Genomic DNA, 144,179 nt, shown 5'->3' with positions numbered 1-144,179 from the left:
TTTGACATGATGTTCCTTGGAAAAGTAAATTTGGAGAGGTTTTTTATGAGGTGTTTGCTATCATTAGAATAACCCTGAATTTGCCTTTTCTTTACAGGCTTGTAACATAATGAGGGAAACATCTGGGCAGGTGGGAACTCCGGGTGATGCCATTTCCCCAAGGAGCTCCATTTAGAGCACTGTTGTAAGGTTAGGGTGAACCAAGAGGAAAGTCATCCTCAGATAATTATCCTGGATTATTGTCATTGTAGTCGGTTGTCTCATGAATATCTGTTAATTATTGACTTCAAGAATTTTTTCTGTCCAGTGATTTTTTTTTACAGATTACTTTAATCAACTCTGTGCCTTTAAGCCTCGTGATAGCTTTAACAGTTCATATTTTCATTGTGTTTTGCCATTTGTAGAATTGAAATTTTTATATACTTCCCAACTGAATTGATTCTGCAGTTATGCATTTGAGAGAGTGTGTCTGTACAAGACATTACGGGGGGAAAGGATATTGATTAGAGCAATCGGTTAAACAGATGGAAGCCTATCAATTTTTTTGGTTTCGTGACTTCCATGGATTCTATTACTAGCTGGAAAATCTTGTAACCTGCTTTAGGAAGTTGCACTCTGACAGGCAGATACTTCCATTCACAGCATCATAATATAGATCTCGATGGCAAGTTTGCACTGGGATCTCCTGATTTTGGTGGGATTTGGGGCTGTATTGTGGCACATGCTGAAGTGAAACGCAAAATCCTAGTGCCCTGCACTCCAAGCTAGAGAATCAGTGTGGAAAACAAAACTGCACAACCCCAGACTTGTCGACAAAAGCACTTAGAAATCTCTCAGGTTTTTTCTGTCTTAGTAGGTCTGGGAGAGAAAAGATCGGAAGAAGTGATTAGGTCACTTCTCATGAAAGAGTAATCTTTGCAGCAACTGTTTATAGATGTCTTTTGACATGGCAAATTTGTATCAAAAGCCCCTCAATTATCAATACATGGTATTTTGGGGGGCTTAGGCAGTCAATTTGCACAAATGAAGTGGTCAGAATTGGGTCGTTTTTACATAAAACAGATTCCGGAGGAATCCTTAGTAATCTTAAAATATTGATGAAGATTTAAATAGTTTAAAATATAGACCTGTAAGCATTTTGAAGTCTGATTCATTAAGGGAGGAAGAGCTGCTGTTTCTCCCATCCCTTGGTCCTTCAAATGAAGGAAGGATTTTGGAGGATAGGTTTTGATTTCTTTTGGTCTTTCAATTGCGTTGACCCCTGCAATTAATTAGACTGATAGAAGAAAGAAATACAGAAAAAAAATCCCTTCAATCCTAAAATTAAACAAATCGTTTCTTCCTCCCTCTGATTTTTCCTTTTGGTGCCCTTCCCCGCTCTGTGTGTGTCTCCAGAGATCCCAGATGTCTGGGATTGTCTTGTGTCACTGTGTCTTGTTGCAATGGAGCAACGCTGAGGAGAAAATCCTAATGTACTCCTCTGGTCCTCTTTGGAATGGGTGAGATACAGGCACAGACTCCCTCAGTTCACCGCTGCAGAAATGGTTGCTGGGCCTGCTGTTAGAATTGGGTTGTGGTAGTGTAAACTAACACAAGATGGGAAATCCAGATTGGAGTTGTAAAATATCTCACAGTCTTGAGTTATGAGAGGGAATCAACTTTGTGTTTCTCAATCAGATTTTATTCCCTTTCTTCCGTCTCTTCCAAAGGAAAAAAAGAAGAAAAAAGGAGATTTGGAGAGGGAGGAGATTTTGGTTTTTTTCTGGTGAGATTTCTAGGTCTAATTTAATTAGCATCCAGAATCTGTTGTGGAGTATGTTTGTGAATTAAGGAAGTACAAACTTTTGCTTCTGAAGAAGAGCAAGTGAAGTTGTATTACGAGATGGAAAAATGCTGCTTTGGTATGTTTTTGTCTTTTTACATAGTTCTAAAATGAAGGGAAGACTTGAACATAAATTTTGGAAGACATTTGTAATACTTTACGATGCTCTAAAATCTGTCCTTTCATTCTGAGAGAAAATATTTCATCGAGAAGTTTATTCCCCTCACTTCTAATTTTTCCATAGCAGGCCTTGCACACCAAGAAAAACAGTGTTCCCACACCAAGAAAAATGACCTTGTAAAATGCAGTAACAGAGCCACCAACAATATATGCCATAGCACATGAAGTCAGACTCTCCACTGCGGTCCTTGCAGCAGTATTACATTAGCCTGAAGCTCGGTAATTGTGCTTAAAACTGGAGCCATGTAAGAGAACATAATTCGAAAAGGAGCACAGTGCTGAAAACAGATTTTTCCCTTTAATTGCCCTTCTCCTGTCCTTGCCCCCCTCCTCAATGAGCATGTTAGCAATTACAGCGTGTCAGAAACGTTCCCTGAGCCCTACCAGGAGAAACGCATTCTGCTGCTTACAAATGGTTGCACAGGAGTCGCTCTCCAAGGCTCGTGAGGAGCCCTTTACGGAGCTGAGCTCTTAAATTTTCTCTGAAGGTCCACAGCTCAACGCCATGAGAGGCTCAGCAATGGTGTGTGCTGTCTGCTGCCTTTGTTGGGGTGCACTTCACTCTTTTCAGGGCCTGTGCGTTCTTGCCTTGTTCTACACTCAGGCAATTTGCAAAATGATCTCCAGTCAGATACAGTGGCATATTTCAGCTTTCTGGCTTCCTCGGTTAAGTAGGACTCAAGCTGTTTTCTTTGGGAGAGTTTTAGACTGAGTTTTTTTAAAGCTTATTTGAGCTCTGGAGCTTTACATTTGGTTAGTTCTAATAGGAACCGATCGTCTAAGTCGTCCTTGAAAAACTGTCGACTCCACGTTCTGCATTCCCGTTTTCCAGACTGGCCTTAGCCTATGTGAGATGCCAGTAAGTGGATGTACATCGTGTGTTTAATATGAACACTAAATCCTTCTCTGCCTTAAGAGCAGTTCATATGAATAACTTTCAGAGCAGGTGGCTTGTGAATGAGGCAGACTGATCCTCTGCAAACCAAAATCTCTTTTGGTGAGGTGGTTTCTCATCGCAGAAGATCCTGTTCCGTGCTTTTTGGCAGGGACAGTAAAACCTGCCTGGTCTCAGCAGGCTTTGCTGTGCAGGCTCTTAGCTAAAGCTCACCCTTTGGCATATGTTCCTCCAGTTGTGCACTAAGCTTTAGGAATGACTTAGACCATGTGCAGTTCATTCTCTCATCTCCCAAGGGAGAGAATTATGTGTGCTCTTTAGTGGTTTTGCTAGTGGGCTGTGGCTTGTTCCAGGATCGAGGGGGAGGGAAGAGTCATTAGCTTACGTGTGCTGCTGCTGCATGCATGGAAGCAAAGGATAAAATGGGAAACAAGGATGAAGGACTGAGGTTGCTGCACTGAGCAGAGCACCATTTTCTGGCATCCATTGCTCCCAGGAGAGATTCTTTCACCTTTCCAGCTTAGCTCCAGGAAAACTCCAGAAAGTATTAATTAAACTTCATACCTATCACTTTAATTAATTTCCTAGCAAACTAAAGTATCTTTGGTGGAAAAGGGCTACCACACCTTCAGGGTAGGATCTGACGAGCTTTCTAGTATCTTAGACTACTGCAATAATTCAGAACAGAGATCCAAGTATATTGTATTTAGTTATGGCTGCAAGGAGCAATGTTAGGCAGGTACAAAAGGAACTTCCTGCATTAAATTTGACCAAGATGTTTGGATGAGGCATATTTTGCTGAGCATCTCTTCAGCTCAACAGCTAACAGCTACTGTACTGTTCATCTTGGGTCACCACTGATAAATACCTGGCATTAAATCACAGGGTGCCTCTCAATTTTGTCTCTGTAACTATAGCTCAGAAGATTTTTCCCAGTGCTTTATACTGAAGAGGAGTATACAGATTTTATGATTTGAGCAAGATTTAGGATCATTTCCCTTTATAGTATTGGGCTATTTGTGTGAAAAAAAGCAGAGTGGGCGTTGTTCTAAATTCTAAATTCTGGGCCATCATGGTGTTCTCATGTCCATTCCCATGGGCCTCGAGCCAGCCACAAACCACAGTGACTACTACAAGGAGAGGTCCCAGAGACATTCATCCTTTTGCCTTTCTCTTCTCAGTCCATCCTTACCTGTGTGTGAAGGGAGTGGTTAAAGGGAAGCCTGCTAACAGGGATTCTGAGCCCTATGGTGGCCAGAGGGCTGACTTATGGCAATGCAAGGAGTGCTGGGTTTGAGACTGGTCCCTGGGAAAGTAACCCAGGAAAGCTGTAAGGATCACCCTTGATGACAATGAGAGTAGAGAGCCCAGGCATGGGTACAGAGAGGTCCTGGATGGAGCTGGGTTGGTACTTTCCACATTGGTTCATCTAACTGGGACAGTCAGCACTAGTTCTGGAGTAGCTTTTATTTTGTGGTCTTTGTTGATTGTGTAGGGAAGTTTATTCTCCACAGAATGACACCGTTGGTCCATCACAGCTATAACAGTGATACAACCACGCTGCTGCTGACCCTTTGCTCTTACGTAATTGGCACAATCTCCTCCAGCTTTGGTTGTCAACCCTTAGGTTCAGTCAAATTTCCCAGATCTTTCCTTTCCTGATTCCAGCTGTCCACAGAAAACAGGAAGCCTAGAGCTGAAGCTCTGCTGTTTGTTTTTATGACCCCAACAATTTCATCATCTTTGTGCTGTCTGGTGCTGGTCACTGTGTACTCCCTCATGATTTTTAACATACACCTTATGACCTGCTAATAGGTAACTGAGCCCCAGTACTTAAAGGTTCAGCATACTAAGCTTTTCCACACCTTGCCCTGCTGTGGAATTCCTTTGCTGGGGAGACATCTGTTTAACCAATCCAGGTTGTGTTGAATATAAATCGGGAACCATGGTTTGAATTCAGCATTGTTCTTTTGTCTCTACTCATATCTACGACACCTGTGTATTAGTAATCAATGCTGAACTGTCCCAAGACGGTGGAAAAGATCTTCAAAGAAAACAAGGAACGGTGAAAGAATGATTGATTAGGTGAGAACCCCGGCTGCGTTGTGTCACACATCTGAAGACTTCACAGGAAGTGAAGTGCAGAAGTCAGTGGTATTGATAATGATGCAGATGATGCAGGCTTTGCCTGCCACTTAATACATACGCTAGGCATGTTTGAAAAGCTTTCTAAAATCATATGGGACAGAGATAGACATGACTTCGGAAAACCGAGTCATTGGCATGTATTCCGGTGGGAAGGAAAAATCAGTTTGAAAGCCTCTTTTTTTAAGATGCACAGATTTGTAAATATTCATGCTTTAGGATTTCTCATTTGTTTTCTTTCGTTATGTAAAGGTGCACAGAATGCAAGTAACGGGTAGGAAGTTATTTTGCCATGCTTTTCTTGTGCTAACATTTTTCTGTGCCACTTTTAAAATCTTGAAATGCACTCATACTTCTAATATATATGCAGACAATTGTTTCCTTACTCAAGCATAAACCTCAAAAATTGAAGCAATTTAGTTTTTCTTTGTGCTTGCATCCTGAAAGTATAGTGATAGACTAGACTTGGCAGGTTTAGCTGTCAAAGTTGGTTGCTTTGTGCTCTTCTGTGTGTTTTTGCCAGTCCTCCTTGCAAATGTGGTATTACCCAGTTGTGCTGGGTAATTTTTTTTCTGTTCAACGTGTTGGTTAGTGGTTGTTTTGCCCTTTTGTTACGATTCTTAACTTGCTATCTGCTTTAAGACTACACTAATTAACAGCTCTTTGGATTGACTGAATAATGTTCTTCATAAAGGATGACTTTTTAAAAGTGTTATTTTTCAGTGGGAGTGGGTCTTTTTCTTATTTTATTTTTAAAATCTCAACCCTGGCTTATTGAGGTTGAGATTCCAGCCTTGTGGTGTAGCTTGTGAACGATGTGTAGTGTAAAAAGGGTCTCCAGCCTGAATGGAGGCTGTAGGCACTGTCACAAGTGAATAATGGAGTGTAACTTTAAAGAGAAAAATACAAAGTGCTTTAGTAAGAGGCAGAAGGAAGCATTAAATGATGCAGTGGTTATTAATGTTGCACTTTAAGACCATTGTGCCTATTTTACAAGTTTTGAAGACAGTAAATGCCAGGCTAAATTCATAGTAGAGATGAATAACATTTCCAAGAAGTAGCGTAGTGAGCTCATTGATACATCAGCAAGAGCAGAACATTTCCAGTGTTGGTATTTCCATGTACTTTTGATTTGAAATACCAGAAAAAGAAAGAAAACAAAGTAAAATGTAACTTATTATTGTAATAAGGGATGGCTCACCACAGCGGTCGGTTGTGTGGCACTGTAATGCTTGGTTAGAGGAGCTGGTGTGGGCGGTACTGGTAAGCAGTTCCTTTATCCTTTTGTCCTTGTTTTTCAGTGCTTGGAGAACTCATGGCTGTGGGTCATATCTTTTTTATTCCTCTCTTCTAGCAGTCAGCAAGATGAAAGCGGGCCTGGAGTTGTTCGCCTCCAAGCTTTTAATGTTATGGAGGTGTTCCTGAAGATGAGAGAGGAAAATCAGAGGTGAAATCTTTCTCTCAGCACTCTTGGTGGAGTTAGTGTATGTTGAAAGGAGAAGGTCAAACATCCCTTGACTGTTACGCTGCTGCGCTAGACCTGTGATCTCAGAGAGTTTAAATTGACCTTGCTCCACTGACTTCCACAAAATCAGTGCCTTGTGCTGGCTGCATACCCAAGATCCTCTTGATTATGAATCTTTCACAGCTAAGTTTTTCTACAGAACTGATACGCACATACTACAGGGGACCCCCATGCCTAAAGGCAAGCTGGGCTTTGGCGTGCGGCTTTCTTCCAACTGCATGAATTAATTCCCATCTGTTATGTTTCAGTGTTAGTTTCATACCCACTAAAAAATCCTGACCTGTTTATTCCACAATAGTTGCTCTTCCTTGGGAGTTTAACATTTAGTCTTTGCCTGCATGGCTGTTGGGATCAGTACTTGAGTACTCAAACCATTTAGTATGGTGTAAGTATCTATAAAAACCACCCAAATAGTGTGCCCCAAAAGTGGGTTCCTCCCTTTCTAGGGAGCAGCTACTGAGTCCATGTTGTCCATGGACCAGGTTTACCTTCCACAAAGCTTCCTTTAGGCATCCTGCCTTTGCATTCCCATTGAGTTGGGCACTCAGTTATTGAACAACTGAATATTGTCATTGAAACACTTTTTTTCCTATGTGCCAGGAATGCTGAGTAGGAGGTGAGGCTCTTGCACCAGACGAGCTTTGCTGTAGGACGTGATGGAAAGAGGAGGTGACTGAAGACAGAGCATATTGTAACAGACAGAGCAGTGAAGAGGACCTAATGATAGGATGGCTATCTTTTTTAAGCTAGTGCTTCAAAAATTAGTTACACAGCTTTGGTATCTTTATTGTCTTAGAAGTAACCCAGCAGCAGTAGTGTTTGCCGTGAGGAAACCATAATTACTCCACTGGAACCAGCTGCTGAAGTTTACTATGGGTGTAACAAAACATAAATTTGCCTGGTTTTACCTACCACGTACATACATTAGTGCAGGATTCTAAAATCTGTATGGGATTGGTCTAGATATAACATTAGTAACCAGATATTTACTAATGTCTGTTTGCACAAGTTACCCAAAGAAACAAAAAGGATTAATAGTTTAAGTAGTTTAAAACAAACATAAAAAAATAAAAACCATAGCTACTTAATGTGGATTCTGTAATGCTACACTATACTCACCACCTACATTATTTGAGTTGCTTATACACTATTTAATTTCATAGTCAGAAATTATTTAGCCTCTATTTAGCAATACAACAGCAATAAAACTGTCCCTGACTTTAATGTCTACAGCTACAGCTCTCATTTCTGAGAGCATCTCTGATTACTTCAGTAATCAGACTGGAATTTTTAAGATGCCATGTGTATATTGGCATTTTGTGCTGCTGATTTTAAGATTCTCTGGACTGAAGAAGTCTGTAAAGGTTCACTGCACAGAGCAGGCTGTAACAAAGCAGTTAACGATTCTTGTGACATGAATGCTGCCATTTCAGTTTATTTGAATGACACTGGCATTCTGAATTAAATATATCACTTTTTATTAGTTGGTTGGGTTTGGGTTTTTTTGAAACCAGCTCAGTATTAGGCATGGGTCTGCATCTTAGCTAAACTATAACCTAGCCAGCCCATGCCTTTTGCCCTGAGGAGTGCCCGGGGTTTTTCTAAACATGTAACCACAGTGATATTTTTATAAAGGAATGTTCACCTCATGGGATTTTTTGAAGGTGTTCTATTTTTTTTTCCAAGTTACAGCTTCACTTTATTGTACATGATGTCCAATAAAAAAGATATATGTCTGCGATTGGACTTTGAAAAAGGGCCATGGTGCCTATTCCATTTAAAGGGAATGAAGTCAAGCAGTAAATTTGCTGGTCGCCCTTTTCATATTGACTGTATCTCGGCCAGCAGTTGGTCTTTGATGTTGTAACAATAGAGCAAAGACAGAGGAGGAGGAGGATTAGGACCTCTATAATATAAAAACAAGCCTGCATTCATCATGATTTTTATAGAGCACAGTGCTTGTCTATTGGAGGTTTGCAGTATAGACTGCATATAATGGTCTGCAGAAGAGTGCGGCAATTCTAGCATTTGCAGGTGGTTTACAATTCATCCATCATTACTCCTACCATCTCTTCTTAATTCAGTCTGTTTAGGCATTCAGCATTTAACTTTTCCTATGTTCTTATTCCTTCCTACAATAGGAAAACAGATGTTTGTCAGGACAGAGCTTCTGGAGTATCGTTTTCCATTATAGGGGTTGATTGTTGTGTTCTTTATGAAAGGCTTGCTGCAGCTGGCCAGTGGAGTATCTATTCCTCACCTTGTGCTTTAGAGTCCAAGCTTTTATTAGGAAAGAATAGAGGGGTGGATATGCATACGTCTAACATTTTGAATATATACCTCAAAAGGGACCTAGGGCAGCCACACTGTGCCTGGGTCTTCAGGCGTGCCAGAACAACAGTGCCAAAGGTTTCAAATGAGCTGTTTAGCCTGATAGAGTCCTGGAGCTTCTGATATGCATTTAAATGGTAGCAGCACTAGCTCCCGACCCAAACATGCAGGAGGAAAATGCTCATTCACTTCCTGAAAATGTTTAAGGTACCAAATTGCTCTGAGTGCTGGTGGGAGCAGGTAGGCTTTGCATTGTGAGCAGAGCTTGGAAAGGGCAGAATAACCCATCATGTGCTGTTGCAGCCACGTGTGTAGTGTAGCAGATATGGAAGGCAGGATGAGTGAAGTGTTCCCAGGGATGCAGTGATGGCAGCAACAACAAGCCTGCTGCAAGGGGACCCATATCAGAAGCCCAGAGGCAGCACTCAGGAAATCATCCAGGGATGCATCAGGTGAAATTGCTTTACTGCACCCAATTCCAGTGGCTCTTGCTTAAGGCATGATCCTGAAGTGTCCCAACAAGGCAAAACCACCTGGAATCTTGTCTACCAGACTCCAAAGACACCTGACCTAAGGAAGGGAAGGGGTGTAGGGGGGAAGCCAATCTGTAGTTCATTTGACAATGCAGTACTTGATTTAGGGTTGGATCGTGTGCCTTCTGGGTGTTCAAGTTAGACCTGTGAGTCCAAACTCATGAACGAGTCACTGCTTGCCAGCTGAGCTGCACTGGCTCCTTAGATGTCTTATCCCACCTTCATCCCCCACAAAACATGAGGTCACTTTATCAGTAAGTCAGCACTGAGCAAACAGACCCTGCCCAGAGCTCTCACCAAGGTGACAGTGTTCTGTCCTCAGCCACGGTAGTTTTGGTCACCAAAGGCAGAGCTCGTCAGTGAGGAATTGTTTTCTTAGTTAACATCTACCATGATGGCCATTAGAAAGGGAACATCTGGTGCAGAAAACACACACGTACTATTTGTGTGCTCTGCTCTATGTCTCCTTCATCGAACCCAGATACAGCAGTGTCTGAGCTGTTTCTGCTTTCCCCAGCTGATGAAAGCAAACCACGTAAGGCTCAGCCGGTATAAGGTGGGAGTTCTGGCTAGTCAGAGGCATCACCTAGTGTTTAAAAGGGTTTGCCCTTGAGAGATCAATAGCTCTGAAAAAGCTGCTGAAATCCTTCAGTGGCAGTGAATTTGATTCCTGCTCTTCTTTGATCTGGCATTCATGGCTTTGCGAATAATGTAGATCAGAGCTGCCTTTCTCACCTACCCATCCCTCTTTCTTCTTCTCCTGTCTGTCTCCTAAGAGGATCATTTTTTCATGTTCTTAGACTCTGTCTGTCTTAACACCAAGATAAAATGAACTAATTATCTGCATAACATCAGAGTAAGGGCCAGATTAATACCACCTCTCTGATTTGTTTTTCTTTATCCTATTTAAGTATTCCCACAATAAAATACAAGATGAGTATGCAGCTGAAATCATGTGTTTGCACACACATGGACTAAGTGGGAAAAAAGAGCTGCATATACCAATTCCCTGATATGCACTGCTGCCATTGATGAAAGGAACCACAATTACATTGTAGTCAGGTTATAAACACCATAATACTCCCATGACAATTATTGCAGTTGCTTGTAAGAGCTGTATGAGGAGAAAATATACGTATTTATCTCTCTATCAGAGCTGAATAGCTGGAAGTGAGTTCCGTGTCACAGCCTAAAAGGAATTGCTCTTCCAACCTGCTCTGCAGTGCTTCTGCTGTATGTGCTTTGGGATCTCTCTTTGTACAGAGCTGTTCTCCCTCCCTGGGATCTGGCACGTTCACCATCTCTGTGCCTCACCAGAGGAGGTGAGGATATCTCAAACCTGAACTGCTTATCTTTCCTCCCCTACCTTGCTGCTGTGTCAGGCTGCTGGGACTAATCTAAAGATGCATTTGGCCTGCTCCATGCAGTTTATTGTCAGTGGCGTCTGGGTGGCTTCAGGCACATGCTAAGATTATAACAAGTTTGAAAAATAAAACCATTTATCCTAAAAATAGCTCAGAACTAACTAGTGATCATGGGGCGGAGGGGAGACAGAAATGAAGATATTTTCATTTCACGTAAGTGTCAGATTCAAAAGCATCTGCCTTGTTCAGTGCATGTATGGTATTCATTTCCTGTCTGCAGTCGATTGGAATGCCCCCCGAGTCGTTTGAAATTGAAAATCGAGTCATGCTTCTTTAATCAGCTCTAGGAAATAGCCCTCTCCCTTACTGTTCTAAGAAAATTTATATATACATGCATAGAATTCATAATACAGAAAGCCCATGCTTCTCTCCAGGGCAAATCCTTTCTCCCCTCCTAGACAGAGAAGGGTCTTCACATTGTCTTGCCACGGTGTGCTGCCTGTCTAATCACTTGCTCTTCTTCCCCATCATGTCACTGGAGGGAGGCCTTTCTCCTGTGTATCTGCTTCCTCTGGTTTCCTGGTGTGTCACTCGGGCAGTTCAGGGAGATGTAGAGAGAGGGCACAATGTCCACTGCCAGTGGCTTGATACAAAACCAAGGCAAGTATTGCACTGCGTGTGCAGATGCCATTTATGCTTAATGACTTCCAGTTGCTCATGTATCACTCTCCAAAGTTTTCTATTTAAATGGAGAGGGTAAAACTGTACACTTGAAAGAATATTTCACTGCAGGAGCAGAGGTGAGCAGTCCTGAGGCTGCCGGTCAGATTTCTGCTGCTGTTTAGCTGCAAACTCCTGGGTGCAGTGAGTGTTGTGAGGCACGGAGTTGGAGCACAAATATTGAAGGTAAACGAACACTGCCTTTCCTCTGCCTTCACCCTCTCACTTTCCATCCCAAGGAAAGTGTGTATTGGTGGGGAAGGCAGCTAAGGGAGCGTTGAGTAAATTATCTTGCAGCAATTCGAGGGGGGGGGTGTTTTGAGCATCAAGACTCAAGGGATTTGCCTTTTTTCAGGCACAGAAGTAACTGCCAGAAGCACAGGAAACATCGTGTTTTTGGAATATAACACTTGTCTGCTTTCTTGCTTTCCCGTTATTAGCTTTTGCTTATGTGATGAAGTCATCATGTAACTCTTAGTCCACAGGGACTAAACACTTTCTAGTCTCTAAAAACATCTGCCAGTTAACACAGCCAGAGTCACAGACACTTTTGAAAGCATAGGGTGGATATTCAGTGGCATATGAGAGGGAGACACGGAGGCTGGGAATAGCTGTTTCTTGGAAACTAACAAGCTGAAGGCAACTTTGGAAATGGAAAAGGCTTCAAGTAAGGTTACTGTTTCAGCTAGGGAGAGATGAAAACTTCGTTTATTAAAGCTGGTTCACCTAGTGAAATCCTAGCCATAGTGATTTAGTGAAAAAACTTGCAAAAGAACATCATTTAAAACCCAGGAAAATAATTTCAGATGTATGTTTGTTCTCTTTCATTTACACTGACAAGGTGTGTGCTGGCCTGCAAAGCCTGACCAAAGAGTTGTGTACAAAAAGTATTAGTATTCTGGATTTCCTTTGCAGTTTTAATTGCAGCTTATGGCAGATTTTGCCATTCTGTTGGAACTTGATGTGTAAATTATTATACAGATTTCAAATGATGGGTGAGATTAGACTAGTTCAATTAAATTCAACCAGGGTATAAACGCATTCTACTTAAAGCTTTATTATACTATTGATTTTATGCAAGTGTTTAATAAAGCCTAAAAAGAATTAGAACTTTCAAAGAATTTGCATTTTGGCACCACAGGCTATTGGAGTGGAATAGTTGAGCTACTCTTCAGTTGTACATTTGCCTGTTCAGCCCTAAATCAATGTGTCCGGTGTGGAGAGCTCAGGCCAGGCAGTGATTACAGGGAAGATCTTCAGAGTTGTGAAGAACAACTAAATGTTTACCACCAGCTAAGGCAACTGAAAATATCTGTTAACTACAAGCAAAACTTGGCACTGAACATCTGTCAAAGCCCTACACAATTTAATTCTGTGTGCTTGGCTGTCCCCTGGATGGCTGAGTATCTGCTGAAGAACAAAGCACCAGTGTGTACTACATTAAAAATTTACTAAAGGGCCTCTGTTTTTTCCAGCAGACATTGAGCTGTAATCACCACCAAGTCTCTATTATCAAAGTGTTTATACAAACTGGCAGTTCTTCACCTCCAAGCTGAACCATACTGTTTGTATTTTCCAGCTGAATGAAAACATGAAATACAAGCAAACAACAGAGCATAAAAAAGAGCTGTGATGTGAAATGTGTGTCCACAACATGTAGCAAAAGGTTGCCAGATCTGAGTATACTATGGTTGGTTTTCTCCTTAAGCTTGGAGGAAAAAATATGGTCTGCCAGAGCAGTTCAGATGTGGACCCGCTGTTTATTAGCGGTGTGGAGGAGACAGGGAGCTTGGTGAGAGGAACTCCCAAGCAGAGTCTGAATGAGGGATGGACCAAAGCTTGGGGACTGCAAGTCAGTAAGCAGGCTCAGTGGGGGAGGAATGGTGTGGCACTTGGGATGGATCAGTTCAGAAGGTTCAACAAGGCAATTCAAGCCTTTTCTTCCACCATGGAGGGTCCTGACTTAGTGTTGACCACATGCCTCAGAAGAGCTGCCTGGGAATTCCTAGACCTTGGATGAGAGGGGGCTTCAACACTACAGCCTCCGCAGTCGTAACACACATCCTGGCTGCACATCCAGTGCTCAGGATTTTCTGTGTAGCTATGAGGGCTGGAAGTTTTTAGTGTGAAACCCCTAAAATTCAAAAGCTGTGATTCTGCCATAAATGTACCCAGATGCTTTGAGATTCTAGTTCTGCTGGATGCAGCTCCTGAGAGCTATTTGATCATATGGCAGAAAACCAGCTGTGGTGGACTGGGTGTGTCCTGGGGCATCCCAAGCCCCTATCTGCCTCACTGTGGACTGCTGCTCCAACAGTGACTGCAGATCAACGTGTCTACCCTGAATTTCTGCTGTCTTAAGTGCAGCAGTATTTATGACTCCATCCTGTTCTCCTCAGAAACAAAATCACTTCAAGAGCCACCAAAGCTAATGTGTCTCATAGCAGTGTGCTCTGGGATGACTGGCCTTGGTCTTTCCATGGCCAATTACTCACAAAGGCAGATATACTGCAAGTTTAAACTGGATACACTGTCATTTTACAGATTTTGCTGGACTAAATAGAGAATTGTTCAAAACTAGACCATGATTAACAGAACATTATCATTATTATTAGTAGTATTAGTATTATTAGTATTAGTATTAGTATTACTACTACTACCAACTGTAACCAGTAATTCATCTTCTATTTGCACAATGTTTAAAGCAGATGCTCTGTTTTGGAGCCCTTAGTGAAAGCAATTGTGTGCATGCAAGCCAGTGTAGTCTGGTTTAAATTATTTATGAACAGTGATTATCTAAAATGTGCTATTAATTATTGAAACAATTAGTCTATGCAGTTCTCTAAAGATAAATAAGGCCTTTCACTTCATTGCCTTATATGAGTGAGGGGCAAGCACATTTTAAGGAAAAATGAGATTGTCTTAGCTGTGTGCTTGATGTGACACCCCTCTGGTCTGAGTTCTGTCTGACTGCCTGGACTGTATGTGGTATTAATCATAAGAGAAATCTTTCTCTGTGTATCTCTGATAATTCTTCTCAGCTTTTAACATCACTGCCTGCTCCTCTAACACTCTCCTCATACCTCATCCTGGTAGGTCCTGTGCTATTTATACTCATGATAAACCAAAAAAAAAAAAAAAAAAAAAAAAACAAGCCAGGAATTAGATCACCCAAGTTCATTACAGATCCTGGATCTGTGGAGGTGGAAGTCTCGTGTAGTGTCCCAGTGTGTTACTCGGCCTCCCCAGGCTGGTTAATTTTAAAGTGATCATTTAGCACTAACCTGGAAACACACGACAGCCTTCAAAATGAAAACAATCTGTTTAGGCAGGTGGGAAATGAAACCAGTCCTAATGGCTGTAATGGTTTTCTGTGAAGGCCCCAGGCCTCATTTTGTCTCTCATAGCAATATAATCTTTTATAGCGTCTGTGAAGTTTCCTAATAAATAAATGTTCCTTGTTGCTGGTGGTTGAAGATGCTGTACAGGTGCATCATGAAAGTGCACTGGCAGACCGTCGGGTTTCAGTTCAAAACCTCTTGTCAAGATCATTTTACAAGATATTTCAAAGGAGTATACAAGAAATAAAAAAAGCAATGTAGCTGCAGCAGGGATTTAGTAATAGATTCCCTTGCTGTCTGGGAGCTGTTAGCATATAAGTTGCATCAGTTTTCCCAAATTCTTTCAACTCCATAATTAGTAGTACTTGCAAATGCGCCCTTAGTTTGGCAAGTGGGGAGAGAATGAAGGAAGGTAACAAATATGAAGGACAGAGAAAGAGCAGCTGCTTCAGAATATTTTCTGTAGCTACAGTCATTTCTTGCTTATTCTCTGTCTCAGTTGTTTTTCCAGAACTGGAGATGGGATTAAAATAAGGAAGAAAGAATTCCTTGCTTGCTAAAATTGCAGAAAAATTCCCTTTCCCCCTAGTTTGGTATTTTTACAAGTTCCCATTTCGGCTTAGTTTCTCTGCGGGGAAGAGAAGAGTACAGTTCCCTGCAGCTCATGTCTATCATGACAGAGGGAGAAACAAAATGTGAAGGCCAAGGGGGGAGTTAAAATACCCATTTGATTACTGAAGAGTTAAACTGCAGTATCAGGCAGAACATTTCTCCTGCATTGTCTCTTGGTGCCTTAAACCATGATGCCAGTGGTGGATGCCATGGTGCAAGTCCCTCCTGGATCACCAACATGTAAAATTATCCTCACAAAATCCCTGTGAATTGCTCTTCTTCCATGGTTTGTAGATAGACACAAAGGCACTGATATGCACTGACCTATTGCCCTCCCTTTTTCAGTGATGGGTGTTGCAAGGTGTGTTATTCTGTAACACAAAGAGTATGGCAGATTTTCTCTGAAGGATTTAATTCATTGCCTTGTCAAACAACTATGGATAATATGTTCCTGCCCTTATATACTGTCCACACTTGGAACATTCAAAAATCCTAAGCTGTTTTTGTATTAGGAACCTCTATAATTGTCTGATCCCATGGGGCTGCAGAACTGTAGCTGACAGCCAGCATGAGTAACCTCTTAAAATCATCTTAATGGAAAGTTTAGAAGTTGTGAATAATCCTGTTAAATGAAGGAAAGAAAGTGTTTTATCTTAAAATATTTAGAGCAGATGCATCATTTGAGTAAGAAACCAATATGCCTGAATTAGAAATGTCATAACTTCAAAGAAACTGAGTCAGTAGTTCAGAATGAAGTGACATAGCTTTTAAAGGAAGGCAAGCAACCCTACTTTCCAAAAAGCATCAGGAATACAAATGGTGTACACCTAAAAATAAATAGTGTGAAATATAAACATTGGAAATAACGTAGAAATAAGAAGAGAAGAATATTCCCCTTAAAAACCAAAAACCTAAATTAAATTTCATCTATTAGCTTTGGAACACAACCCCTGTTTTCTTCAGAAAGGATGCCGGCACTGCAGTAAGGACACACTTTTTCCTGCTAGATGGGTCTTAGAAGAGCCTTTGCTGAGCTAATGCAGTAGAACAGAGTGAGCATATTCTTCTCTTCACATGCAGTTCAAGCTCACTTTTATCTTTTCACCAGAAATATACATTTCTAGTATTACTGCAAATCAGCTTAGACACTACACCAAGAAGTATCTACCTAAAAAATGGGCAGTCTCTCTCATTTTAGAAATGGCCTTTTGCTCCTGGTACTATGAGCAGATAACTGGAATGATCACACATATTGAGCATTCCTCTTTGCCTTTGTTGCAATACGACACAGGAGCCCCAAGGAGGAATAGCTTGGGCTTGTCCTAGTGCAAAAGGGACTGCAAGAGATAACAATGCCTTTAGGCAGAGCACACACTGGTTAACCTGTGTCATTCCTACCAGGCATTAGTCAGCCCTTCTCTTAAAGCCAAGCTCCATGTCCTTCTCAAAGGCTGCTCTGGAGCTCGTCTGTCGCTGACGTTAGAAATGTGCACCCAACGATCAACTAGGGTCTTTGATGGACCACCCTGAGCAAGCAGAGTGGTCCATCCTCCCTTCCCTGTAGCAGCCTTTGGAATAGAGCAGTTATCTTGTCCTCCCTCTATTTTTTTTTTAGCATTAAACCCCATCTCGTTCAGGCTTTAATTAATGACAGTCCCTGCCCCAAGCAGCTTGGTAGTGGGCCCGATCAGCCTGATGTCATTACTTCACCATGACAATTTCCTAACTAACTCCATGTGATATTCCATCTGTCTGACACTATTAAAAACTTTTTATATAGCCCTTATTATTGTAGTTGCTGAGCTCCCCGCAAACATCACAGTGAGGAAGGGAAGTGCTGTTATCCCCACCGAGGCACAGACAGACCATGACCTGTCAGGATCACACAGCGAGTCTTATCAGGGAATTAAATATAGGTCTTTAAGTCTTCAACCAGCTCTAGTGGCATGGTATGTTAATGTGGAGAATCAAGTGGCAAGCAAATAGGGGAAGTATGAAATTGTATGTGAGAATTTTATTATTTTTTAATAAAACCTTACTTTATTTTTAATAAAGGTAAGATTATGGGCATGATACCCCACTAAAAGTAGTTAAGTACCACATTTTTTTTGGTTCCTGACTGAAGTAATTTAATAACAGCACAATCACACCTTGTTGTTAGTCAGACATAATTGAGAAGCCACCACGAAGTTTATGGTTAAATTCTATTTGAAAACTGTGAAGTTAAAGCACATATGAGTAAGGAACCTAAAGTTGTCTTAGTGACCCTGAATTTTGTTTCCCAGAGCTCGCTGCCATGTGATCTGCTTTATATTGAGTAATAGATGAGCCACCAAAGGCATCTGAAAGTCCTTCCTGATGTTCAGAAAAGAGAAGGGTCTATGTTTTAGCCCCCAAATAATGCAGATTGTCACGAGCACATACATTTTTAGCACTGTACACTTACACTGATTCAGAACAATGTTTATGCATCTGTGCTGTAGACAGATATATAAAATTACCCTTTTGGGTATGACAATACCAAGACAACATTAATTCTGCTGAATCTGATTTTTGGACTCCACAAATGGAGTGCAGCGAGAAGGGGAGAGGAGAACCACCTTTGTTGTTGCTTGAGACAGTCTCACTTAGTCCCAGATTAACTCTTAAATCTTAGTTTATTTAGCTCACTGAATATTTTCCTGTAATGTGCACAGATTATATTGTAAAGTCTCTTTAAAGGTCAATTTAGAACCTTCTAAGCAAATAAACACAAAATAAAAGGCATTGGAGCTGTTATCTGTCTGAGAGCTTAGCTAAAGGTATGCTATGGCTTAATTTGAACCAGGAGAGCTGGATGGAGATTGCATTTAACCAGAAATGCTGGCAAAAATATGCTTCAGTAGAGCCAGAACCACATGTGGCCATTCCACTTTAATTGTGCTTGTTTTAAAAGATAGGTCTTTAACATTTACCCTCTCCATGCTTGCTGTCTCTTTATGAACTGAAAATAAAAACTCCCCAGGCAGTCATACTAAGACCTCAAGCCTGAAACTTTTCAGCTGAGTCAAAACCAAAACCTGTGCTGAGTCTGCCTCGTGCTTTTCTTTTGTAGCCATAAGAACATTGGACTTCTCTGCTGGTTTTTTCCCCCGAGTCCCCAGGCCAGTCCTAACCCGGGGAGGCAGTGTTTTGATACTAAATGTGTCTCCTTGGTGAGGTCAAAGGCAGTGGCAGCAGTGCTACTGGTGCGGGGGCAGCCTGCTGTAATGTACTACAAAACACCAAAGTACGCTCAACAATGACAAAAGCATTAACCGCTGACCCACAGCTTGGTGAAATTCAATCCCACCATTAGGCAAACATGAAAATGAGATCCCAGAGGAAGGAAGGTTCAGATGTTCAAGACCAGAGAAATTGGGTGAGGAACACGGGCGACGAGATGGAAGTTGCTGCAGACTGAGGGGAGGGAAGGGGAGGTTGCCAGCTCAGCGGTAAGATCTTTTAATACCATAAATTTCAACACGGACTGAGCAGTCAGTGTTTTTGCTTCACTTTGGAACAAAGCAAACTCAAAATGATTTATAAGAAGGATACCTTTCACCATTTTTAGGGACTCATTTAAGGGGATACAGTTTGATTTCCCAGGGGTCACTTCAGAGCTTCACGTTTCTACGTTTGTGTTAAGTCTGGTGTTTGTGGCAACGTGTGGGTGCTCACACCAAGGCTGGAATGGTTCAGAAACCTGGAACAGCTAAACTTCCAAGGATGACTCAGTTTTATATCGTGTCAGATGGTCAGATTTCTGTCCCAGTAGTGAGCAGTGGGTCTGGGTGCTGCAAGGCTGCAGCCAGCAGATGGATGGGGGCACTGGCAGGACTGACACTCTCTCAGTTGTTGTTATAATGTGTTACTTTTCTTCCCCAGAACACACTGAGTGCAGATGACCATTCTCCTGAAGACAGCTTCACCCTGAACCCCGAGGACCACAGGGAATACCCCGATCTCCAGGCTGCCCACCGGCCATTCCCTAAACAGCGATTCCGGCAGGAAAACGGGCACACATCCCTGCAAAGAGATGGACCCAGATCTTTCCTCCTGGATCTCCCTAACTTCCCCGACCTATCAAAAGCAGACATCAATGGGCAGAACCCCAACATTCAGGTACAAATTCATGTTAATATCTGACCTTTTTTGTGTCTTGCACAAAGTTATTTTACTAAACCAAGACAACTTTCAGCCTGGCTTCCATGACATGCAGTCAGAACAATCTGCCTCTACCAATAGCACCAAGAGAGAATGTATACAGTATAATTTAATATTACGTAGCATAGCATTATATATAAAATATAATATATATATAAAACATATCTGCTGTATACTTTTTGTCTCTAAGTAATTGCACATATTTCAATTTTTTTCTGAATTTCTCCTTGGATACTGTTGATTGCATGAATGTGGGGATCAGTGCAGACCTGTTGATGATACTAAGCCCATCTTTGGGATTGCCATTTTGGAGCATATTATCTTCATTGATAATAAATGGGTATTTTAATTTCTATCTTCAATTTACTGTTGAAAAATTTGTTTGCGAACAGATCCTCTTTTAGTATGCTATTATAAAATGGAATCATCTCCAAAGGTTGTAAGAGAATAAGTCTTTTAGTCTCAGCTCAAAAGTGCTGTATGGAACCAAGATTTAGAGTTAATTTCTGCAGCAGCTGCTTGGAGTAAAAAAAAAGGTTGTGTGCAAGAAACTTTGTTATATGTTATTCCTCAAACTGTTCTTGGGTTTGGAACAGCCTCTTACAAGCCACTTACATCTTGAAACTTCAAGGATTGGAAAGAGGAAAAAATGAGTGATTTGTTTTTAATTCAGAGCCTTAAAGCAAAATTGGCATTAATAAGCAGTCCTTTTTAACCAAAACAATAAATTCAAATGTTGTTCTGCCTAAGATGTGCTTATAAAAACAATACACTAATAGATCTGGTTTTCTGGTTAAATTAATTCCTGGCTTCCTATAGTCTCCCAGCCCACAAAATTACCATGCTTTTGATATGTCTAAGAAGTATGTATGTAAAGATGTAATAGATCTACTGGTGAGAGGCCAACATGCTCAGAGGGCTGGAGCACCTCTCCTGTGAGGACAGGCTGGGAGAGCTGGGGCTGCTGAGCCTAGAGAAGAGAAGGGAGACCTTAGAGCCTCTTCCAGTACCTAAAGGTACCTAAAGGTACAAGAGAGCTGGAGAGGGACTTTTTACAAGGACATGTAGTCATAGGACAAGGGGGAATAGCTTTAAACTGACAGAGGGTAAGTTTAGCTTAGTTTTAGGAAGAATTTCTTTACTGTGAGGGTGGTGAGGCCCTGGCACAGGTTGGCCAGGGAAGCTGTGGATGCCCCATCACTGCAAGTGTTCAAAGCCAGCTTGGATGGGGCTTTGAGCAACCTGTTCTGGTGGGAGGTGCCCCTGCCCATGTCAAGGGGTTGGAACAAGATGATCCTTAAGGTCTCTTCCAACCCAAACCATTCCATGATTCTGTGATTGGATGGGAACAAGCTGCCTTCACGTTGTCACTCCATTGCACTCACCACAGATGACTTGCAGCATTTAGAAGCCTCACAGATTTGGGTCAGGTGTGAGTCTAATACTTGAGGGGCCAAGGTAGGAAACATGTTCAATGTGTGGTGACTTAATACATCTCTCACACTAGGTAGGAAAACCCTTTCAGAAAGCCTTAGGAAGGTACGGTTGGGAATCTATAAGGGCCACAGATTGTGGCATGAGGTAAATAATGTACATCATTATTTGAACAGTATGTAAACCACAGAGAAGAACAGGAAGAAACAAAAACCTTCTCTGATTGGTAACAGCACACGATGTTTAGACCCAGGGAATAGATAAAAGAGATGGAAACAGTTCCCTGGCTTGTCTTTGTAGTAACTGCTGCTGCTATGACCTCTTTTTCCACCACCTGATCTTGGAAATGTGTCAGCAACTATGTCAGCAGTTTTGCTGGACTCTGAGAATTGGGAAGACTAGTCCTGTAAACTGGAAAACATTGGGCAACATTGATCTCAGAGCTCTTGTGCACAAGGATGAGCTCTTTCAGAAACAGACTCCCTAAGTACTGCATTATATTTACTCTGCATTTATTCTACTTACTTAGGCGTGTAAATAGGGATATACAAAAGTTCTTTAAGTTCCTGGTTGACAGTCCTGCAGTAGGTCAAGCCTCATGGAAATAAAACTCCCATTAATTCCTTGCAGAGTCAGAGAAAGTTTATTTCTTTGCCTAAAGGCCATAAAAGGTGGCCTATTCTTTTAGAAAAATAGGGTTATAGTGAACTCTTGCTCTTTACCATATTGACCTGAACAGAAATAGTGGCACTTGTTGACTTGCAAATTTCTCATCAGCTGTTTGGCAGGTGAGAGCAGAATAGATGTTCATTTGTCTTTTTGCACAATGGCTTCAGACTATGGAAGTTACATTCCTGGGGGTGTTGATTTAAAAGTCCTCCTGGGACCATGAGGTTGGAAAGGAGAAAAAAAAAAGCCTATGTGTTAAGATAGCACAATTGCCACATTTTCTTTTTAAAAACTCACAGCCTCTTTTCCCTTCTCCTGGGGTATAAACTTTCCTAGACCAAAAATAACATTTTTTGAAGGAAATTATACCTGGAAATTTTAAATATCTAAGGAAGAGACATAAAATTCAGACGATAAAGCAGGTGGAAAAGGTACTCCAGTGAGTTGTCTTTGTGGCCATTCCTTATCTGGTTCCTGTGAGATGGCACTTGCTGTATGATGCCCTGGTGTGTCTTCTTTCAGGGGAGAAGTGGTGAATATCAGAACACCATCACAGGAATTCAGAAAGCTACCATGCGCCCCAGGTACTGCTGTATTTATCAGATGATAAATAATCAAATATAAGTGCAGCAGACTAGAAAACCCTCAGAAACAACAGCCAGAGCTGCAGTAATTCAAATGCAACTTGATTCTTTGCATGCAAGACCAGGACAACACTTTCTGTGGTGTTCTAGCCTTGTAAAATCTCCCATCTTTTCAAGTGGCATTTTAGGCTTTAGCGTTGCTTCCACACTGATTGTTTGAGAGTAACCGCAGTAGCTGCTGTTGAGCAAAGCCTGGCTCTTTGGTTTGGGGTATTTTGTTTGCTTCTTTTTTGTCATTTTAACAACTCTGTCAGTGCCTGGAAGACCTCTGGATGAGAATGTGATTACAAAAAGTAATTACGCGTTTTCTTCATATCTCCTTTCTCAAGTGGAAGATCCCTTTTGTCTTGGTTTGCACTCATTTGATGAACCAGCCAAGGGATGCCTATGCAGACCTTGTAATTGGGCAGGGTTATTATTCAGAGAAGGAACTGTTTTTACCCCTGAGTAGCAGAATGATGTCACATGGGAGGTGTACAGGAACCTGCCTATTTTCCATTTCTGATGGGTTTCTCTTGTCTGTTCCAACCAGCCTTCTGCAACATCTGCTCTTTGCAGCCGACCCTCTTTTTGGAGCCAGGTGTTTCAACTTGCAAGTGAACTTTTGTTCTTGTCCCTCTCTTTTTCTTTTTACTGCTGGTTTCCCAGGCCTGTGGGCTGTAACAGGTGCAGGTAGTGTGCTGCTCTCTGTTGTCCCACTGCTTTGCTGCTTCCCTAGCAGTGCTCAACACCATGATGAATGAGCAGAAAAGGGAAAACTCACAGAACCATGGAATGGTTTGGGGTTAGAAAGGACCTTAAAGATCTAGTTCCAACCACCCTTCCATGGGCAGGGACACCTTCCACTAGATCAGTTTATTCAGAGCCCCCTCCAGCCTGGTCACACCTCCAAGGATGGGGAGTCCACAACCTCTCTGGGCAATGAGGGCATTTGGTTGGTATTAATGCTCTTCAGAGAACTTGGATCTTGGTCAAGCCTCATGACCAATAGACCTGAAACACAGCTGGGTGAGCTCCAGTTGCGATGGATGTGTTAAACATTTTGGATGAGGTGACAAGTTCCAAGTGAAACCTGCACAGAAACAGACAGGATTCGTGTCTAAAACCATGTTTATGTGCCCTGGAAAACTGAAGTAAATCAGTGTATGATTAAATCTGTTGGGATTTTTATCCTTGCTTTGAGTCACAGGATTGGTAGTAATTCATAGGAGTGATTTGAAGCCAGAAGTTAGTGCTGCCTGCTTGGTGATGTGTCATCTTTATAATTTTGCATGAAGCCTGTGGCTATAGCCACTAGTCATGCCACTCCAGTGTTGCTGTGTTAGCTTTGTTATCTGTTACCTATTTGTTATCTGTTTATTATCAATTTGTTATCTATCTGTTATCTATTTGTTACCTATTTTCTCTCTTCAATATCTCCAGTTGCTACCTTCTCTTAAAAAAAATCCACCCAGAACCACCCACTTTAGGAACATACACAGCTACAAATAAGGCTTTATGATCTGCTTTTAAAAAAGAACTGCAGATTTCAAATTAACTCTTCCCCATGGCCATTTCCCTCACCTCCACCTAAGTGAAATGTGTCACTTTTCACACATTTTATTAGATGTGTTTTTTAAATATCATTTTATATTTGTCATTTGAAGCTGGTGGTTTCACTGCATTAGAAAGCAACACTCTCTTTGTATTATCACAAAAGACTCAATAGTATCTGACCAGTAGGTCTCATCTCTAATTTAGCACAGGGAGAACTGGAAGGCTCCAGTAGTGCTTGTTTCTTGTGATTTCTGTAAGGCTTAATAATTTGAGGTAGTAGCAAAGCACTGGAAGCACTGATGTAGCCTTCAGGATCTAGCTAGTCCTCTGGCAAGCTGGAGAGATTATCAGAAATTGGTATTGAAAGTGGTTTAACTGTTGCTACCTCTGTGCAGTTTTATTAATGTCATGGTGTATGTAATAGGAGCTCACTGCAGAGTGCAAAATTCAGAGCTCTCTGGAGTTCAGTTTGGCCCATCAGAGATTACAAATAGGATTGACAGCAGTAAAATATAAATTTCGGGTTTTGAGTCACTTTGTCCTTTTTGCTCCTAGCAGATTTTGAGGGTCCTTCACTTTCCATCAAGTCCAGAAAACTGTCCTAAGTGACATGAGACAATCAAAAGTAAATTGGTATCATTACTGATAGCATTTTAATTGAAGTTGTTAAGTGATATAATGCTAATTTTACCACTGTCTCTTATAATGAACTCGTTTCTATTCTCCTATTATAGTTACCTCATTGCTGACTTGCACAGATTCATCTTTACAGAATGGCAAGTTCTGCATTAAGAATATGCATCAATTGCACGAAAGAAACAAAGGACAGAAATATCATAGGATCCACTGCTTGCACAATATTGTAAATGTAGTTTTTCTTGAAACATAATCTTCCAGTTGCTTAGAGCAGTGTTTACACCAGTAAAGTGAATTCAAAAACATTGTCTCAGTAAACAGGATGAAGAACACAGAACTCTTTGTGCGCTCCAACAGGCGGGGATAATATTTATCTTCTGTATATTTTTGGCCAGGAGAAAATTGGATGTTGGTGTCTGAAGACATCTGTGCTTGATACACTTGTTTCATTAGAAATTGACTGCAAATTTGTTGTTTTAACATACCTACACCAATTGCTTTTAACAGTTTTTAGAGGAATGTCCTTAATTCATAGCTTATACAACCATAAACAAAGTGGCTTCATTTTAGGTTTGAATACTTCTGTGGATGATTGTGGATTTATACAAGAACTGTGTTACCACAGACATTTTGGGAAGCTTGAGGGAAAATAAAATCTTTACAGTTTTGATAATCACTGAAAGAAGAAATCAGTCTTTGAAACCGGCTCCAAGATAGAAATACTAAACCAGATCTATTTTTTAATTTTTAAGAGGGACATGTTTTTGTTGGAATAGCTGTAGAGCGTGAAAACTCTTCCAGAGCTGCTCTAAATGCCTGCTTTTTATGATTCTGGTTCTAGATCTGATTTCTTTTTTCCTTCATGTAAACAGCCTCCAGTATAGAAACTGATCAAACAAGTTCCATGTTTGAGGACTGTGTATATGTACAAGTATGTGTGTATATATATATATTATATATTATATATATATATATATGTACAGCCATGGACTAATGGTGTTAAGTCTATCCCTAAGTACTAGGAAGAATTCAATGAATGCTGATTTTTTCCAAATTTTACACTGGGATAGAGGAGCAATTGTTTGCCTGAAGCAGCAGCCTCTTCTCACACCTCTGCCCTAACTTTCAGGTCCTGTGATGGAGGGATTACTAGGATTAGGCACTGATTTCCTCCCTGCCTCTGGAAGGTCCATACAGTTAAACGGAACTGGGCAGAGCACAGCCAAGTCCCTGCAAAATCTGCAACAGAGCTGACTGAAGCTGCCTCCTCATTTCTGACAGTGGCAGTCCAGACAATCCCAGGATTCTTTATAGAGTTCCTTTCACTCCATGGCTTTTATGCTACATACTAAGCAAACACCTTGGTAACCAAAACTTAAAGCAGCAGAGAGAGGGACACAGGTGTGTGTCAGGCTACCACATTGCATTTTACTTTTGCTATTTTGGGGTTTTTAAATAGTCTATATGTTGGAAAACTCCTTTTAAAGGCCTTTGTAATAAGCTTCCTTAATGGTAAAAACAGACTGAAAGGGATATCTGATTGCACAGGTATGTCTTGAAAGTAAACTAGTGACAGTGCAGTTGAAGGTCTGATGAGGTCTGATGATGCTGGAAGTGTGTGTGTTCCACCTGCCTTTCCTCACCAGTGTTAGCACCAAACTCCACAGGAGTTTCTCTGTCCCTACAAACCCTCTTTTCCTTAAACTGACTTGGCGTTGTTAATTAGTATTTAAAATCAAATCCCTATGGTTATTCAGGCTGAAATAATGCGAGTTCGTGCTGACTGACTGTCACACAACTGCAGATTAGCAGAGCAAATGGAATGATTGTCATTGGTTTTTATCAGAGGGTTTGGTTTGGGTTTTTCGTTTTGTTTGGTCTTTCCACTTTGCTGAGTCATTGCTTACAGAGTTGGTGTGGTCTTAAAAATACTTGCTACCAAAGTACTGGAGTCGTGCTAAGTTTCAGGTGGGGAGCAGCAAAGCCCCACTACTGGCCAGCAGTGCAGTGTTTGCCGCTCAGTAACGTGATTTCCTTTCACTTATTGTGAAAACTCTGTTTTGCTTGGATAGATGCAGCAATTTTGAATCCCTGAACTAACCCCGATGTTTTCAAAATTATGAAATCCATTTTAATTCTTGGTCTGTAGAAACTGAGGTTTAATGAAGTAATCATTCCAATTCCATGTGTAGCCTGGGAGTGAAATCCCTCTTGTGTAAAGATGCTATTAGGCTGACAACTGCACTTTCCCTTGCTCTTGCCCTGTCTCCCAGTGGACCTTCATAGTATCCTCAAAGTTGTTTCATTTCAATGGCTTTGTCTGTGGTCAAATGCAAAGCGTGAAATAGGTTCAAAATCTCCTTTCTCCAAAAAAAGGATATGTGGGCATTGTCTGTGCCTGCAGCTACAAAGATATGGCAGCACTTCTGCTTTGATTCCTATGTCACACTCCTCTGTAGATTTCAGGTGGCTGTGACCTTTTCTTTCTTTTTCTTGTGAGTGTCTTGTGATGTTACTAATAAGAATTGTATAAAACTAACTTTTTATCCATGGTGCACATCCACAGAGCCACTTAAATGACTTTTTTAGCATAATAGTATGTTATTCTGTTTTTTCTGGGTTTTTACAACGTGATTTTGAAAGACTGCTTTGCAAATCTATAAAACATTGAGAATGCCTCTATTCAACTTCACAGACATATATGATAGCCATTTCTCATTGTTTAGCCAGTCCAATGTAATCCCTGAACCACGTTAGCATGAAACATCAGAGCATTTTATTAGTTATCTGTGGCCAAGGTCTCCGATGGCTAGTCCCTGCTTCTACTTAAATAGCCACCTATGTGCACACATAGTGTTCATCCAAGAATTTCACAATTACACATTGTTCAGCACAGAAAAGCAACAATCAAGTGCTTCTCCTACACAGAATCATATTTACATTCATGATGTCTGTGAGGGAATGGGGCAGCAAACTTTGAATTTTGGCTCTGGACTTCTGTAGAAACCATAAACAGGTTGACCATAACAGGTCATTATACTCTCCAGCATGAAAAAAGGACCTACTTCACAGGGCTTTGCAGCAAGTTGATGGTCAAAGGAGCTGCTGACTCCCATCATTGCCTCAGAGTGTGGTTTCATGTAGCGGTAACAGCTGGGCTGCTGCCAGAGGGCAAGACAGATGCAAACCCCGAGATACCCTGGGCTCTGCATCTTCACCTTCACACTCATGGGCTTACTTAGCCCCGTCTTGAGTCAGTCCAAGTCCTTGGAATGGGCTCTGCACTCTCATGTGCTTCATGCTTTCCTCAAATTCAGGCTCAGCATAATTAGAGTACAGATTTGGTTTTCTTTTTCCTGCTTGTGTATGTTCAGCTCTAAACATCTTTTCCCCATAAGGCAGAAAACTCTTCTGCAAAGGTTTAAGCACAGCATGGGTTATTATTTTGTGCAGGATTTTTCCTAGCCTTTGTTCCAAGGTCTGATTCAGCAGAGGTAGCAGAAGGAACCACTCAGCCGCCGCATATCTCTGGGCTCAGTAATCCCCAGATGGTTCAAAACATGTGAACCCGATGGTGTCGCGCAGCCCCTCTGCAGGGCAGCACCAGGCATTTGTCTTTGCTGCATAGAAAGTTTCCCACTGACTAGGAGGAGGTACTGACAGCCAGGCTGGCCTGTTTTGAACCCCACAGGTTACCATTGAAGTGGTGGATGGCCCCGACACCGAGACAGACAAGGATCTGCAGAAGGAGAGCAGCAAGCCCAGCTGGCCAGTCCCATCACCTGACTGGAGGAGCTGGTGGCAGAGGTCCTCCACCTTGACTCGCATGAGCAGTGGTGACCAGGACTACAAGTATGACAGCACTACTGAGGACAGCAACTTCCTAAACCCTCTCGGTGGGTGGGATGGTCACGCACCCGGTCACCGGACATTCGAATCCAAGGAGCAGCCAGAGTATGGTGAGTTTGCGTTCCAGGCCTCTCATGGGCACCTTGGGATTGTAAAAACGAGCTTGGGGGAAATGAGAATGGTGAGGCATCGCTGAGAGCAGGCCAAGCAAAATAGAATTTTTCACCATGTGGCTTTTGTTCATAAGCTTTTAAATACAAATCTGTGCAGATGCACAAGCTGTACTGTGGTAGCTGCATTCCACTAGTAAGTCTATAATCTTGCAAATCATACCAGTTATCCCAGAAGAGGGCCTTTTTTTAGGCTAAAGTGTGCTTTTTTTGAAAGCAAAGGAAACAAGGTTTCGTATTTATTTTTAGAGTAAGGGTAAGTACAAATTTAGAATCGTGCGGTGGTTTGGGAACCAAAATACAACTATTGGATAAATAAGCAAGATCTAAAACGTGGTGGTATTTGGTGGATACACAAATAAGATGAATTATGTTGGTGCATGTGTGGGGAGTGGCATATGCAGCAGGAACATTGTGTATTTGCGTGTGTAATTCTCTTCCAGATGTGTCACAGCGAAAACAATTGTTTTCAGCTTGTTGTATGAAACAGTTGCAGAAACTAGAAACAGAGAGGAGCTACAGCTATTCACTGCCCTGACGGGCTGTAACCATCCACGTGGGAATGACTCAAGGGAGGTGAGCTAAACTGTGCTCACAGGAAGCTCAGAGCCCCTTGGATTTAAGTTGAATGTAAATACAGACAACTTTTAGTCAGAACGAAGTTTCCAAACCACAGTGCTTTTACCCTGGCACTTTTGTGTTCTCCAGCGTGACTGTCATGCACTGATTCAGTCTTATTTTTCCCGTGATTTGGTTAACTTTAAGTCCTAGAGCCTTAACAATCAGAAGAGCCTTTTTTTTGGAATGGTCTCTTTAAACACGTACATATGTATTAAATTTTGTGGCCAGAAGATTGAAGTCTATCCCTTCATTTTGCACCTACATTTATTTGTGGGATGGGTTTATTGCCAAGAATTCACATCTTAGGTAGTTATTCATTTAAGTTAAATAAAATTGCTTTCACAAGTAATTGTGGTAGGAAAAAAAATAGTAAGAATTACAAATACAAAAATAGGAAGAACAGGTTGAGCTCCAGCTGGAAATCTAATGTGATATATTCAATAATGTGTTTCATAATGCAGTGGAAACACTAGGTAGATAGGTCTAAAACTTTTCCTAGAGCTCTCTGCTGCACACCATCCTATTAATTGGAAAAGCTCCTGGCCTTCTGACTAACCTAAAATGCCACATGCCATTGGCCTTGTCCAGGAGGATGTAGCAGCAGATCCTGCCTCTGTGGGGCTTTGAAGCTCATTCCTCCCCCTGACCTGCTTATCACCCCTTTCATGGCTCTGTCTCCCTGCTCCTGCCCTACCAAAAATCCCTGCACACTCTGCTTGCCCTTCCTGGGCCTCCAAGCCTCTTTGACAGGCACTGCACCTGCTCACTTGCCCTATTCCTTGCCAGCTACAGGGAGAAAAAACTCAGAGTTGGAAAAGACCTGGACAGGAGAGAAGAGCCAGGCATAGAGGGCAGATCACATTTTCCTAAGACATCTGATGCCTTTTCAGACTGTTGTAGTGCCTACCTGTTGGCAAATCCCAGAACCATGGGTCTTACACATTGATGCTGACCATGGTCCTCATCACACCGTGGACACTGATTCCAGTGTGGTGGCTTCCCAGTTGTCAGCCATGTAAGAAAAGGAGGAGAAACACATAAGGTCTCTGCCACGGGGAACTCACATCTCAGGCAGCTTGCTACGAGTGAGATATATAACCTTCCCATACTCCTGGCAATAAATGTTTAATAGCACCCCACAGAGTTGTCGTCAGTCATTACATATGGTACAAATCAAGTTACATGTTCTACTAACCAGCTCAGGAAGCCCACAGACAGCAGGGCTGTTGGGGGAGCGGGAATGACATGTAGCACAGAGGCCAGGGAAGGCAGGGATCTGTCCCTGGGTCTTGTGTAGCTTAGGTACTCTCACCTATAGCTGTGGAGCAGGGCTGGCTCAAAGCCACTGAACCAGATTTTGCTTTGCTACCAGTGCTGGCGTAACCCAAAGGAGCTACAGCCACAAGTTATGATCACAGGGCAGTTAAATATCTCCTGTGGGTCACAGAGGTAACCATTAAGCCAAATGTTCCTCCCTCAGCTAGGGAGGCAAGACAACTGGGATCTGTTCATGGGCTCTGTTTGGTGGCCTTCACCAGGTGGGATGTGCAACAGCAAACAGAGGAGACTAGTGCTGAGGGGTTTAGATACTTACAGGGGCACCGAGCTGTGGTGGTGCAGACTTGGTATCCTGTGCCTTTGGCTTTCTACCAGAAAAAAATGAAGTCATGTTTCATTTTCAGAAGGTGCCTGCTAATAAAGAGTTCGATTTGCTTAAACAGTTAGATTTGATATTATTTAATAATTCACATGAAACACTACAAATTGCATGTCATTCTCAGTGCAAAATGTGTATGTGGTTCCCTGTACTCATAGCAGTATTCCTGAAATATCTGTTCCCTGTTCAAAGAACTGAAAAGCAAAATTGCAATTTTCATGCATGACCCCCAGCTTCCCATAGCCCAACATGCATCTTGCCCTAAAAATTAATTGAGTACTGTTGTGCTATTTCTGTGTGTTTTGAAAAGATAAAAAAGAAAACTTAATTTATCCCATGCCTGATTAGGCTGTGGTCAGCAAACATATTCCTATATGCAAGAAAATTATGTGAATAGACTGTTAGTTCAAGACCCAGCTTTGCAGCTGAGGATTCTCAGCTGACAAAAGGTCAAAAGAGAAAGGAAATATTTTTTCAAATAATGTTGCATGCATTTCCCTGAGGAGCATCAAGTGTGAAAACCATTTAAACAGCAGGCTTGCGCCTGGCGTTCAGCCCAAGCTTCAGGTAGAGACATCTGGAACCCATTCTTGTTTTGCCTTCGTAATAAAAAACACTACACAGTAGTTTTTGGGCAGTAGGATTTTTGTTTCTTCATTTCCTTCCTCATCTTTGTTCTTGCACAGATTATATTGATGGTGAGGGTGACTGGAGCCCGTGGTCCCTTTGCAGTGTCACCTGTGGGAGCGGGAACCAGAAGCGGACGCGGTCCTGCGGATACGCCTGCACAGCCACCGAGTCCCGGACCTGTGACAGGCCCAACTGCCCAGGTGTGCTCATGTTCACGTGAACTGCTGTCAGGGGGAGTGGGGAGAGGTGATCTCAGAGCTCCTGGACACAAAGACCAGGGCCTGTTTGTTCCCTGGCAAGGTAAGAGTTCCGGTGGGAAAAGGCACGCTGGTTTTCAGCGCCATTTATGAAATGGCAGGTCCTTTCATAGTAATAATATGCTGGTAGATGCAGTCCACTATCCCCTGGGACTTAAAAGACAAGTACAGGCTTTCTTTAGGTCATTTTGTGCACATGCATTTTTTATTCCAAAGGATGTCATCTACTCTCTTAAAACAAATTTGTATTCGTTTTAGAATTTCACAGCAGCTGTGCTGTTACTTCAGCGAGCTCCTGTTTTGCTGTGCAGTGAATGGGAATGCCTGCATGATGAGTAGGGATGAAGGAATGTATAGTTTTGGCTTGAATATATTCAGAAAATATGGCTCCTACCCATCCACACGCATCGACATTTAAAGTGTCCTTACTATCCCACAGTCTTCACTTTGGCAAAAGCAGGGCTGAGCACTCAAACCTACATCATAAAAATTTAAAGCTGCTATGGAAAACTTTCCTGTGATGTTCTTTAAATGGTGCTGTGTGTTTGGATTTAGACCAGTTTGTCATGCAGTAGCTGCCACAACACATCGGATGGGTGCAAGTTCATTACTTCCCAAGTTCAGAGAGCAGTGAAAGCAAGCCATGGTTGTTTGCATTACACCGAGTTTACTTTATGACTCAGAAAGGCAGAAATTCTTAAACTGGAGGTCAGGCCTTTTTTAATGGGAAATGTCAGAAGTAAAATGTCAGAAGTGCTGGAGAGGAGACTTAGCAGACTTGGTGAGAGAGTTAGAGAGAAGTTTCTCACTCACAGATAGATGTGTGTCTCCGTTGCAAGGCAATGGCTGCTAGGCAGTTCAGGAGAAAATTGTTTCTGGATGCTCTTCACATATCCTAAAACCTCAATAATAAGGGGTTAATACCAGAAGAAAGCATGTAGCCCCCAGTTATATTCTCCAGTATTTATTACCAGCTAGCATCAAACAGTGGCAAACTTGAAAGAATATATTATGTCATATAACAGACCTCCAACGATCAGCAAGAAAAATATATTCACTCTTTGAGGCTGTGCTGACATTTTTAAAATTACAAGGGCAAAGCTCAGCTTCTGCTGTTTATAATTCCAGCAGCGAATTACTGCCTTGTAATGGGTTCTTGGGTATCTATTATTCTGCATCTAGTGCTGCAGTTAAGGCAAAACCCTATGATAATTTTATTGAAAAGTGGCCTGAGGCTGTTTTGAAGCTTTGCAAGCCAGTATTATGCCCCAGTTCAGGAGATCAGGAGAAAGTTCATTGGCAAGGAAATGGATGGTGAATAGACTTCATTATTAAACATTTAGTTATCATATATTAAAGATCTTTCTGCTCGCTTTAGAGGTCTTTAATTCAATGGTAGGAAAAAAAAATAACCCAAACCTGTTCAAATGCTTCTTTGGGGACATATTTGTTTGAAGGCTACATGGCACAGAAACATTAGGGAAACATTAGGCTGTCCTACAGGCTGGACTAAAGCAGCAACAAAAGGATGTTTACTTTGGCAAGATCAATTAATACATTTTTCTGGCAATCTCTCTGTCTCTCTACTGATAGCAAACACTTAACTGGAGGTTGCTGGAACATCCTGATATATTAAGATCCTGATATTTTATTAGTTAGCTATAAGGGGTGAGGATGGAATTGCTTGAAGAGTTTAGTTTCATCTGCTCACACCTTTCAACTCCCTGGCACTGGGAGAGGCCGACAATCACCAGTCATCTTGTAACAGCATCATTCCTCCTTGTAATTCCTGAAAAATGGTTGCCCACTTACAGAGATGAACTTATCCACCTGTCTCCAGGTGGATATCTCTGTTTTACCTTCCTAACACCACAGACTCCTCGGTCCTTATGCTTTAAAAGGAACACTCCATCCAGCAGCAACTTTCAGATTGCTTCCCTGCCAGACAAAAGCACCTTGCAGAGCCTGAGGAAGGAGGGGATGGTGAGGAGGCAGCTGATTCCATTGTGTTTTAATAGGAAAATGCCAGCACCTCTAACACATGTTTGTCTTAGGGATTGAAGACACCTTCCGGACAGCTGCCACGGAGGTGAGCTTGCTTGCAGGGAGTGAAGACTTCAATGCCACCAAACTGTTTGAAGTTGGTAAGCAGCCTAGTCAATTTTTCAGTAATAGATAAGAGACTTCCTTAGGTTTTTCTTGGGACCGAGATATTGAGCTTACCATTAAAAATGTCAGTAATAACAGCTATTTATTGTCTTGCTTATATTTATGACCTGAACCTTAGTTTGCTTCAGTCATAGAATCTTTCTCTTCTTAAGTCTTAGCAAATTCCTGTACTTCTTTCATTATAAAATGGTTATTCTCTGTCCTAATTCAGAAGAGAGTTGTAAGGCTCCACACTAATAGAGGGGAAAAAAAAATCAAACACTCTTTAGCATTTTGCTGAAATAGCCTTGAATGGAAGACACTATAAAAGCATTTTAGATACAGCTGTCACAAAAAAAAAAAAAGGCAATGACTTTTATGAGCATGCATAGCTTTTATAGCTGTGTGTGCTGCTGCTGCAATTTTATAGTGCATGGGTTGGTTCTGATGTGCCTAAAACTCAGCCCAACCTCTGTAATGTTCTGATTTCATCCCTCCAATGAATCCATAGTGTGGCCACTCAGAGACACTGGATGCTGGACTAATTGAATAAATAGTGTAACCCAGCACCTCCCTCCTATGGTGTCAGAGCACAATAGTTAATGACAGCCAGGACAGGACTCTTTAAGGAGATAGAAAAACAGGACACAGATCACTAAGTAAATATTTTGCAAGAATGTTTGCTGTAAGAGTTTTAGGTCCCAGTTAGTTACTCTACTGCAGAGTCATGTTAAATAAGTGTGGAGCGAGATATGCAGGGGGGTTTTGACAGCCCATGGCATGATATAGACACCTTAAATAATGTTTTATGTAGGAGATGTTTAACTGGATTCTCCCAAGACTCTTGCAAAATAATAAAGTGCTAGCATTAAATATGCTACTGGTCTATAAATCTCTTTAATCTCAGCTATATGTCGTGGCTCTGGTGCCATTAAATCCTCGTAATGTACAGCCACTCTGATTTTATGTCACATATGCCCTTTTAGAATCTGAATCACTTTTGGCCGCATTTGCCAGCTAAGATGTCAGTCTCCATGTTTGAACTACAGATGCTTGAAATACCCCTTTGGGGGAATGGAGACCAAATAGAAAAAAGTATTTGTTAGTTTTAAAAAAAAAAAAAAGACTGAATTAGAGATTAAAACAAACTCCAGGAAAAGTAATACAGGCCTTGTTTGCCATCTTGGAATCTTTATTGTCATGAGAAACTTGATCCTTCAACATCTGACACTTACTAGGTGAGTGTCTTCTGACTGGCACCAAATCACTGTGATTTCCCTGTTTCTTTTGCTTCTAAACCCAGAATAGTGTCTCTTGTGCTGCCTGGGGATATCACCAGCTTAATTAGAAATTGCCAGGTAGAAGAAATGTCACAGATTCTGAGCGGCCTGGTTCTGCACTGTAACTCCAGACTAGCATTGCCTGAGGCCCTAAAGTCAGTCACAGGTGTGATTTCTTTATCTGACAAGACAGCACATTAACACACTGCAGGCAGGGCAGCAAACTGTGGCTGCCCATTCTTTCTAAAGCAAAGCACTGGTGCTGAACAGTTAGGCTTTACTCATTTGTTATCACTGATCACACCAACTGGGATGTTGCATAATGTATCTTAAGTTTCCATTTCCTGCCCTTAACCAGATACTGATAGCTGCGAAAGATGGATGAGCTGCAAGAGCGAGTTCCTGAAGAAATATATGCACAAAGTGGTCAATGATCTTCCCAGCTGCCCATGCTCCTACCCCAGAGAAGTTGCTTACAGCACTGCTGAGATCTATGATCGCCTTAAGAGGAAAAACTTTCGCTGGAAAGATGCAAGTGGTCCGAAGGAAAAACTGGAGATCTATAAGCCCACGGCACGATACTGCATCCGCTCCATGCTCTCTCTGGAAAGCACAACACTGGCAGCACAGCACTGCTGCTACGATGACAACATGCAGCTGATCACCAGAGGGAAGGGGGCGGGCACACCAAACCTGATCAGCATTGAATTCTCAGCAGAACTCCATTACAAAGTGGACATTCTGCCTTGGATCATATGCAAAGGGGACTGGAGCCGCTACAACGAGGCCCGGCCTCCCAACAATGGGCAGAAGTGCACAGAAAACCCCTCAGATGAGGACTACTACAAGCAATTTCAAGAAGCAAGGGAATACTGAGAAGGTTTTCCTCCTCAGAAAATTCAGACACAAAGTAGCATTCGTTTCCTGGATGCCAAAGAACTGGTGGTGGCTGCTGCATTGGCTCCTTGACAGGGGTTGATCAGATCCTTTCTAATGAATGTATATAGTTGTAATATAATACATAAGTATTTTTCACAGTGTGTGTAATTTATAAACACATATCTCTCTATCTCACACACACCTATTTTTACATACAGACATACATAAATCTTGTCCTGGTAGGATTTTATACTGCAATAACATTCATGTGATAATGTGCATTTCATTTTATTTCCCAACTGTAACATAATGGGGGGCTGGGGGGTGGGCAGCTGCCTTCACCATCAGGCCCCAAGGCCCCAGCTGAGGAGGCACATATTTAAAAGTTGTTATAAACAATAGGATTGAAGAATGTACTCTTCCATATGGGAATGGTTTACAAGATTAATGCACCTACACCATCAATTTTCTCTATAATTGATTTCATGACTAGTCATATCTAAGAAGGGAAGAATTTTTTTTGGAAGGGTAATAGTCAAAAGTGAATACAGAGAATTCCTGGAGATTTTTTCTTGGAATTCTTCCTGTTACCTTCCAGCTCAGGTCTTTGCAGTCCATCTGGGGTAGGCTTGCAGGAAGATGTAGCTGTGGTTTTCCTATAGGCCAGAAAAGGTCTCGATGCAGTGGAGTCACAAACAACCCACTCTTGGAGCCTTCTCAGATATGGAGCTGCAGCTGTCAGGGTTTCCATCTTATGCTGGGGAGCAGATCTTCAGGGCAGCTACCTCTAAACTGAGCACACTGTGAGTCTTTGGAGGAGTGAAGCCAGAGAAGTAATCCATGTCAAAGGAAAAAAAAATCACAGCTCCTTCCCAGTTTTTAATATGAAGAATGTTTGGATCTGCTTGTTTCTTTCTTTTAAGAAAATAAAGAAGTTTATTTTTTTAAAGGACAGGAAAAGTGGAATCCATATGTTGAATTTCCCTGGGATAAAAGCATGCAACCAGCCCTTTCTCCCCATTTTTCTTATGCTGAGTGCACAGTGTCCTACAGAAGTAGCTATTCTTTAAGGAAGCTCTCTGGGAGGAACTATTGGTGAGTTAAAATGTCTTAATTTTTTTAAAAAGCTAGCATTATTTTTGTAAAGTATTTATTGAATTGTAACAATAACTCACATGTGAGATATGTCTCTAACATGAAAGGTTTCTGTAGATGGAACTTGATTGCCAAGAGCATGACTGTTGTTAGGCAAAGGTTTTAATTCCAAATTTTTATAAAGTACATACATACATAATCCTGTCATTAAGCAGCTCATCCCTGCATTCTTATGAAAGATAAAAATTACACCATGGGTAAATAAATACTTACAGTTCCATCCTGCAAAAGACTGCCTTGCTGCAAGTCAGTGTCTTCATTTGGAAAACTAAGGCTCAGTGTTACCAGAGGAATGCCTATTTTGGGGATATGTGGTCTGACACACATGTGCCCTGCACGTGGAACCTCACACAGCAGCAAAGCTGACCGGCGTCGCAGTCAGCCTGAGCTGAAAGATTCAAGACAATTCCTTCTGCTATATACAGACACGCATAGATGATATTTAAGGTCCCTTCCAACCCAAACCATTGCAGGATTCTATGAGATGCTGTAGCTCTTTGGCTCTGTTGGCATTTCGGGTCTGGTTGATTGCAACCCCACTTACAGACAGGGGGTACCCCCAGCACTAACACAGGCACAACAACCCTGCCGAGTCTGGGCAGGGTCAGGCTTGTGTTGGTCTGCCCAGGTAGTCCAAATCAGGGGATTTAAAAGCAGCCTGGGCCTCTAAGCAAAGCTACTGCACATCTGCAACCTCAGCTGGTCTGCTGAGGCAACCTCAGCAGCTGGAAACCTCGGCCAAGTCATCCGAGCTTCCCGACACAGGCTTGAGTCGGAGGTGGGGGGAGACATGGATGTGTTCTACCACAAGCTGGTAGTAACAAAACATGGTTAGTTGAGCAAGAGGGTAAACATGGGGATCACCCCTTAATTTTTATAGAAACCAGATTTTGTAAATTCTTGCAAGGTCATAAGAAGGCGCCACCAGCAAGCGGAGCGGTTAAATTGACAGCAGATGGATGAAAGGCACAAGGAACTCCAGGATCAGTCACTTCATAGGGAAGACAGGTATCTGCAACATGGGGGAGAAAGCTCTTCTTACTTCACTTAGGAGTGTGGGGGAACAACATTCTCAGGTTTCTCTGGGAGGGAGATGAGAGGACAATCACAATTCTTGAAATATAAAACACATCCCTGCACTTTGTGGATTAGTAAATTATGGTGGTATTGAGAAATGCTACTACGCTGTTAACACAGAACATAACACAAAAAGTGTCAGGGAAGAGGAAAAATTAGTCTAATAAATGAAATGACGCACGAAGTCTTACCGCTTGTAATTTGCCAAGGCTGGAAACTCTGAGGCAGCCTAATTATCTCTGATAGGACCTACCAGGTGTTTCATAGGATGCATTCTGGAGCACAGATCTAGAATATCTGCACTTCTGCAACCTTAAGCAATGGTATTTATTAAAAACAAAGTCTGTCCTACTTTATAATAAATTACGATCCATTCAGGGTTGGGCTGCTTTTTTTTCTTTTCTATTTTCTTTATCTCCTTTCCAACGATCAAAATTGTACCTAGAATGACTTTGTGTAGTAGACCTTAGCAAGGTGATGGAGTTTACCATGGCCAAAATTTGCTCAGTTTCTTAAATATAGAGCTGTTCATATTAGAACTAGACCTGAGGAAGGGTTTGTGGCTTACAGACATAGGTCAGTGTTTAGGAGAAGATGCTGTTATGTTTCCAAACTACCACAGAACAGGCATATTGGAACACTCAACCAAAGATATGAGGGGGATTAAAACAAGCAGAACTGAACAGGGAAACTGAAACAAGGAAGCAGTCAAGTCATCCAATTTATTTTTAACCCCCAATCAATCAGCAGATACAGATTATGGCATGGCCTTAGAGTTGAGTTGTTGGGAACGTCTTAAGCTGGCACAGCTGCTGTGAAAGATGCATGGAGCAGTGCCCCAAGGCAGCCATAAATGGATTGAATCGTACCTTTGATGGTTAAAAAGATGAGTGGGCCTGGCTTCACATTGCCTGGACAGCTGCTGAGCAGCAAAATTCCACTGCCATAACCCGCAGTGATGCACATGGGTTATAGGACAATATAGCGAAAACCAGAACCATACACACACCCCCGAATCCCCACAGCCCTGCACTAGTTACCAGCTGCACTTCCCCCCTCCCGCTGTGCAAACTGGTTAGCACTGTCAACACAAGGCATTCCTTGGAAAAATGCTGGTGAGCTTGTAGGGCTGCCTGTTCCAGACACAGCAGTTCTGTGCTGAGGTGGTTGGGATGGTTGCAGTGAGTCACCGATGCACCTGACACTTCCAGCTGGGTGGGGTCAGACCAGTCCAAGGCAGGAAAGGAGGAAAGTTGCCTTTTCCTGTTCAAGAATCTGCCCCTGCCAGGACACAAAGAGCCTTAATGCCACAGTCTCTTACCTGTGGTGGTGAGCACAGGCACCGAGGGAGTGCGGGGTGATGGCCCTGGGAGCTGCTGCTGAGGAGCTGCTGGTGCTCCCCAAGGCCTTCCCTTACTTCCCTTCCTGTGTTCTCCATCTCGGCACCCCTAGACCTGCCCAGCAGCCAGTGTGGCTCACAGCACCCTGGCTTACTCTCAGCAGTATTCATCTCTCCCTGGAGAAAGTTACTCACCTTCAGGCTTGACAGACTATGCAGAAACCTGGAGCATACCGTTCCTAGCAGGGACGAGACACTGGCAGGGCAGGGAGCCTGTTCATAACCCATCCAGGCACAGCTACTCTGCAGACTCCAAGTCACCCACACAACCATCAGATACCACATCAGGGGCAGTGTCATGGCAAGGCTCTTTTTAATCCAGAAGAGGAAACCTGCAGAACGGATACGAACAAGCTCGGATTTCTTTGTGCTCACTGCGTGCACCTGCACAGGCCTCAGCACAGCCATGTCCCTCCCCTCCAAAAACACAAACCCCAGCGTGCTGAGGAGGGAGGGCATCAGCAGGAAGACCACCAGCAAGCACCGGAATTAAGATGACACTTTTCCCAGGAAACTGGAGTGAGTGTGTGTTGCTGCCTGGCTGTGTGGCATTTCTGTGCCAGCTGAGACAAGCATGTGTTTTTCTATCACCAGTTTCCCCCCTCCCTTCCCTTTGTAACTTTTAATGGAAAAATGTGTGGGCAGTTTCCATTATGCCTGCGCTGTTTCAGACAAATTAAGGGGTTGGCTAAGAAATCGCTGGTTTCATATTTCATACCAAATACACACACATGCATATATTTATAATTCTATGTAAATTAATTTAGGATATCCTCCAGTCATGCGCTGTACAGCGGTGTCTGCAGGAAGGGTCCCACAGCACAGAACTTCCTTGCTGCCTACACAGGGGGATGAGGCTATTTTTGCACTTGCACAGAGAGGGAGAAGGGCCAGGAGGCTGAAATGGCAGCAGTCATTCTTCAGCTCTGCCTTTTACTTTCTGAGTGGCAGGTTTATTCATTTTTCCTTTTCAGCTGCACTGCTGCAGCCACAGACGCCTTTTATGACTGTGCTAATTTTCTATCAGTTCAGGGAGTTATAAATTTTTCCTTTATTTATTCTCTATCATGAGAAGGATCTGGGGGCGGGGGGGATTTTCAGACATACAGAGAAGGTTTTCATTCAGTACATGGTACAATTTATAAGGGGTTCAGCATGTTATGTTCTGGAAGTGATAGCAATATTACACGGGGCAAATTAGCCAAACCTAACACAACTAAGTGTGGGTGGCTCTAGTCTTCAGAGGAGTCCTTAGATAATATTTCCTTTTTAAAACTGGGCAAACAGTATTACATGTGTTAAATGTCAGAGCTTACTGTTTATGATGGGCCTGACCAATGCTTCACTTAGAGTGGAACAGTGCTTCACTCTGGATTTCAGGAGGGCTCTGGTATGAATCTGAAACATGCCTGAAGCAAGGGACAGCATCTGCACACCATGGTGGTAGATGCAGGATGTGAGTCAGAAAGTTTGGGGAGCAGAGAAGGCTTGGGAACAAGCTGCCACTCCAGGCACCATCTTCCATGGTGGCTCCTGCCTCTGCACAGCTTAACTCATTTGCTTAACTCATTTGCTGTGCTTAGGCCATTTCTTTGTCCCCACATCCCAGCTGCAGCCATCCCCCTTCCCCACTTCCCAGGGGTAGCTCTTGAGTGGATGTTGCTCAGCCACAAAACACAGAGCCAGAGCACAGCTGGCCTTGGAAAATCTCTGCCTGCCGGAGTAGGGCTCCTTGAGTCAGGTAAGGAGATGGAAAAGGTACTGGACCACAGAGACACCTGGCTTCCTGTGTCCTGCTGTGCCTGGCAGCCTTTACCATCAGGCAGTCAATGGGGAGCAGCTCCAAACCACGGCACAGCCTGGCTTTGTACACCCAACAGCACAGCTCCATCTCATGTGCAATTGTCCTGGCTATTCCAGAGCATCCAGCAGGTGACAGTTTGGAGACACGGCAAGGTGTCTTTGAATGCCCTGAATTCAGGGCATCAGTTCTCCTACTCAGCCCTCATCTTACAGCCCTTCTGGCAAACAGCCAGAAAAAGAGTGTGGAAACAGGAGGAGTCTCTCTGGGTTGAAAGGATGCAGTAACAGGAATGGAAAGACCTCTGGTCATTTTGGGGAGGAAAGAACATTGCCCTGAGTTGCAAAGTGGCCTCATTAAGGGTGATTAAAATTTAAATCAGCATGTGGGTAATCATATCCTGAAGGAGGATGGTCTCGGAGAGGGACAAGTCAGAAGGAACAAAGCAAATCTTGAAAAGGAATTGAGCAAAAAAAACCCACAGCATCTACATCCCCAGCAGGCTAAGGACTTCCCTTGCCTGGCCATCCACTCGCAGGCCCATTCCCCAACTATTTCACCACGTGTTTAATCACCACTATGTACACAACAACAGAAAAGCCAAATTGAAGGGAAGAGCCGGTAGGTGTAAAGGGGAGGAAACATTCCTGAGCCTGTTTTCCTGAATAAAGCACACATTGGCCACACGCTCACAGAGGCCGCGGCACAGCGGTGGCTGCACCACAGCTTTTAGCTGCCCGCTAGAGGCCGATGGCAGTGGTTAACCTTGACAAATAACTATGTTTTGCCCTTGCCCATAGTGGCACAGCCGCCAGCACTCCTGTAATTTAGTGTGGCTTTTGCTCAAATGGTCAACCCCCTTCCCCTCACCCCCAAATCAACCACCCAGGACAGTGGTTTTGCCCCCTCCCAGCACCACCGACGGCACAATGGAGCATTGGCTTGGGATTCTCTTCCCACAAGGAAAGGGAGACCTGGCCTCACCTTCCTAGCACACAGACAGGAGGCACGAAGCCACCGGGGTTGCAGAGGCTGGAGATGGGGGGGGAAGCTGACTCAGCCTCAAACACAACCGCATCCATCCCTGCGGGGTTGGGTGGCCTGGTTGGAAATGCAGAGTTGTTTTTGCAGAGAGAGGGACCGTCCCCAGTCCCTGAGCCAAAGGGAAAGCAGCGGCTTGCTCCATCTCTGAGGGTCACCAGTGCTGATGGGGAGCAGGAAGGTGGGAAGCCCCAGGAGCTACATACTTTAAGAGCCAAATATATGCAAGATCCAGCACTGCTAATCCAAATCTCAGCCCTGGGATGGAAACGGCACCGAGGTAGCCACACAGGGAGCTGGGCTCACCCACACCAGAGGGCCACATGGAAAGAGAGCCCAGCTTTGATGTCTAAGTCACTGTTGGGGGCTGTTTGGTCTGCAAACAAACCTTAGAAAGGAGGTGAGACCAGATAACTCTGGCTTTAGAAGAGGAGATCTGCAAGGCCAGGGAGTCCCACAGGACTATCTACTCCACCTGGCAGTTCTACTGTGAGCTGCCAAAGCATGTTTAAACAGAGCTTGAATAAGGAACAGCAAATTTGATAGAGACAGTGAGATTTTTCCTCCCGAGAATATCCATGTGTTTCTCCCACAGATTTGCCTTCTGCAAAGTTTTCCATCACTTTCAGCAGGTGCACAGCTGCTCTCCAACCTCTTCAAGGCCAGAGCCTTGGAGCCAGGGAGTCATAGAATCATAGATGTCACAGAAACCATAGAGTCATAGAATGGTTTGGGTTGGAACGGACCTTAAAGATCATCCAATTCCACACACCATCCCATGGGCACGGACACCTTCCATCAGAACAGGCTGCTCAGAGCTTCATCCAGCCTGGCCTTGAGAGGTTCATTGTCTGGCAGCAAAACATAGAAGGGTAGCAGTAGCACTATCACCCCCCAACAGCTCAATAACATCCACCACATCACTGCACCCCCAAAACTGCCAAGAGCTGCCAGGCCCTTCTTTGTGCCAACACTCCCAGCCTTCCTACCCACTGGCTGAGATTTTCAGGTCAAGCCAAGTGTGGACTTCAGTGAAAGGGTTTGAAAGGCTTCTCTGAGAGACATTATTCCAATATGTTTGGTGCTCACCCTGGGGCACAGGGGACAAGTGACAGCCCCCCTCCTACCGCTACACTTCCCTGTGTCAGCTTTGCACAAACACAGTTGCACGTGGCAATGGTTTCACTTCATCCCTGAGCTCTCAGGTCTGGCAGCACAGCTCAGTACCACTGACAATGGCCACTGCATTGCCCTGATTTATCCCAAGACACTTCTCATGCCAGATTTTTCATTTTTTTTTAATTGGAAAGAGGCAAATCCAGACCTCCTGTATGAAGACAATTTGTCTGTTTTGGATAAGTTCCAGCATGAGGAGGGTACTTCATACATATGGGCTCTCTTTCATGTTTGATTGCTGGACTAAGATCACATTGTTGTCCAGCTTAAGGGGGGAGAAAAAAAGAGCAAAAACCACACAAATCAGGAAAGCATTAGGTAAACTTAGCTCAGAATACATCTTCTGACCAAATGGAGGGCGATGCTTTTTTCGTATAATTAGACCGTCTGCAGGAAGTCAAAAAGAAAAAATTGTGGTGCTTTCAGTGCTGTGGGAGCTGTGCAGTCCCCGGGAGATGATCACATCTTCCCCACAGTATTAGTTGTCATCCCTGGGCAGGTTGTGAAGGGAGCATGTAGTTTAAAAAGCCCTCAGAAACTCTGTCATTGAGCTGCAGCTCCAAATGCCATTCCTCAGTCATAGAGTCATAGGATGGTTTGGGTTGGAAAGGACTTTAGAGATGATCTAATTCCAATCCCCCTGCCATGGGCAGGGATGGCACCCCCAGACCAGGTTGGCCCCATCCAACCTGGCCAGCCAATGAAGAGACATGCACATGCAAAGATAACATGCAAAACCAAACCCTGGCTGATAAAAATGTTTGAAAATGTTGTCTTCAGATTTGCACAAGGTGAGCAAAATGCTGGGTTTGGCAGTAAAGGGACAGTGGCACAGCCAGAGTGAGAGCGGGTGGGATGAGTGTGACTGTACCACACACTGGAGGGAAAGAATCTCTGTGCCAACACAGAGATTTTGCGGTATCAAACAGTAAATGATCCTGTCCTTCAGATAACATCTCTCCCCACAATAACCTTCTCCTTAATGGGAATGGCACAAACACAAAGGCAACGATGGGAACTTGGGCCTGACACTCACATTTCTGCTTAGTGCCTCCCATGCCAAGCGGTGGGGATACAAAGGGCCAGAGCCTTCACCCTCCAAAGCCAATGGTAAGTCTCAAATCATCCCAGCCTGTTGTTTCGGGAATCAACTCTTTACCAAGAAGAAACAAGTAAACATTTTTCCATCCTCTTCTCTTCCTAGACGTTAAGCAAGAGTAACTTGTAAATTGCTTCCAGCAACTTCAAGACAACAAGGGAACAAACAACTATCAACAGGCATTACACTCATTTCTTCACACGAAAACAGTTATGAGGCTGAAGGGATCCTGACAGGCAATTGGAAAGCAGTCCTTTTTATGCTAAATTTACTGTATTTTAGTCCAATTTTCCATGATTTAAAATGTGCGATGCAATAAAGAGCTGGAATGCCTTCTTTTGTCATAATATTTCACACCCAAGGCCTCAGAACACTTTTGTGAATCAAACTCTGCAATAGTTTTGCAAAGCAAATGGTTTAGGAAGCAATGAACTGGAAACAGAGGGCAGTTTCCAGAGCTGTTGGTGGTCACAGAGGAGCCCTATAACAAAACCGAAGCAATATCTGGTCCTGTGCCCTCCTTGGGCAGATGTCTGCTGTCAACCCACAAGTCCCCTTCGCCTGGAGCTGGAGTTGGAGTTGGAGCTCCTAACCTGCTTGTCCACACTGCATTATGCCCTGGTAATGAAAAAAATTCAGAAAGAAAGGTGAGATGGGTTCATTGAGGGAGGGAAAACCCAGGAAAAGGCCAAAGGAACATTGCACATTTTGTAGTACTCCATATTCTCCCTGGGAATAAAACAGCATCAGCTCTCCTGGCACCACCGCTAACCAGACCATAGCTAACTGGGACCATTTGAGGGTCCCACTTCAATTCCCAAGGACAAGCAGCCCCACTGCAAAAGCCAGTTGTAACCAGCGCTGTAGACAAAGAGCTCAAAGCCTGAGCAGACAGGAAGGCTCTGCTGGTTTTTGGGGATCTCACACAAATACATATGGGTGAAAGTTTTAATGCTTCAATGCAGAGGAACTTGCCTACAGCCACAGGCACCAGTAATTCAAATCCATCAGGGTATTGGCACTCACCAAAGGGCTTCAGGAGGCTACAAGCTGCCATAGCTTAACTATACCCATAGAGCAAAGCCCTTCCTGAGAGCATTCATAGAATCCTAGAATCATTAAGTTGGAAAAGACCTCTAAGACCATAAGTCCAACCTTAGACGGAATACAACCAAGCCCACCAAATCACACCCTCCAGCACGGGCAGGATTTTCAGACAAAATGGAGCTGGGGCCTTTCCACTAACACAGCCTTTCTCTTTATGTTAAACCCAAAATCAATGATCTATTGATGTTTCTTATGAGCCACAGTCAGGCCCTGCACACCCTTGGGTGGGACAGGAAGGCTTGGGCAGCAGGGTTTGCAATGATCTCCATACTCAGAACATTTCTATGCCACATTGCAAAACCTCTGTAAGTCCTTGTTGGAGATCTCAGCTCAACAAATATTCACTACCTAATTTGTCTGCAGTTTTAAATCATGAAAATTAATATTATCCTCATGATTTTTAGGGAAACTCATGGTATCAAGAGAATTAACCTGGGTAAAGTCAGAGAGGAAGGGCTGTGGCAAAACTGGGACATGACTGTAAATCCCTTTTCCTATAGGTATCCATCTTACTTCTTGAGGTTTAAGCACTACTATGGAAGATCACTGAAACATAAGTGGTTTTAATGCTGGTATTTCCTAAGATTTCAGTGATTATGTCTTATATCCACCACTAGTTTAGACAGAAACTGAGCAGCCACCAGGTTGTGTGAGGCAGAAAAAAGCCTGTGCCCATATTAAACACTGTCCACACCTCAGAGCAGCACACAGACAAATCCTCTGTGCCTCAAAGAGCAGGGAATGGGGTGGACACAGCCAGTGCAGGCATTTGCTCTCAGCAGCTCTCGGGAATGTGCTGCTCATGGATGATACAGCTCCTGCATCCAGGAGGGCTTTGTTCTCTGTGGGGCGAAACCTCAGCCTTCAGTTTATTAAACGCAACTGCAGAAGCCAGAAGGGTGAGTCACAAAGCCAGTTGTGTAAGCACACAAATGATGAAAGCACACAGGACATGCACTGCCCTCATGGGGGATGGCTGGGGTCTGGCAACGGTCTTTGGATGGGCACAGGTTGGGGCACGGGGACAGGTTGGGGCATAGCCTCATCCATCACTACCCACCTGGTGCCAGACAGGGCTCAGGCAGACAGTCTGTCCCCTAAGCCCCCTTTTAAAAGATAAGTTGGGAAATGGGAAAGGGAGGAGAAGAAGGGTGAGTGTCCCTAAAGTTCCCCCAATAGAAGCTCCTGGCACAGGACACCTTCGCAGCGCGCAGCCTGCAGACAGCTCTGACAGCGGGATGCGGAGCGTACGGAAGCAAGGGCTGCAGCATGTCCTGGCTCCAGCTGGGCAGCGTTTTCCTGACCCTTCTGCTCAGCAGACTCCAAAACCTTCACTGGGATTAAACACCTGCCTGACCACGGGAGCTGCAGCAGGACAGGCGGCCACTCGCCAGCACGGGATCCTGCCTCTCCTCTGCACCGGCCCTGATCGACTGGTTCATGCTTGGGAAAAACAAGGATGTCCACGGAGCAGCACCAGGGGAGAGGAAAGGGGGAGCAAACACCTGCAGGTGCTGCTGCTGCTGCTGCTGTGGCAGAGATGTCTTGACCTCAGAGAGGAACCTGCTCGTATCCCCACAGGATCTGGAAGGAAAACAAAGGCTACAGTTTAAAATCGGCTCCAGGGACAGCTGTGCCTTTACGTTGCCATCGCTCATGAGTTTCCACCCCACGGCTGTGAGTGCCTTTGGCGGGGTAGGTAGACCCTAAGGAGAGCGACCAGGGGTTGGATTCCCTTTGTTCTCCTCACTCAGACTGTCTCTTTTCCTTACCCCCTGCCTCTAGCCAGATGTGCTCACTGCCTTTCTCTTGCCAGCCTCTGCGTTCGCCCTGGTGTTAATTCAGCAATTCAATTCAGGAAGCTGATCCAGCTGAAATCCTCAGCAAGGGGAAAAAAAAAAGAAAAAGAAGTTTCCAACCAGAACATAAGCACTGCCTTTGAACACAAAAAACCTTCCTAATTTATTTAGAAAAAACATAGAAGAAAGAAAGTGACTGAAGTGTCTTCATAAAAATCTCCTTTTAAGTCGAAGAGAAGTGCCATGAAAATATCGACCTTCTAACATTGTAAATTGAGTTGGAGAGGAGATGGTGCCTTTACTGAAAGAGACAGGCTGTATGGAATTCATCACTGGTTTACTCTTTTAAAATAAATAGGTTGGCAAAGTTATGACGTGACCTACTTAATTTGTTGTCTTGAAGCTTGATGAGCATTTAAGATTTGTTCCCAAAGCCTGGAAAAGGACAGAGAGGGGAAAAATGCAGGCACCATATCCAAATCCCTGTGTTGAGATGTTGCCTTCTTCCAGACACTACACTAGAAAATGGCACCACAACAGGGGTCAGTGGCTGTGGTAGTGCTGCTAATGAGAGGAAAACTGCGCTCCAGTGGCCCTCACAAGGAGGTCTGGTGCTTTGTCCTGCCTTAAAGCAGGTCAAAACCTGTTTATAACAGATTTGTTCCATATATATTGAGAAGTTTTTGCTGATGGAGGTTTTACTCCACACCTGAGGAAGTCATCTTCCTCACCAGTAAGATTCCTCCCTTTCTGCTTCCAAGGCCATGTACCCTTTTCTAACAGACAGAAACAGAGAGCAATGCCTTCCCTCTCTCCTTGCAGACATCCTCGATGGAGTTGGAGGTTGTCACTGCTCCAAGCCCTTACTCTTGTCCTCAGAAGAAATGTTCCTCATTTCTTCTCACTTTCCACAAAATGTGGTGCCCAATCCCACGGGGATTTCTCTGTCAGGGTACACTTTTGTGGATACATTTTTGTCCCAGCGCACCCCAGCTCCAACACAGTCCTGCACTTGTTCCAGGTTCAGAGCATACCTCAGAGCACATCTCCCTGGTGCCAACACACCCTTTGGAAAACTATCCATAACTCACCCAGAATCCATTTTCCTCTGTTAATTTTTTTTATTTTCATAACCTAACACTATAGAGGCTGCCACATCCAAACCAAAAAAAAAAATAGGCAATAACACTATATGGCTCCATCAAAAATCCCAAATCTCCTCACTCCTTCCCAGGTGAAACATTGAAAAAACTCCCTGGACAGCACCAGAAGCACAGCATCAAAAAATGTAGCTCAAGGGCTCCAGAAAACCAAAGGTTTGGCAAGTAGACCTTGGTGCTTTAATTAAAAATCCCCGAGGGGTTTAAAAGTGTTTGGGTGTTTTGGGGTTCTATCTGTAGGGGAGAGAAATCAATTATATCTACCTGGGTGTATTTATAGCAACTTAATCTTCTTTGAGACTTCATATCTTCTGTGATTTGATAAGATCGTGGCCCTTTAATAAGCTGAAGTATTCAGATCCTTATGACAATCTGGCACTGGAATTGTTTGCTTTAGCATTGCAGATTGCACAAGAGACATGAAAGGTTTCAGCGTAGCTGGAAAGTCACTTTTGATGAAATCACCCATCGCTCCAGGGGCTGCATTCTTTACAATTTGTGCATACTGATGATATGTGTCTTCAGATGCGTTTTGGCAACCCTGTGCCATTTTCAGAAATCCATCTGGGACTCAGGAACAAAGCAAACGCACACGAACATGAGGAAGACAGAGCTGGCACAGCTACCGGGTGGAATTTCTTTAAGGAAGCTAAATCGCTTGTTCATTTTGCTGGCAGGAAAAGATAGGAAAAATGAGTGTTCCTGTTCTCGATGAACTTTGTGATATTGTTAAATCCTTCAGACAACATATAATTCATGGTGAAGCTGTGGCAGAATTCCTTTGCACTTATCCACACTGTGGCTCTCCCTCAAAACACAGATCTCTGCCTTCATTTCATACACAGAAATTGCCCAGATGAACAATAGCTCTAACTTTAGAGAAAAATCAGAACACTTGCCTCTGTGTTTTTTGCTTCAACCCTGCCAAAATTTGTTAGCATTCCATCAGTTGCATAGTTTTCTTGCACTAAAAGAGAAAAAATACAGAAGCAGATTCCACGCTGTGATATGGATTGGCAGGCGGCTTCTGAAGAGAGTTTTCCAGGTAATGCCTTGAGCTTTGCCATGGAAATTCCAAAGAGGATGGCACAAATGGTGTACCCGTACCTGGTAATGCCCCTTAACACCAACAGCACCCAGCAGCCCTCCCAAGGCAGCATGAGGGCACATCCCTGAGCCTGGAGCAGAATGAGGATGTGGCACATAATGGAGTTCTGATCACTAATCCAGCCTAAATCTCCCTCATAGGTGCTGGAGAATATCTGACTTACACCAGCCATGGATTTAGCCCAGGACTGCAAATCCTAAGTAATACTCATTCCAGCTTTGCATTTCTTCTGGAAAAGAGCCGTGAATCACTGAAGTGGAGCCTTGCAGAGGAAATCCTCAGCCACAACAAAAAGATTTCATGCTTTATCTCCCCCTCTCAAGTATTTTAGCAGACAGACGGAGGATTTTCCTCCCAGTGACAACAATAACTACGCTCATTGAAGAAAAATATGTGGAACAGGAAGACCTGCATTCCTTGTGTGAAAAATAAGAGTGGTCTGTGCCAACTGCATTTTTCAGGAACAGCTCATCCATATGAAGAAATGGCTGCTGTGATAGTGTCCGGACCAGCGAGGCCAACGGTAATGTGCTACATAACTGACAGATGGCAAAAGCAGAGAGAAAAACATGGCTTGGTCTTTGTTTATTCCTAAGTTTCCATTACTAATATTCCTCTTCGATTCACATTTGAATGACTTGCGTCTTCCCTGCTCCCACTGCTTTGTGCAGCAATTGTGTCTCATTCCTGAATGCATCGTTCCCAAAAGCTTTGTTATTTTGTGTTTTAGAGTCCCCTTGAAATCACCCCAATGTCTTGGGCTCTTCAGGGCATGGATTTGGAAAGCTTGAAGTTGTTTAGGTGTGTGCTTAATTTCATCTGTCCCTAAATTAATTCAGCTTGCCCAAAGGATGTGGCTTAAATGCAGTCTGGTAGTCCAGCCAAGACCTCTATTGGATTTGATGATGATAAGTAGTATTAATAATTATTATAATTACTTATAATTATTACTTTTAAGAGAGAATTTAAAGAGGGCAATAAAGAGTTGGGAATATTTGTTAATCTCTTCTAGAGGGGGAAAAGACTGACAAGAACATCAGCCTCACATATGAGGTAAGGAACGCCCAAATTTTACAAAATCAGGTAGTTAAAAAGCAAGGAGAACACATTTCCCACTCTCTACCTGACTACTGTCACCTTCTGATCAGGAGCCCATGGATGTTTCCCAATTCCAGACCTCCTGATGGCACCAGTGCTTCTCTCACATCCAGTGGTTCTGCTCAAGTCATCCATGGCTGTGACAGCGAAGGGCAGCGCCTCCTTTAAACAAGGGTGCCGTGACTTGTTCCCATCGTGCTGGATCTGCAGGACACATAGGGCAAAACCAAAGGCAGAAGAAGAGAGAAGAGACATCCAAGTGTAAAGTGTTGGGATGCAGTGGAGGAGTGGCAGTACAGGGGCTGGGATCTCCTGGGACCATGGAGGAGGCATCCGGCGCCAGCTGAAGGAGCAGGGGCTGAGCTGTGCCAGTCTCACCATGTAAAAACACTCAGCTCCCTTTCAGCCATTAAAATGAATGAAGAGCAAGACTGTTTGGATAAACATCAGCCAAAAGAAACCTTGGAGGCAGTTAGAAAGCTACTGCTTCATACAATATAGACCACGTTTCCAAACACAAATATTACATTTGGCAGAGACACTCCTTTGCTTCATGAGTTATGTTGCACTTTTTGTTATGTTTAAGTTTGTGCAAGAGGTATAAATAGCTGGGTTGGTATTAAATGAGCTTTTCTTTTTTTTTTTTTTTCTAAAATTTCAAAATGGTCTCAGCTCTTCGTGGAACAAACACACACTATATTCTTGTGCCTGAATTTTTGTTGCTAATTACAGAAAGCACCATGCAACTGAAAAACAATGTTGGAGAGCCAGACATGAAAAATACATCTTTCCTTTATGAAGTCATTTTTTCAGCGAGCTGTCTGGAGGAGGGCATCTGGATCACCAGATAATTTACATGTGTGCATACATGCTTAGTGGGCTCACAAAACAATCAGTCTCAGCCCCAAGTCCCCGCTGAGGGAGACTGAGACAGAGGGACCTAGTTGTGGTTTTTGGTCACAACTGCTTTGGTTGATGCTGTATTCCCCAAAAGCAGAGATAACAGGCAGTCCTGACTGTGGACGTATAGACACAAGATAACACTTTCTACTCCAGCTCCTGTAGCAAACCCCAGTGGCCATCCATGCCTCTCCACCTCATCATGAGAAGATACCACAACCTGGAGACCAAAAGGCACCCTAAGCCCATTTTGGGTGAATTCAGGCAGAGACACACCTGGGGCTGGAAACAAAATTCTTCAGTGAGAGGAGCGAGTTGCTCTAGGTGGTTATTCATCCTAAACTCAAACACAACCACATACTGATCACCAGAACATGATATGCTGGAGGCCAAAAGGCACTTTTATTTGCTCTTCGATAAATCTGAGTGTGCACAAACATGAGAGCACAGCAGGGCCCTCACTAGCCAGATCCCCCACTTAGAGATCCCAGCCATGGCCAGGAACTGACACTGTTTCTTTATCAACATGATGGCAATGTCTACCTGGTTTAACCAATTCCTACATGAATGGAAAAAAAGGTAATTTTAAAGATAGATATATAGTGAACTACCCAACAAGGATGCCAAATGAAATGACTGTCTAAGACAAATCAGAGAGAGGAGTGCAAATACAGCATTAATTTAGTGTTGCAGCTTCAGACAGCACAAAGGGTTGTTTATTCCCACTGAAAGTAATATTTATTTTCATTAAAAAAATTACTAAATATTCCCAAGTATTTTTAAGTGTTACAAGACCACCATACCAATAGAGCAGACATCACCTGAAAATAGGAGATCAGTGCTTGATGATTAAACTTTCTGCAGTCCATAGATGTTGGAACAGCATTAAGTCAAATACTCAAAGTACAAAATGAAACACAAAGCCATTTTCTCCTCTAAGACCTCATGTTTTTGCTGATGGCCAGACCCTCTCACCAGGAGCAGATGAGTGTGCATTGCAGTATGTCTTTATAAATAGTTCATTGACTATTCTTCTGGTTATTTCCACTTGTACCAATATAGGGAAAAATAGTGGCCACCACTGATTCAGTGGTTGATGAAACAGAGTAAGAATTACTTTTAAAACCCCACAGAAATGTTGGTAATTTTAGCTCCTGACAGCACTCTCTGGGAGTTGTTGAGCATTTCAGGAAGTGTCTGACCAGTAATAGTCATCCTACAGCACTGCGGCCAATCTCAAGTGAAAGGCCACCACTCACCTCATAATCAATGATTCTTGAACTCATTTTCAGCTCACATTTTTGGCTGTGAGAAGCAGCCTGTTTTTCAGCCAACATGATAATCCGCAGAAAATATACTTAGAAAGAGCTGACTTAGACTTACCCCTTACTCTGTGTACTCATTTTCCATGAAAACAGCATCTCCCAAAACAAAGGTGTGGGACAAAGCAAACACGCTGTGAACTAGAGAAGAGCCATTCCCTGCATTTGCTTGCTGCTATCCCTCACTTGGAAAAATGTGTATTTTTAACACCACAGAATTAGTACGGGGTGGTGAGCCTTAAGCTGTCAGTAGAGGCTGCCAAATGAGCCAGTGTCCCTTGTGTTGGTGAGTAAACAGGGGTGTACAAGGGCTGAACAAACAAACAAACAGAGTGGGCAGGGGTGTCTTGGACTCCTGCATACGTCAGTGGTGTAGGAGTCAAGAGAAACCCTGTGCTATTTTCTCTCTGCTTTCACACCAGACACTGATACAGGTGTCTGAGGTCCTTATTTGGACTGGTGAGATCATCTTAGTTACCTGTTTTGCTGGGGTTAAACCCATCCAAAGATCATCCTACTTGCATTAGTACTGAAGCAGCACAACATGAAGGAAATTTGGTCTCTGGATGAATTACTCTGGTCAGTGAGATTCCTCTACAATCCAGGCAGACGTAGGCCCACCAGAGTAGCAAAATGTATAAGCACAGTTTCATACTTCTTAACAAGTGTTGCTTCCATGGAGCCACATCACAGCAGGAGCTGGAGCTGGGAGTCCTCCTGTCCAACCATGGGCACAGTCGGACAAACCTGGCTGAATTTTATCAACGAACCAGTGTACAATCCACAGACCACCCTGTATGAATGGTGTAAGTTCTGTGCCTGCCCACGCACGGTGACTCTGAATATTCTCTTCTCAATAACTTCCCTGGGAAGTTAAATGCAAATCAGTCTTGTGCCACCTCTCTGATGGTGGCCTTGCCAGCTGAGCTCAGACAAACCTCCCTGCATTCATATGGAGAAATAAAAATACCAGCCTTCAGCTCCTTCCTCCAACCTGCCCACAAAAAGCCTACCAAAATTTCTGCTAAAATTAAAACCTTACTCATGCATAAAGGAGGGGAAAAAAGGAGACTGAGGAAAACACACCACGATGTACATAGACTTGGCAAACACCAGCCTTGGTTTCTGCGTGGGGAACAGGACAGCCCAGCCAGGGTAAGTCCCTGGGCAATCTTACAGCTATATTTATGGTCACTGTGATTCTGCTGAAGAGTTTGTTTTCCCACTCACACAATATTCCACACCTTCTTACTCCATCTTCACCCCAAATCCAAGACCGTGCATTTACTTTGAAGGCTGATCCCAAGGCCTGTTTCCTCTCCCTGGCTAAGACAGTTCTGTTAAGAAAGATTAATGCCTTAAATACACTTTGTCTTTGCTTTTTATATTTACTGTGGACTTAAGAGATTAAAGCCCTTTATTCAGATTTTTTAAAGCGTAAAAGCATCATTGTATTAAATACACCCATCCAAAGAAATAACTGCTTTCACTGGCATACTGTTACCATAAAATCTCTGTGAATGACCTACAGTACTGCTGACTGAGATTCTCACACAGGCAACAAGGATAAAGAGTATGCCATGCACAGGGATGTATCTTTTTTAAGTCATGATCTAAAAGTAGAAGAAAAGTAACAAGCTAACAGTTTTTTGTTGACATCCTGAGGTTTTTCTCCCCCCCTTCTCTGTGTAAAATAAACAGATGAAATCAGCCCATAGCCTCCTTCCATCACAAAGTGGATCCACAGTCAAGAAATAGATGTGGGACTCTCATTCCCTCATGTTTGCAGTGGTGCGATGTTTGTTTTCCAAGGGGAGGGAGCTTCCCCCCGTCCCATGCACAGACATTCCTCTGGCCATGCACTTGTGGGTGCCATCACTCCTGCACCTCTAACTGGCTGCAGATTGTGCCTAACCTGAGGAGGACTAGGAGGTTTTGCCTGGGGTGGCTCCATTGGGAAGCTCTGCTGCCTGCCCAGGTGGGCCTATTGAGGAGTTTGAAAAATGTTTCCCTGCATAACTCACAGGCATTATTCAACCAAAGCCAAGCACTCACCTTCTTTATCCTCCTGAACACTGTTCCTGCTCCTGCACCAGGGACACGGGTTTATTTGGGTTACTTGAGTTTAGTGATCTGTCAAAAAGCTCCCAAAAGTCATGCATTTTGTGGAGGCTGACAGTCCTATGCAAACACGGGAGCTGCACGGCCGAGCCAGGGATGGGCATCACCCCCCTGGGATGCCTGACAGCCCCTCACGTTTCCTGCACTTCCTACCATCCCATGGCACCACATGGCTCCAAACTCCAGCATGTCCATGAGTCAGGGACATTTCTAGGGGAGAGCACAGAGAGTATGAGGCAGCTGTGATTTAGCTGGTGAGGAAGCAGTGATTTATAATAACATTTGAAGCAGGCCATTAAATATGACCCCCTCATTGCAAACCCCATGCTGAGCAAGATATTTTCTTGTAAATGATTTACCAGCAAGCTTTTCATACTTTTGCCTAGTAGGTTTTCCATAACCCAAGTCAGGCTCTCTCACATTTCCCAAGCCCTGATAGCAGCTTTGCTTCAAACTGTGAAGTCATCTCAAGGCTGCTGCAAATTGGTTGGGACAGCTCAGCAAAGAGGCAGAATTTGGGGCTGTTTGTGGGACACAGGTGCTTTCTCTGTCCCAGTTCTGTGACAAGACATAAAAAAATATGGAGGAGGTTATTCTTGGGGCACCAAGCTAACTTCTGTTCAGTTTTCTCTGTCTGTCCTTGCTGGATCTCAGTGGATGATCTGCCATTGCCAGATCCCATCTGCCTTGAAAAGCTCAGGAAGGATTTCTGCTGAGGGCTGCTGTTCTTCCTGGGATGTCTGTATCCACACTCCATCCAGGGCAACTCACACCGTGACAGAGGGCAGCACTGTGGGCAGCAGGTCAAAGAAGGTGATTCTGCCCCTCTACTTTTCACTGGTGAGACCCTACCTGGAGTGTTGCATCCAGCTCTGGGATCCTCAACACAAGGAATGATATAGACTTGTTGGACAGGAGGATGTAAAGATGATCAGAAGGCTGGAGCACCCCTCCTATGGGGACAGGCTGAGAGAACTGGGATTGTTCAGCCTGGAAAAGATAAGGTTCCAGGGAGACCTTTTAGCACCTTCCAGTACCTGAAGAGAAGTTCTGAGAAAGACTTTGTAGTAGGGCCTGCTATGATAGGACAGGGGATAACGGTTTTAAACTGAAGGAGGGTTGATTTAGATTAGATACAAGGAAGAAATTTTTTACAGTGAAGGTGGTGAGGTACTGGCACAGGTTGCCCAGAGAAGCTGTGGATGCCCCATCCTTGGAAACATTCAAGGTCAGGTTGGATGGGGCTTTAAGCAACCTGATCTAATAGAAGGTGTCTCCACTCACTGCAGAGGGGTCAGACTAGATGAGCTTTAAAGATCCCTTCCAAACCAAACCATTCTATGATTCTGTGATAACAGAGCACATGGAGGTGCTCTCCTTGGTGGGGAAACCTAAAATCCTGCTTGCCCATCCTCCTCTGGGAGTGGCCATCATCAACATGACTCACTAGATACACCTTCCCAGAGAAATCTGGGAAACTCAAGCAAGCGCCGCAGTGTTCATATCCCACTTTTTCCATCATGAGTAAGTTATACTCAAGTCCTTCTGAGAGACATTTATAGTTTTGCAACCTCCCATCGTCCAACCCAAACTCCCACTGAAGTCCATGGAAGCAATCTATCTTGTGTTATGTCAGCTCTGGGCCAGGCTTCAGTCTCCAAAGGACAATCACAGCTGAAGATAAGCAAACAAGCTACACAGTTTTGTTTGGTTTTGCCTTTTAAGTATAATTTTTCATCTGTGTAACTAGAACTGTTCCTTCACAAATGAGGCTGGATCATATTGCATGCCGCATTAGAGAGCATGAGAAACAAAATGTTTGCATTTATTTAGCTGGCAGATTGCTTTCACCTTTTATGAAGGGGGAAAAGGCCTCTATCAAAAAATCCGAATATTTACTCTCACCATAAAGAATACTGATATTCTGTACATCTGATGTCCCTTAAAGAAGATACTTTAAAAATGAATAATAAGCAGGATTAAAGAATAAATAAATATTTAGATAAAATATATATAGAATATATATAGAAAATAGGATAGAAAATATATATATTTATATACAAATATATAATATAAATATACAATATAAATAATAAAATTAATAAAGTCTCCTTCTTGCATTAGGGCCAGACCACATATAAGAGGTATCAATACTGAAAACATCCAATATATCATGTCAAGCACTGGATGCTCTGTAAGCATACCTACACCACAAGCAGCAGGGAGAAGACAACACTTCCAGGAAGGCGGATTTGGGAAGCAGAGACTCATACAAACCATACAAGGGAAAACTATTTGCTTGTGAGCAAGTTTGTAACCTTCATTTTTTAAATTGTTCCAGCTTTTGGACTATTACAGGCAGCTGAAGCCACCCTGGTCGATGCCAGTCTCATTCCTGCCTAGTGCAATCCATGCAGCTGCTCAAACACAGCCACGGAGCTGAGCCCAGCATGTCTGGAGCCGCCAGGGAGATGACTGAATGTACTGGCACTCAGCAGTGGGCTTTAAGTCCTTGAAAACAGAAAGATGTGTTGAATTTCAAACTCCCCAAGCAACACAGTTCTTGCACAGACCGCTTTATTCTCGGTGTCTTTAGGAAGGCAGGGTGGGAAGCAGCCTTGCTCCCTACGGATGGTGTGCCAGGCAGTCACACAGCAGCCACAGCTCCTGGCTCTCACCTCCAGAACAACACGAAGGCTTAATCCTGTAGGTGGATTCCCAACAGCCAGGTGAGAAAACACCGCAGAGGATTTATATACGGAGACACAACAGGCCGATGCTCTGCCCAGCTCGGATACTTTCACTCCCAAACTTGTCGCGGCGGGGCAGAAGGGGGTACGGAGTCTCAAGATGTGATATTACTTCCTACATGTGTTGGTTCCAACGCTGAAACCGTGTCACTGTCTGTGGTACCCTCCTGTGGCCAGGTCCGACATAGCAACCGCCGTGCCACCTGCCACGCTTATTCCAGAGCAACCTCCGTGCACTTGGAATCGTAGAGTCATGGAACGGTTTGGGTTGGAAGGGACCTTTACAGGTCATCTAGTCCAATCCCCCTACAATGAGCGGGGACACCTTCAACCAGACCAGGTTGGTCAGAGCCCCATCCAGTCTGAGCTTGAATGTTTCCAGGGATGGGGCATCCACAGCTTCTCTGGACAACCTGTGCCAGTGTTTCACAGTGTTTACCCTCATTGTAAAAAACTTCTCCCACATGGCTTCCTTGCCACCTTCACCCCTACGATCTCCACCGCACGTGTTCATCCACGGCAACGCCCAAGCCACCCACAGCACTGCTCCATCCCCCGCAATCCCCACGCCGTCCTTGGCCCCTGGTTTCTGAGCACTGCCCTCAGTGAGCAGGGAGCTCCCACGGGGCCGGGTCTGCCCCAGCAAAGGGCACACCAGCTCCTGGCTCTCCTGCTCAGAGGAACGGAGCTGCTCCCAGTTGGACAGCTGTGCGGGAATGGCTCCTGCCTCTTTTCACGTCTGACGATCCAGCTGCTCCTGCAGCCCCTCCCTGTCTGTGTGCACGGGCAGGGCCCATGAGCTCCTACGGCCATTCCACACTGCCAGCCACCGCCGCATCTTCTGCTTCCAGCAAGAATAGCCAACACTCAGCCCTTGCCAGGCGGCTGCTGCTGCGCCCCGTGCGGCAAGTTTGGGCTGAAAAACGAAAGGAAACGGTGTGGGGACACAAGGTGTGTGTTTCCCTCCTCATCACTGCCCAGATCTGCAGCAGGCTCAGCAGGCACGTGGCACTCTTGATTTTGGAGGATGCTTAATTTACAAGGGACTCCAGGGATGCAGGAGCTTCCCCCAGTGGTTTCGGAGCCCGGAAAATGGTGCCCCATGCCCATCATCTCCTTTATAGTCCAAGCAGAAAGACTGTTCTTGTTGCTGATGGATTTGGGGGCAGGAATTAATTTTTTTTTTTAGCCTTTTCCCGATGTGGCAACGCGGTGCCAACAGATGGAGCTGTGCAGAGCGGAGACCGCTCGCTTTGGCAGAGCACGGAGGAAGCAGCGGCCGAGCATGGAATTCTAATTATTAAGCATAATGAGAGATGAATCATCTCCAAGGAGGATACAAACTCTATTTACTATGCTAAAGTGAAAAATAAGTCTGTCAACAAAGCTATAGGCCAGAATGGAAGAATCCCAGGATTTCTCCATCCCTGCATGTGAGGATGTTCTGCCCCAGAGGAGAGAAAGGGCTCATCACAGCCCTTCAGCAGACGCTGGAGCCTCACAGTCCTGAGCTGGACTCACATCATCACTCACCAGAGCATCACATCAAAAGGATATATCGTGCAGGACTTGATGCAGGACTTCTTCCTTCCCCTCAGCCTAATCCCAGACTTCAAAGCCTGGACACACTGGCATGTCACAGAGCTTCCACCCACCATCTCCCCGGAGTCAGATCAAAGTCCTCAACCCTCTTCCCTAACCCGAGGCCACAAATGCAGTATGAAGCCTCCATAGGTCCCCAGCAACCAGGAAACAGGGATGCAGGAGCAGCAGCCTATCAGGAGGGCAGGAAAAAGGAAGGTGTCAACAGCAGGACAGTGTCAACAGGAGCTGCATTGTTTCACCAGGGAACAAGCTGGGAGGAAAAGTCCACTGTCAACTGTTACTGCATTTATTTTCCTGGCAAGATGGACTGAAACAAAATGTACTTGGTATCCTTCTTGGTACATACTAACACAAACAAGGTTTTGCAGCCTATCTGCCTGTGAAATTAGAATATTTCAGATGAGGAGATGTCAGTTTTCATTTGAAAGACTTTAGCCTCTTTGTTATTTTCAGGTAAGAAGAATTTATTGGTTTCAAGGCAGGGAAAAGGGCTTGTATCTTCCTTCCAGCCACATGAAAGGTTTCAGCAAAGAAGCAGCAAAACCTTATGTGGTCTTTCTAAGACTAGTTCCAAAAAGCCACTGTATCTACTTTTATGTTATGGATACAGGATGTCTCATGTCAAAATTACCTGCATTGTTCTTTGCAAAAGGACTGCAAGGAGCAACATCTTTGATGGAGAATTTGCAGGACAGAAAAAATAAACTCACCAGTACAGAAAGCAGGTATGGATCATTTTATCCCCTTCACCAGTTCCCCTGGTGCCAGCAGGGATGCACTGCTTTCTTCAGGTGATATTCAGTGTAAGCCTGGCACTGTATTATTGTGTAGATGATCTTTACCAGTTGTGAAAACTCTGAGAAATAAAAAAGGCAAATAAGCTGGTGAAAATAAATGGAAATAAAACCCCAAAACTTTTGCACCAACCTGGAAGGTTCTTATTTGTGAATCAAGCTGTTCTGTAATCACTGGATCGAACAATTCCTGGTTTCTTCCAGATTTGTACCAGCTGGAGCTCACAGCAACCTACATTTTAGCCCTAACTGGAAAAAAGGTCCTGTGTGAAGGCTTTCTTGGGCATGGATCCTCGAGGGACTCATTAGTCTCATTTCAATTCAGGAACTTAATGTATTTCCTTATTCTTTGTAGCCACATACATTCATTTCACTGGGAAGATCGAACTGAAACAAGTGATGGTGTTAGAGGATGAGAAAAGAAAGAGGAAGAGAGAAGAGGGGAGAGAACAGAACATAAAGATGGACATGAATAAAGACAGCATATGCACATATAATCCAGGAGTACACTGGCCTGAAAAACCTGCATCTAGGATTTCCAAATGAATAGGTGATCACTCTTACTAGCTAGCCTGGCCACCACTATTCCTAAAAAAATAAACAATAACCCACATTAAAATGTAGTTTTTGAAGTCTCTCTCCTTTAAATGAATGTGTGACTTTAGAGATACCTAAAGTGTGAATACTTTAGCAAGGCAAAAGAAAAGGCATCTTGGTTTCAAAACTGAAAACAAGTAAAGTAGAAAAGTACCAAAGGAAGAAAACAGCATTAGCTCATACCTGAACTTAAAACTCTGTCTGAGTCACATTCTGGACAACAGGATACTTCAGTTGCCTTCTATCCCTTGTAGATTGCTTTTAATGGTGAACTTTATGCTGAGTTTCTGTTCATCATTTATAGTTGGATGTTTCCTTATTTTTGAGTTCTCTTCTAATTCAGCTACCTCCTTTGTATTGGTCAAACTTCTTGAAACTTACTTGGGAATAACTATTCTTTTGATGTACAAAGAAGACACTCAAAATTATGCTTTTTCTAACCACTCATCCTTTTCCTTGAGGAATAAATTGGACTGCAGTTCTCCAATTGTAACAGTTTGCAAATCATCTATCATACAGCACTTTCTGCTGTGCCATGGCATTGCCTTTTGGTTGGAGAAAACTTTCTTTCACGGACATTACATTACACATTAATACAATAAACATGAGGTTTGAAACAACCTCCACAGACAGACAATTGGTTTCAAAGGCCGTCATGGCACAACGTTGACCATTAATTAACTCAAGCCTCAGCCTGCTCTTATCTACCCAGAGGACTTTGTTGCCTCCAAATTTTAGAAATTGTACCTTCATCAGATCAAGAACTGCACTGCACTAGGACTGATTCCTGTAAAAGCAGACACAAATGGAATTCTATAAACATAGTGGTATTTTCCCTACAACATCCATGGTGAATTGTTAGCAGTTACTTGCAGGGATGCACTGGAAGCTGTAAGACCAACATCCAACATGATGAAGAATCACATGAGTGCAATGAGGGGGGCAGTTTCATTTTATACCTGATTTAACCTCAGCTAAAAGCAGGTTATCCTGTCTTCCCAATACCTTTTTCAGCTGTGCAGTCCCATGTTTCCTTTAAGTTATCATGCAGCTGGGCACAAAAAATCAGTCCACTGGCCCAAGAGAAAACCAAGCTACCAGAAGAGTATCCCCTGCAATGTTTTTCTTTTGGATTTAGTCCTGAACGGAATTGTGGGTGCACTTGCAGCTGATACTGGCAGTGCATTGGCCTTGGCCAGCTTGCAGTGCCCACTCAGCCACCCTCTCCCTTCTCCTCCTCAAAAGGATAGTGGGGATTTGGGGGGGGGGGCGTAAATTAGGATGAAAAATTAATGGGTTGAGGTTACAAAGGGGAGATCTCCTGCCAAGTGCCATCACTGGCAAAACATACTCAACTTGGGGAAAACTAATTTGATTTATAGCCAGTTAGAACAGGTTTGGATAGTGACAGACAAAGGTAAATTAAAACACCACCTTCCCCCACACCCTCTTTCCCAGGCTCAACATTACCCCCTTAGCCCCAAATCCTCCACCCTCTCCTGTAAGAGGGGCTGGTAGGGCTGTTTCTCATATTTTGTTTTTCTCACTCCTCGTTGCTCACCCCTCTCCTCACAGTCCACACCTTGACACCTGCCCACAGTACAGTACCAGAGATAAAATAGATTATTCTTAGCTGCAAAAAGAAGCAACATTTTAAAATATGGACAATTTGATCTCAATTTTAAATTGAATCTCCTCAAGCCAATGGGCAGTGGAGCCGGGAGATGTCCCACACTGCGCCACACTGCCTGGAGGTATCAGTCAGACACAACTCACATTTTAAGGAAATACTTCTAAAACCCATGTTCAATAGGATTTCTATCACAGGTGCAATACATACAGACGGTGTTACAGTTCAGGTTGGGTTTGTGGCTTACTGGCACTTAACCCTGGACACTGGTTTTGCCACAGGCAAGCTGTACTATAGCAAAAGGGAATCCTTGCTCAGGATTGTGCTGTGATGGTATTTGTTGATACAATTCACACACATGCACCTGAAGTGAAACCAGGCCTGCAGAAATTATCAACTTTAGGAAAACTCTGTAAATTTTAAAACAATGCTGACAGCCCTTGGCTAGTGAAGAGCTCCTTTTGGAGCAGTCACTGCTTGGCTGCAGCAGATTATTTGCCCAGAGGAGTTTGCGGTTTGATTCTTCCACTTGGCTTGTTTGAGTCCTGCACACCCACCAGATATTCCCAGATAATCCAAAAAATAAGTATGAGTCATCAAAACATCTCAACACCACCTCATTTCCGAAGTCTCCAGCGTTGTCATTAAGGGACTAATAATTCTGAGTCCTCTAATACCTCCAAGGGTGACATCCTGGCTCCACTGAAGCCGACGGCCGAGCGCCAAGTGACCTCACTGGGGGTGGGATCTCACCTCAAACACTTCGCTTCCTGAAAACTGCACGGAACAACTTTGAAAGGCTTTTTGATTAGAAAGATGAGCTTTTTATTTTTGGTTTGCCTATGTAGATATTTACAGCAATATAAATGAGTTTTACTGAGACTTCTCAGTTAAAGGAGGTTGTGATGGTTAAGACCCAAAGCCATAGGAAAGCAGGTCTCACTCTATCTGCTGCTCATGTGCTCGCCAACACATTTGATTTGGTTCATTAGGCAGGGAGTGGGTAACAAGTCAGACATTTATTGTATTGAAACAACAATTAAATTATGCTAATGGTCTTTATGGGGATTTATCCCCCAGGTCATGTGGAAGATAAATGCTGTGTCAGTAGGATCTAAACCAATAAAAGTGTACAAGTGCTCCTTATGTCTGTGTTATCTTGCAACGGAGTGAATAATCAAGCACAGGGCTAATATGCAGCACAACCTCCCACAAGTTATCCTGTAAAAAATGAGTAAAAAGAAAAAAGTTTTATTCATCAGTAGTGCTGTCTTTAGACCCACTAAAGTCGTCCTTTGCCAAAAGCTTCCATATAAAATCTCAAGACAATCTCCTGCAAGTTACAGGTTCTCAGCATTTCCAGCAGATCTGAACTCTGGCCATTCTCAGTCCACCTGCAAGGCATCTACAAAATGCTCTGCTGACACTCCATGGAGGCTTCAGCTCTCCATGTCTCTCGTAAGTCCTCACCTGAAAACCAGCTTCTTTTCCTAAGTCATGTTTTAACCTGAAAGGTGGCTCTCTACTGAATTAGCGTGGGATTGCAGCCAGCCAGAATTACATTGAACCCCAATGCTGTTAGAATGGCAAACCTTTTGAGCCCGAGGAGATGCTTTTGAAATAGGGTTGCACAAGGACTGTAGGTGGTGTTCAGTTCTTTGCACACATAACACTATAAAACCTGGCCATGCAATTCACTGTCTTCAAACAGATAAGTCCTGCTACCACTGAATGACTGGAAGTCTTGGTGTATCACAGAAATGATAATGAAATTTCAAGTTTCCATTTTTAAAAATGTGTAAGTACATAATTGAGAGCTTCCCATCTAACCCTGCATCATTCTGCTCAAAACTGAGCCACAAACACCATCCAGTTGCACCATCACCACATCACTGAAATGCTGCACCTCTAATGCCATTATCACCAGTATTTTTGATGCTTGTTTCTATACTCTGCTTTTAACTTACATTTTAAGTAACAACAGCAGTCACCTCAACCTTGCTAATTACCCTGGATTTATTACCAGCTTTATTTCCTCTTAGGCTTCCTTCTCCTTTTCACAGCATCTTCCATGCAGCTGAATGGCTGCAGTCTCCTTAAATCAGCCCCCTCCTCCTCCTCAGTCAAATCTCTCATACATCACAGTGTTTCCAGAGGTTAATTTACAAGCAGAGAATACACAAAATGGAATTCCCATCACCCCTAAACGGTTTTAGTGCAACAAAACCTCTTTTCCATGACTTGCTCAACTGCAGCCCTCTGAAGTCACACACTGCAGGGCCATGCTGTTAAGGTCCAGGAGCAAAGGAAGACACAAAATGGGTTCTATGTCAGGTTTAGTTTAGGCTATTACAAGCTTTAAGCAGCAAAATTTATTATGTCTGAAGACTTGACTACTGTGGCACCAACCTGTCTGCTACAAAATACTCCAGGACACGTAATTGTGTGTTTGAGTATAAAACCAACACTATTCAATTTGTTTGTATTTATATGCATTTCATCTGCTGGCCCTTCCTTTATAATTTTAGCCAGCTCTTGCTGTCAAGTGTGTAATTTCCTCTTGGGCTGTATCTGCTTACGCCAGTGGCAATGGTTACTCATCACATACAGGAGTTTACAGACCATGTCATTGCAGTGTCCATCCTCAACATTTACTTTTCATAAGCCTCTTTTAAGATCAAAATAGAACTAGGAGCAGAATTAGACCCATAATTAAAGTAGTGCAAGACCTTTCACTGGTTTAAGTAGGAGTGAATGATAGGAAATTCCCATCTTCACAATAATTGATACCAAAATTTACATGTTCTAAGACAGTTTCCTTTTCATAAGTGCCTTAGGTAGAAAGTCAGCTCTGCACCTGGCTTATGTTCTGCACCTTGCCTGCGATTCTCAAGATAAGATAATCCTTTTTCTCCATTTTTCTTCTACCTAAACAGGAGAAAAAGTTGGACAATGAAAAGGCAAACTGCTCAATTTCAAACAACTAATTCCTAAGTAGCTTCCTGAAGAAGCCTGGCTTTTTTCACCAAAAAACCCCAAAACGAAAAACCAAAAAAAGAAATAAAAACAAAACCCCCAAAACAAAATAAAAAACCAAACACAACTCCCCCCCAGAAAAACCCCCAACTGATTGTAGTATTATATAGATGCAAAAGCAAAGTAAAAGCAAAACACAAAAATAAAACTCCTATGCTGGAATCCAAATCTCCATAAAGAGATATTAAGCAAGTAAGAGGAAGAAACAATTTGCACATTTACATTTTGTAAGCCATTCTGTCACACTTCATGAAAAAGTAAATTCACACCAAAGTTCCTATGACATCATGATGGAATAGCACTTTTATCAGGAAAACAGGCTAACAGTGTTCCTTTAGCTTTTCCAATAACAAGGCCACTTTCAAATGTGGGTATGTACAAATACAATCTTCAATTTTTCACTCACCACACCATGAAGTGCCCACACAATCATTTAATGCCGCCTGTCAGAGCAGTTTTAATGGCTGTGACAGCACAGATTCTTTGCTTCAACATTTCTGAAGTGCTGTGGGACAGTTCATTTTATCACCCCACGAGTGTATCACTGAGGATCCAGTCTGGTTACTTCAGCACAAACTATTTCAAGACTGGTCCATTTCCCCTGCAACCTGGAAAGCCCCTGTTTTGTATTATTTACAGAACTGTATCAAAATATCTTCAACTACAGGACAACTTTGATGCCACAATTAAAAAACCACACAGACATGACAGCATCTCGATGTATGCTGTAGTATAACAGTGAAAATGAACTCAGGCTATTAAAAAAAATTTATTCTTTTCCATGAAAGATTGGTACTACAATCAATATAACCATTTCATGAGTCAAGTATGTCTGTTATAGGCAGGCACAACAATACAAAACAGGCAAGTACAATGCCCAGTTAAGCGAATACAGTCGGAATATCTATTCATCCACTATTTCTGAAAACAGAATTATCAAATATCCACCAGGGAAAAAGATGAACTATTTTAACTTCTCTTTGGCATACTTATCAGGACACTGAATGAATTACAAAAGTCTTCTATTGCTGCCAGTGCTGTGAAGGAAAAAGGACTTCAGTGGAAGGCTGTACGTCAGAACTCACTTTTAGGACTCGTGGCAAACACCATTTCAGCTGCCAATGCTTCACGAGGCAGACAAGGATTACTTTGTTTTAAAACTGCAGTTTTGTCGAAGGTATCAAAAGAGTTACAGTAAATTTATGCACAGTACATACATATTACACACAGTTATATAAATACCCATGCTGTGGGCTGGACTTGAGGAAGTTGCTTTACCAACACCAAAGCTCAGTACCAGCCCTCCCAGCAGCCACTGAATACACATTGCACTTCGCATCCAGTAATATGTTCATTTCTGTACCTCTCTTAAAAATAGATTTAAAACAGAAGTGAAGAATAATATCCAATCTTTCCATAAACTTTGTTTTCTTATTTACACTGTAATATTCCATTATACATAAAGACTGCATTACACATTATCTTCATATAGCTTTTTGTAATACATACAGCTTGGAGCTATTAACATCTTAGTTTGGGAACAAGAGATATGACCTATAAGACTATTTTAAAAAAAACAATTTGAGCCTTAATTTTGCTCTAGTTTGTTTCACTGAAACCACTTCTTTGAACAGAAAAAAAAATCCTCCTTATTGGGGAGGAAAAAAAAACCAACTCATGGTTAAACTACTCCGGATTTCCTTAAACCACTGAAAACTTAGAAACCATAATCATTTTTTTGCATAATTACAGAGCCACTTCAAAGGTCTGTAACTTTTAAACTCAGAATATGTATGACAGTTGTGACCATATCCTGAAATTAAATAATTAATTTTTTTTAAACTTTTGGTTATTTTTCAAACATAAACCAATGAAAACACAGTTGTTGATCATACATGATCTGTGCACAACTGGGGAGAGTTCCTATTTTATTAGGGGAAAAAATGAACATGCACACACCCCCATTCACAGAGTGAGAACATAAACTACAGCAGCACTTGTCTCAAGTTATGGTGCACGTGGTTGCAATACGGAGTATAAAACAAGAGCAGAATTTCCAACATCTGTTAAAACACAAAAACCAACCCCTTATTGTACAAAAAGTCATTCACATTCTTTGCAATGAAGTGAGGAATCAGCTGCTCTCTGGACTCTCCAGCCTGCAAACTCCTCCTTCTATTGCCACGGACTGTCCTGCCACAGCTCCTGGAGGAAGCCTTGAAATGTGAGTCTGTGGAAAAGTCAAGAGAGTATTAATGACTGAGAAGAGGCAAAATTATGCAGGGCAAAGTAATAAGTATTGAATAATTAAGCTCTTCCATCACTGAAGTCTGAGGACAAACTACGAAGCAACTTGAAAAGCTGCAAACAACTCAATTTGCTTTTCTATTCTCTTTGCATTAATGTTTAACATACACAAAAAAGGACCATGACAGATGCATAGAAGAGGTAAACTGGATGACCCAGTGCACTGAAAGTAGAAAGGAATATCTATAGTGAAGACAAAAGAATAATTCTGGTTTATAAGCCTGTTCCTTAGGCAGATTCAGAAGAGTTTAGTACAGAGATATACCTAACAGAAACCTTGGACACAAACTAAGTAAACTAACACTTCAGAGCATAAAGCAACTGCAATGATCAGGATGGAAAGAGGAAACTTCTCTGCATAAAATACCTACTTGTCCTCCTCAAAACCTCCAAATACTTCCTGTTACCAACTATCAAATGAATCAACCCAAAAAACAATTGTGTTTCTGCCAATAGGCATCTTTTTTTCATGAAGAAATTTTAAAAGCCTTTGAGATGGTTCTGGAGCATTTTAGCCAGAAAGTGGGTACACGTGTCTGTGTACACAAAACTTCAGCTTAAAACTCAGCTGTAACTCAGTGAGTTTTATTACTGAGGGGCAAAAGCACCCACCTATGAAAAGGTACTTTGACTCATGGTTAAAAGTAATGAGTTTTTATCCCCCTTGCAAATGCTTTTACACTGTGAAAACTGCTCATGTTACATTAAATTAGGAACTAGAAATGATTCCTACTATGGTATAAAGCTCACAACAGAGAAGTTGCTGGCATTTAGAAATTACAGCTTCCTGGAAGTGCAGCCCACCACATATTTAAGTGTTTGTACACACATTATCCCATTTAAAAGATTTAAATATTGCAAAATGTGTACTTTGCAATGAGGCAATGGCTTCTGACAAGAAGCATAGATGGAAAAGTTCAGTAAGAATAACTTACTAATGAGCAGAAAGTGATTTAAAACTGTAACCATAGTTCATTGCATTGAAGAGGCACTTTGTGTCTCAGAGGCAGCTTCTTTTAATTCCTTTCTTGATAAGGGTATCCTGGTGTCTGCTCTTAGGTGGTCTTGTTTTCAGTTAAATTACACAGTGAGACTTAATTAAAAACATTTCAATGTTTTTATTTTACTGCTAAAACTTTGATCTCTGGCCTTTCTGCTTGATATATGAACATCTTCCTACTTTCAGAACAATTTCAGTTACAACTGTGATTTACCACTACAAGAAGAAAAGACTCTCTTCTTTCCCCCGAAATGTAACTGACAATTTTTTGTAAATGTTATTTCATAAATTTAAAGGAAAAAAAAAAAGGAAGAAAATCAAGTGGAAGAAGGGTATTGTTTATTTTTATGACTGACAGATCGAATATATGTTTCCAGGTCTGTGAATATTCCTAAATGAGAAGTGGGACAGGATGACAGTATAAAAGCAGCAATGTTTGATGGGCACACTATCAAGTTTCCTCAGAGGAAGAATGCTACCCATTTGTTTAGTGAGATACTGCAATTAAAGCAAACCAATAAGTTAATCCTAGTAAGTTTCTGAGCAAGCAAAGGAAAATACATAAGAGGGGATAAGCAGGGAGTCACTATCTATCAATGCATTAGCAAGTAGTTCTGCTTAAATAGCTGTCCAAAACACTAGTCCTATACAAAACCCCATTTCCTACAAAAGGAAAAACACGTTTCCCCACACAAAAGACCCCAAACAACCATACACCAGCATCTGTACACTTGCATTTACAGAAACACCCAACCACATCTAACAAAACCTTTCTTAAAGTCTTTACTTGCATCCTGTTTCTTTTCATACTTTATGCAATGGAGTAAATACAGATGCTGGTTTACACTGACTACTTTTTATTACTTTCACCCATGGCTGCCTTATGTAGAACAAAAAAGAGGCAGATCTAAGATGATAGTGTTTAAAATATGTTACTTAATAAGTAATTTGAAAGGATAACACTGCCATGTCAAGACAACTTCAGAAAACTCCTGAGTGAATTCTTACAATTATATCTCCCTTGTTCTTAACCATAAGAACAAACTTCAGTAAACAAAAAGAAACATCAAAGAACACTTAATATTTTTAAATTAACCACAGAGCTTATTTGTACAGTTTGTTACATTTTTATATCCCAACATCATATTTTACATTGAGTCCAGATTGTATAGTCAATTAAGTTTAGATTTTAAAAACATAAAAATAAAAAAGCAAACAAAAAAGAACAGCAATAGAAAGGTTTTAATTGAACTCGATTAGTGTGTCAGCTTTACAAGTTGAATTGACCCACACCTGGAAGAAATTGTGCCTGGGAGCACCAAAAAAGGAAAATAAATGGTTTTCCTAAATTAATCCTCCATTCAGGTTCAGGGAAGCCTCTCTTTGAGGAAACCATACGCCAAGGAAAGGTAGATTAGGAATGACGGGGCCATCCATACCTTCAGCTCCACAAACAGGTTTTACTGCCCCAAGAATATTCTGATTTGATTTGCTTTCCCAGAGAAAAGTGAGGTTGGTGAGGGGCAGTAGGAGCTGAGGTACCAACAGCTGGGTCACCAGTCATTCATCCCAGATTTTTGCTGCAGCTTAAAGAAGGAACCTCGTGCCTACAGTTCCAAAGGAAAAAAAGGCAAATGCTGGATGAAACATTTGATTTTGCTTCCCACCCCTCCATAAAGCACAAACAAGCTCACCAACCTTCAGACACTGATTCTTGCTCCGTGTACTTGCCTTCCAAACTCACGGTGCTTCGCTCTTTCCCTCCTAACCAAACCAAAATCATGGAGTCACCAAACCCAAGTGCTGCAGACCCTGGAATGTTACTCTCTCTCAGTGCCTTTTGATGCAACACTGCAAAGTTCCCATGACCCTTCAAGTCCAAAACTAAGAGGTCTTTCTGCCCTGGAATAAATGTTAACTGCTACATGTTTTCATCTTTTCATCGTGAACATTTGATCTACTTTTCCAGTTACATATTTTTTGTGTACCTTTTTTTTTTAAAATAAATAAATACTACAAGTTGTGCCAAGACTTACTTCATGTCTCATATACAAGGATTCTGAAACCACCTTGAGATCAACTAATATCAAAAAGATATTTTTTTTAAAAAAGATCTAGTCTCCTCCTTTTATTCACATAAAATATTAGTTTGTCACAACAACTTTGGGTGGTTTTCTTTCACTAAAAGCATAAATACAATGCAAAATGAATATAAAATTCAAGCCAAAAGACAGACAGTGCTGCATGAGAAAGCTGAAGTCAATCAAACACTGCCAAGAGGACAGAGTACAACTACCAGATGGCAGCACATTCAGTTCTTAAGCAAATCTAGGGAGTATTTCATGTGTTTAGCTCTCTTATTACATGCTCAGGATGTGCTTTAGACAGAATAATTTATAAAACAAACTTTTTCCATTCATTACACTACTGAGATGAAATAATGAAAGACCAAGGACATCATATCCTTAAGGAAATTGCTTTCTACAACTCTGCTCCTTAAAAAAAGAGTAGCACCAAACCCATATATTCTTTAGAAATCTGGAGCTTTCTAGCTGGGTACACTCTTCCACCATGAGAATCATCTGGCCATACATTCTCAGTTTATTTTCTAAACAGTAACAGCCCATTTTGGCAGCAGCTCTGCTGCTCTGTCTCCTGGGAAGCTCCTCTCCAACCTAGTTTGTGTGTACACCTGCAGTGTGACAGGAGAAGGTGCCCTGCAAAACACTGGAAACTGCTGCTATCTCAATATCCCATGTGCAACTCCTTTGGTGAAATCTCAATAAAGAAATAAAGGGGAAAAAATAAAAAGAGAGGTTCCAGAATATTGTCCTTCTTGGCAAATGACAGAAAGAAAGACACACTGATGGGGCGTTTCTGGCTGTCAGGCACTGAAAATACTGATTCTACATACAGGTTGCTCATGAAGTTAATGGTTTTCCAAGCTCAGACTCGTTCTCTGTGTTAAGTATATTACTATAAACTATTTATATATCCAACCAAATCACTTATACATGTATTAAGACAGTCTAAAGCCACAAACCAACCCATCGTCTGTTCAGCTCAGTATCCCATGGTTTTGTAGAGGTGTTCTAAAATACTGCTATGTATCTTCAAATGTGATTTGTACCACCCTGAACTGCAGGTGCCAAGTCAGGCTATTGCACTAATATTTGCATAGCTGGATATACAATCCCATCTCCCCTGCTCCATTCTAAAGCACGTCAGCCAGATACAAGGACAGTTCTAGAACTACTGGTTTTATGCAAGAACTCAATCCAAAAAACTGAACCTATCTTCTCATCTCAGAGCCCAGAATTTCCACCAAGGTCTACGAGCCAAACATTTTAACTGGCATCTCAGCACTGAAGGTTATTTCCAATAAATAGAAAAACCTTATTTTTATGAGAGAACTGGATGCTCCACTGTATGCACAGAGTTCTTTTCAAACAAAAATTTCTGACTGATTCCCCAGTCTCCAGACAAGAGTGCAGATTAAGGAAAATTAGGTATAACAGTGACATATATTTTCCTGTCTCATGAAGTTAAAAGACTGTCTCTGTAGTCTGAAATGAATGACTGAATTATTTGACTTCGTATTTCTGTTCACCAAACAGGCTCAGTAAATTTTTCCACTCATTTTCAAATTAGAATTAGGATTCTTCCAAGATTTGTTTCTTCACCCAACTAGCACTGGATAACTGCTCTTCTCCTGACAAAGGGCTTTCACAGACCTTTCAGTCACAAAGCAAAATACAGAAGCTCATCCCGAAACCAGTGTTTGTCACATGTATCACCTCAAACACAGAGGGAAGGACTCGTGCTAAATTTTTCAGCATCAGTAAAGCTGAATAAATCTGATGACAACACCTGACATCTCCACAGGAAAAATGAATTGGAAATGGTCTCCCTGTCCACCATGTTTCCTCATACTGGAAAGTGAAATGAACTGTCAAAGATAAAAGTTTCTGTTTGCATATGGCAACCACAACATCTGGTGTGGACAGCATCCGCTGCTGATGGATGTTTTCAAACACAGCAAAATGCAACACTCTCCACTACTGTTACACCATGTCCTGCAAAGTAACTTGAATTTGGCTCATTAGAAAATGGAAAGCATGGCACATGTAGCTTTGCATTATTAAAACCTGCCATAACATAAAGCTTAGCAATTCATGCTGTAAGAACTGTGTATCTGCCAGAGAGAGATTTAAACTGGCAACTGGATTGGATTACGTTCAATATTGCAACTAGATTTTCAGAAATTCACTGTCTAGGTCATCTAGCTGTTAGAAAAACTAAAACCTATGAGGCTGAACTACAAGGATATCTCAAAAGTATTGCAACGTTTAAAATAATTGCAAAAGTTTGCATCAATTATACACAGATCATAGAGCAAAGTTATGTATATTAAGAAATATAGTGAGTTGACAAATTATTTCAAATACCTGCACTTTGCTGGTATTGAGATTGGATCTTTTACTGGAAAAAAAGCACTCTGACTTCAAATGCTAAAGAAAACACTGCGGAAGTGCCTATTTTCAAGCAAAAATATCAGCCACCACACAGAGAGCCACTACTCTCAATCACCATGGCAAGACACTTGTGAGATCCAGGAAAAAATAAGTATCCTGGTCACTTAGACTTTCTGCACACAGAATATTGCAGGACTCGAGCAAACATACTATGCAGACCCTGCCTGAGCTAAAAGGGTTCCTGCTGGGTTACGCAGAGATACACAACATTAAATAAATAAAAAAGGCTGCCATGTTGGGTAGAACGTCCAAGAGATGCAGGTGGCATGAGAACTCACATTGCAGGCATACATTGCACTGTCATTTGAGACTGAAGGACTTATTTTCCTTTGCAGCATCCTCCACTGGGCAGCAGACAAGGAACAATAAGACATGAACACTATGTCACCGAGAAGAGTCAATTAACTTATGCAACCTACCCACTAATACTCCTTCCTTCCCATTCCCTATTTACATTTAAAATCACATTATGGTGAATTCAAGGGATTATTTCTTCCCAAATTACATGGCAAACCCTGGCACCGAGTGATTATGAAGCTGGTTGTGCCAAGAGGGATGACAAGAACAAAAGAATCCAGCTGAACCAGCAAGGATATACCTTGATCAGCTGCTTGTGGCAGTGATGTAAGGGCTCAAGGGCATGAAAATCTGAGGAAAGCCAATGGGACATCCACTATGCAGGTGATAAAGATGACACTGCCAGAGTTACCAGTGGTGGAGGAGCTGAAATACTTCCAGCATCAAGAAAAAATAATAAGCCATGTGACGAGAGGTGACTGTGTCAGCAAAAAGGTGCGAACTTAGTTCATCTGGCAAGTCTCCACGGGATTTTTAAAGTAACATTCAACCCAAGCATTTTAATCCAATGGGAAATGCTGACTTTTCCAGGCAACTGGCTTTCCAAAGAAATAGACTGGACACCTTTCCAAAAAGTGGAAACTGCAGGCTCAGCCATTTGATGCTGGTGAGTTATCATTCAGGCTGCCTGGGTTGTAGGTGACTGCCCAGCTGCAGAACCCAGTCTTCCCTAAACTGGGAGGAAACAAACCTCTGTTGCGAGGATACTTCCAAATCAGTACTTGGGAGAGCTCACAGTGTTAAAATCCAGAAGCACCAGCAGGTCAGGATGTACAAACCACTTCAAGTCTCCCATTCCACTTTCCTGTCCCTCTGTTCTTTTGAGGAGTTGCTGAGAGTTAATTGGCCGAGTGTGTCTCCACATCTTGAGCACACCAGTGTCTGCAGGTGAGCTGGTATCCAGCTTGTAAGTATTTGTCTTGTAAGAAAGGCATCCTGCATCTCCACAGTCTTCATCTGGGGTTGAGAACCACCATTTGCTGGGTTCTATTATGAATTACATTAACCTCCCATACCCAAAGAACCACACTATAAAGCAGGATACTTTTGTCCTTAGTATGTACCCCTTTATATAATTAAGATTCTAATATTAGTCTAATTAATAGCAGTAAACACTAAAAAACCTTCTCACTTTCTAAAAGTCTTGCTTTTGTTTTCATGTGCATTAAATTAAACTAGTCCAAAATCAGCCACTGTGACAACCCCTCAATTTAAGAATAAAACTCAAGTCCTAGACTGATGAAAGAAATAAAACCTGAAGCTCTTTACCACCCTAGAAAAACAGGAAAGCAAACATTTCCTTACAAGTTGCTGCCTGATCATTTTGTTATGGTCCTCATAAACAAGTGATATTTTACACTTTTATGGATTCTTATCCCATTATTCTTTCATGGCAAGCACTCAAAATTAACTGTACCAAAACAGTTACTCTATGAAAGAACAGATTTTTTTTTTTCACTTGCAATACATTGTGTTCTATTTCAAGCCCAGTTTTCCATCTATAACTTAGTCCTAGTTGTAGCAGAACAAAATTCCAGCTTTTATGACAGAAGACTTTTTTTGATCAATAGAAGTCAGCAGCAAAAGCGTTTGTGGTTTTTCTCTGGAAAGCATTTGTGGCCACAGACTCAAAGGAGGAAGAAAGGGAGGAGGATTAACTCTTCAATGAAGGTCAAAAACATAATTTAAAAGTGAACCAAGAAGAGCAGCTGTGTCTGTCAGCACAATCAGGATTACCAGCTGGAGAATTTACCAGCAGTATGAAAACAATGCACACCAGATGTCAAATGTTGCAACTGTGAGTAGGGAAACATCTCTGGGCATGGCACTGTCATGCTAGTAACTCATTACCACACAGATTTCATATTTAGCATTTGGTTATTAATTACACAGACACTACCAGGAAGAAAAAATAATATTTTGAGCCTCACAGTGTAAGCCAGAGACAGGTGTGCACACTGGAAACATTTAACATCTCACAGTTCTTCTTAAACTGCAAACACAAGACAATGATTTTAAAACCAACTAGCCAATACTAGAATATCCGCAGCTGAGCTTGCTTTAGTTTCTCTCAGTTCAATCTGAACTTTAAGCTTCAGTTTGGGCTTTTTTCAAATAAATCTGAAATAAATATTAAGAAAAGAAGTAAAATCACACTCTCTTCCATTAATAGTTATCTGGAAAGAACTGTACATAAGTTATGAATGCAAATACTTCACTAACACCTCTACCAGCACTTCCTTCACCAGCTGCTTATTATCTTTGTCTTTATGGGGCATTCTTAGCTTTTTTTCCTACACATTTTACTCCAGGAGGATGAACTCACATTCCCAGTGCTTCAAACAGTGTGTTACACCATTTTTTTTTGTTTAAAATATCTGATGTAGATTTCCTGCTTTTGTACATTCTTTGATTACCTTGCTTGCATACTCCTTCATATTTATCTCTCAAATTAATCACAGAAAATAGAGGGGGTGAAAAAAAAAGAAAAATAAGAGAGAGAGAGAGAAGGGCTGGGGTTTTGTAGTTATCTCCCCCTCCATGGCTGATGACTAAACTTTCTTCTTCAGCAGATACTTCTTCCAGCTCATTCCCCCCTCCTCTAACTAGTTCTGAACTCTTCATTCTCAGTCTTGAATGATTATGGCTGCACATGTATAAATGTCTACAGAGACTATGATTCTGTCTTTGCTTGCAGCTTCCTCCAGGTCCATTCTTATTGTCCAAACACCTCTCCCAAATGCTCTACTTTCTACACTGCAGTACCTTTTTCTCCCTTCAATGCTCCATTTCCAGGAATAGACGGCTTATCCACTTACTGAATCCCTACTCCTTGATCTTGATGTTAAGGAATTTTCCAGTTTCCACTGCTAAATTCAAGTTTAACATATTATTTCCTTCGTTAAAAATAAATTATCAGGCCCCAAGAAACTGAAAACATGGATGTTAATATCCACATTATTTATCATAGAGGCTATTCTGGGAATTGTTTGAAGTTTGTTTTACAACTTCCTTGATGGGATGGTGCAATTGCTTTATCTGAAGGAAGACATGCCCACAGAAAAATACAGTACCACCCTAAATAGCCAGTAAAACTGAATCAAGCTGGATAAAGTTATTCAAATACAATTACTGTCAGCAGAGGGAATGGACATGTGCTTGTGACACCTTATCCTGAATAAAACATATGTTAGCATAGGGTTGTTAACTGCTGCAATTAAAAAAAAAAGGAATTAGAAATGCCCAATCAATTGATACATTTAACTGCTTGTGCACCCATTACTTTTCCCACTCTATTAAAGATAGAAATTCCTTATATATCTCATTATTATTAATTCAAATTCTCCTTAGTTTCTGCACTCTTTCTAATCTATTAAAACCTATTCCTCATAGCTTACCTTAGCTTTGCCGTCCTGTGCAGACATATATCCTACACACATGCTCTCTGTTGTATGGCTCCACAGAAACTCCACTATAAAGGAAAATGCAAGAATTCACAAAAAATGCCTTGGATTAAAATATAAGACGTAATTTAACAAGATTGGAATCTTGAGGAACAAATACAGCTTAAAATATCTCTTGGGAAAGGACGAAAAGCAGACTTGAAGAATGAAAACTACTTACCAGAATAATTCAATCTCATAAGAAACAGCTATCAAACAAACCAGATTTTCCTCCACTATCTGCAGTCACACACTGCAGAACTAATACCCAGAATGAGAACGTTACTTCAACCATCTGAAGCCTCCAAGATGAGAAATTGCAGTTAAAAGATAGGACTAATTTCTAAAGCAGGTGCCTGTCCCAACCGCAAAGTAAAAGCTGATATAATTTTCATTTGCTTGCCTCGAACCCAGACAAAAGGACACCAAACCAGCAGAAACCCAGATGGCCTACAAGGATTCTGCAGAATCGACACACTATGAACAGAATAGCCAGTTACAAGCTTTTTTTTTTTTTCACAGAACTGAGCATAAATATATACACAGCATATAACTACCAATGGCTAAATGGAGATTTGTGGTTTAGCTGCACAAGTAAGATACAGGAAAACATGCAGAAGTAGTCAAGCCTGCAATATGGGAGCTGAAGATATAAAGCAGGCAGGAAAGACATCTGGTGAAAGCCAAACTATCCTGCAGAAAAAGCAGGAGAGGCATCTGAGGGAAGCAGAGCAACACTACACAATAAGTAAGAAAGATTCCTGGCAAAATTAGAGCAAGACCTGGATCCAAAAGTATCCTGAAGTACAACAGCACATGCAATCACCCCCTTCCTTTGTGGAGAGCTTAAGGAGCACCAAAGGTAAGAGAGGAAAAGAAAGATGGAGAAGAAACAAGATCATTTTGATTTTGTCTTCCCCATCAAAGCACTCTCAGATCTGATCACGTGGACCTCCAGCACCAGCCATACAGCCTCAGGTCTCTGGGACTGCACTCATAGCTAATTTAGGATATAAATTAACAAACTGTTGGTTAAAGACCAACTGTTGTGTTTGCAGTGATAATGAATCACTGCTCACATGTGTTGTTAATGCCTGTTAATGCAGTGAGGTGTTGTCCAGAAGTCTGAAAGCGGCCTGATTTATCAATTATTTAACAGTCCATTCCAGTGATCTTTAATTCCCTGACACATACACAGTTATCTTTTCACACACACATACTCCTACTAGGCTGCAACACAAATTCAGAGTAAAAGCACACTATTCATACATTCAGCTCTCAGTCACTGGAAGCTTTATAAATTGCCACATGGTTTTCTTGGTCATTTTTCTCTGTGTTCATTAAGTACATAATTTGGAAGGAGGAAAAAGAAAGAACAGTTGATCAGAATTCAGGGCATTACCCAGAATTCTGTAAAAGGTTTAAAAAATGCACTGAAATATAAATTCCTCCTCTGGATTACAAGAGTGTCTTACATGAATTACACAGGATGTCATGAATAGACATTTCCACATATTTCTTTTGAGAGTGACTGCAAAAAGCATCATTAGATGGGTTTAAAACTCTTACTCCTTCCTATTCCTCATGTTCCTTTAAGATGGCTGGGGAAGGTCACAGTGTGCTGAGCACACTCCTGCTTTGAACCACTTCTCCTTGCATAGCAATTAACCCCCAGTAGGGGATCAAAGTTTAGACTTGAAGATTCTGACAGATATGTAGATACCATCATAAAAGAAAAATGAAATTCACTGAGGTTTGGGCTTTGCTCCCCCGTAATAGATTCAGGGCTGGTATCACCAAAGGTTAGTCAAAAGCTTTCAGACAGGGAAACATATTTTGTGCAATGGAAGGGCATTCAGTGGGGCCAACCTCTCCCTGACACCCTGAAGGGTCAACTGTCAGTGAAAGCATTTATTTTTTGGAGACAAATTTAATCTTATCATTCAGTTTTGAGAAGATGAGGAAGGGGTCTGCCTTTGATAACTCTAGATATAGTATTCTACAGTTTTAATAATTTTCTCCTTCCCTATTATCCACCAAAGGTATCCTGTATGAGCCATGGTTATTGTTAGCTATTACAAGCAGTGGAACTACAATGAAAATTATAAATTACGTGTGAAATGTCTTCAGGTAAGTATATTTTCAACCATTTAATAAATCATTTCCTTGCAATTTGTTTCAATATTAAAAAAAAAAGAAATAAAAAATATGATCCCTGTAACAAAGACATGAGATTTCCTTATTCTGTACACTAAACCTTTTAGTATTGACCAACTTCTTTTCAGTACAAGCAACACAAATACTACATATGTTTAGTTGTGCATTAACTCAGGAAATGTCTGTGGTACATAAAAAATACTGTGCTACAGTTTATCTGAATCTTATTTCAGTGGAAAGAAAACGAAGAATCAATGGATAAATAGTCTTTACTTATGATGTACCACATATGGGGATTTTCTTCATTAATTTTTGAGGAAAAAATGCCAAATCTCCATTAATAGAACACGTTTTCTTACGTGAATGACGAACATTGAATGAATAGAAAAAAATTCTCTCACTTCCAAACGTAAGAAACTGAAGGTTAAGTTGATCTTGTTTGTTCTGACTTAAACTTGTATTTTCATTTTCTTAACTCTTTTTTAATGGCAGAATTTATGTTGCAGGATGCTTTTCCACTAGATTGATGTCACAGTTGGGTAAATAATAATAAAGCAGAGTACTATACAAAGGAAAAACACTGAAATTCTGGTTACAGAACACAAATATATATTAGACAGGTCGATGTGACCCAACAGCATGACCAGACACACATGCCCACATCTGAGGAGCACCACAGGAAAGGAGATGGCACAAGTGTCAGCCTGAAGTAATTCAGTCCCAGATTCCTTCCCTTAAAGAGGTTTTACTGTCTCTGGGTTGTATTTCTACCCAGCTCTGCTCATAACGTGCAGCCTTTGGGGTTTTTTAGGTGTTTCTCCCAGACAAACCACATGGCAGTGCTCTATAATGCACTTGTTCTGCTGTAAAGCACTGAGGGAGATGAGGGTTGCATTTCCAGGACAGAAACAGGGCTGAAGGGTTATAAAGCCCTTTTTAACCAGATAGATACTGGTGGAGGCAAAGTACAGTTTCCTGCTGATCCCAATATGAGCAGCAAACACTCCTGGTGGGTGCAAATGCAAACAGTAAACTGTGACTTCTCTGAGCAGGTTTTCCTGGGCATTACAAAGGATTTTTAACCATAAAACAACTTCCCTTCCAAATTTTAAGTGTATCCTCCAAATTTTCACATTTTGTCCTGCAAAATGAGGAACGAGGAACTTTTAAGAGAGCCCTTAAACCACTGAGAAGCAGTAAACAGTCATATGTACTACCCCCAGCTAAAAATGCAACTTTTCCTATGAGGAACATATCCTACCTTGCCACAAGCAACTCATTTCTGTGCCATGGTTTTAGAAGGATCCTACAGAATGCTCTGAATCACAACTCTGCTTAGAAATAACAAGTCAGAAAGAACACTCTTTTCCACGGTTTTAGTAAGATTAGCCTTGTTTGTTCCCTATTTCACTGTCCAGATTTTTACCATTTCCAATTCAATTCCTTTTTGTTTTCTCTGTGGCTTTAAAACACTGGTGAATGTGCAAAGGCAGTTTTTACTTCACCTTTCACTTTGAGTTAGCACCTAGCTCAGGGAAAGATGAAGAAGGATTTCTTACCTAGTAAAGTTGGTTTTTCCTGGGATGATTCAGGCTCTGCTGAACACCTGCAAGACCGAAGGACTATCACCCCTCCGAGCACACCATCTTCATTGGCTAGAAAAGGGGAACCTGGGCAAAAGTGGTGGGGAGAATTATTTGTTTCTGATGAATGATTTTATAAATTTTAATCTACTAATCTACCAGTAATCAAAAAAAAAGGTAAAAGAGCTACATAGAATAAAACAAACACGTTGGAAATTGCATTTGTGAGGGCAAACCCATTTTTTCATGGATCAAGGAAGGTGTAACAATGAAAAACAGAGTGTCAAGTTGAAAAAAAATTAGCTCAATATTTAGTTCTTTCTGTACTGAAATTAATATAAAGATGGCCACATGTGGAAAATATCAAGCAAATCTGGGTCATTTTTACAGTTTATTCATTTCCCCCCAATTTAAAGCCCTTTGTACAGAGACACCATCAAACTGCTGTAGTGTCTTCCTTCCTGTTTTATGAATATGAGCAGAAAGCCAAAACATATCCTACTTTTTAGAGTGGTTTTTCTGTTGTTAATTTAAGACATACAATACAAAACATCTATCAGAAGCTGGAAAATTTTTCAAGTTAGCTGAATCAAGTCTAATTATTCTTTCTCTGGCTTGTAATTTGAAATAAGATTCCTATAGTTTTGAACATGGGAACAATGGTGTAATTTATAAACAACTTAAAATGTCTTGAGCAACAAAACTAATCAAGTTCTTACACTTAAGCCCATTGAGATCCTTGTCACACATTCGCAATACACTGTGATTCAAAATTGAGCATGCAATTGCAACAGGCATTTCATACAATTCTTTTTGATTACTTTCTTTTAAATTAATTAGTATACTATGCCTAGTGCGCAGACACTGTAATTTGCTGGCCACAAGAACTTTAGAGCAAATCTTCTCATCAGACTCCTATAACTTGCCCACAGCTATTTGTATGATTAAAATTACTCCTTTAATGCAAATAACAACAGCAAAACAGCCCATTAAAAACCAACTTCAAGCTTTGTCATAAGGAAAACTAAACCTTTATCGTCTTTTCTCTCAACATAAGAGCAGCCACATTCAAAAGTGATACAAGGTGGTCATTACAACAGAAGCCCACACTTCAGGAAAATAATAAATAAATAATAAAATTACAACTAATGTCTTATTTGATCTAATACAAACAGATATTATCTTTAAAGCAGCACTTGCTTTGTACAAGAACTATTATTAGGTACCAGTCAGACCTCCTGTATTACTCATTCAGGACTGTGACCAAACCCCTGTGAACCAAGAATCCAGCCCGTGATAAGAGAACAGATAACAAAAGAGGAAAATATGTCTGGTTAAAATATAAGGGTGAGGCCTGGGAACTTGTAAAGAGTTTTACCACCCAAATCAAAACCTTTCACTCCATGCTTTCCAAGGTGCTAATGATATCTCTTATACTTTCACTGCACCAACCAAGTGCTGGCTGATATAACATGATTTCTGCAAGCAAATGAATAAAAAAAAATAAAAGTGGTTTTCTTCACAGGGGACATGCATTCTTTAATCTTTACTTCAGAAACTCAGGTACTTCAAAGACAGTGTCTTAACCCAAACTTGGTCTGCAGACCTAATTCTACACTCTACTGCACAAATAATTTAGGCTCTTAGCCTTGCTGTGGTGAAAAGTCATTGCAAAGAGAAAGAAAAAGGTTCGGTTTGTTTTTCAATAAGCAGCTTCTCCTCCTCTTTCAAGGGCTGAGAAAGATGCTTTCAAGGTTGTAGTGAAAAATACTAATCATCTTTTAAGTTATAATCGTTAAAAATGTTCTACTTCAGCAGAACACAGCCAGCAAACATAGTACATATCTAAGGCCACAGTAAAACACTAAAACTGAATGAATGCACACAAAACCAGACAGCAACTACTGATTATAGACTTGGTGCCACTGAGGTCTTCTTCTAGAAATGCTTGCATTTGGTTAATCATTTTTTTAGGGGTTTCTTTCTCCCACCCTCTGAAAAGAACAAATGAAAGAAAAGCTTGTAAATAAGCCAATCACATATTTTTCCAGTATTTTATCAACTACGTACCATCATCACAAATTTTCACTAATCTGAATAACTTGCACATGCTCTTTTTAAACCTTAAGAGAAGACTCGGCAGTATATTTCTTTCCATTCAGAGAGTCTGCAGGAAAATACGTAGCGCTACCTTGTCATCGGAATTCTTTCATTTTTACAGGGATTTCGGTGCAAGAACAAAACATTCACCCTCAGTGAAACACAGAATAAAAAAAACCAGCAATCACTCAAAGCATGTGTTTTGTGAAAATTATTTTAAAATAGGGTTTAAATAAATAATTTAAAACTGGAGCTTCAAGCACATTAGACAAAGTCTTGAGCTTACAGGTTCATTCAAAGAGATGCTCTACCTCTGCATGCACAACAATTGCCAGGAGAACCCCACTTTTGTCAGCCTAAATAGCATTTATTTTTTCACATTAAACATGGTGGGCACTGTATTGCCCTAAATATGTACACAGTTTTTTCTGAATCAAGACTTCCTTCAATGATTATGCGCCATGAAAGCTTTATTATTGGTCCAAAAAAGCCAAGGGCTTTGAAATCCATGCTAAACACTTAAAAGCTAGAAAAACTAGCTGTATTAATTCAGCTGAAGTACACTGTCACCCTACTGTTATTTCAACTAGAAAACTCCAGAAGAGGAATAATTTAATAGCACTGCACATGTTAAAAGTGGGACAAAAGTTTTAACTTCAGCACTCATAAAACACACCAGATGAGTAAGACACTGACTTCTTTAGGAATGACACAAGTTGGGCCCTTGGAGTAAGGGTAAATGTTGGTTATGACACATGAAACCAGGTCATGCTGCACTAACTCAGTAAGAACTGACCTTACCAGTAGTACTGGGGTGAGATGGAGATGGGTAAAATGGTTTGAAGTGACTTGCAGTGGGTCATTTGAATGGAATATTGAACCAGATTTCTTAACAGTTTGTGTTATGCAAACAAAGCAAAGATGATGGGATACATTATCTCTCCTACAGACAAAAAACACAGCAGTGCTGCCCTTTGGGTCTTCTACACCATTTTATCATCACCTGCATAATGAACATCATTCTGGAAAGGTGGGGAAAGTCTGAAAAAAGAACATCAGCTAAACCATCTCAGTACAAAATCAGCAACAATAGAGTGTGTTGTCTCCAATTCACTGGTGAGGTTGTGGGGAATCAATCTCAGAACAGTGTCAGTAAAATCCACTTGACTAGAGTAATAATATTACAGTATTCTACATTATAGTAAATTCAGACTGTTTCTCCTCTCTGAAAAATCAGCCGCTAAGCCAAATTAAATACACACTGAACAGCATGTTCTTTAAAACAGAGAAAGTATTTTATTTTCCAATTAAAGCCATTTTTCAAAAATGTTATAAGAGGGATTCAAATATATTAACTTTTTAAAACAAAGATCTTTCTAGATATGCAAACTTATTACTGAGGATTACAATTATGCTGACGAGTGTATGTTAACACAGCAATACAGTGCATATTAGGGGGTCTATGGTAAGCAAAATTCCAGACAGCTGAATGCAATGCATCCATCATTAAATCTGTAAAAATAACAATACAAAAGCAGTATTATACTTTATTTCTACACAGAATCTATCCACTGTACATAGGAATTAATCTGAGTGCTCTCAAAACACTGTGAATTCAAAGGTTAAGAACATATTTCATTAATTTAGGTCTAAAACTCATTTTGCTACAGTCAACCCATTGAGAAAAAGAAATAATAGTGCAGACTTCTGTAAAAAATAACAATATAGGTAATAACATTTTTTCATATACCTTCTATTTAATTAGTATTTCTAGAGGACGAGAAAAGGTGCAACTGAAATACTGCCAGGTATATTAAAGGCAGAATGGTTTCTCATTAGAAGGAAAAAGTGATCTGGCTCCCACACTCCTACACCATTTTTGTTCTCCCTGTACTCTTCAGAATGATAGATCTTGCTGTACAAATTAAAAATTCAGTAAAATAAAAATCAAAATATGCCTGCTAGCCAAAAATATTGTTTTCCACTGCAATAAAATAAAACTGTTAGACAAATCTTTGATCTAATAGCATGCTAATGGCAACACTACAAAAACCTGGGGCTTTTAATACCCTTTTAACTCTCATGAAAGCCATTGTTCCTTTCCCAGTTACACTGGCATACCACGAAAAATCCAAAGTAGAATTTCAACTGCAGCACTAACTAATAATGCTAGCACTGACCTGCCATATCAGATGAAAGGGGTAGGAAAAACCAAACAAAATCCATATTTCACTAGTTTTGGCTTAATCCTCACCTCCCCCAGTCACAAAATTGTATTTTACAGAATATAGTTCCCTCCTTCAAAGCTCAACTCTTCTGTTATTGCTACCTGACATATAGAAAGCATTAAAAAGTTTTTGTTTATATATTTTGTACTTCATTAATATGCAGTAATGGTCTCTTACAAAGAAGCAAACAGTCTTCAGAGCAACTCCAAGTTCACTGATCCCATCAAGTTGTGCAAGAGCAACCAGAACTGAACACCACGACCCAGGTTCAGCTGCTGACCAGGAATAGAACTTACAGATTTCAGGAGTGTTAAAGCAAATAATGGGTTCAACATTCACCCTTGCTCTGGAGGAACTACAGCTACAAGTGAAAAACACTTTTTCTTTGACATCTCCATTACACCTCTCTCCCATTGCTTCCTCCAGAGCAGGTGATCCATGTGAGTGGTTCCCCTCAGATCCTGTGCCTTTTTTCCCCATTTGTAGCTACTGCACTGATCCACTCTAGCACAGGTTCGACACCAAGCTGTGAGAGAAGTGTTTTATTTACACTGACCCAGCTGAAGGATGAACCAGCTGCTCATCAGATGTTTTCCATTCATACTCTTCCACAGCAGAGAAACCATTACCAGCTCCGTTGTTTACACTAGCTTTCAAAGGCTTAAGACTTTGGTCTCAACACTGACTGTGGGGTGGTGTAACCAATTAAGTGCTTCAGCATCCCCCAGTTTTAACAGCTAAACAGTTCTAAATCTCCTTGCGCTGCAGCGTGAGGGAAATTTAGACTTTATCAGGACAACAATCTATAGATCACCTACACTTTGTAGGCTTTGTGTACAAAATGTGCTGAAAGTGAAGCTGTTTGCCACTCTGCTTCTGCTTTCTATCCCACTAGACTCCAAGATAACAACTGAAATAAACATTAGAGGAATATAAGAAGCACTAAACGAAGCCTGCTTTTAATTTCATGCACCATTATTTGCTAAATGTTTAAGCACAAGCTGTCTGAAAGCAGAGGTTTTTATATTTCACAGTAAGTTAAAACATCTATTTAGAATTTTTAAAGAAGCTGCAAGTGAAAGCACCTGCACTTTAAAACTTTACAGGATTAAATAATTAAATAAATTAAATACTAGAGGATACCACCGACCAATAAACCCCCAATGCTCCTGACACAGAGAAGCACAGGCAGGACCTAGACAAACCCTTGTGTAACATCACCATGTTGTGTTAAGTTTCTAGATGGTTTGATTGTACAGATAATGAAGATTGTACAGATAATGCAGATGGTAGATTCTGTCTACCATCAAATACAAACTTGTGAAATAAAATAGGTTATATGAAACTTCAGGATCACCTCATTCTCTTCTCAAATCTTCTCCTCTGTGTCATGGAGAAGCATAAAAGCCCTTCCATAAATTGCTTCCTCTGTTACAAAACCACAAAGGATACTACAAGGCTTAGAGTGATGCAGCACCAAAATATAAAGTAACAATAACACTGTGCAATGCCAGTCACTGGCAGTCTTGTAACTGTTAAAGTTTGAGGCTTTTTCCTCCCAACAAGCATTAACTAATAATCAGGAAATTCATATTCTATGATTCCTAACTCTCCAAACTCCTGCTCAGAAGAGAGGAATTTGACACTAAATTTCTAAAAAGAAAGTTTCAGCGTTATCCTTCTGCTATTACCTTTCTGCAGACTTTGCCTGTCTGTCAACTGAAATACAATTTAAAAATACAAGAATAGAGAGGCATATTTCCATTAAGGAAAGAAAAAAATATCAGGTTCTAACTATTTCTTTCAGCTCATTATTTCCTAATACCTTATAAGAAGCTTTAAAGCACAATTGGTAACACTGCCATTGTTAAAAGCCCAGATTTCCCACCAGTGAGATGACACAAACATTTACTCTAAGTCTACATTCTGCAAACTTGGCTGTATTTGAAAGGAATGATGAGTAACCAAATCCTCTGTTCTCCTGTTTGGAAGGTATTTGTGTTTACAGAACACCATTCTTCAACTGAGAACCAAGCCTTTTGTGCTCTTTGACTAAAGATATGGAGCCCGTTTGCTTTACAAAAAATCTAAATTTAATTTCTCTCACCTCCAATTCAACCATCAGTTGTGCATTATCCATAGTAAGCTGGCTCTGAGAAAGGATGAGAGAAGCACATCTGACATGAGTTTGCTCATCACCTGCTGTTTAAGCAGCACTCACTGTTTATGCCAGGCATTCCCAAGCTGGAAGGATTCCCAGGGCTCCGCAGAGACTCGGAGAGTTCTGTAAACAGGAAGCACCAATCTGGTGGCAACTGCCGAAATCAGCTGTTCATCCCTCTGATACAAGTAAGGCACATTTTGATTTCTATCAAAACATTCTAGCTCAGCTTTGTTATAGGTTGAGTTTTTTTCAGCCTTGGTCCATTATAATTCTGGTGAAAGTTTGACAGGATCACAAAACAGGGCTTTAAGGAAGGCAAGAGAAGAATCCATGCAACCAGCAAGGAGTCTATCAGCCCACTTGATCCTATTGTTTCACAACATTAAGAAATCCTGCATCACACCACAGATCCTGAGCTATCAACCAGCACTTCGTCTATGAAAATTCACAGGAAAAAAATCCTGTTTAGTATAAGCCTATTGTTTGAAGCACGATACACATTTTCAACCCTTTCACTGTATTTGCCAGACATAACTTTGCTTTCACAGAATCACAGAACAGGTCAGGTTGGAAGGAACCATAGTGGGTCATCTGGTCCCACCTCCCTGCTCAAGCAAGGTTATCTTAGAGCACATGGCACAGGATTGCCTCCACACGATTCTGGAGTATCTCCAGCGAGGGAAGATTCCACAATCTCTCTGGGCAATCTGTCGCTCACACAGTAAAGAAGTTCTTCCTCATGTTCAGGTGGAACTTCCTGTGCATCGGTTTCTGCCCACTGCCTCCTGTTCTAGTGGTTGCCACCACCGAGCAGAGCCTGGCTCCATTCTCTTGGCACACCCCCTTTAGATATTTATACACACTGATGAGGTCCCCTCTCAGTCGTCTCTTCTCAAGGCTGAACAGCCCCAGCTCCCTCAGCCCTTCTTCCTAAGAGAGATGCTCCAGTCCCCCAGTCATCCTCCTTGCCCTCCACTGGACCTGCTTCAGGAGCTCCCTGTCTCTCTTGTACTGAGGTGCCCAGAACTGGACACAGCCCTTCAGATGTGCCTCACTAGGGCTGAGCAGAGGGGCAGGATCACCTCTGTCGACCTACTGGCAACGCTCTTCCTAACGCCCCCCAAGGACACCATTGGCTTTCTTGGCCCTCAGGACACACTGCTGGCTCATGGACAGCTTGTTGTCCACCAGGATCCCCAGGTCTTTCTCTGCAGAGCTGCTTTCCAGCAGATCACTCCCAGCCTGTCCTGGTCCTTGGGGTTATTCCTCCCCAAGTGCAGGACCCTGCATTTGCCTTTGCTGCATTTCAGACAGTTCTTCTCTGCCTATCCCTGCAACCTGCGAGGTCCTTCTGAAGGGCAGCACAGCCCTCTGGGTATCAGCCACTCCTCCCACCTTTGTGTCATCAGTGAACTTGCTGAGGAGGCATCTACCCCCTCATCCATGTCATTAAAGAACAACTTAAACAGTACTGGGCCCAGTACAGAATCCTGGGGGACACCACTACTGATAGGCCTCCAACTGGACTCTGTGCCACTGATCCCTCTGGGATGTGCCACTCAGCCAGCTCTCAATCCACCTCACTGTCCACTCGTCCAACCCACACTTCCTGAGTTTGCCTATGAATCTACAGAATTGCCAAGATCCCCCAAAATTACACTACTGGCTACAAACTCAGTACTATGTCACATGTAAACAGTAAGATATATCTGGATTTTGAAGTCTTCCTCCATCAGTTTTCATTCACAGGACAGTGGAGGGCAAAGTAGATTTTATGCTTTCTAATCAAAACACAGCATCCAAGCACTTCACCTTCACAGAGACCAAAGCTGGCTGTATCTTTCTTTTTCCCCACATCAGCACTGCCCCAAAGTATAACTGAGCAGATACTACACATTCCTGCTGTCAGGCAACCAAAGCTTGCAGCGATAAGTTTCTGAAAATACAAGCCAGGTCTGTCCCTAATTAAAATATGAAACTTGAAAAAGGAATTACAAAGCAGCTTTTTCAAATTTTCTTATCATGAAAACCACTAATTTGATCCTGTCTCTCATTCTTTTCACTTTCCCTTCTTTTGTTTGGATAAGTCTGTTTTCCCAAGGCAATAAGACATCACACTGTTAGCCTGGTATCTGTCTGGGCAGCTCCTCTTTCTCTGCAACTGATAGCTTCAGGTATAACAAAAACTTCAGCAACATTTATTATGTTCTTATCTCCAACAGAAATATTTTTACATTTCCAGTAAAGAATACAATGTATATATCACATAGTAGCCAGTTAATATTTAAAATGAAAACATCTGCTATGCAAACTGGTGGCAACACATGTTTGCATTAAACAGCAAACGAAGAATTGCATTTTTGCTCACTGTTACCAAAAAGAACAGAGAAAACCAACTTAAAGAAGGCACCTCAACTAAAAAGTTTGATTTTTTTGGTTTTTTAATCAGCCAGTTTCTATGAATTACTTCATCAGTTGCTTTCCATTTTTTGTGTGTATGTACTAATATAAAATTTTATAAAGATATGTACAGTTAGTGCTTGCTTTTAAGTACTCTTACCACGAACAGCACAATAAATTTTCAGAGTGTGGACTAAAGATCTGACTTGCCTGAAGTTAGGCCAGTTCCATAGAATACCTACAAAAAGTAGCAAAGTTATCACAAGCTTCCTTCCTAAAGGCTTCTCTTGGGTATACAAATTCCTAATTTTGTGCCACTGTGCACTGGAATGAGTGATTTAATATAAAAAGTTAAATTTTTGCTGCTTGGATTAGGATCTTTTTGGGCAACACACACTAAGGTTTTTCTGCATTCTTACAGCACCTAGAAATGGATATATAAATACAATATAATATATATATACTATATATATATACAGACATATATATACAATATAACATAAAATATAAAGTGTAGCCTTCCAATGTGAGGATGATTTCCCTCAAACAGTCAAATGTAATGTTGTCAGAAGCACCGTTTAACATGGATTCAACATTATAAACATAAATAAAGAAACTGCAATGCATTGCTTGCCAAGACCAAGGGCATCAGTCCCTGGGACCCCAAAAGGTGTGCACATGTCCCTCTTTCAGCTCTAATTAAAATACCATAAAAATGAGCTTTGGCAACACAGTGTACAAGAAGTACTGCGTTGTCCGCAAGAAATTTTGAAGGTGAAAATTGTCTGCGGACTCTAAAGCTTCAAAAATTTTAAGGGCTATAAAGACAGTGCAAATCAACATATATGCCAGAAGCCTCCTTGGAATCTAGGCTGTTTTCAAAAGTTCAAGCTTGTATGGATATTTGAAAATGACACATGACAAATGACACATGAAAATGACGAATTTGTATTTGGATTACAACTTGAAGAAAGAAAAAAAGATCTATATTCACAAGAAGTTAAACACAGATTGTGCAATTCTCTCTAATCAAGGAAAAAATTAGGTTTTGAATGGAGTCTACTTCAGTTTTGCAAGAAATTAATCTCATCATGTAGATAGCAAATCAGAATCTGTCTGTTTAAAGCACTTAATTAGAACATGAGATGGTTTTGAGGTCTGCTATTTTTAAAAGGGTTAACATGATGAATAATTTTTACTAATGCTCCTAAAACCACCAATTCTAAAATATGCAATTGTACACCACAGCCCCATGATTCAGGCAGGAAATTCTTTCTTCAAACCTCTCTGGGTATTCTATGACTCACATAACAATTGAGATATTTCCAAGGGTTTCCTTTAGATTTCCTAAAATATTCTTCTGTAGTTTAACATTTTTCAGATGTAACACAACACTAAATCCCAAGCCAACTGCAACACAAGACTTTAACAGAAATCATAAAAATAAGTGTCTTAATTTTGTTTAATAGTGTTACTTGCATTTTAAACAACGTTGGGCAACTTTCAGGCAATGAGGACCATATACTTACCAATAAACTTGTTTTGCATAGTCTCTAGGAGAGCTTGGTGGGCATCTTCTGTTTGCAAAGCACATGAACATTCTCTGGCCAGTATGGTTCGGACAAGGTGCTCTCCACAACCTAAAAACACATTAAGATTGGGAATAGTCAAAATATAGGTGTCACTATGAAGAAACTCTGTCATTAATTTATATCATTACATTAATCTGGCTGTAATTACAAAAAATAAGGACGTTTTCTTCATAGCAATGCATATGACAAGCTTCTGCCATATTTTTTTTTATTTTTTAAAAAAAGCGTGGCACTGAGTCACGTGAAAATTCCACCATTTTTCTCACAACTCTCCTGAAATTTCTACTGCACAAATTCATAAAATAAAAAGGGTACAGTGAGACTTTCTCTGACTCGTCACCTTTATCCAGACAGAATCCACTCACTCATCATTCTCTCAGCAATGATCCCTGCATGCAAGTCTTCAAACCAAGAACATCTTCAGTGAATGCCACACTAACTCCTTCTGCATGACAGAATCTTCTACTTAGTCCACATGATCTAGCCTTTTGTCAGCAAAGGAATACATGAATTCACCCATCCTTTTTCTGCCAGAGTGGCTGCTCACTGCACTACTAATATAAATTCCTGTAATTTTTAGAGGTTTAAGAAACTAAAAAGCTTCTGCAAACAACCACTCATTGCCTCAGTGCTTTCTGTATCACCTGAAACCTACTGAGGATGAAGACAAGCAGGTCATTATTGCTACTCTTATTCTGCAGGAACACTTTCACACCTGCTATTTTTTCTCCTACACTCTTTTCCATTCCTGTGCTGTGCTTTGGAACACGATGAGGCCAAATGGCACCGTGCATATTTATTGGATCAACATTTTTTTTGGACAGGAAAACCCTCTGGTGATACCTTCTGCATATAGACAAAGGTCATTATACTAATTATGCCTCCAGTTTGTTGACATTTTTCCTCAATGGCAAGGAAGCAGACAAAGCAGCTGGAAAAGGGCTAAGCAGGAGCCAGTTAAGCTGTGTTATTCAGTTAGGAAAGAAGGAGAAACACAACTAATGTACAGCTACAATGTAACAATGATTTCAAATTATCTAATTTGGGTGACTACAGTTTGATCAGATTTGTAACTTCAGAGTATATCCTGGCCTAAAACTGCATTAGACACCAGAATACATAGAGAAATCAAATACAATGAATTCCCAATTATATATAAATGTTTCTAGCATATTTCTCATTTCTCATTAAACACGACATGGTGATGCAAGCACTGTGCTGGTTCCTTAAAAAAAATATATGCATAATCCAGTTGGACTTATTAGCTCAGGTACAGAATTACATAAATACACCTACTCAGCTTCCAGAAACAATTTATGGCTGGAAACAATCTAGTGGCTTCCACATGGCAGGGAGCTGGAGCCGGTAGGACATCAGGCCTAGGCTGGCTTCAGACGAAGGCAGCTCAGTCTCCACAGATAACATTCACTTTACTGGAAGCACTAACAAGCCCAGAACAGAGAGAACTCTGAGACACTGACTGAAGCCAGCGCAGATGTGGCATAAAGAAAAATGTAATAACTAAACCCAACCCCAAGTGGCCCCAGTGCAGCCTGTTGAGTGTCTCATCGCTGTGCTTCCCAATATGCTGAGTTTAGAGCACTGACTGGTCTGGGCACAATACGGCACAAAACCACGTTGGCAGGTCTAGTGCTGTGTCTTGGAGCTACTCATAGATTGGTTTCTTGCTCTTCTCACCACTTTTAAACCTTAATTAACATGGCAAGCTACTCAAAAAAACCCCTCTCTTTCTGTTTACTTGTCACACAATTATACCCTCCCCCTTGAATGCACAGTAAGTTTACAAACACTGTTCTTCAAAAATTGCTAATACAAAAGGAAAACAAAAAAATTACCCCACTCACTCCTAATTTCCAAAATTTGGGGAAAAAAACCAACAAAAAACCCTCAGGAGCATTGTGGATCCATTAGATCAGGGATCAGACTGATGAAAAATTGTGTGCATGTGTCCCAAAATCTTGCTACGTTCAATCATCAAAATAATACCTTAGTCTTCAGTTATATTCTCCTGTTAATGGGCATTGTCTCCTGATTAATACAATTCAGCTCAACTGAATTGTTTGAAGTGGGGCACTTTGGCACTGAATCTACATACACTTGGCACAACAGAAAGACAAAAAAATCCTCTGTATAGCAAACAGATTGAGTAAAAGCAGTTACAAACAGAGGAAAAGGAAAGAGCTGAAATACTACAACAATTACACAGCCAAGGGAGGCAGTTCTTGAGAGCACAAGGGGAAAAGTGTTTTCATTGAGAGCGTCAAGAGACAAGAGAAGGGTCTTGGTGGGGAGATAATCTTCAAGAGGCTCCTGCAATAGTGCATCCTCAGCAGCTGCTTACAGCCTGTCCATTCACTGCCTCACAAAACTGAGAGTTATCTACTACTTATTCCAGACAAAGAACATGGAGGGGGAGGGGGAAGCCACAAGATGCATTTTACCCATAGATCACAACCTGGATATCACTTTTTTTAAACTAAGAAACTTTAATCACTACAAATTTTGCTGTGAAGAACAAAACTAAATAAGCATATGCTCCAGCAAAAACTGAGCAAGTTGATTTTTTTCTTGAAAAGGACCTGTTAATATCTTTATATATAACACTTATACCCTATATGAGGCAAGAAGCACAGGACTGAGAATGGGAATCAAACAAATGAGACACAGAAATGAGAGTGAGCCTATGTGTGTCCTATGCATCAAGTAATAAAACCAGATGTTACTACTTCACAATTTTAAAGTATTTCCTAAACTGGCATCAAAAAGACAATAGCCATTTTTTAGCATGACGTAGAATGTTATTTATCCCCCAAGAGAATGACTTTATTGAAGAGTTCCCATAACATCAAGTCTGCTCCAAAAAAACATTCAGAGAGAGAAAACTTAATCTGAGTTAAGAACAGCTGCAGCCCACTGATGTGATCCAGGATCAACCACAAAGAAAGCAGCTTTGCAGTTCTACTAACACATCACACATCTCTACATCCCCACAGACAAAGTCATTTCTTTATGTCATACTTATGTCAACCTATAAGGCAGCAAACTTACAGACTGCTGCTGGCAGTGTATGCAAAAATCTTTCAACACATCACATGCTGGCAATCTGCAGGGACAGATAACTAAGGAAAATAATTCCCCCTTTTGGAAAAGAAAAATTTGTTACTGCAGTTTTTGATGTAGGAACATCTATTTTTGACCGAGAAGAAAAAAAAACAAAAAACAACTAAGCAGTGTTTTACATACTTTGACCAGATAAAGGCTGAGAAAAAGAATTACCCTAATTATTCCAATGGAATCACCCTTTCTATCATCTCAAGTCAGAACCAAACTGTCTTGCAGGTTTAGCAGATCTATCTGTCTCTGTAGCCTACAACACTGGAGATAATACTAGGACTAGACACAAAATGAACGTACACATTAGTACAGGAATCAAAACTGATTTATATCTTACAATATAAAGCTGTGGGTTCAAATTTATAGTTCTAGTCACTTGTAATCTAACCACCACATTAGCCAACTTCCGAAAAAGTTGCATTAACACAACCCAAGAGCACCAACTGCAGTGAAAGCTACTTAAACACATTTCCAAATCATGCACACAAGCTGATGAAAATGTAAATCTGGTTCATTTGCTTAACTACCTCACATTATACTACATTTAACTGCACGTGTTTATATACTTGGCGGTTTTTTCACTGAATAAAACTAAACCCAAAACAACAGGGACTCCCAATAAGAATTATTCAATTCTACATTAAAGACTCAAATATATTTGTTTTAGTAACTTTCCTGTAAACAGAGTTTAAATCATTTCACTATCCTCTCCCAGTTACAAGGATGACTTCTTTGGTAACCTGAAGCTCATTATATTTCAGAGACAAATATTTTGCAATGACAGACCAGCACTTCCCTAAGACTTCACACACGAGTGACTCAAATGGAGATGACTAGCTGGAAAAATTTACTGGGTTAAATTAGTGCTTCTCACTGAAATAACTGTTTCATATAGCAAACAAATTATTTTCCTAACACAGTCATATTTTGCAAACACCATGTTTCCTATTCATAACCCCTCCAATGACAAAAATACTACTGTTGGAACTGCTGCTGTCCATGTTTACAGGACTAAGTATAATTAACTGCCCTCCTCTGGGATCACTACTGGCAAAGGGGGCAATGTTTCTACAGGAAATGTATAGTCTATATAGTTTATTTTGATAAATCATGCCTGACATACTTGGTGGCCTTCTACAATGGGGTTACAGTTGTGGTGGGTTAGGGAGGAGCAACTGGTGTCATCTGCCTGGACTTGTGCAAAATATTTGAAGGCATCCCATACAACACCCTCGTGTCTACACTGGAGAGACATGGATCTGATGGATGGATTGCTTGATGGATAAGGAATTGGCTGGATGTTGCAGTCCATGGCTTGATGTCCAAGCAGGCTCCAGTGATGAGTGGTGCAATAACAGGACAAGGGGAATGGCTTTAAACCAAAGGAGAGTAGATTTACATTAGTGACAGGACAAAATTCTTTGCTGTGGTGAGACAGTGGCACAGGTTGCCCAGAGAAGCTGTGGATGCCCCATCCCTGGAAGTGTTCAAGGCCAGGCTGGATGGGGTTTTGAGCAACCTGATCTAGTGGGAGGTCACAACCCAAACCGTTCTATGATTCTATGAAAAATAAATACATAAACACATACGTGCAAAGACAGGTATTTTGATGCAAGTTTCTAGCCTCCTAGGTGAAAGGGAAAGAATTAAACAGATTCCTAAAGCTCCAGAGGTATATGGCAAGGGAAGGAAAGAATGACAAGGCTTGACAACCACAACACATTTATTTTGCAGTCAAACCAACACACTTGGTGAGAACCAGAATTTTACAAACAAAAAACACAAACAAACAAAACTCATCAAAAAGATCCCAAACAACCTGTCTTCAACCAGAAGCTCCTACCCCTCCCTGAAAACTACTTGAAGATCATACAGAAAACCACCAGCCACTGTGCTGCAGGGTCAGGCCCATTCCATGCATTTCAATTAGTGTTTATCTAAATGCATATAATGGGTTTTCAGCTTTAAGTCTTTCTGAAGGTTTCATTCTGTTGAGCTGGGTGGTAAACGAAGCCAATGTTAATTCAACAGCATAGCACTGGAGGGGTATGTGCTGCAGCTGGTTGTGAAAATGTCAGTGCTGAACTGAGAAAACAGACAAGACATTTAAGCTAAAACTTAAAATTTTGTATTTTTTTCTTCCTAAGCAATTTTTTAATAGCTAATTAATTTGCTAGTTTGCCTTCGCACATCTTCCACAACAATCAAGTTACTAGGGGGTTTTTTTGTGAGGTTTTTATTTTTTAAGATTGTTAACATCTTCAATTTTCAGCTATTTGATACTATTTTAAAATACAGACTGATCTAAAGATAAGGTCAAAAAATCTGAGTTATAATGTTTACATTTCAATCTTTCTGTACCAAACAGTAACTAACTAGTTTATCCAAACCTTAACTTGCCATAGACATCAGTCCTTCATTTGAGCTTCATTCAAGAAACTAAATCACTGCTTTCCCCTCAGCATAGTGACTTCTCAAGTAGATTTCTAATGCTTGAAATAACCACAACAAGAGGAGAAAGAACCCAGCACAACACAAGCCGAACATCCCATACAATGTGTGCTCTGCATCCTATAACGTCCCTCCAATGGGACCAAGATGGCAAAGGGAAGGAAGGCCTTGTGCAGAGCAAGGGCCTCTGAGCAGCGTGTCAGAGAGAAATTGTTTTTCTGCTCCTTTTGATGGGACATGCTTTCAAGTCAGGAAATTAGAAGCAGGTGTGCCAGAGGGCACACACACATACATGCAGCACACTGAAAAACACGCGTTTCCAATTTGCAGACATGAAAGAGGCTCCTGTTGAATGGAAGGAGAAATGAAAATGTAGCTGCTTTCTGTGAGCCATAAGCAGGGAGCTTATGGAGCTCTGACAAGCTGCTGGAGCCCCGGTCTAGCTAGTGAAACACACAGTACCTCCACACAGTGTTGGAACTTGGTTTAAAGGAGTGTAAAATGGAAACTTGCATTACTCACAGCCAAGAATGGAAAAATTAATCTGGTTTACTCCAATGCCAAAGTATGAGTCTTCTCTTTTCAGAAGCTACAGATACAAGTTACAGGTTATCTGTATTGTACTATCTATACAGCAGAGTCTGAACATGGTCCTGTTTCAGCTTTGATATTGTTATTTTCAGTTCAGTGGTAGTACCTTAAGTGTCAGCTAACAAGAACTACTATTGCTGCTTTATTTCCTGAATAATTTCTAGTTATGCCTAATGGAAACACGGTGAAACTGTATTTTATATCATTTCCAACATCTCTAGAAAGAGCTGACTAATGACTTGCAAGCCAGCGATTTTAAAAAACAAAATAGAGTACAGTAAAAATATTTGTCTGGCAAGATACTGATGCAGTTAGTTACATATTAAAATAAAAATTTAATGTATAATTCTGAAAAGACATAAAATGGCCAGTCTAACAGAATGCACTGCAGTATTAAATTAAAGTTGCATAACTTTCAGCTTTTTGTACTCCTATCAGCTGCTGCATCTTGTCTTCATACTAGCAGGGGAAATTTTTAACTTACTGACCTGCTGCCAGGAAGAACACCTGCAAACAAAGTCCTGTCCAATTCCTAAAGCATTGATCCTAGAGGGATCAATGGAACACATTCCTGCTGCAGACAGAATATCCTTAGATGATTTACCTACTAAGAATATGCAATGGAAATCTTCCAAAAGGTTGAAACTTTAGTAAATTTGGGTAAGTTTCAAAGATAACAAAAGACAAATTCAACATCCAGACAAACTGTCTCTAAAGTATCTTCTCTAAGGAAAGGTGGGAAAACACTTACTATGTCTCTAAGTTTTTAATATAGGCAAAATAAACTAAAATCACTCTGAAGAACAACTCATTCAGCTTTTCTACAATTTTACAGATAAGAAAAAAAACGGTTAAAGATGTACAATATGCCAAATGCATGAATCCTTTACTTCTAAATAGTGGGAAATGGCAGGGAACTTTATAATAAAGCTATTTGTTTGAATTATTAATGAGAATTTCTGATGTACCTCCAAGGGAGGTTAGAACGAAGAAAAGAACTTGGGTCCCTTAAAAAGGACGTGCTTTTTACATTCTTCTTTACATTTAACATATTTTGAAGGACTCATTTCAGTCAAACTGAAAAGAGAAAAGCAACACTTTTTTACTTTGCCTGCCTTGAGAAGCTTTGCTGCTACTGATCTCTTGCTAAAAATACTACATCTCTCAAAACTACATCACTTTTGTCATATAAAACTTACAGGAAAGAAGCAAGACAGTAGCTTATGTGTTAGTTACTTCAATATATTCATTTACTCCCAATCACAGAGAAGTGTTTAAGACATAAAAAGAGAGCTCGGTTTGCCCCTGTCTCCAATTCAATTTATATCCCTGCACCTATTTCAAGCCCAATTAAAATTTCAAGAGGCAATAAGCCCTCTTTGATTATTGCATCCATCCAGTCCTGCTTCCCAACGGCTCTTCCAAAGGCAATTCAAACAACCACTGATAATTTTGAGGACAAACCCCTCAGCACTGAACACTGTGTTCAACTGACTGCTTCTCAGTGCTACCATTCCCACAAATCATCTCTGCCTCTTGCATCCTTTCCCTTTTCCCAGCCTCATGGTGGTGGTGGGTTAGTTCAGACACCACATGCTACAGCACTGAAGCCTCTGAAAGGCATCTGGACACAAAGGCTTCAGAGGTAAATACTGATCTGTCTGGAGATAGACCTCTTCTTCCTCTACCCTCTGGTTCATGGGAACAATGACATAACTCTTCTCCATATGCAGCTGCTTCATCTGTGATGCATTAGGTTACCTATTATTCCCCAAACCTTACAGGACCAGACTGATTTTGAGAGATAATACATATTTCTACAAAGAGATCAACTGTATCATAATATCCATCTCACACAGCGTAGCTGAAACAATCTGTTCAGGATACAAGGTTTGCATGTGAAATTCCTCTGGGCATTTGGAGCGTGGACTCAGAAGGACACAGGCCAGACACACAATGCTGCACTTGTGTGTTATCTCAGGCCTAATGACACATGCGAGGTTGAAGCAAGATTTATAATTACATCATAAATGTAATTCACTGGTACAGGTTGCCCAGAGAAGCTGAGGATGGTCCAATCCTGGAAGTGTTCAAGGGCAAGCTGGATGGGGCTCTGGTCTTGTGCAAGTAGTCCCTGCCCATAGCAGGGGGGTTGGAACACGATGGTCTTTAAGGTCCCCTTCAAACAAACCAGTCTATGATTCTATGAAACAACACCTGGCCAGGTATTCACCACCGGATCCTTGTACACCCACAACTGCCCTCAACACCCAGAGATGACAGAGCCATGTATCTGCATTACAAGTCCATTCATCTGCATTGAAGCTCCCCTGAAAAATAGTTACTCTGTGAATTTCCACATCACTGTGGTTTGTGTCAAGAAGGCGTTTTCAAGTAAGAATCTACAGATCAGTGGCTTCCATAAGGAGACCAAAATGCTGGCTGTGACCATAGCTCAACAACCATTTTCACGAGCACAGGCCATCTCTCCACAGATGTCATTCCTATTCCACCCTATACCACTTTACCTGTACCATTTTACCTGCAAAAGCAACCACGAGATACACAGGGAAAAAAAAACAGATATGAACAAAAACAAGAAGTTTGAGCAGGAAAAGGTGGGAGAAGGAAGAGTAAATATACTTATTTCCTTATTGATGTGGATTTCAAAACCAAGAGAACCCTCCTTGAGGAGAAGGCTGGACCAGATCTCCAGTGGTTCCTTCCAAGCTAAATGATTCTGTGCTTCCTCACAACACAAAGTGTGCTATTTTTCCCTCAGAAATGATGCATCATATATACATATGTATATCTAACACAGTTTTTAAACTATTTTGATGTAAACTCTAAAATGCCTTTATCAGAACAGAGGCCACTGCTTTTGATCAAAGACCTTAACAGTCTTTTAGGATCTGGGTGAATTCATCAACACAAGACACTGTTAAGGGAGCCGGGCACATTATCCTTCTTTACAGAGAATAAATGAAGTCTATACATGTATTCCTAAAACACTGCTGTTACCTGTATTTGATTCAGTCAGGAACAGGCTCTGGGCAGTGGAGAAGAGCAAGGCATCACTGAAAGACTTTTCCCAGATTGGATCTTCAACCACACCTCATAAATAAATCTCCATAAATCTGATATCCCTGCTACCTTCTCAATAAAACACAACTTTGGGCTCAGTCCTGTTGAATGAGCTCAATATATTACAAGACTTCAATCCTTCTTCTTCAGTGTTATAAACCATGATTAAGTCCTCTTTAAATTCTTCCTAGAACATCCTATGTGCCTTTCTTGTATCAAATATTCTCCTCAAATGGATTTTAATAGAAGCTGGAGACTTTGTAGCTTGTGTCATAGAATTTCTGCATTTTGTAACTAATGCAAGACCTTACGTCTGCCTTCAGAAATGCAATATTAAAGGTTTGCTGGCTTTAATGACTGATACCTAGACACAAAGCACATCCCCACACACGAGGAATGGATAAGTACATTTTTACTACCTACTGTTGCAAAGCTAGAAAAAGAAATGCAACACATCAGTCTCCACACTTCCACTCAAAAATTCCACCTATAGATGCCTTTCAAAGCCTCATGCATTAGCTATTACTGTAACTTTGGTATTTATCTTTATATTTCTAGTTAAGGTTCTGTATATCCAGACAGAACTATGACTTTTCAACTTATCTCTCAGGAAAGACACAGACTCTTACCCCAGTAGTATTACTTTTGGCACAGTTAGTGGATGAATATTCACAACCATCACGGATATTCCAACTGAGGAGGGGATTCAATGTCACACTTGATATTGTTTTGAATGAGAAGAATATGCACAAAGCCTTTGATTCCTATTATGTTCAGGAAAAAATAGGAAATGTTTTCTTAAAGTACAGCCAAAAAAATGGACTATTGTTTCTCCTGCGGTTGGGTTTTGTTCACAAATGTTTTCCCTCCAAATAATACCCATCTTCCTGTGTTTACATTCATATACCAACAAAAAACAGCCACTAAAGAGTTCCAAGTGGCCTTAGAAGTGTGGGTTTGGCCTCTTTTTTTGGGGAGGTGGTGGGGGTGCTTAAAGGGCAGGCTGTTTTGTTTGTGTCTGTGTGCACACATGCATGTAAAAGCTTTTAGACACCAGAGATTTGGCTTCTACATGTTGATCCAAAAACCAGTTTAGCTGTTACTTACATTTACACTAAATAAAGGCCACTGGTCTTGCTCATTCATTTAAGAAGCTTTCACTCAGTCTCTACTATCATTCTTGCATGGAATGGCACTTGTATTATGCTGTTAGATGTCACAATTAAGACTTCTCAGGTATCTTGGCTATGCCAAGATACTGCAAAATTCTCTGGATTTCTTGTATTTTAATACTGGTTTTGAGACACTTAGAGAATACTTGTAATGCTTATCCTTTGAGTGCCAATAAAGTCCCACAGTCATTTTTTTTCCTAAAAAAAATATTAATTTTTATATAATCCAGAGTTTGTATGTCAAAATCTCTCCAAAAGTTGATAGAAAGAAATCAGAAAGATTTTACTTGTTTGCACAGAGACTGATTTTAGACTGAGAGTTACAGAATAAACCTTGAATTTCAGGCCCTTTATATTCATTCCTATGTTCTACCATCTCCCCCATCCTGTCTTTAGAAAGTCTTCATCTTTTGACTTCAGTTGTCCCAGGCCCTGTTAAACTATAACCATAAAATATGAGTTTTACAATATCCTGTATTTTATAAACCTTGAAGTAACTTTTGAAAAGCCAAAAAAAATAAAACCAAAGACAGTGTGGTTAAACAACAAGGCCAAGTGACTGTTAGAGGTATAAAATTACTGTTCAAGAAGTTGAAGTCATGCCCAAACAAGTTCAGAACCACCACCTTTGGCACATTCAATATAAAATCATGACAAAAATAGTCAAAAATATTCAAGAAACAACTTGCTAAAAGGCATAAGAACTAATAGCAAATCCTGCCTGAAGAGGCAGAAGCAGAAGCCTGCCAGCAGCCACAGGGCCAGCAGAAGATCCAAAATGTCTTCAAATAATACACAACCACTGAAAGAAAGTTACAGGAACTTGGAAGTACTTTAAATGAAGTAGTTGTATAGCAATGTCTTCTCCCTCCTTTTTTAATGAGGCAGGTATTGAAAGACATGTCTCCAACTGAAGCTTCAACAGAAGGATTTTAGAACAAAATTAATAAAAATTCAAGAACAAACTCTACTGTGTTTTTACTGTGGCATTTAAACTAACACTTTTCCTTCTCCAAGAAAGCTTCTACAAAGGTAAACCACCACAGAATAAGAAAAACATTCCCAGCAAAATTTAAATAACTGCAAGTTGTTTCTTAAATAACTGTTCTTTTAAGAACAAAAAGAAATGAGAAATCTTGAGAAGTCACCCTGACCTGTCAAAAACAAGTATATCTCCAGCTTCTAAAATCCCAGTATCACAAACTGCTGGAAGCTTGGATAATGCAGTGGAGGTGCTTTTCCCAGTCCTGTACTTTTCCTTGGAGACTTGCAAACACCCTCTATCTGAAACAGGTCACCAAACTACCTAGAGCTCTGGTTCAACCCAGTGTGTCCATTCCACATGTACTCCTTCGAATTACTAGTCCAAACTCTCCTTTCTCCACACCACAGGTTTTCCCCAGACTGTTCAATCTCTTGCTGACCTTCCAGACCTAAAGACATGAGCAATTTCATAAGTAAGGAATCAAAACAGCTTACAAAACCTGTCCCTTAAAAACTGTTTGTAGCAAACTAACACCAAAGAACATCCTTTCCATGATTGATTATAGAGCCTGATATAACTAACTCTCAAAGACTGAATTTCTATCCACATCTATCACTAAAAACAGTTAAAAAAGTCTAAACCAACACAAAATGTGAAAATTTTTATTTCCCAAAGAATACTGAAGTTAAATTATTTGGTTTAACATCTAGTAATAACTTTGAGCATAAAAAAAGAATTTCTTGGAGAAAAAGATTTGTGCCAAATTTACCACTTAAAGACAAATTAAAAGGAAGAGACATGGGAAATTAAAACAATATTATATTGAGAAACCCATAGAAATCCAAAATGATTGTAAATTTCTGTTACTTTATGTGCACATTTTAAATGCATTTACACACAGGTGTAAATGTGTGTAAAATGACACATGAAATGAACGTGCACAGAGAAAACAGAGTTTTTACTTATACATAACATGCAAGTTTCATTTGTTGCCTTTTTTTAAAAATATACATCCACATAAAACTCATTTAGAAACCTAATGAGAGAGGTATAACCATATTACAAATAGAGTCTGGTCTGATTTGAGCTACACCAGTGGTGATCTTCTCCAAGGAAGCACTGTCAACCCTGAAGCTTTCCAAATCAAAGCATCTTCTAGACTTTAGACAGTACCTTTATTTTCTAAAAATATCATTTAACAATGATGTATGTTAATGTATCATTTTCTTGCTGAGCCATGGCAGTTTCACCTGAATATTTGCAGATGTTTATGCCCCGTTCCCAACTCCTCTTATGATCCAGCCAAGTACTAAGTTTCATTCTTTCAACTTTTCCTATAACTTAATTTTTCCATCCCTTTACTCCTTAATTAAATTCATGGTTCACATTGTTGGATGTTCATATTTTAAACAAGAGTCAGGCATCAATATATTTTAAAACTGCACTAAACATAAAGTACATTATAAAATAAAACATTATGAGCTTCTGAAAATGGAAAAAAGAATGGTATTGATTACAGAGGAGTTCTCACTTCCTGTAAACATTTCTATCTCTCTCTCTCTCACAGACATACACACATTTACTTTAAAGGAAAACCAGAAACAAGAGTTTAATTAAACACCACTAGTCTGAATTTCAAATCAGGGAATAAACAGATGGCCACGCTTCATAGAGCACCAGCAGGTCACTTCAATTAACTGGGACTGGGATCAGGGTCATGTCATGGGAGCTAGAAGATGTGAATCAAATAAACATACATATATATATGTGTGTGTGTGATAGTTATAAATAGTATAACATTAAAGTATTTACCACCATAAAAAACTGGTACCAGCAAAAAGGGAGGAGGCTTCTATTTAAGGCCATCATTAAACCCAGACATCTCCTCCAAGTGCATCAGTACTTGCACAGACTTCAAATCCAGTTGACTTTGTAAAGAAGAGCTTAAAAAAAACTAAATAAAGGTGTCCTTCTCAGCTTTTCTACAAAAAATCTCTAGTACTGGACTTGTACTCTCTAATTAATAGAGTCCCCAATATTCAGATATATTTCCATACATAGGTAAGCATTTATTAAACTAAAATCAGTATTACAGTAAAATCAATTCCTTGAGTAGAATCATCTTCTGACACTTCTGTGTTCAGTAGAACTTTCCCTGAGTCAGTACTAAGAAGGATATTTGCTATGACTGACATTGAACTTAAGGGTGAACACCTACACAAATTTTCAATAGTGCAAGAGATGTAAATGCAGGGGAAATTAGAAAGGTATAAAACTCCAAAAGCAACATAGGATATTTCTGATGCTCTTGAGCCTCTCAAATTTTAATTCTACACCCTGATACCTTGCTGCCCCCACTATTTCTGTATCAGGACTAACTCTGCAATGCCCATGGGGTGCCACTGACATCACCTAAATCCGAACTCTGCAGATTTCCTTCACCTCTCCCTGTACTGAAAGCTGATAACTCTGACCCTTATTCTAATAATTTGGTTTTACCTTTTCCCTTTCCTTTTAAAAAGAAAAGAGAGATGAACAAATTCATTTAAATATTCACTGGAAATAGGAATTACTTATTTTGGAGGGAAAAATGCTGTTTGCAGCACTTCTGTATCCAAAGGACTCTCAAATTATCTTACAGAAGGCTTCACAGAAGAATTCTGCATTTAACACAATATTGGGTTTCTTCACAGGAGAGGTTCCTAAATATATAAATACAGCACATCTTGGATTTAAAGACAGTACTGACATGTATTTATATGCAAATGAATGATATAAATGTAGAACATAGTCTGGAAATAACGTTGATATTTGAATCCACCATTCACAGAAATAATTTATTTGGAATTTGCAAATTAATTACATCATGGAAAGATAGTAACTTTGTTAAGTATTTATAAAAGTAGTAAATACCTGAAGTACTCACAGCAGTGGAGTAAGGGGTATGAGCTCCTGTATTTTCAGCCCAGCAGCCACAACCATAAAGAGCTGCCTAAGGAAAGAAGTGCATTGTTCATAAATTTTAAGTATGCAAGATTTGTGGTTTGTTCCCTTCCTTAAAAAAAAAAAAAAAAAAAAAAAAAAAAAACCCCAAAAAATCTCAAACCACCACCAACAAAAAAAGAAATCCAAGAAAAATCTATTAATACAAAAAATAAGAAAGAACATCATCATTGTATTGCAATTCCAATCCCTTTTGCTACATTCTTTTTTACTCTTCTTCAGATCTGAGTGTTTGTCACAGATCTATGGTATTTTAACCTAACTTACCAGAAAAGGAGGGTACAGATATAAAATCTGTTCATATAAAATCTCTTTCACTCTGCTATTCCAAAAAACCCAAAAACTCTTAAATACATTTCAATAGAGAACTGCTTTTAGGACAGTGGCAAAAGTTAACCAAAAATACAGCTGTACAGCAACGGAGGATAACATTTTTGATGCACCTCAAAATTCCCTCACCTAATAACAGTAAGGTGACAAACAAGAAATATAAATATCATAAATATTAATAACATTAATGATAGATAGAAATAGAAATTATTTATAAACATAATAATAAGTAGCACATCGCAAATACCTTCTGTGTTAATGCCTTTGTCACTTCCACCAATTCACAAGATCATATAAAAATTAATTAGGACAGCTTTCCTAAATATTGAGGGAAATCTTATTTTAAGACTCTTAAGCATTTAAGAGACTATTTGTGGTATTAAGGAGGTATTTAAGCCCAAGAAATTAACTTATTAATATCTCTGGCAAAAGGTAACTCACTACAGAACATCCTCTTACCTATCACTGTTTTACTACACTGATGGAGGACACTAAGAACAAAAACTGCATTTCAGTGAAGTGAAAATGCCTTCAGTGGAGAACAACAGTTTGCTGTCACTGAATGGTCAATACCAACTAAAATATTGCCTAATAATCACCTGACCAACTCTTCCAGGATGCTTCAGTGCTAAACCTCCACTGGAGACAGCAGCAGCAACATTTCCTTCTTGGTCAACAACAACTGCGCCAACTGTATCCAACGTTCCTGAGTCGTTCTCCTGCAGGACACACAAACAGGAACAACTAGTAAAAACAGTATATTAGAGGCAGATGATACTTAGGAGTGTGCAAAGTACAGTAGACAAAACCAATCACAGGCCTAGCAACAAAATGGATTTGTTTTCATGCACATTGTACCCGCTGTGCTGCCATAAATCTTCTTAAAACGCTCTCTTGCCTCAGACAGGACCCAAAGAAAAAGAAGGTAACAAGAATGTAATAACCATCTCAGAACTAATCCAAAGCTTAAATCACCTGCCTTTACTCACAAAAGTGCCAAAAATACTCTTTTTTAGTGGTGGCCACTTGTCTGCTAAGAAGTGATTCACCAACTTACTCCGAAGATCTCATACCAAAAGGCCCTTCCCAAAAGCTTCAAGATGGAATTTTCAGAGGCTCTGATCTTTAAAGATGTATGATTAAAAAAACACACAAAACAACAGCAAGAAAAACCAAAACAAAATCAAGAAGCAGTTTACCATGTCAAGAGAAAATTCTGATATTCTGAGTGAAACGATAAACAGAAGCCTTGAGAAAAAAATCTCCCCTAGGTCAGATTCTTTCACCAAGATTTTTTTCTCAGTTTAGGAATCTTTAGTGGGTGAAACAATTTAACTTTTGCTCATTAAAAAAGTGTCCTTTACCATCATTTCTGAGGTAGATCTCCCCCCCTAGGAGCAGGGGTCTTCCAACATTCATTCCTGACTCAAGTTCTCCGTCTGCTGTTCCACAAACACTTCTGCTCTCTCCCCTTGGATCTTTGTGCCCTTCCCCTCTTCCTCAGTACACCATGTTCAGTCACTCTTAAAGAAGGAGCAGTTTTCCCCACTCTGCCTGGGTTTTCCCTGGATTCCCCTCTCTGCAGAACCCAGGACAAGGCACCCTGACCTTCATGCCCAACCACACACACAGCATGCAGTGTACAGAAAATAAAACCAATGAACAAAATTCATCCATCATCCATCACATACTCCAAAGGTGCACACTACTGCTGCACAAGCCTCAAGCCTCTTATATAAATTTACTTGACAAAGGATATTAAGCTTTTCATATAAATGTGAATTTTTTGCACTAGGATCCAGAGGGAGGAAGAAAAAAAAATACACCCAACTACTCAACTTCAAATTAGAAAGTTCCCGTTATCAATTAGAATTTCCAATGTCACTTATCAAGCAGAATTTTTAGGACTCCTACATTGATGATACTCTGGCCACACTGAAGAGAAAACACTTGAGTTAATACTTTGTCAGTCTTAAAAGGAAAAATATGCAATGCAACACTACAGTATCTTTCAAGCAACTGGAACTCCTAAGAATGAGTGTCATCCCCGGCTTTCATCCAGAGTAACAGTAAGTTTTTTCTCTGCATCTACATCTAGATCTTCCTTAGCAAGTTCTACTCTCAGAAGTTGGCACTGACCATACTCAATATTAAAACAAGCAGATGGATGTCTCAACAGCATAGCAGAGAAACTCCTTAAAAGAAGAGGGGTGAGAAGTTATAGACCCAGGGTCTTAACTGGCACTGGGAAGAAGAGCAAGTTAAAAAGCAGAGGAAGGAAAAAACTAGGACAAGGAAAGGCAAAAGGAGTTTTGAGGACTGGAACAAAGGGGATAAGGAAAGAGTATGCCCCCTTGATTGAAAAGATGAATGAAAATTAAGCAACCCTTCCCTAACATCTCGTGTGCAACTGTATTTCTCAGCTCTGGAGACTTGCAGACATGGCCTAACTGAGGTAACATTAACCCAGTCTGAACAATACTTATCAGTGGATTCAAAAGTTCTTAAGCAGCAGAGTAGGCTGCTCACTGGAGGTGCAGACTCCCATCCTTGGGAGGTTTTCAAGACCAGACTGGACAAAGCTTTTCCCTATGTGAATTCTCCTATAATTTCTACATAGAGAAGAACTACTAATATGATACAGGTTTTGTTGTCCCTCCCCTGCCCCCTTTTATCAAAGGAAGTTATACCCTCAACGAGAAACTTGATTAATAGACAACTACAGATATGAAAATCAAGCCTGTCAAAGTTAGGAAATACCAGAATTAAGGCCACCTGTGCAATCTTAATTCCTATTAAAATCAAACATTTAGGGCTTCTATAATGAACAGAAATACATCTCAGAAGGATGATCAGTAAGTTTTTCATATCATCTGACAGCCTAGGAAAAAAATGTTTGCAGCTTTCTTTGCCTCGTGTAAAAGTATCTGCTCAATCTGCCATCCATCTTCTGCCTTGGCTCTCACACACAAAATATTTGCCTTCAGTACCTCCATTACTAATTTCTTTCTTAGAAAGATATTTTAATCAAAAATCCACAAGCATTTACAAGTATATGCTAGATGGAAACTTTCTTCACCGTTATTGCATTTCAAAGATCTATTTCCCATCAGTATGTGCCATCAATTCAGTGGTAATTTGCTTGCTTTGGCTTATTTTATTTTTAAATGAGGTAACTAAGGAGGTCGGAAACCTTTTCTAAGGGAAGCATTTTTAAGGGAAGGTTGTGTTGGCCCACACAACCCTCTGAAGTAAATCTGCATCAGTCAAGCAAAGGAATTCCATATTTTCCTTCTCAGTAACGTAACTTTGTTAGGGGGTTTGTTGTGTGTTCAGAAAAAGATTCACTGATATACAAGTGACGTTATATTTATCCTTGCTCAGTAAACTGAAAACCAGTGGGGACCAGTTCTACTCCATATCCCATGGGAAAAATACACTGTCAGATCTATTCTAGACTTACTCTGTTTGCTCCCATTTCAACATTACTGACTTCACACACTTACAAGTAACATCACAAATCAATTCTATAGTTTAGGACTAAAAATCTAATACATATGTAAACCGCACTGACAACCCTATGACTTCTGAACCAGTAAATGAAGAGTTTGTCACAATTTAACAAAGGAACTTCCTGTGTATATCCTGTGTATCTCCACACAAAAAGGCATCACGTGCCTGAGGAGTTCCAGGAAGTATACACCTGGTGAGAAGACTTTCAGTGTCACACATTTCATCTCTTCAAACCATAAGGATGTTGAAGAATACATAATCCTGTCAAGCGAGTATCAGGATAATCAAAACAAGTATGTTAAACACTACAATTCATGAAGTCTAAAATAAGCCCAAACTTTACATGGGTCCAACAGGGATTAAATAAGACCCAGCTTGCTTGCCCTTATCTTTTTATGTATTTGATTTATTAATTTAGCACCTTAGATTTAAGAATTTTTTGAGTTCTCTAAGGAAACTTGATTATTACTTGGTGATATCTGCTAATGAATTCCATACTGACTTCAGCTAATAATTTATACAAGCAGGTCCACTGCAAAAGCAGTTTGGGGGTTTTAATGATGTAGTATTGCAATCTAAAAATCATCTATTATGTAGTTAAAATTTTGCATGGACACAACCAAAGGTCAATGTGCAAAGTAAGACCTCACATTACTTAATTAATTTGCATCTTGTGACAGGAAAGGAAGTTAATTTCATGAAACTATGGTCCAAATACTCAAACTTTGCTAAGAACATGGATTTAAAGCAGGAAGATGCTCATCTGCACAAATGCAGAGTTCTGTCAAGTGTTTTAGAAATCTCATCCTTCCCTTTTTCTGCACATAAAAACCCCATAAACAGTCATCATTATAAAAGCCCCTAAGGAAGGAATTAACGATTTAGAAGAGCTCTACCCAGTCCCCACTAGAAGATTCTACACCCAGGGCCTTTTCTCACAGAATTCCAGAACAATTACCATCAAAAGTTATCTATGAGTATAACTGACAAAATACCAAATTAATCAGATTGAAGTAATTAACATCTATATGCTATTACCCAATCATCTAATCATACAAAGCTCTATGAACAACCCCAGCCTTCCCAGCTTAACAGTAGTTTGGTGTATAAAGAGAATATTTTGTCTGACTTCCACACGCAAGATGAGGGAATTATTTCATGCCATATTTCCACAGATGAGTTCTGTTGTTTTGGTTTGGTTTTGTTTTCACTAGAATGAATGAAAAGTATTTAGGTTTCTTTTCCCATATTAAATGGATTTTGAAGTGTACTTCTGAAGTCTATGAAGTATTATTATCAAAGGCCATTTCAGCACGAATGTGGGATGGAAAAATTTCTTTCTTTTTTAAGGAATAAGAAATATATAAATTCAAATTCCTGTTCAAAATGCAACATTAAATAAGACAGAGTAGGACTGCCATAGTTGATTGCTACACTTACTATTACCTGCACATAAACATTTTCTAAATATGTTCAGTCTTAATACAGTAGCTGAAGACCATGAAACTGTTGATTCCACTCATATAATTCAAACTGGAGTGCAAATACTTGGTTATATATGTTAAACAAGATAAAAACCAAACCAGGTTTATTAAAACTCAAACTAAATAATGTTATTTATGGAGTTAAATAACTAGCCTATAAAATACTAACTTATAAACACTAATCTATACCAAAAAAATCATGTGTACTGTAAGTTCTTAGTGCCACTTACTGAAATAAAGGAGAGGACAACTCCTCTTACAAGTAACTTCAGCAGAGCTGTAAAAGAAGTTTGTAATAGTAGAAGACAAAATAAAATTAGGGCTCTTAGCCAAACTCTTCTAAGTTTTTTCAATGACAATTTCCTCTGGTAAAAGACAGGCTCAGAGTAAGAAGACAAACATTTACTTCTGGTATTTACTGGTGCTTGGGGAGAACTCGAGAATGGCATCTGGCTGAATGAACACATCATAGTCACTCCCCCTATGAGTTTGTTTAGTTAATTCACACACAAAAATTATTTCTTAACTGTGTAAATGAGTAAGACTCTACAACTTGAAGTCTAAATTTTTACACCATTTTCAAAATGGTGAAGTTATTACTGGATCTTCCTGTGTGCAATCATACAACCCCCCTGCAAATCCTGCATTGGGTCAACAATGAAAAACAGAGCAAATAGAAAATTCCATTTAGTCAGGAAATAAAAGTCCTTTAGTAATTTACACTGCCAAGTTTTTCCATACAAGCTCTGAGAAATTTAAATAGTCTCTCATTCTTCTTGAATGAGAGAGAGTTTTATTGAAAACTAATTTTTAAAAGTGTATTTTCTTTTTTAGCTGGTGACATTTAACAGCAGCTAAAACTTCCAAGTAATTTCAGTCTTTTTGGTCTGCAACACTACCTCTCCACACCAGCCTTTTTGTTATGATCTCCTTTCAACTTCACCTTTGTTAACATCCTTTCTACCTTGCTCTTCTCCCAGCTTGCAGTACTGGTAACAGAGGGACATAAGCTCAGCTGCAGCACAGAGTCAAACTAGATAAAAAACCAGCCCTGAACTCCTGCCGAAAAGGACATTCTGCAGCTCCAGAGAGGAACAGCAAATAAAAAAGTTACATGACTATCTATCAATTAAAGGCTAGCTTTGACAAGAAGATTGACTTTTAATTATTTGAATATTTAAATGGTTCTAAATTAATTCTTTTTAAACCTTTTCTGAGAGTTCAGCTTTGGCAGTGTGAGTTTTGGGACGACAAATCACGTGCCTCATCCTTGCTAAATGACCTTTTTCCACTAGCTTAGAGAGAATTATTCTATTTTTTTGTTGTTGTTGTTAATTTGATTTTCTGAAGGGAAAAACAGACAGTATGTGCCCAGCAAGCTGACAAACCCAGTGTGTGGTGTTACTGGATTACTTACCAGTGAGTAGAGAGCTCTATTTGATAATCTCCTTTACCTACCACCACTGGCCTTTGGGGATCTCCCACAAGTGCTGCACAGGACTCTGGAGCCCTTGAAATTTCAAATTGCAGGTTGGTAAGCTCATGCATTGGCATTTGTTTCAAGCATTGACTTGCCCCTTATTACATGAACATCGATACTGTACAAAGACCCCTCCTCCCTCAGCTACACTTCAACATTCAGTTTCTCAAGGAGGTGTGTGAAGTAAACAGGGAAGATTCCAAACAAATAACTAACTTCCCCCACCCCCTGCAATCCTTACTTTCTTTACAGGTCTTATCTCCTTGAAAATCAAAAAATTAGCACCATGCTAGGGAAAACTTCTAGTCTAAGAACACAGAAGAAAACTGCTGAATTTATCACTAGTTTGCACTCGCACGGACTACATAGAATACAGTTTTTTGTCAATTCTCTGGGATTTATACATTATTTATACCTACACACTGGTCAGACAGCTTATCAAAGTGGCCAATCTGAAAAGCCCACAGGCCCCAAATAAAGCACAGGCATTTAATTTAATGAGCTATACTCATTTAACACAAATACTGTGACTGACATTCTCACAGGTAACAAAGGCTCTACATTCAAACTAGGAGGGGAACAGAGGGAATCCTGGTGGTTTCGTAGCACAAGTAATATGGGCCAGGTCAATGCTAGATGCATGCACAGATGCACATGTTTACCTACCTGATATTTCAAATTTCACCAATTCCAGCTCCATAATGCAGCACGCTCAGGAAACATTAAAAAGTGGGAAACAGTGACAGAGATCCCAAGCTAAAGAAAACGTTTTGGTAAATAATTATCTGTTTGTGTTTACATTTGTCATATTTCCAGTTCAAAACAAGCAAAAGTAATTTTCTTAGCATAAACAAGGTACAAAGCGTATGGTATGGTTTTCAAAATAGCAAGGCAGAAAGTTTCAATTGCAATAAGTTATCACTGTATCATCTAAACATTGGGATGGTCAAGGAGAAGTGGCTTCTGAGGCTACATTAATCTTACTTATCATATATGACAAATTTATTAGCAGTCAGCTGTAAGTTTAGGATGACACAACAGAATGTGAAACAGGAGCTAACCTTTTCATTTGATTGTCTTCTTTTCTTTAGTTGAATGAGATCTGTTTCCACCTTTTCGGCCAACTCCAGCTTCCTCTTGTTCCTCTTAAAAGCTGCTAAACTAAACCCTATAAAAATAGTTCAAAAGCAATAACTAAGTAAAATTTACTTAATTTAAGCAAATACTGATAAGTTGACATTTTGAAGGACATATCCCCCACTTCTTTACTGACGCAAAAAGCATCAATAAAAAAGCCAACAACTAAGTATTTAATTTTCAGTACAAAATGTTTACATCTTTTCCTAAGTTAAGAAGCTCTACTATTGTTGAGCAACAGTGATGAATAAAATATCTCGCAGAAACACACTGGTGAACACATGGAAGTTGTGCTGGTCTAAATCTCTCTGTTTGGCAAAGCAGCAGCACTGCACAGAAAGGAACAGAATAAGTGGCTTGTGTTAAAATTATTGTTTTTGACTGCTGACAAGTAAATAGATACCATGTGAGCTCATTCTGATATCCATAAACTTAGGTTACTATTTTATTACCTTAATTGCATATGTGTATGCTTACCCATATATATTTAAAGCCACACAATAGTCTAGCAATAGTTTTATGTTCCATAATCCAACACAGTCTAAAGACCACCTAGGTCTTGAAAAGGCAAACATGTATTTTCCACATCTAAGTCCCACATTCAGAAAGGAAGTGTTCTCTAAAGTGGAGTGAAAAATAAAATTGTTATGCTTAGGAGACCAAAATGACATGTTCCCATTTTAGAAGTTTCAGTTCATGAAAAAATTGCATATATTGATACGTTTAGTTTAAATTAGTTTTGACTCTATATTATGTACAGATTATTTTAACATTCTCTGTAAAATGTAAAGAGATGGGGGAAAAATGTCTTTTGTCACTTGTTTAATCACACCAAATCAAGCTATTGGGAGAGCAGAGTAATATGAATTTGTGACTTACACAAGGAAGGTTTTCTACTTAAACTTCAAAAAATGGCATTTTAAATGAAATTCTGAATATAGCTACATCACTATTATTCAGAAGACTGGAACAGCTGCATGAACAGTCTACGAATAAAGTCAATATTGCAGAGCCAGCAGAACACAAAGCTTTCATTTACAATTCTCAAAGTAACAGACAGTGAGCATTTTACTTCTTTGAAACTTCTCCATGTAGGTGCCAAATTCACCTAGTGAACTCTCCTTTAAACCTGTTTTTAAGTATATAAAACTGGACCTTAAACTACCCACAGTTATTCAAGTACATAACCTAAAAGTAATGAGAAAGCTGGCATTTCTCTCCAAAAACCTAATGAATACCAGTTTCTTAAAACTGCAAACACATATTAATCTGCCATCACCAAGAAAGGAACTTGTTCTAATATACAGAGCTGATTAATGCACCTACTTTGGACAACACATTTCTACATTTGAAATGAGGTCCAAGAGGTAAAACCCAAACACTTGATAAGGGGGAGCAGGTAAAGAATCATTTTAGTCAAGGACTAATTGGGAGTGGGGAGAAATAAATAACAGGCCTCACACAGAATCGAGAACTTATTAAACAGAAGCTTCCCAAATAAACCAAGCCAGGACATTGTTTTTAACAGAATTTTTAAACAGGAGAACTTCTAAGTTGACGTGAGTTCACCAAGCACAGCAAATACCTGTGGGCAGAGCCACAGTGTGGGTGAGTAGGAATGGTGTGTGGCCTTGGTCCTCCTCAGAAGCAGGTATTACACCGGGAAAAATATGCCTAAGCCTGTTACCTGCTGCTGGCACTGCCTCCTGCCAAGTCATAAAAAAGGTGTATCTGGAGAGGCAAAACAAACAGGAGGGTGCAGGAGCCCAGACAGGCAAACCTGAACATGAGCAGCTTTCCTTGCACTCCAGAACCCAATATTAGCAATGTCCTGAAACCTTCTGCAGTATTTGCATGTTCCCCAGTTCAAAATGTAGAGGAGACATGGACTAGTTCCAAGCTGCTCTTCCAGCTGCACGGTGCTGCTATAAGGCCTCTTAGCAACTACACTCCAACTACTCCTTAGAGTATTTATCCTGTTTCATTCACTTAAAGTCCTCAGTCCTTTGTTAAGCAATTAATTTTCAGAGTTTACCTTGAGCTTTAAGATTCTGTTTTTCCACAACAAAAAACATCCTGAAGATTTGCTTTGGAGGATGTAATTGTGAACAGTAACTTCTTAACATGTATTGTTAATTCAAACTGGTATCAATAAGTTGGGAAATATAGGGCAGAAACCAGATCACTATTAACAAGGAAGTTTATCTATCTTGGTCAGACAGACAGATGAAGAAAGTTTTCTAGTAACATACAATGATGTAGGTAGGAAGAGATTTTATGAGGTTGTTTAGTCCAATCCCCCCCCAAGAAAACAAATCCAGTTTAAAAGGACTGCATAAAAACCTGTCAAGTTTGAGTATCTTCAGAGATAAGAGATTTCACAACTCCTCCGAGGTTCTGCTCCAGTATTTGACCAATCTCAGGTTTAAACAAATAATGTATTAATTCATACTCTTCACTTTTATTCAGTTTATCAGACCTTTCCACCCTGTGAGGGAAAGTCAATCTAGTCAGACATCCCCTAGAAGGGAAATTCTTATGTTCACACTACATTCAGCTTCAGGATAGTTATTAGGATTAACTTTCATCTAACTGGTGAAGATTTTGTTTTAGCAAGGACTGATATTAAAAAGAAAATAATTACTACCAGTAGTTATTAACTCCTCTTAGCAGGATAAACCAGCTAATACCTCTAAAGTGCCCCAAAAACTGTGAAATAAAGGAGCAGTTTATAAATCAAAACTGAACAATTTTTTCCTCTGACATAGTTATGTCCAACCTCAGTTAAAAATAAAATGTCTTGAATCTTAAATTTGAATTTTTCTCTCCAGAATAAGGGAATAAAGACCAAAGCAAGTGAAAAGCTGCCTACCCTCAGTTTATTCCTGTGTTTGTGATGTTCTACCTATGTAAAACCACTATAAAGGCCACTAAAATAAGCAGCACTTTGGTTGCTTCGTCTTGCTCTACTAGTGACAAAAGAAACTAAAAAACCCAAGTGAGCTTCAAACTAAACAAATGAAAGATGAATTAGAGTTTTCTGAAAACATCCTCTAAGTTTGGTCCTTGACAGAGAATATATTATGGGGTTTTAAGTTCAATAAAAAACATTTCATGGACTAAAATACAATCCAGGATTCAAATATGCTTAGTTGACAATGCACACACAACATGGAAAAATAACCCACTGTAAATTTATTTTGAAATTAAGTAGTACACAGAGAAGGAAAATTCCTACACACAGTTTGAGTTCATAATTCACATTAAATCTAAAACAAAACCTCAACTTTGTGGTTCAAGGACGCTACAAAATTTCACTTGTTCTTAATGACAGTATAAAAACCACTCTCACCTTCTCCAACAAGACAGCATATTCCAAGCTTGAGAAGAGGAAAGGGACACAACACAGTGATGAAGACAGGCATGTTTTCCTAAAACAAATGCAATATAGCTACATCAGCCTGATGTTACCTGGGGCCAAGGAGAAAGGGAAGTAAGAGAGGCAGAGCTTACTGACTGGGGAGGAAGCTACAAAGAGAGGTAAGGGAGCAGATGGAATTTTAGTTTGAAAAATTACTGACTCACAGCCCAGAGGTATTGTTGTTGGAAATCTATGGAAAGGTAGTTAGTAAAACATTCTTTGATTGTGCTCAAGAATTTAAAAGTTCAGTTGCAAATCAAGTAAGTGCTTTCAGATAAAAATCCCTGGCAGTAATCCCTACCCAGTAACAGCATGGATGCTCAAACTCATGCTTAGAAGAGATGAGTTTTGGGAGCCACAGAATACAACCAGCTATTCTGTCCTGCTCCCTCATTTATGCACCTACTGGCATAAAGAAAACTACTTCAGAGTTGATAGGAGAGAAAGAAGAAAAAAAAAGGACAAAAAATCCCATAGCTTTACAAAATAACTGTCTGCTCATCTTAAAGTGCCATGCTCAGGCCTCATCCAGATTAAAGACTTAACAGCTGATAAGAGAACTAAATATTGTTAACCAAACTACTAAAATATTATTAAACAAAAGTATTATTAAAAGCTCAGCACCTCAGTCTCACATTTATGGCACTTATCACATGTCCCTGCAACGCAGCATGAGGTGACTCTTTAAGAACGAATGAATAATCACCAAGGACCCGAAAACACCTTCCCAGTCCTCCACATTCTCTCCCTGTGGAGAATGTTCAGTGGCTGAGCACAGAACAGGTGGAAGTAGCTCCTGCTCAACACCCCTGGCCTGCAGGAGAGGTTGGTATTATGGGATGTGTTGTCAGAATGTGCACTTGAGAATATGACATATTATCTGTAAATGCAGAAGAAAAATCTCCCAGGTACATTGTGCTCAAAGCTAAGACTGTTACAGATGTTCCCATTATCAAAAGGTTTTTGTATTCCGGGGTACCCTGATGAGAAAGGGTCACAAGGCCTTCATTACACAGTAATTAGCACAAGGTTCATCTCCTAAACTAGCACAGCTAGATAATAAATGCAGCTTTTTCGCAGGCTTTTTTCAACGTTATCACCACATAACAGAAAGAGATGAGAAAATAATTTTCACCAAGCAGGTCAGTGGAAGAAAAAGAAACAGATCATTAGTCTCTGAGTCAGTTCAGAGATGTCATCTGTGTGCCACCTGATTGATATAAAACTTGCACATCATCTGCTCATTTCTTGTACTAATGTTGCTAGCACTCTGATCATTCCCTTAACTCTTTTTACTGTTACACTACATACAAATAAAAATTTAATCAAAAATCTTGACAATTCTATGAGATAATGATACAGTGACTAAGTAAATGAAAGACAACTTCTACACAGCTTTTCAGAACTTCTTAGTCACCTTTCAAAGCCCATCAGAAATGATCCAGAGAACAGAGGTAAGAGAAAAATTATTAGAGAGAAAAATCAGACTTGTTCTACTCATGAAGTCCTTGAAACTACCGAATTGTACATACAGAAAAAAATGCAAGACTAAGGCACTATTTTTCTTTAAATAATGGTACTATTGATACACATCTACTAATTAATTCTAGCCCTGTGTACTTTAAACAGGTTTGTAGCTGACAGGCTGTTTATTATAACACACTATCATTTCTTGCCCAAAGTTAATGCAAAACATTTTCAGGAAAAAGCCCACGTTTCCTTAAAATCTCCATGCTTTTTTTACCACATCTATTCCGTTCCATATTTTCAGGCTACGTTAAAGATTCAGAAAATATTTAAGCGAACAATTAAGTTCCAAATATAGACGGAGCAAATACAAATTTCTAGCACCTCTAAACTGCAAATCAAGTTCAGGATGATACTCAAACCTTCCTGGTTACACTGGGAACACAAACACCATATCCAAGGTTTCTATTACAGTCATTAAAAATTATTATGCAACCTGTAAGCAGTTCAGCAGTCCTTGTTTAAAAGCAAACTGTAAATTGAAAAGACTAAGAAAAGTCTACGAATATTTTTGAATCTTTAAAGTACAGACCAATCATATAGCACCCCCTGGCAGACAGTTCTTAGAGTCAACTGAAAGAGCCAGAAAGCTTTCTGCATTTTATCTTTTTATTCCATATTAAAAGAGAATGCAACTATTGGAGAGAAGAAAATTAAAAAGGAATATACTAGCAAATTAGTTAACCCACAGGAATTCAAATGATCCTGTGAAGAATTCTGTTGAGCAGTTGCTAAAATAAATGGCACAAATGAAAACAGGCAGATGAAAATAAATTTCATTTTAACAAAGCTATTTTAAATGACAAATTAACACCACTTAGGCTTGTGTTGGGACTAAAAGACTACTAGTGCTACTTCCCATGTTGTCACACTTCGACAGAGACTGCAACACGAATGGGAAAAAAAGGCACTTGCCATCAAAAGCATATTAAAAAAAATAACCTACCTCTCTCAGAGCACTGCTCTATAGATCTGTACTTCCTAACAAGAACTCAGGGTAAACTGCTGCTGGATAAACCATTTCTTAGTACTTCCTGGAAGAATTTTTTTTTCCATCAAGAAATCTTTCCTGCACCATGGAAATTTTCATTCAAAGCATCTTCTAGGTATTTTGGCCCAACTTTTTTCCTGCGTAACTTACAGCCATTCTCTTGGCTGCACTTGGCTGTTCAGATTGGCAAGTGAAACTACAATATTATGTACAAATCCAGGGAAGATTTACATCATGTATTCAGATTAATCAAGCTTCCTAATCAAATCCTCCTAAACCCTTGAGTTTCCCTCCAGATCACTTCCATTCTCCCCCTAAAAAGAATGGAACAGAACACAGTGTGAGCCCCTGCCCTGAGGCACTGACTGGACCCCATAGCACAGTTCCAGCAATATGGCAAATGGTTTTCTTAATGCAGTAATGATGAAGTGAGGAGAGAACTGGAAGTGGGGCAAGTTTTGGGGGTTTGGAGGACAGGTAGGCAATACTGGGGGGCTGGGAGATATAGGGTGTCACAAGAAGTATAACAGTCTGCATGACACTTATATAGAAAGGGCTCTCCCTAATTAAAGAATCCAAGAGCCATAAGATAAAAGGGAATTTCCTTGCATGCATACAATTGGTTAAAAAATGAAAACAAAGTATGAGTATAAAGGGCCTGTTACAAGTGGAATTCCAAGCCAGCCGACAGTAGCACTGACTCTGTTCAACAAGATGTGATTTTACTGGGGACATTAATTTATTCAAGGTAATAAGAGGACTTGACCAAAGAAGGATTTGGAGTAGAAACCTGACAATAAAGCTGCAGCTTTTATTCATCAAGTCTTAAAGTAATGAGAATTAGGTTTTTTGCAGGTACTGAAACTAATACAGGTTCAAGAGGAAGCAACAGTCTCATGGCAGAAAATGCCACTGTTTGCCTCCACGTATGCCGGAATCACTCAGGAGTCAGGAATTTAGAGTCTGGGATAACATAAGGGATAGAAGAAGTGAAGTATATATTTGCTCTGTTCTTACATTCTTCCTTAAGCATAATTTGTGGCTACTCTTGGATTCCAGTTATCCAACCATGTGGATCCACTGCAGCTATTTTTGTTCTTACATAACAATTTACTGAAGTGCTTACACTCACCTCCACAGTTACAAGTTTGCTGCATGAGTAGTTGCCTTCCTTCTCTCTCCCTCCAAACACTTAACATTGTAAGCACTAAAAGATGCTGTCTTACACCACATTAAATTCATCAAATCAATTAATTAGCATCTACTACTGGCTGAACAGACAATTTCAGATAAGTGTTTTGGTTATTACTAGCACAGGCACAGATATTGGCAGCTGAAGATGTACCTCAAATGTTGCATATTTAAAGTGTATTTTTAATATTTGTAAGAGATTGCATTATGCAGTAATTTAGAATTTCTAAATTGTGATTCCACTCTTAGCACTTAGATTACACTTTCAAACCAGTCTCACTAGCACAGGGTAACAAAGCACTGGGATAAGCCAGTATGGGCTCTGTAATGGCAGGCATTAGGCTCTAGTATAGGCAGGAATTAATAAATTCAGCTTCCTTGCAGGCTGTGGGCAATACAGGCAGATCACATTTCAGGTGTTGTTTTACTTTAAACCACCCACTCTGTGCACCGGAAAGCCACCAGATTCCTACAGACGGTAGAAATCCCATTTCCTCACATACTTGGCAAACTGGAGAAGACAAAGCAGGTGAGCCTTGACATAACCTTGATGTAGTTCAACAAGTAAAGTGGTTTAAAACATGCTTCAGTTTGGTGCTGAGATACTTTGATGATAGTTCTGAGGGAATTATGGAGCGTGATGGCAAAGCTAATCCTGCCACTTTCTTTGTTACTGACAACAGGGTGAGCCCCATCCCTGCAAACCGACCCCCAGTCCCAGCTTTACAGCATGTGGAACACTGCTCTTCCCATCTCAGGTCTGGGAAAAGGGAGACAGGATAACACAACTTCAAGAATATATTTTCCACGTGCAGAGGAGCCAAAACATGCTCCTAGTTCCTCCTGTTAATACCTACTATAAGAACACGTCTAAATCTGGATTAGGGCTTTGGGGGGTTCAGTGGGGTTTCTTTGTAATTCAGTTATTACATGTATTCTTCTGGTGTTTGGCAATTAGTTCAGCTCTTCTTTTACAGAGTTATTCATCAGTCATGGAATTTCCAGTTAATTTACCCCCAGTTCTCCATGCAAACTCTACCACAGCAATTGTAGCAAGCACAATCAAAGGTCTCCCTTCATTTGAAGTTTGTTACATTATTTAACACAACAGCTCGCTTCAGATGACATCTCTTTGTGGTTGCTTGGAAACAACATTCTCTTTAATTGTTTCTTAAGGTATCTAACCATCCCTTCCATGGTCACATTGGATAAATCTTTAGCTTTCTTATATGTAGCCTGTGAGAGAATTTCCAATTTTTCAGCTCTGACAATCTCATGTTGTCACACATGATTACTTTCCAGTCCCACTGACCAGAGGTCAATGTGACACAAAACTAGCTTTGCTAAGGATTGGGATGAAAATCATCATAACATTTTCTACAAATGATTTTTCACATTTCTGTTTGCTCTTTCTTGCTGCTCTGTTGTTTTTTCAAAAGAAAAGAAACAAGAAACACTACCATTAATGATTATACTGCAAAATTAACTTGTCAGTTCTAGTTGTTTCAACTGTTCTGATGCAAATTGTTTTGTTAAATAGAATGCACTGAGTAGACAAAAAAAAAAGTGGTATTTTGGAGCTTGGTTATTCTTCTAATGTTTCTCCAACAAAAATTCATAGTCTGGATAAGGCAAACCAAAGTAGCAGTAGTCATTGTTATTTTTAAGATGCAACATGTAGATTTGCTCTGACCAGGGTACATTTTAACTAGGAAAGGTATCATCTGGCAATTAATGTCACAACCTAATCATCTCTGTCACAACAGAAACACATTGGTGCTAGAAACAATGGAGACTTGTGCATGCAAACAGAATTAGTTTGGAGATCTCCTTTCTAAAGCATCTCCTATACTACTTTCCTACAAAGCAAAAAAAAAAAAAAAACCAAACAAACACAAAAATCCCAAAGCTTTAAGTGTTTTTACTTTTTCTAAAGCCATAGAAATAAAGATGTTCTGCTTAACTGATCCCAACAGTTGTTCTGCAAATGCTGTTTTGGACAGCACATGGATAGGGCAAAAGTTTCAGTCATGTGGAGCCAGAAATGAAACCTTTCTGTTCAAAATGAAATGTACCATGAATATGTATGAAAATTGGCATGATCAAGTAAAACAGTGTCACTGTTTCAGGGGTTACACTAAAGCATTGAGTATTAGCAACTCTGAACTGCAATTTCTAGATATTTATCTACATTTAGAATTAGACCCAAAAAAAGGCTTAATGGGAGTTCTGGGCTTCAGTCTCTGACTTAGGGACCAGTCAACTGTTTTAAGTAGTAATAGTGTTTACTGTAAAATAAAGAAACATTCTGTAATTTTCTGTGTCCTCCTCCTTTGAGTAATGGCCTCTGATTTTTCCTGCATAACCTCAACAGGCAGCACAGGGCACGTTCACCCCTGCAACAAACTACAGAGTAGTAGCAGCACTTTCCAAAAGGCAGGGGGGCTGGAGAAGGGAAGGAAGGGGAGCCACATCCTCCTTTCCATGGGTAAGTGCACTGATTTGTAGCCTAGTTTATAGATGGCGTATAATCACTTCTTTTATTTTAAGACAAAAAGTTCTCCTAAGAGACTACTACTAATATACAGCACAATCCAAGTCTGTTTTCTGGGCTGGGTTATTCCATCATATAGTGAGGCCTATCTAGGTTAAAAAAAAGGCAAATTAATTTGACAGCCTGTTTAGACTAGAGCAGTTCTGGACAAAGACTCAGAGATGGGTGTAACTACAGAATCTGAGAGTCGAACTGGCACCCGCCCAATTGTGATACATGGCTAGCTGATGCTTTTAGGATCCAAGGTGGATCACAACTGGAGACCTGCAGGACTGAGCTGTTAAAGAACCTACATTTTGGTAAAAAAATAGGTCCATCATTGGATTTAGTTCTAGAATCACAGATTCACTTCAATTATATATTGCTAAAATGCAGCTGAAGTAACAGTTCAAAGGTTTTTCTATTTAGATACTTAAATTAGTAAACTTAAACCACCCTTATATACCATAACATCATAAAGCTAGTGGAATGTTAGGAACAGTGAATGGATGTGCACCACAAAAGCTGAGGCACCATCTAAAATTACTCTGTCCTGTTCTTCCTACTGACACCACCAGTTTACTCACTTGTAGCCATGATACCTGGAGGACATGCGGGTATCCCGTGATCAACTGCCCATCTGTAAGCTCCTTCACCAACTAAAAAGCTAGGAGACACAGAAGAGGGAGTTTAAACAAAGCCATATAACAAAATCCCCCTTTCCTTGCAATTATTTTTCCTATTTGGTTTGGTCATTTTTAAATTGTAAGCTATGTTTCATAGAACTGTCAGCTATAATTACACTTAGCAACCTTATGTATTTTCATAATGACTATGCAGCTCTGACATTGGGTTTATTACTGGATAAAAACAAGTGCTATTAAATTTGAAATTCATTACCAAATAGCACAAGCTTTCAACTGCAGCTGAAACAGGACCAAGCCTGTCTAAGACTCTTGCTCTCTGTAACAACTTAGCAAGATCCTGAAGACCAAGAACATGGGATGAATGAGGTGAGAATGGTACTTCCGGAAAAGTCAGCCACTGCAACAGGAATATCAAGAAGTATTTCAAGAAGTACAACACAGGCTAAAAATTAAGCTTATTTAGAAGGACTAAGGTCTCTTTCATGGAGTTTTTATCAAGCATTTCCAAATGAAACTAGCCTACTGAATTTTTAATATACTTGTAAAAAAACCCCAACCATCTGAGAAGTTTTTTTTCTAATCACTACTGAACACTTTAGAGTAGTGAGAAAGCACACACTGCTGTGACAATGACTGAGAGCAAAACACAGACATGGAATTCTTAGGGAGAGGGAAAAAAAAGCAAGCCTCAATTATCTCTGTTGTTTGCCCTTAAAGAAATTCATCTTATTGCCTGAAAAGGGGATGTAGGAGCTGGAAACCAGACAGTGCCTGAAAGACACTGTGTAACACAATAAAGGACAATTATTTCCAATCTTATTTCAAAAGTGGGCTATGAAGTTAAGAATAACACAACTGCTTAATGGACATGAGAAGTAAAGACTGAGCAATTAGAAAAGTTTACAGAAATACCAGACTTACAAAAAAAACAGTCCCTGGGACCATGTAGTTCTACAGTTTCTGAGACCATTATTCATACAGCAAATTTGCTGGCATTAACACTGCTGGAAGTTTTCTTGACAGTGTTGTATCTGACACCTGCAGCTTCCAGTATGCAGTATTTTAAGATGGTACTTTCTATCTTTCTATGATTTAACCAACACAAGAGGTGTGTCCAGTCTTTCCATACGAAAGTCTCAAAAAAAGGCTTATCCAGATGAGAATTTGAATTTATTAAATGCATATTTCTTACCATTGATAGTGCAGCTCCAGATAAGAATTATTCTTGTTGCAAGATACTGTAGCATAAGTTACTGGGTACCTTGGGAGAACTCAAGTATCTCCTATTAGGTGAGTGCTCAAAAAACAACCTGGCACTTTCATTAACATAAGAGAAAAATGCAAACTGTAGCCAAATCTAATTAAGTGGTATTCTTCATTGACTAAAAGAAGGTGGTTTTGGTCTTTAGAGTAAAAGTTTTCTGTCAACAATACATTCTTGGGAAGTAAATAAGCACTTGCAGTTCAAAACAATTTACACAGACAGGAAGGTTAAGTAGAGAAAGCATCAAGCTCAAACATTAGGAGTTTTATATGTGGTAACTTGAATAGCACAGGTCACTCAGAAACATTGTGTTTTACAAACAGTCTCACAATTGCCTTTTTAATACTTAAAAACACAGAAGAAGTCACTAGTAATCATGAGAGCGCAAAAAAGCACCCAAGAATGTCTCATAATTTAAGTGATATGACTTTTACTTTGTTCACATTTCAGTCCTTAATTCCTAGATTCCTTTCCTTCTTTAAGATGGGCACAAAGTATTTGTACTTCTGGTCCCAAAGAACAGTTAGATTAGTTGAAGCAGAAAACTAACTAAGGCTCCATAACACCACAGAGATCATCCACTTTTTTTCAACAATTCAGATGTCTTGAAAAGACAGTGTAATCATAGAAAAGTTAAAATAAACTGTTTACAGGACAAATAACATCAGAATCTCAGTGCTTTGTTGCCTGTACATAAAAATAAATGTACAGACAAGCTTAATTTATTGGGGGTGAGGGAGAAGAGGGAATAAAGCACTATAGAAGGCAGTCAAAACCACCCCGAGTTTCAAAAGCCTTTAGGCTAATTCAAAATACAATTTTCCAAAGGGGGGGGAAAAAACCAAAAACATAAACAAAGCATGAATGGGTTTGTTCTCTGCTACTCTGAGAGCTGGTTCTGCACAAATAAGATATAAAGATCTTTCTTGCAAATATATCAGAGTAGTCTGTAGTTGTTACAGAACACACAGAAGATGAAAACATCCTCCCAGTAAGGAGCCAGTGCTTGCACATGCCTTCCAGTTCCAGGTATGCTACACCATATTCATGGAAAATGCAAGTAAAGGTCTCTAAAATGGTCTTTTCAGAGAATTTTCTCCAAGAACTTGGTTTTCCTGGTGCTGTTTGCTCCAAACACGACCATTTAATAGGGGCTGTAGGGAGGCAGGTCACACCAAGCTAAACAGAAGGTGGTTTGGTTCATTAAAGGTGGTCAAGGCAATCCTGGATGTAACAAATTCGCTTTGTTATGATTTATTATAAAATGCAGCAAATCACGCTGAAATAATTGACACAAAGAAGAATTTGTTCTGAAGAAATACAGAACAGAGATAAAAGGGGGTGCAAGTCTTCTCACTCCAGGCACTTCCTCGACTGTGCACAGCCCTACAAGTTACACAGTTTATATATTCTGCACAGAATACGGTAAAATTGAAGCAATTACAAATCCTTGTATATTTAAATGGAAAAAAAAACCCAAAAAAAACCAAAAACAAACAAACAAACAAAAAACTAAGGAGAAATTCTTTCCCATATGGGTTAGTATTAATACTGAAAAAGGAATATGGGCATGGACTTGATGTCAGTAGTACTAAGGAGTTCTAAGAAAGGACACATTTAGGTGTGTTTGTGGTATCCTGCAAATCTTACAAATCTACATTTAACAGCAAGCAGATGTAAATAAGCCTTTTTTCCTTAGAAAGGTCAAGGTTTCAGTGTAAGAAACAGAAAATCTTCAAGTTTATTACTACAAAACATCTAATCCATTATAAAGTGACTAAAGATCACTGCCAAAGATTCATCCAGTTTGTAACTATGCTCCTAAAATAGTGCTTTCTTTGGTAAAGTTATACAACAAACAGGAATATCTTACAGCAGAATATGTAAGATTTATGAGTATTTTCTGTTCCTGCATGAGAGAAAATCCTGCCAATGTTGAGCAGAATAAAATAAGGCAGAAAGATGTAAGGACCTTAGAGGTTTCAAAAAATGCACTCATGCATTCAGGGATACTCTAAACTTCTAAAATTCTAATTTGGGGAGTGGAATTCTGTGTTTCAAACAATACAACTAGAGACTGATCCAGAAGGACACACTCTACACAGCAATTTACAGTAAACTGGATACATCAGTTCAGACACTTAATCACTCCTTGCCATCTCTGAATAAATCAATTCACACTCATTAGAATTTCTTCTACTGAAAATTAGAAATACACCACTTTGAATTGGTTTTGAACCAATTTGCCAATGACAACGAAGATGAAAATTGCACACCTTCACAGACAAAAAAGAGTTACTAAAATCCTGACACTTGCTAGGAATGCCAAAACATGGCTGCTCTCTTGTCATTTAGCTATATGTGTTCCCAGCTTGTGCAGGAATGCACCTCAGTCCCAAAAGTAACGTGTGACACCAATCCTGGTCAGAAAGGTGAGGCATGAAATCATCCACAGCCACCACCATCAGTGACCACGAGCTCTGTCACCTGAACTTGGGACACCCTGTGTGTACAAAGCAAGCCCAAAGCACAACCCATCACATCCCACTTGTACTGATCGTTTCCAGGGTAACAAATTTGCTCTACCAAAATATGCATTCAAAATCCAGGGTGGGAAAAAGGAAATGAAAATATTTCTTAGGTAACCCAGGTGCACCAATAAACTGCATGTGTTGTCTCAGCTCATCTCTGACTTCGAGATTTTGAGTTCCTCTGTCTTTGAGAGTATTTGATAGCCAAGACCTTGCACAGTCTTTGAAAGATTTAGTTTTGTTCTTTGAGGGCAAGAGGGTGTAGGTTTTTTTCCATTCAGTTATTTTTAAAACTATAGCAGCATAAATGAGGTCATAGTCACAGTGAACATGCTAAAATGCCCAAGTGCTCTTCCTTACAATAATTCTAGAATGCTGCGATGTCACAGACTAAACAATCCCAAGTGCTTGCTCCTGTAGTGACTTCAGTACTAGTTCTGGAACACCAAAAAAACCACCCTATTTGACACTCTAATCTAATTCAGGTAAGCCTCAGTTTCTTCTGACAGACAAAGAAATGAGCTAATAGCAATTGAAATTAAAGTTCCTATTTCTTAGTAAACCTCTCTGTAGTTACTCTCTGCTTTCTCCATTAAAGAAAAGAGTTTTAAATGCAAAATCTGTCTGTTAAAGGTTTGGTTTCAAGCTGGCTGGTTTTGATCTGTGAACTTCCTTTGCAGCACAACAGAACACTGAAATCCTGCTCTTCCTCACTGTTTAAACTGGAATACTATACCACCCAGTTATGAACTACTTTGCTAATTTTACAGAATAACACAGTAAGGAAAGCAAAATTTTTGAATCTAAATATATATATTTTAAAATACCAAAATTCTGGTTTAATACTTCTGCAAATACTGACCATTAGTTAGAAAAAAGGCAGCAAGTTCTGCCACAGGTGACAGACAATAGCAGTCAATTAATATGAATGAATTATTCAAGTTCTCTACCTGTCAATTTAAACTGCTAATGAGAATAAGATGGTTTTAAGAATAATCAGTTCTGACATTTCTTGGATTCTTTCCAAAATGATGCAATAATATTTAAAGTTACTATGCATTTAATAGTTACCTCTTCCATCTAAGTATCACACCCATTTCAGTAAGAGTGCTTGTTTCCATTTTTGTTGTAAATACTACTAAATCTATCTTTAAAATAAGAGAAAGTTACTAAACACTGCACATTTCCACACTACAGCCACAAAATAAAGCCACAAAGGCAGCAAAGTAGGACTATTTTTCATACTTGTTAAAAACCTTGTTGCTTTTTTTAAAGGTACACAGAGGCAAAGGCAGTAAAATTGCCCTTTAACCTTGATGTGTTTTGGGATTTTTCAAAATGCTACAGTAGCAAATGTAAGGATTGAGTATTACAACTAGAAATAATCACACAGACAGAAACTATCACAAAGTTGATGCTGCTATCTATTCCTAATACATCCTTCTACCCACAACTTCATCGAGCGCACAAGATATTTCAAGATCAGAGCACAAAGCTTATCTCCTTTTTAAAGGCTGGTATGTAAAGCAGCACCAGCCTTCCTGGGGTAAGATAAAACCTTCAAATGTGGCATGCATGGAGACCAAAGACCAAAGAAAAGTCAAGCAGAACAAAGCAATTACCAAGGTGGAATTCTGCCAGCAGAGAGTTTTCCCTTCTGCCCTTCACATAACAATCTATTTGCAACCGAAACTGGATTCTTGATTCCTGAAAAGTTAGCAAAAAATGGGAACAAAACATTAAAATATTTTTCCACAGAGCACTGCAGTGTTCATTTTGGCAATGGGAGTCAGATTCTTTTAATTTCCAAGGGTTTGTCAAGCCATTAAGAGACACCTTATGTTATGTTTCAATGTAGTAACTACCTTCTCAGTTTTTCCCTCACATCCTGTCAGTAGTGACAAAGCCTTCCAGTCAACACCTCCCCCACATTTATTTTAAAAAAAGAAAGAACCACACTGAAATAGTAGGAGGGATCTCCCACCACAGAAATCTCAAGTTAAATCTATTGTATTCTAAAGGCTAAAGATGTTTTATGGGCATTAATTTTTCAAGACGGAAAGAGTTTGCATTTGGACCTATCAGGCCAGAACAGGGATTATAGGATTCAGGCTTAGCTTTCTCTCACTCCCTCATTTCCTCCTTCCCCATGGTTGGAAGGATACATTTTTTAACAAACAGGCCTTGAAACACTTAATTTTACTATTTATTTTAGATTTATATCTACATGAGGAAGTTATTACCACAGTTTAGAACTATTCTAGGATAAAGAACAAAGCTTGAAAATTTGTCAGAAAAGCTATTCAAAAGTAACAGCTAAGATTGTTCATGTACTTCAGCAAAACCTCAACAATCCCTATTTGGGACTGTATATCTATATTTGTTTTGTACTGAAAGCTAAAACTAGACAAAAAAAGAGAAACACACTAGTTCTCAGATTAAATAAGTCCCATATGCAAATAAATGATTGAATTATATACCAGTAACTTCTTTGAGAAGGCTGAGAACAAAAACAAATACAAATGCCTGTAATATTTTTTAACAATTGAATTTTATTATGAAGTTATCGTTCTACAAATTCATCTCAGCAAACTCAGCCCCATTGTGAATATTGTGTGGTATCATATAACTGTTCTGCACCAAAGGATTCTCAGTGAACTAATAAGCCAACATGTTACATAAAGCAAATTAACACGAATCAGCATTTTAGGGGCCAGGAATGCCTCTCCATTTTCTAAAAGGCTAGAATTTATTTAAACAGGGTAAAATTTACCATGTGTCCCCTCCTTCAAAACAGTAACAAAAAAGAACAAAACCCATCTTTGCACCTAAATCAGTATTTAGCTTTATAATACATAGTTAACATACCACTCAGTGCTCCAACTGCTCCAAAATTTAATGACTTTCCATCCATTATACTGGCATCACATTCTATCTCACCCAGAAGGTTTAGGTTAGATCCCAATCCTGCATTTGTGAAAGGAGAATCCTAAAAATAAGAACGAAACATTGTAAGGCCACAGCCATAACAGACTAGATTGATCAAAACCTCTGTATAATTGATCTGAAAACACTGGTCATGGTGCAGGGCATTTTCTTATTTTAGCAGTTTGATCTTCCACAACGAAAACAAGGGCACTTTGAACAGAGCATCTGAAATTACTGCAATGGATATCTCTCACCCGCTACAGGGTATAATAACACTAATATAAAAACCAGTCACCCAACAATTTATGATCATTTCTATTCAAGCAAAAGCCTTACAATCATTCAATATTTAATTAATTAATGAATTAATCTAATAATCACTGCACAGACCACAGTGTACCTTTCAGCCTCCCAAGTATGACACTGCTGTAAAACAGAACTGTACTTTTTCTGAACATCCTAACCTATGACTGCAGCTCTGCAAGCAGAAGTGAAGAAATGGCATCACTAATAAACCACTCTAAAATTTCTATTTGACCATCAGCATAAGGACAGTCACTACTGTGGTCTGGAAGTTTCTCGACTAAAAACCAAGATTTATTTCATGGCAAGTACGGAACAACATTTAGCAGCATCATAAACCTAACTCCTCTTTTATTAGCACCTTCTGTGGCTTTTAACAAACCCAAGGTTCTCAAACAATAAAAGTTCTGCATGCTAGAATTACACCCCATTTTCACCCACCCATTTCATCAGAGCATCCCCATGACTTTAAAACCACAAAATTTCCAAGTAGCACACTTCAAAAGTCTCACTGCCAGTTCAGTATAATCCCCCAGCTCAACATAATCCCCTCTTTCTAGATGCAAGCACAAAAGGAATACAGGACAAAGAAAACAACCAAACAGTACAGTTTCAGAGAGATGCTGCAGGCTTTCAGTTTTCACTTGTTTAAATTACAACCAGTGTAAAAACCTGATGCGACAAAGAGTTGTCTAGACCACAAGTGAACATGTCAGTGAAATGAGATGGTCATACTTCTACAGTACACGTAATAAAGGCTGAATCAGGAAACAAATTACTGGAAACAGCTCAAAGTTCTGTCTTAAGTGTTAAGGGAACTGGTTTGGTTTTGTACATACTGATTTGCAACAAATTCAAAGGAACAAAAGAGAGAGGAGCACACAGAAATGAAAAATAAATCTGATGTCAGCTAGCTTTTAACTTTCAAATGAACAAGTAGTGAGTAAATTTAAAATCTGTTTTGCAAGAAGCTGATTCTAATTTACAGAGACATTTTAAGATTTCTTAGCGTTTGAGTCACTAAAATGCTACCTTCCTGAAGAATCACGAGCACATAATAGATAATACATAATCATGAAACTCCTTTATTTTCTGCTTTTTCCTTCTGAAGCAGCATAAGATTTTATTCCACTTTATCCCATCCTATTTTAATCCACAACAGTTCTTCCAATTCACTGCGTATATTCATTCTGTTGTTCATTTTGACAGCAAAGCCTCACAGCAAATGAATAAATTTGAAAAGATTTTAGGATAATGAAACATTTGCAGTTAAGCGTGGCACAAATAACTTTCCCTAAAAGGGGAAGGGAGGGGGAGAATATGTTTAAAAAAAAAAAAAAAAGATGGCCTAGAAAAGGCAGAAAACTCCGAGTAGCCACTGGCTTAACTGACTTCATTGCTCCCCAGGCTCCACAAGTACGAAGAAAATTAAGTTGGTGAAGTTTAGGAAAAAAGGAGCAGAGAAGTGATGGAAGGAATTGAAAGTGAATGGTGAATGGTACTTGGAGGATACAGCAAAACCAGGAATGCTCAGGATGAACAATGCTTGTCCAAGTTCCTGGCCCCGGGGTAATCAGAGTGCAAAGACCTGTGAGCCTGGAGACAAATCCCTAATGTTCTGTTCCAAAGACATTCACTCAGGGTGTTACACTCAAGAACATCAGCAAGGGGAAGAACTTTGTGCTCCACAGATTCGCCACAAAGCAGAGACAGCTGTTATTTTAGAGCAGATGTCATGGACAAATAAGGGGAATAAGAAGGACCCATGAGAGAAGAAGTTTAAATAAAGGTCCAGAATCTTCTGCAGTCAAGACACAAAGCTCTCTACCAGCTGATAAAGGTAATAATCAAAAGAGAGGAGGGAAAAAATACAGGATATGGAATGGTACTAGTTCACTTTATGTCTCAAGATCTAGATGTGCTTCGACACCTTGGCACAGCACCTTCACTGGCACAAAACCAAGAGATACTTTACTCAGAGGATCTCAAGACAAAAGGAATGCCATCTGTTTCTCCCTACAGAATATTTACCAGAATACTACAGAATTTTTAATAAATAACAATTCTACATCAAACTGAGATGTCTCTTTGGTGGCATAACTCTCACATTAGGACTCAGAAGGAATCTTACCAGTACAGTCACAACATGAGTAACTTCTCCAGTGAAAAGAAACAAAGACCAAATTCCAAGCACCTGTTCAAAATTTCTGTGAGTTTCACTTAGCTTTACAATCAGACTGCACTCAAGACAGTCTCAGAATTGCCCAGAGGAAGGTGGTCTAACTTCACACATCTGAAAGGCAATCTGAAAACAGTTTTAAAAGTGCAGGAGCTGGGTGTGAACCCAGGGAATTTCTGATATCTACCTGAGTGTCTCTGAGATGAGATAAAAGCCTTTGAAACGAGGTAGGAAAAAACCTTTATAAAAAATGGAAACAAATTCACACCTACTTCTATGAATAGGCAAGGACATGAAATACACCACAAAAATACAAATCTCTTTTTGAAAATATGAATCTCTGCAAAGTCTGACCAAAAGATTTCAAGACTCTGATATACAAATGGAGGAATACAACTTATGAACTTATGAAAATTAAGGTGTATTTTGAAATGAAAATTCAAAACCTTTAAGGAATGCAGAAACATTAAAAGAGAAGCATGAAGGCTTTCAAAGAGGGAAGAAACAAACTGAGCTACCTGAAGAATTCTCTTCATACCCTCAGACAGAAAAATGCAGCAGTGCAAGAACTGACTACCATAAAATCGGGAAGAACTAAGTAAAGCATGTGTCCAAGAAGAGGGAGGATGGAAGAGGAGAAAAAGGTTTAATACAAAAGGTATCTTCAGGAATATACTTTTTTATTTCAAACCACAAGCAGGGATCAGCCTTTGTATTTCCAAGGAGGCTGAAAAAGAAGAGTAAGCAAACCAAGCATCAGCTTTGCATGTTAACAGCAAGCCCTGCTACCACAGAAAAAGAGGAAGAAAGAAGAGGCAAACAAATAACTATTCAAAGCATTTTAACAAAATATAAGCCTTTAATATTTTGAAAAATACTAAACTACCTGGCAATTATTCCACCACTGAAGTATCTCTAACTTACCATGTAAAGCTGTAGCAAAGGAGGTAACAGGAAGCTTTAGGATGTGAAACAGGAGTTTCATTTTCCCAAGTTACCCATCTTGCAAAAATTCAAGCTCCTGAGGGTATTGTTTTTATTTTTAGAATCCTTTTTACTTTGAGACCCATTTATAAATGTTCTGGCAGCAAACACAGGGATCCTGATGTTTCTAGCTCCAGTCAAAGCTGGAATGCTCAAAGAAGTTAATCAACTCTAACGCTTATATCACAGCAAACAGTTAAAATGCTCTGCTTTCAATGGATTTTAAAGAACATTCCGTCCATCTTTGATACAGTTTTGTCCATGGCTTATTTGCGACTTTAAAAGCAAATTCAAAGTCTACAGGTATTTATTTTTGTACAGTAGAACTTGAAAATTTATTTTGCTGTGGGAGTTTAGTGCCAACAATCAATATTCTACATGGATGAGTCACGTCCCTTTCAATTACACCAGCTAAAATGCTTTTAAAGGACACTTTTGTCACAGATTACTGTCAGTCACTCTGCTGCAAATCATCACAGTATTGCTTTTAACCAGTATTAACAACTTCCAGTTGATTACCCATTAAAAGTTCATCTTTGGTGGCTGCCTTAATGCAACAGGGCTGCTTCTTGAAACAGAAGTCCTTGGGACTAAGATTGTATACTCAGAAATCTTAATCACTAGAAAAATAATAAATAAAGCATCAAACAAGTTCTTTTGTTGCAAAATCTTGCTTACAGTCACACAAACCCTCTGCTTGAATATAACAGGTACAGAATAACATTTGCACTGATCCACAATAACAAAAAAAAAGGCAAAATAAAATGAGCAATTTCAGCAGCAAGGAGACAGAAACCCAAAATGTGACACCCGTTTTCCCCACAGATCATATTAATTTCCAATTTAAATGATGTTCATAAAGAACATTCTAGTGAAGTCAGGTAAAAAAACAAGTGATCTACACATATATTAATCAAAGATTAGACTAAATTTAGGAAACAATTTGAAATCTTCGTCAGTTCCTGTCTCCAGTACCTGATCAGTACTTCGTGAAGTGCTCAATAGTCAAAGAAAAGCTTGGATTTGGACATTTTTCTCACAACCACACATACAGGCAAATCAGCACGTGGTTTTGCTGAAAACAGCAAGTTTCAAGCAGGGTGTGTGGAGGGAGACCTCAACTATCCCCCCCAAAAAGCTGCCCAAATAATCCCTCTGTGTTTCAAGAGAAACTCAGACTTCATATGGTGGCTGACAGCAAGAGTGCAGAAATCAATGGTACTGCAATAATATCTTTGTAGAAGCACATGGTGTAAATGATGAGTCTCAAGAAGTACCTTGTCCAGACCCTTTTTATTACCAAAAACTGAAAGAGGTAAAATGTTCAATTGTTTCTTTGCAATGGCAGTGTTCACAAACTGGAAAACATGAACAGCCTTTAATCAACTTATCAAATGCAGCTGATGCTTATGAAGAACAGCCCAGTCATTTTAACAGTATTCTGGGTCAGTCTTGTTACTTTGCAAAAGAAATGCACCTTTTCTCTAGTTAACTATCACCAATATTATCTCAATCACAGAAAACCCCTTCACTTGAGATTCACACAGTCCAACAAAGAAAGGCTGTTCCTTCTCCACTTAGAGCCTGAAAAATAAAACAAAACACAGACAGCATACCACAAGCAAACTGTCAGCTTGCTCATAAAAGATCAAGAGCAAATCTTGAGCCCCAACAAGTCTTTGAAGTGATGCCTCTTGGATTAGCTGAGATTCTGTGTAATGGGGGTTGTGTAATTGAGTGGAACTGAGGAAAGAAATTCATCTTCTGTGAGACTTCCACAAAAAGAGATTTGTGCCTTGCAAAGACTACACATTTCTGGAATACAGCATTCAAAGCCCGAGAGAACTGTAAAAGTGATTAAATATTTCAGATAAAGTCACAGCAATGTGTTCTACAGAAACCAAAATATCCAGAAGTTACACACAGTGCTTTACAATGGGATCTGTTATCAGGTTATGCAAACTTCTGTTGTTCTGTATCTTCATCTGTATTACAGGGACACAAGTAAACAAACAGTTTCATGCAGATTTTTTGTTATGTATTTACCAACTTAAAATGCTAAAGCACAAACAAAAGGGTGTGATAGCTCATCAACATAAACATATATTTTTACCAATAAAATGTTGTAGTTGATGAGAAAAACTATTCTGTTTGCTTTGTTGACTTGTTTTCCACAGAGCAACAGAAAAACCACCAGAACTAAACCAGAAGATGCAGCTCCAGAAACGACAAGAGATGTCTGGAGGTGATGTTCAGAATGAGGTGAGTAGATACAAACCTTTACATATTTTGGAAGCTGCTCATTTAGAAGTTTCCCATACCAGATCCAAAAGACTGCCACTGCAAATCACAGTGTTTTGAGTATAAATTTGATTTTTCCTCGATGTAACTCCATAGCCACATACTTTAACCTAAAAGAAGCCCAAATCCCAAACCCAATATTCTCTATTCCAGTAACAGACAGAACAACCCCCAATTAAGAGGTTATATAAATCAACGAATAAATGAAAGCAAATAATTACATTAATGACAGCAATACAACCTGAACAAAATAACATTTAACTTCAAAAAGTTAAAAAAAATAGGGCTTGTGCAACAGCATATATAAAAGTACTACCAAAGACAATTATAAAACCGGAAACTGGAATGATGGCAGGCATCAGAACAATAGCAACAAGACAGATAAGGAGAAAAAGCTTTCTGATTGCAGTAATTTCATAAAAAGTTTTTAATTTCATCTTAAAGCCGTAACTTCTTCCACAGATGTTACTTCAGAGTATTTAAATCTACTAAAGTAAAAGTCTCCTGGGGATAACAAAAACAGATCAAATATTTACCCCAGGCACAGCTGCAAAGAGATACAGAACTGTTGGGTTAAGCTTCTTAAAATATGTTTTCTTCTGTGTAGCTCAGGAACACGATAAAAATCACAACCCAAAGTGAGTTTTTATTTTTGTTTTCCACTGAGGGAACTGACACACAAAACAGCCTTGTGGAGGAACAGCAGCCTCAGTCAGCTTAGGGAAGTGCACTGGAAATAATTCCACTGAAGATATCCCTGATTTCCCTGGGTTATATTCTAATGTGTGAGATAACACATGAAAGCAGGTTTGAAGAGCTCAGTGCAGACCAGCAGTGGTGCTGAAAGCCAAGAACCTTGCCAAGGGAACAGTGTGACTGCAGCCCTGGCTCCCAGGCAGCATGTCTAACACATACTAAAGTGTGTGCTCACTGCCTGCCTCACACCAGCCCTACCAAGGACACTCATGAACACTTTCCCAACACACGTGTAAGCAAATCCACTGCTAATCCTCTTGGAATACTACCAGGAATTCCAAACCCAGGAAATTATTTTTACAGCACAACACTTACCTTGCCTTCCTCCTTTGCTAATAAAGTTGGAGGGGAAGAAGCAATTACTGCTTACAGAAGAGGAATACCTGTTTCCATCATTACTGTCCTGAGGGATTAGTGGACCTGGGACAATAACCAAACTGCCCTATTTATATCCCAGAAATGTTTAGCTTTACTCGCTTCCACATTATTTCACTGGGACCTTCACTGAAGTCAGATGCCATAAAAATCTCACCACTCCAAAAAGACACTTTGCCAAAAACCTCCCATACAGCTGCTCATCAAGACTTTCTATCTTAATTAACAAGTGTCATTTTGAAATAAAAGCATTACTTGTCCTATTCCTCTGCACATATTTTGTCATTAAAATCAGAACCAGTAGGATGATTTTTCTTCCCTTTCTAAGAAGCAGAGCCAGAACTGTCCATCTGTAGCTCAGTAAGAAATAAAGTTCCCTACAAAGTGTTAAATAATTCTTTAATAACTGCATTTATTTTTAAAGAGTAAAGACTATCTAAGATGACAATCAAATTGCACCAACTAGACAACTTTTATTCAGTTTGCATTTTTAGAAATTATTTAAATACATTTACTCCAAAACACAGTGGAAAAGCAAAATATAAAATTAGTGCAGCATAAAAGTGGAAATCTCAGTAAATTTCCCACTTAACACCTTCCTACAGAAAAATCTGGCAATGCACCCATGGGACTTATTTACTACTAGTCAGAAATTCATACCTCTAATTCTATAAGTGCTGCAGTCACTGCATCTGTAGCAAGAGCACCAGCCTGGAGCTTTTCAATTGCCTGTAAAACAGAATTTTCAGTTGATGATTAAGGAATTCTAATTTTCTGTGACTGAGCCTTACATTTTCCCAGTCTTGTACAAAACAAAATCTTCACCAAATTTGCTTAAAACATAAGAGGGCATAAAAACAAGAGGCACTGGAAATAAGTCAGTATGAACCATGTGAGGGCAGATCTGAAAGTTGGATTGTACTACCCTGACACTGAGACATTGCATTTAGTAGTAGATTCCTGCATGGTCAAATTTATACGAAAATAACTTTTTATATTATATATAAGTCCTCAAACACTTGATGCTTCAGCCAACAAGTTTCAAATTTTCCTTCAAAATTTTCCAAGGTTCAACAAAAATTCCTAGTACCATTTATTGCAATTACAGTCAAACTGAAGAAAATTAACAAGCTCATCTAAAAGCCAAAACACACGAACAAATCAAATAAGACAATGTTATCTTCAAATTACAGACACACACAACAATGAACTTCTAATAGTATTTTAAGATCCATTTTGGACAAGACATGACAGTCAAGTTCCCTCAGGGAACCCCAGGAAACAACTATGGCTTCATCTTCAGCTGCAAGACCTGCAACTGTTTGTTCTTCACAGAAATTATTTATGTTGGCTACTCAGCTTAAGGAGCCACACAGAATTTCAAATTACACTTAAATTCAACAGCATTTTCTCACATAATTAGCTGGAAAATGACTTTCACCAGGGCTAATGCACAACTTTAACGAAGCCAGTGCTATGTCTGGGTGATTTGTGAGGCTTCCCATTACAAAATTAGATTGGTATTAGGATTGAGCAACAGAACTGTAATACAAAGTGATAATTATCAGAGGCCAGTTCTGAGACTCTTCTAAAGAGTCTGCCAAGCTCCCAGCTCCTGCTCCCTGGAGAAAGCAAAAAACATTAAAAATTTTGGAGAGAGGTCTTCCAGCTACTCATTCAACACGTAGTACACAGGGCTTTGCCAGCTCCAAACCTAAATTCTTGGAAGAGATTAAAAAATACTGGCTTCAATGGAAATGGAAATCTTGTCCTTTCTCCCTTTCCAGCTTTGATATTTTTTTGTTTTGTTTTTCCTGTTTCTACCTCCTTTCCTATTAAGATGTTAAGAGCTATCAAGAAGAAAGTAATTCTAGGAACTCCTGCATTTATGGAGCAACCTGGATGCTGGAGTTTAAATAAATTCCAAAAAGAGTGGACATGGATGATATCCAAGCACAGATACCATATTTAGCTCCAGAGGCTACTAGAGGCTCAGGAATACTGCAGGAAGCTGTAGGACATACCTTCTGACAGGCTCTTTTGCACACATGCTTGTACTCTTTAGCTTTGGATTCGGAATGATAACCTGCACCTACAGTTAAGGAAAAAGATAAAACTGTTAAATTACCTGTCAAACTGCAGCCTTACAGTTCACACAGGCAGGTACAGCCTTCCTTATTCTGGATTACATTGGCATTTCCCTTTTGTACCAATGATTGACAACTTTATGCATTCCAACACTGACTCAAGCACACCCAGTAAAACACAGCATACATCCAGAAACACAGAGGTATAAATCACAGCATCAAACAACCTCTTCCTGTAAACACTTTGCACGAGATTTCAGTATCACTCATTCTTGGAGTATTTCCGGCACAGCTTTTTTATTTACTTTTTTATTTTACTTAAAACCCTTGATTTTATGTTAAACTCCAATTTTCCTTTCACCACTGATGTGCAAGTTCGCAATTATCATTCTGCTCATCTTCTCATGTTCATGCTACATTTTTTAGAGCCTGTTGCTCCTGCTTTAGAACCAGGAGAGTTGCTTGAAGTAGAGATCATACAAATTTTTCATCTAATTTTGAGTCTTCATGTCTATACCATTGCATCAAATCATTCTGCCCTATTCTGTAGCCACTGCCCCTAATTCCATACCTGAAAAACCCACTATTTGACTAAATGCAGCATCAAAAAAACAACTGCCATGACTGCACACTGATATTGAAATTCTACTTCTGTTTTACTGGTTTTTGAACTTAAAGATGTGCTTGTATTTATCTCAGCTTCACTTTTCTCACTACTAGAAACATTAGTTTTGAGAAACTCTATTAAATTAACACTACCAGTAATGTACAATATATTGAACACTTCTATCTGCTCTTAAAATAGAATACTAGGGTCATCAAATATCAACTCAGAATAAAATTGAGGGTTTGGGGGATTTTTTTAACCTTAATAATTTTATAAAGCAAGTAGCATGTTGGTTTTTCAAATAATTTAGGCATTACCTTGCTCAGTTTCACCTCATGTCATCACACATATGGTAAAAACAAACATACAGATGTAAGCATTACTAGTATTTTTATGTTAATAGTATTTAAGAAAGAACATATCAGAAAAGAAATTATGAGCAAGACACACTAACACATCATTTTTGCATCAGATATGGAAATATGCATCACATGTGGAAATAATAAATAGTAACTCATTTAAATAGGATCAAAAATTAAATAAAATCAAAAATTGGACTTGAAAGAAAAATTTCAAAAGGGCAAAAAAAAGTGAACAGCCTAAAGAGGTTGCAGAAAGCCTTAAGTAGACTGTCCTCATGGACAAGTTAGACAAGAAACAAGAAATTTAATGAAACAGCTATGTTTGACCTTTCCGTAGGGTAAAGAAACACACTGAAAGATCTCTTCCACTTTGTAGGCTTCCCATACTTAGCAGACAACTGCAGAATTTGATGTTTTATAACCATTTAAATTCAGGGATTTTCTTCGTCAAGGAGAAAAAAAAAATACCATCCAGAACACCCAAATAGCCACATTTTGGCCTATGCAACTTCCAGTTAAACTCTCCACTCCCAGAGTTGCACACAAAGTTAATGTCACTTCATGAACACATCAGTAGTCCAAAGATACTATAAAATTTGTGTTGATATTTAGTTTGATATCAAAGTATGCACTGTTTTCATTCCAGCTGTTCTGCTTCCACATCTTACCTGCATGGACAAGCACAAATCCCACTCGTTTCCCTCTTTGGGTTTGCTTTGCTTCGGGCTCTTTGACCACCACTTTTACAGCTGTAACCTGAGATGACTTGGAAGGTAACACTTCTACTGAACTTATCCCCTTCTCCATGATCATACATTGGGATCACCATCTTCTATCAGGAAGGAGCACACTTCCATGCAAAAATAAACTCTGGAGGGGAATCATCCTAAAAACAAATCACGTGCATATGTTAGACACTGATTTCAAGAGATGGATTTCACACAAATAACCTCAAAAAGAGCTTTTGGAGGAGAGGTTTGAAACACAGAGCGTGGCTCTTGAAAGAAGTTCTGCCTCTTCCCTAGCTAAAAGTATTAATGAAACTTAAAATAATCCAACTCCATGTTTCAAGCTCAAATCAACCTTTTTGCTATGATATAACGTGAACCTAATAATCTTCCTAGACACTGTAAGGAATTGTTAATATAAGTTTTGCTTTCCATGGTGTCCTTTTAATCAACAATACAACTTATTTCTCCTCCCATCATGTCTAACTAGCACATGAGCAACCCTTTAAAATGCTATACCTTTTTCTTTCTTTTGCAGGGAATAACTGTTTATTCCTATAATGACCTCCTTCCATACTTTTATAATTCCCCACTAATTTCCAGCAGGAAAAAAAAAAGAGAAATTAACTTTTTTTAATGGCAAAGTGTTTCCAAAACAAAGCCAAATAAGCCTAAAACAGTGAAACAATGTTTGCACAGGTAAGTAGAGCCACCATGATTATTAGTGAACCACAACATGCTTAAGTCAAGCTCAAATAATTTATTAACTCTATTTGGTTTTGATCTTCACCCTTAAGACGTTTACAGAATGTAATGTTTAAAGAAAGCTAATTGAAACATTGTCAGCATTTCCTAGTACCTCAAACAAAAAAGTTAAAATGCAGAATGATGTATTTATCATAAGTCACCAAACAAACTCACTGTATTTACTGCTCCTCTTACCTACCACCTAATACATGTTAATCCTGACACAAACCCATTTGTCTAGTTCAGCAGGTAAAAAAAAAACAACAGGGATATTCTACATGTTGAATTAATTCAGAGAGTGAAAATGCATGCAGTGTTAATGCATGAAGGGAGAAAATCTCTAAAACATACTAAAATATGTTATATATTAAGAATTAGATGAACTTTAGGGTCCCTTCCAATCCAAGCCACTCTATGACTCTATAATTTTATATTCCAGTATGATGTGCATCACTCCTACCACCTTGAAAAGGGCTTTGTAACCCAAGAACACTGGAAAGTGAACAGGAGTGGAAAAAATGAGATGTTTTAATGCATGAGACTTAAACCACTGACTTTGCAAATGCTCTACAGCTTCCTCCAGTAATTAAACACCACCCCATTTAAAGAACCAAAACTATGCAAACAATGTTTAGCACTGGCACAGAACAAACAGGCTGGTTTACCACAACTATCCTTTTGATAACAAGAATTAGCACAGCTTTGGAGGAAGTTATTTATTTACCCTCACTTCTTTCTAAATGCTAAACATACATAAATACCTTCATACATTCATAGATTTACATTTCAGGATTAAATAAGAACTTATTGTTATAATTATATATGAACTGATACAAAATTGAAGACCACTATAATATATAGACTCTACAGAAAGAAAAAAAGCATTTATGGACTACAACCAATTGTAATGGTCTCCTGTATAAAACTCCGTGCTAAAATAAAAGTACTAATCAGTGTATTTACTTTCTTTTTGCTAATAATAGTGAGGAAAGCTTCAGCAACCATTGCTACAGGTAATAAGTCTGTTTCCTACAAACTTCTCTTTGGCACAGACTTCAGTAAAGTGACAGGAACAAGTAATGAATTTACACTGGAGCAAAAATGGGAGAAATAGTGTGGTGGTAAGGTAAGTAATAATTATGGGTTTGAAAATGCAGACATCACCTAAAGACTTACTAACAGCAGAACTGCAGGCTGAAAACTCTAATCAGACACTGATTTTAAGAGATTAATTTCACACAAGTAACTTCAGAAAGAACTACTGAAAGAGAGGTTTGAGCCTTTGCATAGAGGTGAGTCTGATGATGTGTCTATTTTTACCAGATGACATACAGCCAACCTATCTCAGTAATTCCCTTCAGCTCGTAACACTTCCTGCACATCACCTCGATTTGTCAAACCACTTCCATCTCAAAATATTCTTCATGTCCATTTACATTTCATTCAAAAAACTGCTGCTTCCACTTTGTGAGGTCCTGTTGGACCCATCCTTTCCCTTTCAAGATCCTTCTAAGATTTATCAGTCGGACCCATCCTATGCCTTTCAAGCTCCTTCTAGGATTTATCGGTGCTCCATCCTGGCTGTCGCACTTTCACCACTCCGTATTACACCGCTCAGTGCTCTACACCTGCCCACTACAGAAGCGCT

General features: G+C 40.1%; 2 protein-coding genes across 3 annotated transcripts in view; one reads left to right on the top strand and one right to left on the bottom strand.

The window, feature by feature from the left end:
- Window positions 1–37,138, top strand: part of ISM1 (isthmin 1) — a 49,375-nt gene extending 12,237 nt beyond the window's left edge. Inside the window, exons 3-7 of the mRNA XM_008932986.3 lie at window positions 19,367–19,611; window positions 28,264–28,531; window positions 31,556–31,699; window positions 33,811–33,900; window positions 35,543–37,138. Of these exons, the coding sequence (XP_008931234.2) occupies window positions 19,367–19,611; window positions 28,264–28,531; window positions 31,556–31,699; window positions 33,811–33,900; window positions 35,543–36,060 (1,265 nt within the window). The 3' untranslated portion in view covers window positions 36,061–37,138. The remainder of the gene's footprint in view (window positions 1–19,366; window positions 19,612–28,263; window positions 28,532–31,555; window positions 31,700–33,810; window positions 33,901–35,542) is intronic.
- Window positions 37,139–66,588: 29,450 nt separating this feature from the next.
- On the bottom strand, window positions 66,589–142,057 carry TASP1 (taspase 1). 2 transcript variants are annotated; one of them, XM_018077604.3, is made up of 13 exons: window positions 141,725–142,057; window positions 140,025–140,092; window positions 138,661–138,729; window positions 131,043–131,163; window positions 129,797–129,881; window positions 124,335–124,399; window positions 113,994–114,100; window positions 107,055–107,174; window positions 106,036–106,114; window positions 91,642–91,752; window positions 81,197–81,307; window positions 77,436–77,509; window positions 66,589–68,068 (listed from the first exon to the last, which is right to left on the bottom strand). In XM_018077604.3, exons 1-13 carry the CDS (start codon window positions 141,867–141,869, stop codon window positions 67,973–67,975), a joined length of 1,251 nt encoding a protein of 416 aa, XP_017933093.1. In that variant the 5' UTR covers window positions 141,870–142,057; the 3' UTR covers window positions 66,589–67,972. The 2 variants fall into 2 exon arrangements, with proteins under 2 accessions (XP_017933093.1, XP_008931235.1); XM_008932987.4 differs by having other exon boundaries at window positions 124,320–124,399; window positions 141,725–142,056.
- Window positions 142,058–144,179: the final 2,122 nt, after the last annotated feature.

Source organism: Manacus vitellinus, unplaced genomic scaffold, assembly GCF_001715985.3.
Source record: "Manacus vitellinus isolate BGI_N305 unplaced genomic scaffold, ASM171598v3 scaffold_38_pilon, whole genome shotgun sequence".
In the NCBI taxonomy this organism is placed as follows: domain Eukaryota; kingdom Metazoa; phylum Chordata; class Aves; order Passeriformes; family Pipridae; genus Manacus; species Manacus vitellinus.
The sequence above is the reverse complement of the archived record's forward strand: the minus strand, read 5'-3'. Positions and strand labels throughout refer to the sequence as shown.

Excerpts from the sequence above, each read along its gene's own strand:
- TASP1 (XM_008932987.4), bottom strand. The coding sequence starts at position 141,869 with ATGATCATGGAGAAGGGGATAAGTTCAGTAGAAGTGTTACCTTCCAAG. Across the intron at positions 140,093-141,724 it reads ATTTGTGCTTGTCCATGCAG|GTGCAGGTTATCATTCCGAA; the intron begins GTAAGATGTGGA and ends CCTTAACTGTAG. Across the intron at positions 138,730-140,024 it reads GCAAAAGAGCCTGTCAGAAG|GCAATTGAAAAGCTCCAGGC; the intron begins GTATGTCCTACA and ends TCTGTTTTACAG.